Source organism: Talpa occidentalis, unplaced genomic scaffold (genome assembly GCF_014898055.3).
Source record: "Talpa occidentalis isolate TD23 unplaced genomic scaffold, MPIMG_talOcc4v2.1 talOcc4.6, whole genome shotgun sequence".
Lineage (NCBI taxonomy): Eukaryota > Metazoa > Chordata > Mammalia > Eulipotyphla > Talpidae > Talpa > Talpa occidentalis.
The window spans coordinates 116,709,756-116,853,934 of record NW_023604972.1 but is presented as its reverse complement, the minus strand read 5'-3'; the positions used below and the strand labels follow the sequence as shown (position 1 = coordinate 116,853,934).

At 35.9% G+C, this 144,179-nt stretch overlaps 1 protein-coding gene and 2 long non-coding RNA genes across 3 annotated transcripts; all 3 read right to left on the bottom strand.

Annotated features, from left to right (window-relative positions):
* Positions 1–33,800: 33,800 nt before the first annotated feature.
* On the bottom strand, positions 33,801–108,342 carry FGF10 (fibroblast growth factor 10). Its single transcript, XM_037529671.2, has 3 exons — positions 107,360–108,342; positions 41,654–41,757; positions 33,801–36,712 (listed from the first exon to the last, which is right to left on the bottom strand). The coding sequence occupies exons 1-3, from the start codon at positions 107,688–107,690 to the stop codon at positions 36,515–36,517; spliced, it is 633 nt and encodes a 210-aa protein (XP_037385568.1). The 5' UTR covers positions 107,691–108,342; the 3' UTR covers positions 33,801–36,514.
* A 14,245-nt stretch (positions 108,343–122,587) lies between these two features.
* Positions 122,588–125,903, bottom strand: LOC119260920 (uncharacterized). Its single transcript, XR_005128856.2, has 3 exons — positions 125,701–125,903; positions 124,519–124,879; positions 122,588–122,765 (listed from the first exon to the last, which is right to left on the bottom strand). It is a non-coding gene; the product is annotated as an uncharacterized LOC119260920 (long non-coding RNA).
* A 2,229-nt stretch (positions 125,904–128,132) lies between these two features.
* LOC129144786 (uncharacterized) lies at positions 128,133–133,937 on the bottom strand. Its single transcript, XR_008549392.1, has 3 exons — positions 133,909–133,937; positions 129,580–129,729; positions 128,133–128,848 (listed from the first exon to the last, which is right to left on the bottom strand). It is a non-coding gene; the product is annotated as an uncharacterized LOC129144786 (long non-coding RNA).
* Positions 133,938–144,179: the final 10,242 nt, after the last annotated feature.

Here is a 144,179-nt window from a genome sequence, read left to right as displayed (position 1 = left end):
TATTTCTCCAGCTGAAAGAACAGGTATAATGACCCCTATCCAACTGACTACAGGACTGTTGTAAGGATATGAAATGGAATATGGAAAATATGTGGACGTACTTCAAAAGGTGAAAGGAATACTGCTTATATAAACAGATACTTTAATATGGTCAATGGAACCAGATATCTGTAGAGCTACTTGACCCTTCAGCTCAGTTCACCTCTATATTTTGATCCACAGCCTTCATTTCTGCAGTTTCCCTTGCTCCCAATTTGTTTAGCCTCCTACTAAAAATGTCCAAAGGTAACTATATGTTTTTTTCTCATAATTTTAATTGGCAGAGAAGAATTGCAAGCAATCGTAAAGCTCAATTAGCACCCACACTGTGTCTCATGCCACATATCCTGATGTAACTTTATTCTAGAACTTAGCAAATGAAGGATTTCAGCAAGACTACCTGGCATTATTCCTCTCACAGTCTCTCCCATTATGTGTAATTAGTTTGATTCATATGTTCTTGATCAGTGGGTCATCCTATGATGAACTGCTCTGTATCATCAGGTAAATTTGGTATTAGAACTCTGTCTTTTGTGTCTACGGAAATAAAACTGGAAGAGTAAAATTTTCAGAACGTGCCTGGATCCTGTTCTCTAATATCCTTTCCTCCATTTGTGACATATGATGCTATTTGGGGCCTCCTAAATTTTTGTGCCAGACTGTATCCCCAGCTCTTTCCCTAGGTGATCATCTTTTCCTACCCTTGCCTTCCAACACACATCTACAAGATGGCCTTCTGGTGAGGCTTAACCTTATCTCTAACTCCATTCTCTTTTCTGACTTCTGAGTCAGCTGTAATATCACAACTCTCTTCTGCCCCTTCCATGATGCGTGGGTAAGAGGCTCTCTCTGCATGTACGATGTTCTGTGGTGTATGGTGTATTACTCGGTAATCTTTTATGCTGGATGCAAATTCTAACAAAGCTTATTCATGCCTCATCTCCCAAATTCTTGATTTTCTTTCTTTCTTTCTTTTTTTTGGTGTCTGTTTTCTCCACCCAAAGTTGTGCAGTCATTTCTTTATTCAGTGCAACCTCAGCTTACCTATGCTGTTGTTTCTCCCCACCTTCAGCCCTTGAAGTCTTCTTTTCATTTTAGTGGGCATTGTTACCATCTTTTGTACTCAGAGTCACTTGGTTTACCTTTAATCTAAAGTCTGTTTCTCATTTAAGGCTGTGTATTTCCTGGTTGACATTTGGCTAATCGAGTATTTGACTTCACTGGTCACATGGATCTCTCACTTCTGGATGGTAGTGGACACTACTTAATTCCATCAAGGGACACTGTCATTCTGGCAGCATGGTGTCCTAGAGGGCCACTAGAAAGTCATTCCTGAGAACACAAAACCATTCCAAGCTCCATGGTAGTTTCTTTGAAGATTTCCTGTCAAAAAAAGAAGTAGGACCAATAAGTCAGTTATGCAATAGAACTGAGGAAAACTACAAAAATGCTTTGGGCTTATATTTTTCATGGTCTCTGTTCTGTGGGAGGTACACATATTACATTTCCAGCACAGATTTTATTTTTATATGAACAATCAGATTATGATTTATAAGTCAAACTGTTAAATTACATAACTGTAGGCTGATAGCAGCCAGCAGAGTCAGTTTATCATTTGAATGATAACAGCTTATTATTAGATCATTTAAATTTAATTTCTCTTAATCAAATTTTATAAAGCCCTCTTCTACATGTTCCTCTGTCTTGTTAATTAGGGGAAGCAGGAAATCCAGGTACTGATCATGGTAAGTATCAATGATTGAATGAGTCAAGAGAAAATAATTCAAAATAAATGAGTAAAAGAACAGGTATGTGTGTGTATGTTGAATTCCACATGGTTTTGGTCACTTGCACTTGGGCTTCATTTTAAAGTGTGAGTAGCTTTTGTCTAGTATTCCCAGAAATATTTCAATACTAAAAATGTGCCAACTAGTTATGCTTTGAAATTCTGTCTATGATCTTGCAATTAATCTTTTATGGGTATGAGAATTCTTTCTGTCATCATGTTTTTTTCCTTCTCTGTTAGACTAGTTTATTGTAGTTCATCTCAATAATCTCTGTCTCCTGGTATTCACACACTGAACGGGGATAGGAAAAAGTGGAGGAAAAAAGAGGAGATGAGGGAATGTGACTTCTGAAGCTGGGTGATAAAAAGCATTGAGACTTCCCTTCGATTTTTTGGATGAATTGCTTTTGGAAAAGCCACTGCCATATTGTGAGGACTCTCATGAGCCCTGTGGAAAAGTCCATATGGCCCTGAGGCTTCCTGCCAAGAACCATCGAGAAACCGAGGCTTCCTACCAGTGGCAAGGAGGAGTGAGCCTCCCTGGAGAAAGACCCTACAGCCCCAGGTGCACACTCCAAAGACTGTAGCCTGTCATCTTGTCTGGCGGTCTCAGGAGAGACCCTGAGCCACAACCTCTCCCTGAAGCCACCTTTGAATTCCTAATCCGCATAAACTGTGAGGAAATAAATATGTTGATTTAAGCAGCCAAGTTTTAGAATAATTTTTATAGCAACATATAATGAATACGTACATACACTACTATTGGTGGGAAGGTCTTCAATCTGAATGGTACTAAAGAAATAGAAGCCTCAAACTAACCTGCCAAAAATATGAATGATTCATGTCTAGTTTATTTTTATTTTTATGCCTCAAAATAACATTTCATTTATTTTAACCTTGAAGACATTTCAAGTAAAAAATAAATGGTGAGGCAACAAAATTGAATAAGGGAGGAAATTTTAAATCTTAAGTACAGTGATTATTATTTAGAGATTTTTAAGTACTAATATTGTTATTCACCTTAAATAGAAATTCGTAATCTCTGCTCAGGTTGACATTTTTTGAGCTATATTAAAGAAACGAGAGGAACATAATTAAGTGCCACTTGCCAATATTTTCCAGTTCTGTGTAAAGTTAACTGAACATATAAAACATATTTTCTCCTGCTGTCGACTTTTTATTGTCCTGGGCCTGTAGTAAATGTAAGGCTGCTTTGCTTAAGGGTTTAATTTTGTGCAGGAAACCACAATAAAGTCTGGGAATAATTGCTACAAATACTAAGAGTAAAAGATAAAGTTAGCAAAAATTTTCTGAAAGTTCTATCAAACTCTGTTTTCTAGAGGAAAAATTCTAATTATTTCTCCAATGATGAAATCAATATTAGAGAAAATGTTATAGGTTTCATTTTATTGTATAGTCAAACAACTTTCTAGCTCTATATATATTCTCACTGTAGTTAGATAAAATTAAAATAGAGTATTAAATCCTTTGGGAGCCAAGTATTTAGCTGTAAAATTAAGTAGCCATATCAACAAGTGAGATTACTATTTTTTTTAATTTCCAGGGATTTTTTTTTTGTCTGAAAATGTCTCTATCATGTCTTATCCTCCCCCTGACCCTCTAATAAAATTAATCAACATGAGTTTCTTCATTTTTCTTTGTAACTTTATGGGAATTAAAAGAAATTTGGACCAAATAGTGTGTTTTATTATTATGAGAAGATTCTGGAAGTTCCCAGGGGTCACATGGTGACCCTGCAGGCAGTCTTGGGATGATGGTTTTCAGGCTCCTAGACCCCCTAAGTTGATGTTTATAGGGTCCAGAGACAGCATATTAGGCCCAAGAGTTCCTGCACATTTTTGCATTTCATTTTGGAATACTGAAGTCAGTGTAAGAATTTGTGATGTGACTCAAAGCAATCTGTAGTTATGAACTTTATCACTGAGCTGGAGAACTTTGAGGTATTATATCATGTTCTTTGCCTAATCTATTCTTTACCACAGTGTTATTCCCCCAGCCAAAGAGGGAAATATTTTCTTCCCACATTTTTGTGGAATACTTACCCCTCACATTCAATAAACCCTGTTTTGGGACAGTTCACTAGAACACTATTAACCCTTTTTTCTAGAGAGATTAATAGATTCCTAGGAAGCAAGATGGACCCCTGTGACTGAGAACTTGTCAGGAAACCCCTGAAAATAGTAAAACACATTGATGTGAGAGAAACTATGATTTCACAATAATAACAAAGTGTCATTATTTCCCCTAAAACATGTATTGGGCATGCTACAGACATACAGTTCATACCTTATGCAGAGAAGACATTTTAAGAATAGACACTTCAACTCTTTGAATTAATGCATACATAAATGGTAAGTCACAATGCAAATTATTAAGGCATTTTTGATTGGCTTTTCCAGAGGAGCCCTCAGCTTTTACTGTGGAATTACTAGAAGGATTTTATGCTATTACAAATCTCCTAATCATTGGGAGGCTTTGATCCATGTAGTTTAATTTCAGCATATGAATCTATAGTTATTTGAATAGTACTTCAACTAAACAATGACTTGATCAGTATCTTGAAAATTCATTTTTCTTGTTTTGACTTTGTCAGAATAAAACTAGTGTTGAATAGAGAAACAGCAAACAGTCACTTCAGCTGGTTGGAATCCAAAGTTCTATTTTCCACAGACACATAAAATTAGTTGAGAGTAGCCAACGTTTTGGCCTCTGTTGCAGTCAGCTTGTGCTCTGTCGGCTTCTGTTACTGTATTCTGTCTGCAAACCAGGTGCACAAAACATCACAAGGAAGTAAAGTCTGGTGGCTGGTAATTAATGGAGTTATTTGGTGAATGAAAGTCAGAGCAGTAGTAATATATTATGTTGAACAGTGTTAGAAATGTTTTCCTGAAGCTAGAGTGGAAACTTGAAAATGAAAGCTTCTAATCTTAGCTAAGATATTCTTACACTCATTAAAATTCAATGTCTAATCATCAACCTTGGATTAAATAAGATGAGAGGGGAAACATTTTTTTATGGATGTATAGACTGTCCCTATAAAGCAAATAAAGTAAAGCTACTCACATTGAGGTAATTTGTGACAATAATGGCCCACTAAACATCTTTCTGTGTTTAAGGGCTAAAATTAAGGTTATGTCACGTATCTCCTCTCCAAACATCTGCCCTCTGGATAAGGTTGACTCATAATTGGTATTGGAATCTAGACTTTATGTTCCCCCATATTTGAAATTATTTTTCCTGAATATGATCATACATTGAGTAATGCTTAATGATGGAGATATGATAACTTGCTTGATAAAAAATGAAAAGGAATCTTATGAATTATAGGCTACAGATAATCTTGTGAATTATGTTGAATAACAATGAATAGATCACCTCTCACAAAATAGGGAAATGTGCTGTCAACTAATGAGAGTTGTTGGAGGGTTTATATACCATATGTTCCAAAAATAACTCTAAGCCTCATTATAATAAATGTGCTCCCCCAAAATGGAGGTATAATGAACCTATGAATACAAGAAGGTTATATACTATTTTCTTTTTTTTTTTTTTTTTTTTGTGCTCACATTTTTATTAGTATAGAGTGTTGAAGAAACAAAATGAGTTCAAAGGAAAGATCTAAACTCAGAGATTCAGACATACAACAAGGTCATGTCTTTATGTCATGTATATAATGAATCAGGACTAAAATATTTGGTCTCTGATTTTCTATGACATAGCCCATTGTAGAGCTTGTATTTAAAAGACTGGCTATGTTACTTCATAGTAAATATTCACCTGCAAACTGGCCTGGACTTTTTATTTTTTTTTTTGTGGGACCCTCCTCCGGTGGCCGGGGAGCAGCCGGGGATCGAACCGGCACTGCAGAGGCTGCGGGCAGCTTCGCAACCCAGCGCTCAACCGCTGCGCCACCGGGGAGGCCCGAAAATCCTTTTTTTTTTTTTTTAATAAATTTTATTGTTATATTCCCCATACAATTGCAGCCCCCCCATTCTGTCCCCAATCCCTCCCCTCCCACCCCCGCCCCCCTAAAAGTGTCTCTGGTTCATAGTTTTTTGTTGATTTTGATTTTCACTTTCTTATAGTTATTCATTTTCCTGGTCCCTTATTTAAGTTTTCTAGATTCCTGCTATGAGTGAGACCATCCGGTATTTTTCTTTTTCTTTTTGGCTTATTTCGCTGAGCATGATCCCTTCCAGCGCCATCCATGTTGCTGCAAATTGCATGTGTTTATCTTTTTTGAATGCTGAGTAATATTCCATGGTATATATGTACCACATCTTCTTGATCCAGTCATCTACTTTTGGGCATTTGGGTTGTTTCCAAAGCTTAGCTATTGTAAACAGTGCTGCTATAAACATAGGGGTGCAGGTGTTCTTTGGAATTGATGTTTCTGTGTCCTTTGGGTAAATACCTAGGAGTGGAATTGCTGGATCATATGGAAGCTCTATGTTTAGTAGGTCAAGAAATCTCCATACAGCTTTCCACAGTGGTTGGACCAGTTTGCACTCCCACCAACAGTGCAGAAGAGTTCCTTTTTCTCCACACCCTCGCCAACATTTGTTGTTGCTAGTTTTTTTAATATGTGCCATTCTCACTGGTGTAAGATGGTATCTCATGGTAGTTTTGATTTGCATTTCCCTGATGACAAGTGATGTTGAACATTTTTTCATATGCCTGTTGGCCATTTGCATTTCCTCTTCAGAGAAGTTTCTTTTAAGCTCTTCTGCCCATTTTTTGACTGGATTATTTTCTTTGTTGTTGTTGAGTCTCATCAGCTCTTTGCAGATTTTTGTGATCAGTCCTTTATCATTAGTGTTGTGTGCAAAAATGTTCTCCCAGTTGGTGGGGTTTCTCTTTGTTTTTGTTATTGTCTCTTTTGCTGTGCAAAAGCTCTTTAATTTGATGTAGTCCCAGCTGTTTATCTTTGCCTTCACTATCACTGCTTTGGGTGATGTGTCTGTAAAGATGTCTTTGATGTGCAAATCACGTAGTGTTTCGCCTATATTTCCTTCTATAGGTTATATACTATTTTCATTCAATGTCATATTTGCTAAACAGAAAATAAAGGCAAAACAATACAACACTTTCCTATCTTTTAGAAAACTGTCATCTTTTCTGTGTATTATATGTGGAATCAAATTCCCAGCAGTTTTGGATAGGCATTTTCTTATCATTCAGCAGAGACCCATTAGTATCTACCAAGTCTTCAACACTAGACCTCACTGAATTACTGTGATTTATAACAGAATCATCAGAGTAGTTTTTAAATACAGATATTAGGGCACCAGAATCCTGTCATTAATCCGGTTTGAGATTTAGGTTCTGGGGTGGTAACCTAAAGATGTGAAAAGCCTGTCTTTCTTCAGAGGTGGAGGATAACACTAAATAGTTTATATATGTGTATGTAAAGGTATGCAGGAGAAATATTTGAAGTAATAATGGCATGGAATATTCCCAAACTAGTGACAAATACAAAGCCATAGATCCAGAAATCTCATAGAACACCAAATAGTCTAAATAACAAAAATATACACCTGGACATAGCCCATTAATACTGAGAAAATTCAATGACAAAATTTTGAAGAAATTAAACACAGAACAATGGGATAAAACTTACAGAAGACTTCTAATCAGAAACCATACAAGCAAGGAGAAAGGAGAATGCAATATTGAAAGTGTTGAGAGATAAACTGACCAAACTAGAAATCTATACGCAGCAAAAGTATCCTTCAGTGGTAAAAGAAATGAAAGGTCTTTATGTGTTTCAAATTCACAGCCAAATTTGAGAACTATGGGCTTAGATAAAGCTATATTAAATTATAAGAATATTTGGAATCACTTTCACACATAGTTTTAGACACAAATTTTTAGCTTTAAGATAAAGAAGAAATGGAACACCTAAACAGACCAATTACAAGCAGCAAAATTGAAATGGTAATCAAAAACCTTCCCAAAAACAAAAGCCCAGGACATGATGGATTTACAAATGAATTCTACCAAATGTTCAGAAACGAATTAGTGCCTATTCTTCACAAACTCTTCCAAAAAATTGAGAAGGAAGAAATGATACCAAAAACGTTCTACGAAGCCAACATTACACTAATACCAAAACTGAACAAGGACAACACAAAAAAGAAAACTACAGGCCAATCTCCCTAATAAACACTGATACAAAAATCCTCAATAAAGTTTTAGCTATCAGAATCCAACAATGTATCCATAAGATAATTCACCATGACCAAATAGGATTCATTCCAGGGACACAAGAATGGTTCAACATCCAAAAATCAATCATTATCCAACACATCAACAAAAAGAAATATAAAAACTGCATAATAATATCAATAGATGCGGAGAAAGTTTTTGACAAAGTGCAACACCCATTCATGATAAAAGCCCTTGAAATTATTGCGATACAAGGAATATACCTCAACATCATAAAAGCCATATATGACAAACCAACAGCCATATCATTCTCAATGGCAAAAAGCTGAAAGCATTTCCATTAAGATCTGGAACAAGACAAGGATGTCCACTCTCACCACTGCTTTTCAATATAATACTGGAAGTTCTAGCCAGAGCAATAAGACAAGAGAAAGACATACAAGGAATCCAAATAGGAAAAGAAGAAGTCAAACTATCACTATTTGCAGATGATATGATAATATACACAGAGAACCCCCAAAACTCCACAGAAAAACTAATTCAACTCATCAATCAATTCATTAAAGTGGCAGGATACAAACTCAACACAAAAGTCAGTAGCCTTCCTATACACAAACAATAAATCTGAAGAAGAAGAAATAAAAAAAATCCCTTTTATTATCGAAACAAAAAAAATCAAATACTTGGGAATAAATCTCACAAAAGAGGTAAAGGACCTATACAAAGAAAAATATAAAACACTGTTAAAAGAAATAGAAGAAGACACAAAGAAATGGAAAGATATCCCCAGCTCATGGATTGGAAGAATAAACATTATTAAAATGGCCATCCTACCAAAAGCAATATACAGATTCAATGCTATTCCAATAAAAATTTCAATGACATTCTTCAAAGAAACAGAACAATAATTGATGAAATTCATATGGAATCACCAAAAACCCTGAATAGCCAAAGCTCTCCCGAAAAAAATAAAGGAATGGAGGCATCACACTCCCAGACTTCAAACTATACTACAAAGCCATAATCATCAAAACTGCATGGTATTGGAACAAGAACAGACACACAGACCAATGGAATCAAATAAAAAATCCAGAAATAAACCCACAAATTTATGGTCAACTAATCTTTGACAAAGGAGCAAAGAATATGCAGTGGAGCAAAGAAAGTTTGTTCAATAAATGGTGCTGGGAAAACTGGGTCGCTACATGCAAAAGAATGAACCTTGATTACTACCTCACACCATGCACAAAAACCAACTCAAAATGGATTAAAGAACTAGACATAAGATCTGAAACCATAAAATACACAGAAGGAAATATAGGCAAAACACTACATGATATGCACATCAAAGACATCTTTACAGACACATCACCCAAAGCAGTGATAGTGAAGGCAAAGATAAACAGCTGGGACTACATCAAATTAAAGAGCTTCTGCACAACAAAAGAGACAATAACCAAAACAAAGAGAAACCCCACCGACTGGGAGAACATTTTTGCACACAACACTAATGATAAAGGACTGATCACAAAAATCTACAAAGAGCTGATGAGACTCAACAACAAAGAAAATAATCCAGTCAAAAAATGGGCAGGAGAGCTAAAAAGAAACTTCTCTGAAGAGGAAATGCAAATGGCCAACAGGCATATGAAAAAATGTTCAACATCACTTGTCATCAGGGAAATGCAAATCAAAACTACCATGAGATACCATCTTACACCAGGAGAATGGCACATATTAAAAAAACTAGCAACAACAAATGTTGGCAAGGTTGTAGAGAAAAAGGAACTCTCCTGCACTGTTGGTGGGAGTGCAAACTGGTCCAACCACTATGGAGAGCTGTGTGGAGATTTCTTGACCTACTAAACATAGAGCTTCCATATGATCCAGCAATTCCACTCCTAGGTATTTACCCAAAGGACACAGAAACATCAATTCCAAAGAACACCTGCACCCCTATGTTTATAGCAGCACTATTTACAATAGCTAAGCTTTGGAAACAGCCCAAATGCCCAAAAATAGATGACTGGATCAAGAAGATGTGGTACATATACACCATGGAATATTACTCAGCTTTCAAAAAAGATGAACACATGCAGTTTGCAGCAACATGGATGGCGCTGGAAGGGAAATAAGCCAGAAAGAAAAAGAAAAATACCAGATGGTCTCACTCATAGCAGGAATCTAGAAAACTTAAATAAGGGACCAGGAAAAAGAATAACTATAGAAAGAAAATATCAAAATCAACAAACAACTATGAACCAGAGACACTCTATGGGGGGTAGGGGGCGGGGAAAGGAGGGATTGGGGTCAAAATAAAGGGGTTGTAATTGTATGGGGAATATAAAAATAAAATTTAAATAAAAAAATATTTAGCTTTATCTACAATCCTCCCTCTTCTGCTGATCGCTAAGGAAAATTCTACCTCTGTGACCTTTGTTTTTCCTTTCCCATTCTCTTTCAGGAAGATCCTAACAAAAAGAGAGAGAAGATGGACAGTACATAAACAAAATATCTGAAAAAATTTAGTCTCCATTCATGACAAAACCCCTGATGAGCTAGAAATAAAAGGTTGCCTTCTCACCAATAAAGGCATCCACCAAAAAAACCAAAAAAACAAAACACAAAACAAAACAAAACCCAAAATCAAAAAAACAAATAGAGTTCACAAAACAGTTATGAAAAACTGAATTCTTTTTGACTTAACATTAGGTAAGAAGACGATACGGTCACTCTCATCATCATCCCACTAAACATCTTTTAGGAGCGAATTTGTTTAGTACATCAGTAAATAAATACAGACCATCTACCATCTGTATTGGAAATAAAACTGTTCATGAATGGCATGATTGTCTATGAAAATTCCATTTAAAAAATCTATGAAAAAGCTGTTAGAACTAAAAAGTGAATTTGGCAAGCTCAGAAGATACAAGATCAAATCACAAAAGTCAGTGGTATTGGTACATGCTAATAATATAAAACTTGATATTGAACTGAAAACCCAGAAAGAAGTTTACCTAATGACTGGTAACTCATTAATATAATAAAATTATTTTTCTTTGTATAAGATGTCACTAAGAAGTTTAGTCAGAATTTGACTTGGATTTTCAGAATGCTTCAAAGAAAATAACTTCTTCATTGGGTTGGACTACTCATGGTTCAACATACTCTTAGCCTTATTTCAAATCTCTGGTGATGCAATCACAACTCAGCAGTTATATGCAGTACAGTTTGACAAGAACAATTATTTTCAATAGATTTGAAACAGCCTTGATTGATTCCATATAATCTGTAGACAGTATAGCTATGTGACCTGCTTCCTGATATCTTAATCATTTAAAAGCATGGTTTTAATGCATTATAAGGTAGGGCGAGAAAACACAAGGTTTCCAGAACAGGACTATGAAAGGTAACAACTTTGAAAAGACCTTCAATTTCTTGGAACCCAATATGTTACTTTGCATTCCAAAAAAATAGTGTCTGTCTTTTTTAATTACTTACAGGATGAACATATTAACAAGATACTAACTTACAAGCACAAGGGACTATGGTGATAGATTATGGGGCTTTGGTGATGGGAGAACTATAGTGACCACACCTGAGGGATGGAAAAAAATACTAAAATGAAAAACAAAAAAAATCTTACAAGTAAAGCATAGATGTTGTCTGGACATGGTTTGGCTTTTGTTAACTTTTAACTGTTGAATTATCTTCAAAACACACATTTTAAAAATGGTGGATCCCATCTTTTTAATATAATTGAATTTTTAGACTGTTTTATAAGGTGCATTGCACATTATGGCATTGTTCTGTTCACAAACAGCCAAGGTGTTGCTTCCAAACTGACTTCATGATAGATGTACCATTATATGTGTTTCCACTAGAGCTGCAAGGATTTGAAAATTATTTTCTTAGCCACAGGTCCTCAAGACTCCCAAAGAGGAAATAATTATTTTTGGGCCACCACAATGGCTTAAGTAAAAACATATGGTATTTCTACATCCACTATTCAAGTAGAAAGTTAGCCACACTAACATTTGTGGTTAAATAGTTGGTGGTTAAATAGTTATTTTAGAGGGCCATTATGGATTCCATAATGATATGATTCTGATTTTCCTATACACATTATTTTATTCATTTATTTATCCATTCTTCAAATATGTGAGAACCTAGAGCTTAATCTGTATCATACACTGAATTAAGATACACAAATAATTCTGTAGGAAGCAGAGAAAAACAAGGTTACATGAAATTATTTCTAAGCACTAATCAATCCAGGAAGAAATGGAGTCTACAAATCCAGAGGCAATGAAATACTCAGATTAGTTCCCTAAAACCACAAATAAGGGAATCTTTCCATTCTGTTGTCTTTCAGGGAGAACATCTGGGTAAGAGACAGTTGTCACACGCCACAGACTACCACTGTTATGACTTTGAATTTCATGGTCCGTTTTATCTCCTACTTCTTTGTTTCAGAGAAGAATGCCAAATTAAATATATAAAATATTTAACATGTAAAATGTTGCTAGAATGGTAAAAGGATTTGCAGCTACCTGCTACTTGATCTAAATAACTTTAAAATGTACTTGAACTGGAAGAAAGTGCGATTGATCTTGAAAGGCTGTTGAGGTAGTTGTTACTTTTTGGAGAGGCAGTTTTAGCTCAGAAACAGGAAAAAGAAGGACTCAGTGAGACAAGTTTAAGAACATTATGTCAATAATGGTTGGTATTCATGTCCTTCAATTCTGTTTATCCAAAAGAAAAACAAGGTTAAAAAACCCAGAAACATTTTATGGGTAGCATGTATAGTTCAAAACTAGTTTATTTACTTTGGTGACTAATTCTTTGTGAGCAAATTCTCATATGTTTCCAGCTGCAGTTGCCACACCATTGTTCAGAGGACACTGTCTGTATTATAATATTAATAACTACAAGTGGGTTACCACAATTAGTTACCACAATATGGAGAAGAAAAAAAATCCTTAAACACATTTCTTTTATATGAATGATGCCATTGGAAAAGGTTTTTATAAAATCAAAAGGCAAGGATTAACTCTGTGTTTAGTGGCATCTGTCTTTAGTGTTGCCTTTAGTGGCATCTGTTAGTTTTACAAGTGTTTTTGAGCTTACAGTTAAGTTTGGGGTTCCAGTAAGCAGAGTGCATGATTGAAAACCTGCAATCTACTGAACTCAATTCAGATAGAACTCATAGAAATATATGTAAATCCTAAAAGTATTTTATAGACAAATTTAAGAATTTGAATCATCCAAGTTCTGAAGGAAAACATCACTTTCGTATGGTTTCTTTGGACTAAAGTTTTATTCAGGTATTATTTCTTACTTTTATTTAAATTTAACCTGTATGAACTTAAACCGATGATTTATTTTTATGTCAGTACTTTTAAAATTTATTTTAATTTTATTGGTGTAACATTGGTTTAAGACATGTGTTTTAGAAATAGAAGATCTCCACTTTCAGGTGTTGTATCCACACCATACACACACCCAGAGCACCCAGAGTCCATTTTCCATTGTGCTCCCTCCCCACCTTATTCTTGCCCCTCACCCACTCTGGTAGCTTCATTTTTATAGTCAGCTTTCTAGGGTTTATTGTTAATATGTCTTTATCTGACCCTTTGGTTGGTTTCCTTTATATTTCACATATAAATGACACCATCCAGTATTTGCCTTTCTCATTTTGACCTATTTTGCTTAGCATAATCCCCACCAGCTCCATCCATGTTTCCACAAATAGCAAGAATTTATCATTTTTGGTGGCTGAGTTGTATTCCACTGTGTACATATACCTGATCCCCTCACCTGTATTTGGGCACTTAGGTTGTTTCCATAGCTTGACTATTCTTAATAGAGCGAAAATGAACATGGGAGTGCATGTTTCCCTTCAAATTACTGTTTTGGTATTATTCAGGTAGATACCTAACAGTGGAAATGCTGGGTCATATGGCAGATCTATTTTCAATTTTTTGAGAAACCTTCTGTTCTGCTGCAATCTAGCTGTGAGTATGTGGAGGAGCTGAGTGAAGTATCCTTACTCTCTTGCCATCCTCCATTTTTATTCCATCTCATCTCTCTCTCCTACCTAGATCCTCAGTGCTTTACTATTTCCAAGGACACTGATTTGAGTCTCCACTTGATATATTCTACTTCTATAGCTTTCTCTAGAATTCTTGATCTCATTTATTGAGCTCTTTACCTTCTGAATTTCTATTTTCTTATTTAAAGTTTCAGCTTCTATCTTCTGTTCATTGATTTTATTTCTGAGCTATTTCATTTTTCCAGATTTCACTGAGCTTTACTGATTCTCTTGTATTCCTTTGACTTGCCTTTCTGACTTCTCTTGTATGACTTTGATTTGCCTTTCTGAATTTTCTTCTATCTCTTTGAATTTATCATAGCCGTTCTGAACTCTATCTGATAAGGAAATATAATCTTCCATCTCTTAGTATTTGGATTCTGAAAAAAGAGTTGCTCTCACCTTATGATGTCGTACTCTATTATCCTGATGTCCTGTAATTCCTTGTATTCAGTGCAAACCCTGTTGACGTATACACAGGTCTCTACTGTCCAAAGGCTAATCAGTTCTACTCCTGTCTACAGGATTGTCTCTCCAGTGTCCCTCTGGCTCATTGTTCCAAGAATCATAGCCAGTGGGGACCAGACCCTGCCACTGCCTCTGCCAGGTAGGGACTGTCGTATCTGTGCTCTTCAGTAGGGCCTGACCCACTACTTCCTTGGGCCTGCAGTCTGGGATGCTTCTAGTTCCTGCCCCAGGGCTCACTGGAGTGTGCCAGAGCCTGCCACAATTTTTTTTTTTTGTGCCAGTTCTACTCTCCTGCTTGCAGAGCCCATGGGGATTCTGGAGCTCTGCCTCCATGGGCTACCTGCTTAGCCCATTCCACTACTCACTGAGGCCCCACTTCTCTGGACATTGCAGTGAGTATGTGCTATAATTGTGTGTTTTTTTCCTTCCAGAGTTATTAGTTTTGTTCTACTACAGTTCATCTGTGAGTATAAGAAGGAGGTTATCCCAGCAATTTCCCTCTTCCACCATCTTACTGCTATTCCAATTCTGCATTTCTTAAAATGCAGAACTGAGCAGAATTGAGGCCTCTAAATCAAATTGTAAGATTGCATTAGTCATGAGATGGAATTTTACTATATTTTTAAAAAAGATTTATTTATTTATTTATTTATTTATTTATTTATTTGTTTGTTTGTTTGTTTGTTTGTTTGTTTGTTTGTTTATACAAGCACTGGGTACAGTCAGAAGCACGGGAGGGTGAGAGAATTCACCAAGGCCAGAGCAGGGAACAGAACACGCAAACCCGTGAAGTACTGTGAGGGGAGCAGCCAGCAGCAGGAGAGGTCTGTGCGCCATTTGGGACCCTCGCCTGGTAGCCAGGGATCGATCGAACCCAGTGCTCAACCGCTGCGCCACCGGGGAGGCCCAATTTTACTATATTAAAAACTTCTTACCAAAGGGTGTGTAAGCCTGGATAATTATGGATTTCTTTTACCTCAGGCCAGAGGATAAGACAAGGGGATGAGAAGGAGAGTAGCAAAAAGACTGACAAGACAAGCAGAATATTTGGGGGCAAGCAGTGTGATAGAGTTTGAGTTCCAGAAGTACAAGCTGTTGTAGGTTATAGTGAGCACAATTTAATGTGGATCTCAGGAGTACAAATTCTTTCTTTGGTGATACATTCTGCCTCTGTGAATATAGAACCCTAACATTTAAAATGAGTTATTATAGAACCTAACTTATAAGATCATGAAAAGCAGTAGCATATTGCTTGATCTACTGGGATGCAATAGATCCCTGGTAATATCTGGTTTTCTCTTATCCTGCTTTATTATTCAGTATGTCATTGTATTTTAAGCATACCAGATTATGAGTTTCCTAAGAAATGAATCATGTCTCATTTATATTTATATGTATTGCTAGCATATTATGTTGATAATGGAGTACAAAAATATGAGCTCTAAATAATTTGCATTATTTTTATAATAATTATGTACAAGAATAACATGAAGGAAAATATTTGAAAAGTAAGTTTGCTAAAGTTATCTAGGCATTATTGACAACATTATAGCAGTAGTAGTAGAAAAAAATCAGAAATGAATTTCAAATGTGAAGGATGTGAGAGCCAGTGGGGTGTGGTTGATAAAAGCTGCTTATCAATGATAAAAATGTTCATTTGTTCTCAGCAGTTCCTTAGGTTCAAGTAATTTGCTAGGATGAATCACAGAACACAAAAAAACCATTTACTCACTAGATTACAAATTTATTACAAAGGATGCTAAAGGCTAGGATTCAAAAGCTAGATTAGATGCATAGGGTGATGTCCTTAACAAAGGAGCTTCTGTCCTCATGGAACTTGGGACCCAGCACGGGGCCACTTGGAAATGCTCTGGTTTCCCAACTGGAAGCTCGCCAAAGCCCCTCCTGGCTGGATTTTTATGGAGGCTTCATTACATAGACATACTTGATTAAGTCATCAGCCATTTGTAGTTGATCTCAACCTCTGACCTGGTTCCCCTCCCAAGAAATCAGGAGGTGGGACTGCAAGTCCCACCCTCTATTCATGTTGGTTTCCCTGGCAACCAGCTTCTATTACTCACATGGCAAAAGACACCTTCATTACTTTTAACACTAAGGAAGTTCCCAGGTTTTTAAGAGATGTGAGTGAGGAATTATGGATGAGAACTAATTACATGTGAAAAATATGTTTTTCTTATATATCATAGTATCACAGCTATTTAGCCATATTCTCAAAATAGGAATGGTTAGAGAAATTCTTAAGGGAGAAGTGATTAGTAATAAAAAAAAATAATAATATTGGTTAGAGAAACTCTTAAGGTAGAAGTGGTAACTCTAGAGTAGATCATCCATTGACAACTCCTCCCCAATAATTGGTCATAGGTAGATTTTACTGATTCAACTCAGATCACAGTGAGAGAGGTTACAAGAATAATACACTTAAAAATTCTAACCAGTCAACAAAACTTATCTAGTGAAACTCCAAAACCTAAATGTTCTAATTTTTCTACAGGCTGTCAAGATGCAAATGAATACTTTTTTCCCCCTGGGAAAAGTTAAGGTAGAAGTTATGCTAAGGGTTGACTTACAATTAGGGGATTTTCTAATTCATTTATGTTCTACTTCCTGTGGTAAAAGTGCTATCTAATATGGAAACAAAAGCAAAAAATTGTTTGCTAACTACGAAAGTTGGTAACTTGAAACAATAAAAATTTTCAAATCCTTAATATATCAAAATAAAGTAAAATCTTAAAAATCTAAGAAATATTTTAAAATCAATTACTTCATTGAGAATTATAAAACATGTAGATGATTAAGTGTTGCCCATACAACAGGATTTGCTTTTCTTATGTGTGTATATGAGTGTATAGATTACTGTAATTTGTATACACAAATAAATTTGTGATATGATGAAGTATCACTTTGTTCTAGCAAGATATGTTGATATAGTTATAATGAAAAAGTCTGAAGAATATCTTTTCATCTTCGACATTTCTACCCATATTATTAAATATAGAATAAAATAATCCTAAATTACCAATAATTTGTAGTATTTAGCAATTTAGGGTGAAATACAAAATATTCAAAATTTCAATAATTTTAAAATAACTTACAGGTTACTAAAGTCAGACTAAAAAGATCACTAGAATAGACATAGGGACGATATCAAATGGGTTAGTATTTTTAAGAAGAGCATATGAGGACAGTCAATTTGAAGGAGCCATCAATACAAAACATCAGCACCTCCACTCCATTAAGTACACTGGGCCAGGAAGAGCTATAACTCTCACCTCTATTTCCTTTAAACACCCTTTCACTCATGGGATAATACATGATGTTTTCAAAATACCAGTTATTCACCATGGAAGAAACTTAGGGGGTTTGGAGGTGAACCTTGCTGTTCTTGAAACAGAACGAAATCCTAACTCTGTACTTAGAAAAAGTCAGTATCTTAAGAGAGGGCAACCCTCGTAATTACTGAAATGACAGGAAACAGCCTCTTCATGAGTAGGCAGGTAATAAATTACCAGGAGATTTTCCAGCCTTCTTTATAGTCTAGGAGGAGAATTTGAATTTTGGGAGTAGGAGGATGAAAGTGAACCATTTTTCTGTCTCCAGTGTGCAAAATTGATCTTTTATGCTGAGAAAAATGCTTACAGAATAAAGTTGGAAATAATATACAGATACAAATACTTTCAAAATGTCATAGTCCTCATATTAAATTCTGTAGATGAAAAACATGGAAAATAGCACATTGTTTCAATGGGAAGAAAATAAAAGTCAAGATAAAAGAGGAAAGCTTTGAGAAACATGCTTACACTCAGTATTTTATGGGGGGGAATAGCTCACCAAGAACATTTCTCTTCTGACTTCAGAAGTTTTATTTTAAAGTAAACAATGATATGATCATTCCTGGATAAGCAAAAGTATTTCATTTGGTGCTCACATAATCCCATTGACTTGATCCTTGTATTTTTTTTTTTTTTTGAAATTGCTATTTATTTTTACTACTTCATTGTAATGGTAAACATTTTCCTTTACCTAAGTACACACACACACACACACACACACACATAATGTACAGTAGAAAACCACAAATGGTATTCAGTATTCATTCAAAAAGTGAGTACATATCACTAAAATATATCACATATATATATGTGTGTGTTTTTATGTATTTATATAATTTGTCTAGGAAACAATATTAAGCTCACAAATGTGAAAGGCATAAAAACAATTTCTGATGATTACATCACTAATTTTATTTAAAAATAGATGTTGGGAGAGATTGGACTAAGATAGTGACAGAGAAATTTCCTTGCTTCACTTACAAGAGTGTCATCCAATAATTAACAAGAGGAATACTACAACCAGCATTCCTTAGCTTGGGGCAAATATCCCTTTGATATTAGAGATTAATACAGAATGTGAAAGAGAAGCAAGTCACATATGTCTAAAGTCAGATGAGTAGATAAAAAAGATGTGATAGAGATACACAACAGAATAGGTATAAAAAAAGATGAACTCTTGCCATTTGTAACAAGATGACTGAAGTGGAAAGGATTATCCTATGATAATAAATCAGAAGGGCAACAACAAATATCAGATGATTTCACTCATGTAGAATGTAGAGAAAAGAAACAAAGAAATAGACTAAACTAAACCAAAGCAAATCCTAGAACAATAAGTGTAGAACTGTGGCTACCAGTAGGAGTGGGTGAAGGCTGGGTAGCAAAGGAGAGAGAAGCCCCATTAGACTGTGGTAGACAACTATGTGTGTTTTGGTGGTGGGTGTGATAACATACATTTGAAGAGGTGTGAACCTATAGGCAATATATAGTTACAAAACAAACTTTGTTGTCTCAGTACAAAATAAGTCTTTAATAAGAAATTTGTTCATTGGCCTCTTGGACTCTGGATAACTATTGTTAAAACACAAAAGATGATTTGAAAAATATAAATTCAAAATAACACCTTTCAATATGATAATTATCTGCCCAGTTATTAAAGAGGAAGGGAGACAAAATAGAATATTATTGTGTGAAATGAGGAAGAAGGTAATTGCAAAGTTATGCTATATTAGTTTAACATAGATATTAAAGATATTATTTGTTCATATGTCTATTTTAAAAATTTGAAAGCGGGTTGGGGTGGAGGAATTAATAGAAAGAACTGCATATTTACTAACCAGTAGACGACAAAGATCATGCAACATTCAGAAACCTGAATTAAGTTTAATATGGCCAGAACCTATGTTTGATTTAATAGGACATTAAGAGTATTTTTACAGTGAATATAGAGCTGGTAATTAGAACTGATGTATGGTTGTGATTTGTAAATATTAGCATGATTGCTACAGATTTATTAAATGATGACTACTAAATCTAATCTTAAATTGCCTAGCAAACAGTTTGATTTGATTGTGAGCTAATGTTATCTCAGTGTTACTCTAATTAGAAGTAAATATTCCTATAGATCCAGCAAAAATAATTAAAAAATGGAGTTAAATAAGAAACATACCATTCTACTTTGTTTCTATGGAATCAACTATGACCCTAAAGATATTATATAGTATAATTTTCTAAATAGCATTAATTGATTTTCAAAATTCTTGGTAACCTAAGAAAAACAGTAGGATCTTACAGTGATCCTATTGATGAGTTAACAGAATTCTCACACTCTTCAATTATTCATTAATTTAAGAAATAGTTTTGGTCTTAAAGGATGATCTATAAACATATGGAATACTTAATCTTTATAAAAATCATGGAAAGACTTGCAGATTATGAATACATGGTAACAATAAGCTATTATTTCACACCACCAAGTTGTTAAAAAATACTGTTTAAAAATTTCTGAAAATACAAAGTGTTGTGCAGATGTGTTGTGATGGGAACATCATGGGAATATAACTGTTACCAGCTCTGTGAAAGCCATTTCACTTCACCATGCAAAATAGTAAATTATATGATCCCCACAATTCAGCATCTAGTATATGTTTATGTGCTAGAAGATGTTTTCATAGCAACAAAAACAAGAAAACAACTTTCAAAATAAAATCATGTAAGAATGTAAACATTCCTACACCTCTATTTTTAAAATTGCTCTTACCATACAATAAACATTTAAAAAAAAAACTACTTTTAGGCTTATTGATAAGACTCCACTTTGAAGAAATATATCCTTTTTTTTTTTTTCAGAAATTACATGCTCATGTATCTTGTCACATCATTCTGAAGTTACTGTTTTGACCCTTGTAAGCTTGTGCCAAAAACATGTGTCAGTTCTACTATTTTCTAGCTTTTTTTCATTATTTGCAATACTGTTTTTCTGAATATTTATGAAAAACTTTTAAAGCCATTTTTCCTTCTTGTAAGGGTTAATTTAATGATAGCTAGATAAGATAGTCTCATAAATCTACTTAATTGGTCACATGTAAACTCCATGTTTGCTAAAAGCAAACCAGTCTTGAGGGTCTCATCCTTTTCTCTTTCTCTCATGCCACCTCTGCTGCACATGCTCTTGACTGTTGGATGTAAAACCTAAGAGGGGTCAACAGTGTCTGTGTTTTTGCTAGATATTAGGGAAGTTTAGTGTCTTATCTTAATTTTTTACTGAAAATATATAACATTTTTATGCAGCACACAGATTGTTGTCCATATTTTACACTGCATTTTTTGAGAGCCTGTGAATTAATGTGATTGTCAGTGGAGGGTGAGGAGATGAAGAATTACCAAAGAAATTTCTTCAGGATCAACACATATATTACTTCCTCTCCACTGACTCTAGGAGGACCATGACATTAAATAACAGTGATCTTTTATTCAGATGTTAAAAAAGAAATTTCCTCATATAAACACAAAGACAGTTGACTGTCCAGAATTTAAGACTATAAAATAACTAATTCCTGTGTAGAATATCCTTTTCAACTCCAATTTTTCTTGCCCCACTTCCCAAAGCATAAATTGAAAAAAAAAATCTGTGAAAATCTATTGAGTCTATAACTACAATACCTGAGAAGAATGTCCATATGAAAAAGAGCAAGACACACATCAGAAAATGAAAACCATAGGTCAGAGATTGTTCCATTTTGTAATGGGAAATTTTGGTATTATTTTGAAACCAGCCTTCCTGAAGATTCCTTCCCTCTTCACTTAATTTCTCAGTGCCTCATTTTCATCTTTAAAACTAGTTGAAATAATTGACTTGTAGGTTCCCTTCTGGCGCTCACATTATAAAAGGTATATGTGTCTGAAAATTTAGGGTCAAACCATTTTTTCATTTGAAGCAAGTATCAGTAAGAAATCTTTCAGTTTTTCTACTCAGAGTCCAAATAGTTTTCATTTATTAAACATTTTCCATAAGCCAGGAGCTGTGTCATGAAGTTTATATTAGTCTTCTAATAACCACCAAGAAAAGATTACAATCACTATTCTATGAGAGGTAAACTGATATTAACTTTGGCTAATGAGTGACTGAGTCAGGATTTAAATATAGGTATATCAGAGTTCGATGTCTTTATTGTCGACACTAAACCAAGATTCTGAAAGCTAGATAATTACTCTCAGAAACTGATGGTGAAAACCAGGATTGTGTTATTTTACATAGGATTTATGGAGCAACATTGAGAAGAGGCAAGATAGGATAATGACTTTCGTCATTGTGTCCTTGTGTCATATTGCTGGAAGGAATAGAAGATAGCTCTTTCTCAAACTTGGCGGTAAATATGGTTTTAGCTGACCTACATAATAAGTAACATGTAAAATATTTTCTACAGGTGTTTCCCCACCCCCCCGAATCTTTGAAATCTATTGTGTACATGTATATATTTATTCTTGAGTCTGGAATTCTACATAGGTGGCAACAAATCTGTTGTATATTTCATGCTCAATTAAAAGAAGTCTTATAAGATTTCCATGTATTATGGAAAGATCGACATCTGTCCCCTATTTAATTAGGTCCATCCTGATTATGTTAAACGTGTTCTGGCTCCCGTTAAGAGATTTCTCTAAATACATGTGAAGGAAAACCTTGTTAAAAATCAGTTGTCAGCAGGAAACAGGAGAATTTTAAACAAAGAAATTCCAAGAAAAGCTTAACAGGAATATCTCAAACCTGAAAATTTACTCTGAATAAAACAATAACCCTTCCTTTTCACCTGTCATGACTAATTCACACTAAAATGCAAATGCAACTTGACCCAATTGTTTTGGAGTCTTCAGGAGTTTGGTTAATTTTTCCTTCCTGTTACATTTCACTTTGAAACACCTTTTGGCTTTTGTGATCTGCCTGAAGGCAGGAGGGGAAATGCCAAAATACTATAGGGAAGGCTTGTTTTGTGGGTAATTTAGACCTGATTGGAGGGAGCCATATCTTGTTATAAATTTTATGTTAAAAAGTTCTGTCTGTGAAATTTCCAGTGGGTTGAACAGATGTGAAGATTTTCAGATAATAAAAATTTAGAGACTAATATAAAAATAGGGAATTGTCAGAGATTTTATAAGGATGAGGGAATAGATAAAAACTTCTGTATCCTGAAGCCTTCCCTTCTCTGTTTTGCCATTAATTCTGTGATGGTTTTTCAATTTCTTTCTTTGAATTTTTCTATCTTAAAAATATACAGTGGTCGTGGTGGAGGGAGGGGAGGGATTGGGGTCAAAATGGGGAGGGGGTTGAAATTGTATGGGGAATATAAAAATAAAATTTATTATAAAAAAAAGAGCTGGAATTTCAGCAGCCCTTTTCAAGTCATGAGGAAGCAAACTATAGGACAAGGATAGTGTAAAACTATAGCATTTAACCTATCCAAGACTGCCTACCTCCTCTAGTTTTTTATGGGAGAAAAAAATTAATACGAACTTATGCTACTGTTATCTCAGTTCTTGATTACTAATAGCAGAACATGACCCCCTAACTTACATAGTAAGTCCTCACTTCATGATGATTGGTTCTTTGAAACTATGACCTTACATGAAATAATGTGTGACAAAATCAAGTTTACCATAGGTTAATGGTAAATGATTCTACAACAAATGGTTCTACAACATATTTCTGGCCACCAAAACATCACCAGACATCTAAATAAAGATCTAATATTAAACAAACAAACAAACAAAAATATACAGTGGTCGATCTTCCATGCCCGACCACTAAGGATACACAAGCTTTCTAAAGGTGTGCAAATTTTTTTATACTCATTTATTCATACACTCAACATATATTCTCTTGCCAACTACATGCCTAAAGCTCATCTAAATTCTGGGGCTATAACAATGAACAAAAATTATCTGCCTATTTGAACCTTAACCTCTAATGGTGATTTAAAAAAATAAATATATAATACGCTATATTACATTTGGTGCCATGAAGAAAAATTAGCTCAATTTATGGATATACTTCATACAAAATGATTAGGAAGGCCTTTCTGGAAAGTGACATTTAAGCAGGCTCTTGAATGAAATGCGTGAATGAGACATATAGATACCCTGGAGGAAGTGTTCCACAAAGTAGGACCAGCAAGTACAAAAGTACTGAGATGTACTTTGGCTTGTGGTGTTCAAAAGTAACAAGGAAAAATAAACTGGCAACACAAGAATGCAGGAAAATAAGCCTGGAGGAGAATGGTGAAAGGTGTGCTCAGAGCTTTAGCAAGAGAGATACTTAATTCCTGAGTACAGAGTACACACTTTTTTTTTTTTTTAAGATTTATTCACTCGTGCATACAAGAGCTGGGGTACAGGCCAGAGGTGTTGGAGGTGAGAGGATTTACCAGAGGCAGAGTGGGGAACAGAACAGGCAGATTGACTGAAATACACTGCTGAGGGGAGCAGTGGGCGAGTGAGGAGAGGTCCGCTGTGCCATGTGGGTAGCTTGCTGGTCAGGGGATCAAACTTGTGCTGCAGTGGCTATGGATAGCTTCGAAGGTTGCATCTTAACCCCTTGCACCAGCAGGGAGGCCCCAGAGTACACACTTGTATATGAAACAAATCGTAACCAGCACGCTCACTGAAATAATTGTTTTCTACCATGATGTAGCGTACAAATGAATGGATTCTGCCGCCTAAGTTTACAGTTTCAGAGTCTTCCCTTTGCCAAATTTTTCAGGAAAGTTGCAGGGATGTAATTTAAAAAGAAGCCTAAATACATAAGAAAAAATGAAAAGCTTATTTAAACATCACATTTAGGAAAAAAATTAATTTCCCCCAATTATGCTATGCATTTGAACAATTCAATCACAATCAAGCAAAATGATGTTCGTGTTCTCCTTCCTCACCTCCTCTTCTCTCTCCTAAGGTTTATGTGCTAAATGATTTCATTATATAACTTTCTTGACAGGACAAAATCATAGAACTAGAAAGAGTTCTATATGTTAATGGTTTTATAGCTATGAAGGAGGGAAGGATGGAAGGAGTGGATGTTTCTATAAACTGAAGATGTTCAATATGTTGACTATTAATTTCAATATCCTGCCTGTGATATTGAACTCTAGTTTTGTGAGATGTTACCATAGGGGAAAATAAAGGTAAAGACAAATTCTCTTTATTGCTTTTTCTAACTACATGTGAATTTATAAGTATCTCAAAATAAACATTGAATTTTAAAAGGTTAAAATGACATTATGAGGGGCCTTCCCGATGGCGCAGCGATTGAGCGCTGGGTTGCGAGGCTGCCCGCAGCCTCTGCAGCACCGGTTCAATCCCCGGCCACCGGGCGAGGGTCCCACATGGCACGCAGACCTCTCCTGCTGCCCGCTGCTCCCCTCATCAGTGTACTTCGTCAGTCTGCCTGTTCTGCTCTCTATTCTGGCTCTGGTGAATTCTCTCACCCTCTCGTGCTTCTGACTGTACCCAGTGCTTGTATAAATAAATAAATAAATAAATAAATAAATAAATAAATAAATAAATCTTTTAAAAAATTGACATTATGATACTAGTGTTCAGCTAGAGACAACTGAACTTCCTCACAACACCCTTTCTGTAGCATCTTTCTACAGAGGCTCTCTTGCATGAAATATCCTGTGACATCTTGTCCTTTTTTGTGATAAAGCACATTTACTCCTTGGTGCAATAAAGTAACATAGTGATTATTTAAATCCATTGACACTCTTGTAGGAAGGCAAGCTGTAATGTAGCCAGTTGAGAGCAGAAGTCATTCAGATCAACCAAAATAGCTTTTGGAGGAAAAAGATGAGCTCATCTGAAAACTCATAGGACAGAAAACTTGGTCATGGTGTATGATCCTTTTAATGCACCTTTGAGTTTGGTTTATTAAGATTTTGTTGAGAATTTTTGTGTCTGTGTACACCAGGAAAATTGCTCTGTAGTGTGTGTGTGTGTGTGTGTGTGTGTGTGTGTGTGTGTGTGTGTGTGAGATATCTTTGCCTGGTTTTGATGTCAGAGTGATGTTGACCTTATAAAAAGTATTTTGAAGTATCCAAAATATCTCCATATTTTGGAAGAGCTTGAGAGGATACGTATTTGTCTTTGGAGATTTGGTAAAACTTACTAGTGAAACTGTCTGGTACTTGGCTTCTTTTTAAGAGGAAACTTGATTACTGTTTCTTCTTTCCTGATATGGCCCTGTATTGCTATATACTTACCTCTTGGTACTGCTTTTGCTGTATTTGTAACACTGTACGCTTTTATATTTTAGCACTTATCAGAAAATCCAGAATAAAAAGAGAGAACCTGTCTATACTGTATATTTTAGCCAACTGGTGATATCTGATATGTAATTAAGAGTGATCTCTTAGAAAAAAACCCAAGGATGCATTTTAGAATTAAAACACTTCCAAAATTGTTGTTGTGTTTTATGTTAAACTCATACATGTGAATATAAAAATATATTAGTTCACATATTTAAAGTCTCCAGAAAAGAATCATGCAAATATAAATATGTCATTTTAAGTTTTCTTGGTCAAACTGCTAGTTAATCTACCTTTATGATTTGTATAATCTTGTTTTTTTACTTAAAAAGTCTTTATAATATTGATGCCAATTTCTGACTTTTGATTACTGAAATATTTTCTGTAACCCAATAAACCACTCTTCACCTGTGTGTCATGAAGGTTTGGGCCTGTGCACAGGACTTTCAGCTTATGTTTCAGTATTGGCTACCTTTTACAACACCATTAAAACTGCATATAGAGAAGCAAAAAGATCTGTCCTGAGATGAATCCTTTGCTCCCTGATATTGGAAATTCGTTGTTGATAATGTACTAATCCAAGGACCAGACTCAGTGATATGGTCATAATTAGTATCCATGGTAAATTTGAAGGAGCTGTCATTCTTTGGTCAGATCTGATTTTGTTTCTTTATCACTGAGATGAACACTATCTCCCAAGTCCCTTTTCTCTTCCCATGTCTCTTCTCATGCCTTCCAGATGACAAAGAGTTAATGAGAGAATTTGGGGGCAGGAATGAAGGTGATGGAGTTTTTGGTAGAATAGTTGAGGACCTGTTTTCCTCTATTTTTATTTTAATTAGAAGTAGAATTAGATTGTTTTCCGATGAGACTTACTTGAATAATTTCTTTTAAAATGTCTTTCATAGAAATAATCATAGTTTGCATTTTATTCTGGGTGTGCTCATTAGAATATAGAACAGCAAATACGAGCATAGAAAAAGCACTGTTGAGTACCCTTTGACTTATGAGAAGCACTGTACCTCATTTCTCTGACTGACTTTTGCTATGTGGTAATTGTTAGGGAAACATCTGGTTACTGTCACATATTTTAGTATCCGATCTCATTGCATGACATTTTGTTCTGTGACATTTAGTTCCCACTTGGGACTTGGAATTGGAAACCTAAAATTAAGTTCCATTTCCAACATAATAATAGGGAATTGTCCAGGATAATGATGTCTGAGGTTCCCAGTAATGGAATTTCAACATAGCACTTTGGGGAAAAAAATAATAGCAATTTGTTATCAGTGATTTTCTTTATAAAAATGCAAATACTTATATCCTAGAAACTGTTTGGAAAGGCTTCTCTCAAGCTATTTTGGGTTTTGAAGATAGTATCCTTTGCTTTTTAGCATTGATGAATTGAAATTAACTCTTACGATGAAGTTCAAATATCTATACATCTCTCATTTTCTCTTTATACTCACTTATTTTTTTCCCCCATAAGAAAACATTTAGGAATGTTCTTTTGAAATGTCTGAGTGTACTTTTCTGACTTTTAGGTTTTCCATAACCAAACTGTTGTTGGAAGTCTCTCTCTGCTGGTTGCTTCATAAAATAAAGAGAAAAAGGTATCAGACAATTGCCATTTTGCCTGCGCCACATTTTGGCATTTAGCTTGTGGACCATGTGCCTCTGCATCTTACCCTGGAACTCTACTGGTAAATCCATCGCTTTCTTGTGTTATTGCCTATTCTCAAGCTAATCCTAAAATTGCCACTTCTCTCATTATTTTGTTCCTAGGAGGTATTGTGTGTCCTCAGTTTTCTCTATTGAATTTGTATACTCTTTAAATTAAAATGGAGGCAATCATCATTCAAAGGAAAGGGTAACTTGTTTCCTACATTTTTGTCAAATATTTCCCACCAAGTTGCAGTCATAGGACTTCTCAATTCTAATTGCAGAAGAAAGAGGCTCTGTGGTGAAGATTTGCATATAGGAAGTTTACTGGAGAATTCGCTTGGTCTACCTGTGTTTAGGTAAAGGAGCAGGGCTGGGCAGAGAGAAAAGTTGATCTGAGATGAAGGTATAATCAGTGTCTTAGCTGAACCCACCGGCATGAACCCATAAAATTGTTCCCTATTGAACACGAGATTTTTATAGCTCAAATTGTGTTGTCATTGGATGTGGCCACCATAGCTAGGATATGCAATTTTAAGAAAGCTATGTCCAAATTTAGATTCTTTTTACATTATCTGTGCCTCCTTCATTCTCATGCTTCAGAAAACCCATCTTTCCAGAGGGGATAACTCATTCAGAAACAAATTACCATCGCATCAACTGGTCCAAAGTCCAACAATTCATAGGTGATTGAAGCATGATTTTCATGTGTAATGATGTCCTAGTCAATGCTCAGGTATAGACTTTCTGAAGAAGAAATAATATACAAATTAGACCTAAAGTCTGTATAATGAAGAGATTTCTTGCTTGAGAATGGAAATTTTGAAGGTAATCAAGTCATTATTGTAACACATTAAAGGAAATACTTTATAAATCTTCACTATTGAAAAAAGGGCAGAATGTAAACCGGTATTGAACACACATAACTTCTTAGTTATTAGCAAAACAGTTACCAAGTGTGAGAACATTCAGTCCTGCAACTGTCCCAAGTGATAGGAATTATTACTCAAGTTTTCATTCATTTGTGTTTTAAATGAAGTGACTTCCCTACATTTACCCTGCCAGAAAATGATGAAGTCAGGATTAAAAGTGGTATATCAATTGAAGATGATAGAGCAGCAGCAGCCTGGAGTCATCTCTTCTACACACATAGCTGACCAGCCTTAGCCATGGAACAACTGCATTTGGAAGAGACCTGAACACTTGATGATCAGTATCTCCACAAGGAGGTGGGATAAAAATGTCCAGAAAGGCTAAGAAGGTCTGAGGAACAGTCCCTCTAGGAGAGGTATTGGGGGTACAGGGAGAGGCTACCCACTCTTGCCTGGACTCCTTGATTTCTCTCTGTTGCTAGATCATTGCAAGAGGCTAGTGTACCTCCCAGAGTAAGAGAATACTGCTTGATTGGCATGAGACTGAATTTCCTGGGGCTCTAGAGCTAGCTTAGTTGTTCTGAGAAGCACGAGACCCTCTCCCATCTTGACAGGGATCTGGACAATCTAACAAATATGTAATCTGCAACTTTCCTTGTTGCCCATTTGCAGCTTGAGTCCATATCCTCTGGACATTGCTTGTGCCTGAGGCTTAGGGGAAAGACACTGCTAGAAAATCCTGCTGAGATCAGAACCAAGTTGCAACCAAAGGGTTGATTTGCATCCACGAATCAATCCATCAGTGCCATTCACCACATCAGAAAAGGAAAGATTCATATGATCATATCAATAGATACAAAGAAGGCTTCAAAAGATTCAGCATCCACTTATGATTTAAAAAAAAAAAAACTCAAAAATGGAGATAGAAGAAACATACCTGAACATAATAAAGGCCATATATGACAAATCAGAGTTAACATTCTACTCAATGGTGAAAAACAGGTTTTTTCTCTATGATCAGGAATAAGAAATGTCCAATCTCTCACTTACAGTTCTACATAGTCAAATATAGGGATTTGCTCTATTATTTTTGGGAATCTATTTTTTTGGGCAAGCTATACAATAAATTTTGGGAGAAAAGTGTGACATGATTATAAGGATACTACAAAAAATCTATGGGTTGCTTAAGTAAAGATTTATTCAGCAAAACTATACTTGACTTTGCAGTGACATGCTTAGGAGTTTTTTAAATTTGCTTGATACAAAGATTGGTGTCAAGCAGTTCTGTTGTATTGACACAAAAACCTTATGATCCCATCTGTAATCAACACTAGCTGTGAATTCTGTGGATCTTAAGCTACAGACCCTGTATTAGTTTCTTAGACTGCCATCACAAAGTATCAGAATCTGGGTCTTTGTCTTACTGTACTGAACTAGAAGTCTGAAATCAAGGTAGTAGTAGAGTTGGCACATGCTGAGGGCTATGAGAGTAAATTACTCCTGGTGGTTTGTGAGCTAGCGTTGATGTTTCTTGTATTATAGATTCATCACTTCAATCTATGCCAATCTTGTTCAAATGCATGTTTGTGTCCAAATTTCCTCTTTTTATCAGGACATCTGTCAGATTGGTTAGGGGTCTACCCTACTCTAGGCTCACCTCATCTTAACTAATTACTTCTGCAAAACATTATTTCCAAATAAGGTTGCATTCTAAGTTACTGGGGTTGGTTCTTCAACCCATAACAAATTATGTCTAAATATTTTTTCAATAGTAGAAATGAATAATTTAAATGATTATAGATTATTCATTTTACTATTAGGAAATATATGTCTGTAGAGAAACTTAAGTTTTTTAAAAATCATAGAAAGGAGGGCCTCCCCTGGTGGTGCAGCAGCACTTGGCTGTGAAGTTGCCCACAGTCTCTGCAGTGCCGGTTCTATCCCCGGCCACCGGTGAGGGTCCCATATGGCGCGCAGACCTCTCCTGCCGCGCCTGCTGCTCCCCTCAGCGGTGTGTTTCGTCAGTCTGCCAGTTCTGTTCCCCGCTCTGACTCTAGTGAATTCTCTCACCCTCCTGCGCTTCTGACTGTACCCAGTGTTGTATAAATAAATAAATAAATCTTTTTAAAAAAATCATAGAAAGGAGAGTATAATAATAATTTCAGATACTAAATATTATTGCTTCCAACCATCTTTGACATTGCTATGGAGGCTTTTCTCATTTGAAACAGCTGAAGTAGTATCAGTATAATCAAAGTCTATCTTAAAATTGTGCGTCTAATAAGGAAATAGATTTCACATAACTATTTACTATCACCTGGTGTTTAAGATGAGGACAAAGAGAAAAATCAACTGGTATAATTGCAATTTGCTAATTTGGCACATTTTTAGGAGATCTTGGAGAATGAAATGCAGAACTTTCCAAGGGTGTGATGAGCAGGAATGATTCCTGATGCTGATTTAATGAAAAAAGAAAACTCTTTAAAAAAACTCTTTTATTTTGATGTGTTTTCTTATCTTACATCCAATATTCAATTTATCAGAAAAGCAAATAAGATACTGTTTTTATCTTTATGTGTAATTCATTTTTTAGTGTTTATTGTTATTCTCGCTTTGAAATCTCTTGTGTATATTTTTTTCTTAAATCATCTTTTAGATATTCACTTAAATATGATCAATGTCTGAACATATTGATCATGCCACTGAAAAAATGTTTAGAATATTGTGGTGTTTGAATACCAGATGTTAAAATGTTTTTAATGTTGAATTGATAAGTGACCTCCAACCTAAATACTTCCTGTAACCATAAAAGCAGTCTTTTTTAATTTATAATACCTCGTGAAACACTGATTTTAATTTACTTCTCCTTGAAAGACCTCTGAGAATATTTGCATTGTCAGCAGCTTAAATTGACCACAGAAATGATAACTAAATAATTTAGAAAATTGTAAGATTATTTAGGCATTTAAGATGTGTATAAGATAATTAAAACCAAACTTTAGGAGGGTTAAGGCCTTACTGTAGTTGGTTATTCTACAACTGGGGTCACTGCCTAAGTTGTATAAAGGCATATGTTCAATTTACAGTTGTAATGAGGAACATGGGATGTTTTGATTCTTCATTTGCTTTGCTCATCTCTGGAGGATGCAACTGCCTATAATAAAAAATGAACATAGTCTCTTTTGTGACGGATAATAAAAATGTGTCAGATAATACATGCCACATGCATATATGGTTGGCATATGGCTTTTCTCTTTGACTATGGGATTGTTGCCCTTAGCTGCTATCATGGAGCAATCACATGGAAATGTTCATTATTCATTATTAGCCACTTAGGAATGAGACTGATTGCTTTGATCTTATTAGTCTGATCATGATTATTTTATTTTAACTAGTACATAGTGTTAATAAAGGTGTTTTCAGCAGATCATTCACTTTCAAGAAAATTTAGTGTTTTATTTTCTAATCAGTGAAAGAAAAGAGAAATGCATGTTATAAGGGTTTTTTTTTTTTTGGTTCTCATATTAAATGGATACAAGAATTAAGAGAGCTTTTATTCTTTTCCTTGCATAAATTTTAAAATAAATGGCACTTGATTTTCAGATAGTATTTTACATGTAGATGTACTTGAAAATATTGGTACAAACTGTTGGGTTAAACTTAAATACTCGTAATGTCATGTTGTGATATAGGTTGATATTTAGTAGGAAAATCAGTTTTTCATTCAATGAAAGCTTGCATTCATCTCAATTATTTTATAAAGTTTGCAGAATGACAGTGGGCCTGGCTGTATTCATGGTTCTATCCTTGGCTTTAAAACAAAACAATCTTTGTCATTTAAAAATGCATAGGAAAGATTTGAGACCTCTGATTTGAATAAACAGCTGAAGTCTAATAAGAACTAGTGAAAAATTTTAGTGAAAAAAGATGAAAGGATGTATAAGTAAATAGTCTCATTTAGTTCCAATTGTGTGGGCTACCAGAATCCACACTCTGTGGCTCTGTTGTCATGTGACTGAATCTTGGCCAATCACATTGCCCATATGCCTTGTCCTATCAATTGCTATGGAGGTTGGTATGTTATCCAGCCCAACCAATACTTGTCATACCTAAGACGTTTCCAGTTTAGGATCTTGAGAAAAAGATGTTTTGGGTTTTGGGTTTGGAAAGTAGTAAATAGAAGGTGACTAGTAGCCAAGCAAAAAAAGCCAATGAAAAATAAGTGGAAATGAGAGCTCAAGAAGAAGAATTTCCATTTCTGGTCTAACTCTACATTGCCCTTCCCAAATCTCCCTCTTTTTTTCTTACAACTTAAGTTGCCAAAGTCCTGTCTAGGATTTCTTAATCAGTAGGGTCTATATTTTTCGTGTGTAAATGTGGTGTTTTTAATCCAATAGTTATCTTTGAAATATTTTATGACTTCCTATAGATATCTTTATTTAGACAAAGTTTGGAGAAGGTAAAGTCATAACTGATAAGGAAATATAAGTATTACTTTTGCTGAATAATCATAAACCCTAAATTAACATCCTCCAAATTATTAGAGTTGAGCAGCATTAATGTTGATCTATTTAAATAGGGTTTATAACCTTACCTGGGCCCTGAACTCAATTTGCATTATTATGTATTTTTTTTCTCTCTACTTTTCAAATCAAATTCATGGGTCTACTCTCTCCCGTTGAAATCAGATTTCTCAGCCTCTTGGCTTTGCTCCAAAAGCCATTCATTGTTTCACAGCCATCGTTGTTTTCAATTCATCCTTCTTTATCCACTGTGTAAACTTGGTGGACCTGAATACTTAGAAAAAATCAAAAGCATTTGGTTGTTATTAGAGTAAGGATAGCTGACTCACACATGTAAAACATTAAAGAAACCTTACAAATGTTTGAGTGATTTTTTTTTTTTTTGTCCTGTTGTTGTTTGGGGCTGTCGGGCATTTAACCACATCCTGCCATGCACACACCACTGGGACTTCTCTCTCTATTACCAGGTAGTGTTTTAGGCTCATAAAACACACAAGGACAATATTTTTATTTTCTTTTCCCAGCATTTTTATTGATTTATTTAAATGTAACATACTATACACTGTTCAGCCTTTAAGGAGGTAGGAGGAGGAAGGGATTCTTTATTTTATAAGGAGTCTCCTTGGAACCAGCCCTCACATGGACACATGTTTGTGGCTGGCACATCTTGTCATTGCTACCAGGGCCCACACTTCTGACAGAGGCAAGAGTTCCCAAGATCTTGTTCTTTTCATTGACATTAACATTCAAGGCTGGGACTGCTTTTTCTTCAGTAGCACAGTCCCACTGCAAAGGGGGCCAGAATTCTATACTAATATCGAGCAAAGATGCCATTTTTAAGTGCAGGAGAATCTCCTTACTCCTTACCAAACTGCTTCTGTCTTTATCTCTGTTGATGTGTGTGTTTGTGTGTAAGGGAGAGGTGAGGGAGATGTTTTCTATTTTTGGCTTCTGCAATCTTTGATACATTTTGCTAGAAGCTGTTTGAGTGTTTTGAGTACATAATGATGATTGTTTACACAGGGTTTCTTTGGTAATCTAAATGGCTATGAGGAATAGGAATCCAGTTTGTGCCCTATTTGCTGTTACCATGGCCAGCTAATACTATATTTGTCTCACCGAACGTTTAATTTGGTTGTGGGTGGTCTATGTTCATGTGTCAGGTGCAATTATTACTTTAAAATAAAAGAACAAAGATAACCTAAGTATATAGGAATGTATTACATTCTAGTTCTCTGCTTGGTTCCTAATCGAATTTTAACATATAGACTCCAACCACAAAAATTAAACATTTTTAGAATCCCATTTGTCAAAAAGCAAGTTGGAAGCCAAGCCTCATGAAATGAAACTTTAGCCATAAACCAAAAACACTCTGTCTCAAATGCATTTCTTTGAAATCCCAACTTTTTTAAGGAATGAGGAAAATATGGCCTTTTTGGGGGATTACTTTATGGAAAAGTTTCTTAATAAAGCTAATTCTTAGATAGCAGATTAACTGGAAGTGCTGGTTAAGCATTGACATTTAAGTTATAAAAGAGGATCACAACACACCAGCCTTTCTAGAGGTTAAACTTTAGTAAAATGACACATTTGGTGAGTCTTTTCCTTGTACCAAAATACTGTGTCCCAACAATAAACAGACTTTTCAAAACAAGAAATATGAAGATAAAACTGCAGCATCAATATAATCTTACAGTTATCACTTAAAGTATTTAGAACAAATAGTATTTTTTCTACATTTTTTAAATCACTACAGACACTGCAAATAAGGCTTATGTATTTATTTAGTGGAATACAATGTGATGATGACTGGTACACTCTTATGTACTGTTTTCTATACCTGCTCTAACAAAATGATTTTGATATGGTTATATTATGGAACCTTCCAAAGCTCTTTAAATTTACAGAAAATAAGTTTTATTTGGTGTAAAGACTAGATCATACAGTTTGAACAGGTTTCAGTATATGGTTACACATATACTAGGATATATTTGCTCAGTTTAAGCCCCTGGGAGGGTTGCACTTCATACCAAGTTCCTGGATAGTTCCTTTTGGGGGAGATGCGCTATGTGGGACTTACAAAGGGTTCTTCTATGAGCAGACAGCCTCTTCATCACTTACCACTGTGACATATGGCAAAAATTGTGAGTAAATAACGAGACTAGGTGACCAAAATGTATTTACCAATTATTTTTCCTTCTTTTAGTATATCCTTGGAGACCCATTGATATATTCAAGAAAAGAATTTGGATTTCTGGTCTATTTTTTTTTTTTTAGGAAAGGAAGATTAAGAGTGATACATGTTTACTAATGATGGCAGACATTTCTCATGGAAGTCATGCCATGATACTGTCCTATTTATTGTTGATGATGCTTTTTGCAGAACTACAAATTAAGTCAACTAATAGCACACAGTACTCTCTCATACTGCCTCCCCAATCTCATCTCCTATTCTTGAAGTGTATGCCAAATTTTGAAAACGTTTTGTTGAGAATATGCATGTGGTATGCTAAAGAAAAAGAAAAGGTAAATCAGAGGGCAGCTGCTGAGGATACTCTTTAAAATCCCAAAAGATATTTAACATCCTATTAAATAAATAACTTAGAAAGAAATAGAAAGGGATGAAGGCAGAATGCACAAGCATACCATACACTATTTGTTTTGTTAGAACAGTTTTACACTATCATGTTTACATTTTTTAATCCTAACCAATTCTTCCAAGATGCAACGCCCAAAGCGTCTTTGCTTGTGCATATGATATGACCCAAGTGCTTTCCAGTAAATGCTCGCGTGTCTTACTGCTCATTGAATCATTAGGCTTGAATGAGCAATGAGTCTTTGATATGAGTTCGTATTCCATAAATAACTTTCCCGAAGACCATTCAACAGATTGTTCCATGTCCTTTAAATTCTATCTCAGAGGTTAAAAAACAAAAAACAAAAACTTAAACCACACCCCCCCCCAAAAAAAAAACCCAGCCACAATGTTGTTCACTTAGGAATAACTTCAATCCCATTTGATCTGCCTATATCTCAATTATAAGGCATGACGCAGAACTAATTAAAGGAACATCATATGTCAGCAGTGAGTACAAAAACCTTCAAAGGCTTCCTTTTCTTTCAAGCAAGTAGACATCAGCCATGTGTCTTTGCCTTTGGAGCTATTGTCTTCATGAAGAATACAATTCCTGGCAAAAGAGCCTTTGGTTCTACTGCAGCCACAAGGATTGCTTTCGCCTAGGAATGTACCACCATTGGAAGAAAATGAGCTGAGGTGTTTTTCCTTCTGGTTTTCTGTCCTCTTCTGGGATATCCTTTTCCATTCAATGCCACATACATTTGCCTCCCATTGTGCTGCCAGTTAAAAGATGCATAGGTGTTGTATCCATTTTCCTCTATCCTCTCCTTCAGTTTACAGTCATTGTTAAATTCTTTCTGCAAGGAAAAATCAAAATCTTTTACTCCTGTTGTGAGGATACTAAATTTTATTTGCCACAACCACCCAGAGAACCCTGAGAACCTTAAAAGTTTGGTTTGCTGTTACCATTTGTATAGAAGCTGTATACTTGATATACAATGTCAACAACGGAAAGTAAAACTCATAAGCACAAAAATAGATCCTACATTTAAAGGGACATGATGCATCTTAATAGGTTATCATCACTACGTATTGGGGACTTTTTCAAAAGCTGGTGTGCTTTGACTATGACATGATTTAAGTACCTAGAATGGCTGTCAAGAAGCAAATATTCCATTAATAATACTTGTGATGAGCCAATAGAAAAGCAGCTTTTTGATTCTTTTTTCAGAGTAATGACCAGGACTCCTAAGAAAAAAATAGGACTGCCAGAAAAGGTGGGCATGTCAAGCCTGCAGAATTTACCTATAAATATACAACAAATGCACTGATAAGAAAGCAGATCTTGGGCCTCCCTGGTGGCACAGCAGGTTGAGTGCAGTGCTGTGAAGCTTCCGCAGCCTCTGCAGTGTGGGTTTAATTCCTGGCTGGCCAGGGAGCTACCCACATGGCGCAGCAGACCTCTTTTGCCTCGCCCGCTGCTCCCCTCAGCAGTGTCTTCAGTCCGTCTGCCTGTTCTTCTCCCTGCTCTGTCTCTGGTGAATTCTCTCACCCTCCCATGCCTCTGGCCTGTACCTCCATACTTGTATAAATAAATAAATCTTAAAAAAAAAAAGCAGATCTTATGGCAAAACCATAATAGTTCAAAATAACCAAAAGTTCCTGTGATAGGCGGGGGAAGATGTCTTCCTCTCTTCCAAATACCGTATTTCTCAATTTTGCAAATGATTTACAGTTTTTCATAACTTGGAATTTTGACTGATTTTACTTTGACGTCTAGAAATGATTGAGAACTAGGACACAGATCTCTTACTTTGTGAATTACCATATCAAAGAAGTTACAAATACGGTGACTACCATACCTATCTCGTATAACCCTAAAGACTTTGATCCTGGGAAATTCCACTCTATAGTTATAATTCTTTGGCTTTATTTCATGTGACTTAGTGTCTCTTCAGAGGTCTTAGCCAGGGGCGGCGGGGGCAAGAATTTATGTCCATTCATTCCAAAAATCCAGGATTTCAACCTGGAATTACGAAGGAGTAGAAAAGGTATCTCACTGATGTCAAGACTGCTTTAAAAATATGACTTCTCCCTCATACCTAAAACTAAAACAGCCAAGAAGCTAAGGAATTGGAGCTTGCTCTCGTGTTTTTCCTTATCCATCCCACACAAGAGTCTTGTAGACATCTTTCAGTTGAGGTATCTAACAGTTTCTCTTACCTCAGGACATTTTGAGATTTCTATCAAATTCCCAATTACTGAATGTGTGTACATTTAAATATCCAAGTTTCTGTGACCTAGATCAGAATTTTAAACATTATCAGAGCTATCACAAACCGTATTTTTATGTTAATATTACCAGTTTAAGTTTTATTCCCTAGAAAGTATTTACCCTATGTGCTTCTCTTCTATGAGATAACAATTAAATTTAACATTCAAATGATGATTTATTTAGTTCATCATAGGAAGAAAAGGTAAATTATTTAAGGGGAGAATTTTAATATAACGTAAAGTTCTGCATTAACAGGAATTTCAATGCTGGTATGGTTTTACTTATTTTTTTTCTACTCAGAATGTTCAAAATAATGTTTCTGTAAGAGATTATTTTTACGAATAAATATATTAATTACAATCAAGGGGGTTCAGTTTAAAGGCACTAGAAAGACTGAATTTATTTTAGACAACTTTATGTTTGAAATGAAGGTGTATATAGAACAGTAGCAGTGAAAGCTTAATTATTTTCCTCCTCCAAATGAATTTACTGAACAGTGTTATTAAAAGTAAAATACATAGGATTAGACCCCCCATTTCAAGTGTTTTTAATATTTGGGCCATAGCTCAGATGGTATGTCTGAGAAACAGAGTAAGATTAGAGCAAGACCTCAAAAGTAGAGTTTTGATAGTTTAGAAAAATGTTTTGGATTTCCTCAGGATACCTGGAAAACTTATTTGGTCCTTATATGATGCCCTATGTGAGCCTGTCCTATTTAAATCAATTTTTATCATTTATTACTTAATTCCATCAGGAGAAAATTTGGTATACAATAGATCTATTGTTCAGGGGATGATTAATAAGACTATAAGAATGGGAGAGGGGAGAGGGGAGAGGGGAAAATATTCAGGAGGGAATGGAATATAGAGCTGGGTTAAGTAATCGTTCTGGTTATTTGCTGTTTTCAAGAAGGCTTGTGGAATCAGTGGTGAAGATAGGCACTATTCGAGTTGTCACCTCATCAAAAGATTATCTCCAGCATGTATTCATGAATTTTGGTGGTATAGTCTTTATGCAAGGTTGTAAGTCCTACTCGACCTTGAGCAGAATGTTCAATTTGAGTAGATTTTTTATTTAATTTGAACAAGCCATATTTTTCTAGTCTTCCTGGTGATAATGCAAAGTCACAATGAATAGTACATTATAATTAGGGCCTGGGCTTATTTCTGAGACAAGCAGAGGTACAGACCACAGACTGTGATGGGCTGACCTATCAGGAGGGCTGATTCAAGCATTGTATAACTATCTGCTTTCGGTGTTTTTAATTGCTGAAGCTATAGTGGGGGGCAGGTGAGACCGTGGCTTCTTGAATTTCATGGTCTATTTGGGGAAGAGAGTCAAAATAAATAAATGAGAGAGATATGAGGTAAATCTCATGGCAGATAATTAAAAAGGGGTAATAAGATGTGAGCAGCTACTTTAGATATAAACAAGGAATGAAATAATTCACACACCTTAGAGCTTAAGAAAAAGCACAGTGTGTGCTTTTAAGAAAATACACAGTGTGTGAACTCCATTATGATAAAAGAAAAAAAAAGGAAAGGGAAAGAAAAGCATTAAATATTTTTATGACACAGTTCATTCGAGAGTTACCCATTTCTCCTTGATGTCACCTTTTAAAGAAGTATACTTTATCAAATAAAATTTAGTTCCATATTTTATTGTAATTAAAATAATCTACGTTTTCTCTGTCAATCTAAACTCATGTTAGTTAGTTTGACTTTAAAATTTTGGTTTTGACTAAGGGTTTTTATATTAGCTTCTTTTCTTTTTTTTTTTTTTAAGATTTATTTATTTATATAAGCACTGGGTACAGTCAGAAGCGCAGGAGGGTAAGAGAATTCACCAGAGCTAGAGCGGGGAACAGAACAGGCAGAGTGACGAAATACACTGCTGAAGGGAGCAGCAGATACGGCAGGAGAGGTCTGTCGTGCCATATGGGACCCTCGCCAGTGGTGGGGGATTGAATCGGTGCTGCTGAGGTTGTGGGCAACTTCGCAGCCCAGCGCTCAACCGCTGCGCCACCAGGGAAGGCCCCTATATTAATATCTTTTCAAAGAAACTGTACCATGTCTGTTTACCCAGTAAAATTGATGCAGTAGATAAAAGGAAGACCCAGGGCATGTTCACTGAAAGGAAAAGATGGTATATACACAATGGAATATTACTCAGCTATAAAACAAAATATTGTCATTTGCAACAACATGGGTGGAAATAGAGGGGATTAGCTAAAAGAAATAAGTCAGAAGGACAAAGAAAAATACCACATGATTTCACTCACATGTGGAATAAACAGAAACAAAACAGATGATTAGACAAAACCAAAATAAAACAAACCTAGAGCTCTTACTGTAGAATTAAGGCCCTGAGAAGGGGAGGAGAAGGTAGAGGGCAAAGTGTGGAAGAGGCCCAGTGGACTATGATGGAGGATCATGGGTACATTGGTGGTGGGTGTGGTGTGGTGTCATATACCTGAAGACATGTGGACCTACCCTCCTGAATCTTGTATGATGTTGCAAACCAATGTTACAGCAATAAAAAATAATACAATTTGAAAATGAAACTGTGAGCCATTAATTGAGACCATGTTTTAAAATGGTCTATTATTCTTGTAGGCACATTAACAGTAACATCTAGTGAAACAACTTAAGTAAAATTCCTGATTCCCCCCATGCAAGAAGCATTTACCTTAGCTGCCAGGACCAACCCAAAGTAATCTAACTCCACAATTATAAGTGGACCTGATGTGAGTGAAATGAAGGGCAATTCTATTACCAGCCCTGTACTTCTCAAATCATGCTTCTCAAACCAGTAGTAACAGGAACACCTGTAACCTTTCTAGAAATGCAAAATTTTAGACTCCACTACAGATTTACTGTGTTTTAATGAATCCCCCACCCCCCAGTGATTCTGATAATATCTAAGTTGAAACCTTCAGGCTCATTGCAATAATTCTTATTGCAATAAAACAAGTTACTTACACTGTTAAAGTGACATTCCTTAATACTCCCTATACAACACAGGGGTGGTTGTCCCCAAAGCACTGATACTAGCTCCATAATTGAATAAGTGATTATAGTCTAGGAAAATAAATACTTGACTTGATTGAATGGCATACAATGATGATTTTCTGGATAGGTTCACTTATTTCATTTATTTTAACAGAAGCATAAAACACCCGAGTCCCTGTTTTATCTTCTGTTGTAACACACTCAGTATATTTTCTACTCAATGCAAGATCTTTGTTTACAAAGTGTCTGCAGCACCCATGCCAATCTCACAAGATGCTTCCGTGAGAGTCTGACCAGTTAGTAGTTCAGAACATTGATGGATGCCAGCAGCAGCCTCTGTGGTAGACTAATGGGTGAGCAACAGTCCTTGAGACTCTGCTGACCAGTGCACTGTAGCTCTATTTAGTAGCAACAGAAAGATAATAAAGCTATTCAATGTCTGGGGGAAACATTCCAAAACTGTGATAATGATTTATTGCCATGAATTTTTAAAATAAAAGCAGAATACTTACTGAGCCATAGAGTTTCCCTCTCTTGTTCATGGCTAAATAATAGTTGCTGTTAATGGCTTTGACAGCAACAACTCCGATTTCCACCGAAGTTATCTCCAGGATACCTGAAACATACAATTTGAAAAGACTAAGCTTAAAGAGTCACATAAATTTGGTTGAAAGAAAAACAGGAGAAACTGTTTATTTTTGGATGTTTCTAAAATCAAAAGATTTTTTAAAAATTGAAAAAAAAAAACCCAACCTCTTTTATATGCCTAAAAAACCCAGTAAAATAAATGGAAACAAGTAGTAAATCTTTAATAGAATTCCCCTGCATTTACTCTGAGCATATAGGGGGAAATATTGTTTTAATTAAAATGCTTCCTTTGCTAACTCTGCATTTTCAACCCCATAAATATTGAAACAACTCTACTCATCTTAGCCTATTTTTCACAAAAACTTATCAGAGCACATATCTGTACCATGCTATTAAATTAAATCTATAGCATATGTCAATAATATGTCAGATTTGCCTCAATCTGTAAAAACAGTGGTAAACTATTTTTTTTTTTATATAGGACAATTAGATAAATGGAATCTCTTGGCTACATTTAACTGATAAACTCATTTTTGGCAAATATGTGGACATTTTGAGATAGAGAGAGTAACCCCAACACTGTCTTTAAAATAGAAAAATCATTACTTTGGGTTGGGTGAAAACCCATCAGCATTGTCTAGAAAGAATGGAAGTTAGTAACCCATAGATCTCTCCCTCTATAAGTTTTAGTTGGTGCATCTAAAGATATTTTTTTTCTGAAAATTTTGAGGTAATTAAAGAGAAGGCATTGGATATTCTACTCAAAATGCCAATCGATTTTCATTAAGAAGACCTCAGGGCTAAAACTACTTTTTTTTTTTTTTAATTTTTTACAACATTTGGTATGGTTTTCTCAGGGTGGAGAAACAGCATTTTGATTAGGAAATACCTCTGGATCCAGAAAGTCTGGGTTAGATCTCAGATTTGATTGGCAAATGACCACAGAAGTCATTAAATTGCTCTTGTCTCAATTTCATTTATAAAATAGGCAACAATAGAAACTTCCTTAGTTTTGCTGTAAGGATTAAATGAGATAGTACATAGAAAATAGAACTCTGATGTCAGCCTGATTGGTTTTCCTTTGAATGTTATCTGTTTCTTCCCTCTTGTCAGCTTCATTATTTTTTCCTTGCCCTGGATTCTTGGGAGCTTTACTATTATGTGTCTTGCTGTGTTTTTCCTTTCGTCATGGAAGTTTGGTGTTCTTCTTGCTTCTTGTATATCAATTTTCAGCTCCTTCTTCACATTTGGGAAGTTCTCTTCAATTATCTCCTGGAATATTTTCTCTGTTCCTACATCTCTCTCCTCTCCTTCTGGAATTCCTATAATTCCTTTCCTCATGGAGTCAGATAGTTCCCGAAGTCTTTCTTCATTCTTTTTCCTTTGTACTTCTCTTTCCTTTTCTGTTTTGGTTCTTTTTATTTCTGTGTCTTCAAGAGTACTTATTCGTTCTTCCATTTCATCTATTCTGCTTTCATTGCTTGCAGCACTGTTTACAATAGCTAAGCTTTAGAAACAGCCCAAATGCCCAAAAATAGATGACTGGATCAAGAAGATGTGGTACATATACACCATGGAATATTACTCAGCATTCAAAAAAGATAAACACATGCAATTTGCAGCAACATGGATGGCGCTGGAAGGGATCATGCTCAGCAAAATAAGCCAGAAAGAAAAAGAAAAATACCGGATGGTCTCACTCATAGCAGGAATCTAGAAAACTTAAATAAGGGACCAGGAAAATGAATAACTATAAGAAAGTGAAAATCAAAATCAACAAAAAACTATGAACCAGAGACACTTTTTGGGGGGTGGGGGCCGGGAGGGGAGGGATTGGGGTAAGAATGGGGCATTTGCAATTGTATGGGGAATATAAAAATAAAATTTATTATAAAAAAAAAAGAAAATAGAACTCGCCTAGTGCTTAGTGCCTCCTTAATAATTATTATAGGGAGGTTTCCCTCCAACTGTTGTAGATTTTGGAATTTCCTCTCCAACAAACTGTGTAAATTTTGAATAGAATATACAAATTTCTGTTGGTTTAGCCCATAAAATCTGAAACTTGATCATGTGTTATCATTTATCCTGTATCATCTATCATGAGAACCACCACCCTAAATGTGATTGACAAATGGTGTTTTTACTCTCCTCACAGGGAAAGTGTGAGTTTTTCTTAAGATATGGTTCCATCTTTCATCTCAGGTTGATGAATCATGGAGGCCATAGAAATGCTTGAGTTCCCCCACTGTGAAGTTGTCATCACTAGAGAGACTTGTGCTAGAATTACTTGCCATGGATGCTTCTACCCTTGTATGCTACAGAAAGCCTCTGATGTAACACTGCACATTTCCTCATCAATAGAGTGAGACAGATCTCAGCTGGCAAGCTCAAACCAAGGAAGGATTATAAAAGGTGAAAGAGACAGTATCTGTGTTTTTAATACATTTTTTCCTATGCTGTTAGTTGCCCCCAGGTTACAAACACATGTAAATACATGTATTTGCATATTTAAAAGATACTTTCTTGTGTTTATTTCTTTAGCGTGGCAGCTCTTAAAGAAGGCATCTCTAGGGGCCTCCCCTGGTGGTGCAGCAGTTGAGCGCTGGGCTGCAAAGCTGCCCGCAGCCTCTGCAGCACCGGTTTGATCCCCTGCCACCTGCGAGGGTCCCACATGGCACGCAGACCTCTCCTGCCGCGTCCGCTGCTCCCCTCAGCAGTGTATTTCGTCAGTCTGCCTGTTCTGTTCCCCACTCTGGCTCTGGTGAATTCTCTCACCCTCCCATGCTTCTGACTGTACCCAGTGCTTGTATAAATAAATAAATTTTTTTTAAAAAGGTATTTCTATTCCAAATTATATAGAAAAAAAAGTTACTGTGGTTATATCATTTGCATACAAGTGATATAGTGATATATGTGAGTAATGATGGACAGAACATATAAATATTCATCTCTGACTAATTCGCCTTTCCATCACATCTTCATCTTCTTTCCCTTTCCCATAAGGAGTCCTGTTGGAAACTAGGAAATGACTCAGTAGGATGAGTCTTTAACAATGCAATGTGCTATTCCTCCCAAAGATGTTGGCATGCCACAGAGGATAATGTCTGAATCTCTGAGGAGGAAATCTAATATAATTTGTCATAAGCAGAAGATAGAGATAAAGCAGGAGGTAGAAATCTGGAGCAAAATATTTAGCCTGATGTTTACTTTGCCTGCCCAAAAGGCCAGTAACAGTGCATTTCAAGGTGTTCCTTATGTATGCTCTTACAACTGGAAATTCTTAGAATGAAAAGGAAGAAAGGATAATTTTAGCAAAAGTAAGATTTTCGAAGGTGAATGAAAAGTCATAGGATTAAGCTCATAGCAGACTGAGCCTGGCAAAAGGAAAACTGTTGTGATATAGATATCACTAAGTCTTTGACCAATTACTTCTGAGATTGCACTGCACATGGTAGATCATAGTTAGCGCAGAAACTCCTGGGTTTCTTTCTGCTTTGTACAAATAGGAAATTCTCCAATCATCCATCTACCAATCACTTAACCAGTTAAGGCTACCTTGAAAAGATTCAGTATGCTTCAAACTGGAAAGAGGGAAGACCTAGATAATTTAAGGGCCTTTCAAAATTTGAAAATAATTTTTTGGATGCACCATGTCAATAAGTAGTAATTGGAAAATGACAATGACTGCTTTTATTATAAACATTTGTGAATGTGAGAGTTACTTTCTGAGCGGCTCCTGCTTAGAGGACTTCCCTGTTTTTCATAAAGACTCCAGTATTCTCTGTTCTTTGGTGAGAATGGTAAAGTTTGCCTATGAAAGTATTTTTGGAAAGGAGTGGCCAAATTTTGTTTGACAATTGCAAGATTAGTGACATATATATTTTGATATACAGTTAAATGTCAACTGAAGCACAGTCTCCAAGGGGAAAGTGAGTGAAGGGCATATGTATTTTTTACAGCATATATGGGTCTACAGTTACTTCAAACTAAAAATTATTTTATTTTTTTAATGTTTTAGCATCACAGCTTTAATGGACATAGTAAGTTCATTTTTTTCAAATCAAATATTAATAACATACTGGTTTAAGAGTATAATTTCACTTTTAAAAGGTTTTCAATAGTTTTCTTGTCCAAAGTACCAAAGCATTCTAATATTATATGCCTATGTTCTGAAATTATAATTTAAAAAGTAACTGAAATTTTATTATGAGGAATGGTTAAAGTTATTTTAAAGTATTGTTTTGCTACTCAAAGAAATGACACCCGAAAATTATATCATCAATAAAAGGAAGCATGCATTTTATTTTCCATTCATATGTTAGATAGTCTATCAATTTTAGGACATATTCTTGCTGTGAAATTTTATTATTTATATTGTTGTAACTACATCTCAAAGACCAATATCCAAGGTGGTGGTGTAAATCTGTGTAAGGATTTTCAGACATTTTAATTCAAACACATGGGAGGACCTGAGGAGAAGGGCCCACTTTTAGGAAATGGGAATATAATGCCAAGTGAATTAGGACAAGTTTTATCAGGAATAAAAGACAAATATAGAGAATGAAAATAAGACATTTAGTGGTAGGCAGTGCTAAGAGGGAAGTCAAGAAAGGAAAAGATAAAGATAGTTCACATTGGCTGGAGTTCCAAGGCACACTTATCTTCAGTAATGAAAGCAGAACTAAGTTTTGAAGGTTAACTGTATAAAACATCTAAGGGAAAGGTGGGAAGACATGGACAAAGCATGGTGAAATAGCATTGTATTTGAGAAAAATCTTAAGAAGTTTGCTTTACTAAGTAAAACAAAAGAACAGGCAGCCCACTGTGAAAATTGAGGTTGTGGAATTAAGTCAGACTCAAGTTATCAAGCATCTTTATGGATTTTAGATTTTGGCAATAGGAAGTATTTTATAAAAATATCTATCTTTTGGGCCTCCCCGGTGGCGCAGCGGTTGAGTGCTGGGTTGCAAAGCTGCCCGCAGCCTCTGTGGTGCCAGTTCGATCCCTGGCTGCTCCCCGGCCACCAGAGGAGGGTCCCACATGGTGCGCAGACCTCTCTTGCTGCCGCCTGCTGCTCCCCTCAGTAGTGTACTTCGGTCCTTCTGCCTGTTCTGCTCCCCGCTCTGGCTCTGGTGAATTCTCTCACCCTCCCGTGCTTCTGACTGTACCCAATGCCTATATAAATAAATAAAATAAATCTTTAAAAAAAAAATCTATCTTTTTAAAAGAACAAATTAGAAAAAAGGCAATAGATAGCAAGTAACTTTAAGAAAATAAAATGTATTTTGACAATATTCCAAGAATGATTGTGACAAAAATCAGCTCCAGACTAGCAAATTCTACTTAATGATGCATCGTCACTTTAGTCATGGGGAGGATTTTGCAAACTGATGAACTCCAAATGGAAATAACCTAGAATTGCAATTGTCATGTAAATCATCTTTCCTTTTAACTTGCAGGGCATGTGTTATTGTTTTAATGAATCACTGAATAGTTAATCTGAGATGACCATTTAGAATTATCTTTCCCAGTTTATACTTCTCGTCCTTTTCCAGAAGAGAAACATCTGATTTGTTTTCCCTAGCAATCATGTTGGACTAAGACTATTTCTCTTTTTGGGCTGTTAGAACAAGCTTTTGGCTTGCCTTCTAACTCTCTCCTCATTTTTTTTTTCCCCATAGACACCATAGGAGAAAGTTAAAGTCAAGTGAAACTTTGATACTTTAATAAATTGCATACAGACAGGAGGGAGACTAGATATAAAAGATAAATACAAATTCCTATTATCCTCTCCTATATAAGAAGTGTATGAATATATAAAGGAAGTCTTGAGACTGACTAAATTGATTGGACTAACATGTATTAAACACCACTGTGAAAGGTTTGTGTTAGCTCTCATTATGGAGGATGTGAAGACAATCAAGACACAGTATCTCCAGGGAGTTGTAAGACTGAGTAGAACAAGGATATAAATAATTACAATTCAAAGAAAATATGTAAAGCACTATATGAAAGAGATAATATGTTGTCATGACTTTAAATAGTTAATAAACCCTCCTAAAGAATATGGTTGGTGTTTGAGGTGAACCTTTTAGGGGTAAGGTTTTGAGAAGTGGAAATTTGGAAAATTGAGGGGGATTATTGTAGGCAGAGAAAAGTGAATGATTTAAAAACAACAACAAAAAAACCAGTAACATGCAGAGGACTGGAAAGAGCTGAATGGTGGAGTGTGTGTTCTGGCCACGCTTGCCTTGCCCCATGGAGTTTACATTCTGGTAGCCACTCTAGGTGAAAGTATTCGTTCTGCTTCATTGGGTCTCAGTGGTGCTTCCCGTGAGTAATATACTTCTCAAAAGATTTCTTGTGAAACTTAGAAGCAGCTTAATAAATGTCAGAGACTCATGAATTCAAATCAATCGTGTCTTATTATTTTCTTCTAAATATTTTAACGCAAACTAGATGATAATGTCATATTGTTTGATAGTTTCCGTCAATGTGCTGAAACATAACATGATTAGTGTAATGTAATACATAAATACCAACCTCTCCAAGCTAAATCTCTCTTACAGATTGTTGTTAGTATCACAAATAGACATCTTATATCCTAATAAAGTCTCACAGAGCTCCTTAGGGTCGTTAACACATTTATCCTGTATACCTCACAAATTATGTGGCCCTACCAAATAGTGACTAAACTAGTTCAAATGTGGCCTGTAGTTAAGAATCACTGAGGGTCTTCTATCTTTAATGTCTCAAAGAATCATAGCAATCATAATTGTCTTTTTTTTATTGTTAGAACAAATGCATAGTTCATGATATGAATATGGAATATATGCTTATTGAATGAATAAATTAATCAGTGAGTCATCAACATTGGCTAATGTAAAGCTGGGTATTCATTAAAGACAATTTTTTTATCGTTATGGTTGTATTTGCAAAACCTTCAGATGAATTACTAATTCCACATTCAAATAAAATGAAAATGAGCTAAAAGGAAATGTCAAAATGTTATATGCTTAAAGGAAAAATAAGAAAATTAAAAACATTTAATATTATGTAAAGGCAAATTATTATAAGTCAGAATTTTCTAAATAATATTACTCTGCAACAGTAATTTCTATAAGCAGAGATCTTGAATATGAATCAGAAAGGCTATCTAGGTCATGAGGTCCCATGGCAAGTCAACATTCTTGGTCAAGACAAAGTGCCATTTGGAAACTGTAAAGAGTGTAGTAGCACAAAAATCACTGGTATAGCGCCTCCCCAGTGGTGCAGCGGGTTGAGCGCAGCACTGTGAAGCTGTCTGCAGCCTCTGCAGCACCAGTTTGATTCCCAGCCTGCCAGGGAGAATCCCACATGACGAGGCAGACCTTTCCTGTCTCACCCGCTGTTCCCCTCAGCAGTGTATTTTGGTTGTCTGCCTGTTCTGCTCCCAGCTCTGTCTCTGGTAAATCCCCTCACCCTCCTGTGACTCTGGACTGTACCCCAGCTCGTGTATAAATACAAAAATAAATCTTAAAAAATATTTAAAATTACTGGTATAGTGGCTCTCATATTTCATATCTCAGCATTTTTCAGTTAATCTTCACAAAATATATTAGGGAAGCATTATGTTCTATAGATATTGGAGAAATAAAATAAATTGGTGAAAAAATTTTTCAGTGGGGTATGGTGAATTTGATGTTTGGTGTTTCCATCTAAAGCCCATCTGCTTTCTGCTCCCTCAGGTCTGTTGACTAAAGCTTTAAATTTTAAATTAATAGTGCTAAAGATAACATTACCTATTTTAAACACTTTTTCCCCCATATGCTAGCCAACACCGATTATTAAATTTCAAACCTATTTTAGAAAAGCATACCATTTAGTCAACACAAGGCATTCACTTTCATGTAGATTCATTACCAGGTAACCAATGTTTTACAGAACTCAAATTTTATTTATTTAACAAAATAATTTGTCCTCTAAATCTTCAAGTTAACACATTTCCTTGCTTGTATGTATAGAGATATTAATAATCAAAATCATTGTTTTTCTTGATGAGTCAGGACCATCAACATTAGTTCTGGTAACTTTCTCTGCTCTGTAAGTAGAATGTTCTCAGGAGGTCTAATAGGAAGCAACTATATTAAAACAAGCTGATAACTAATATGGGATCTTATTAGAAATGAGTCAAAAAATATGAGCAAGATTTGGAAAAACACTTTTCCAAGGATAGGACATGAATTTTTTTTAAAGAGTTATTTTTATTTATTTATACAAGAACTGGGGTACAGGCCAGATGAGCGGGAGGGTGAGAGGATTCACCAGAGACAGAGTGGGGAACAGAACAGGCAGAGTGACGAAATACACTGCTGAAGGGAGCAGCAGGTGCAACAGTAGAGGTCTGCTTGCCATGTTGGGACCCTTGCCGGCCAGCCGGGATCAAACCAGTGCTGCAGAGGCTGTGGACAGTTTCACAGCGCCATGTCCAACTGCCTGCGCCACCAGGGGAGGCCCAGGACATAAATTTTTAAGTAAGAAATCTAGGTTCTCTTAATTTGCTTAAGGATCCACTTAAAGACCCTTTCGGGGTTTTATATTTGCTTGATTCAGGAATTTCAAGTAATGTATTTAGACTCTAGCTTAACTGTCTTAAAGGAATGTCAAAATGTACCTAATAATTGCTGTGTGATGAGAGTCATTGGAATAGCAGCAACATTTTGGATATTTTAAATTTTGTATTGCTTATTTTCTCATCTCAGTTCTCTCCCTCACCTTCTATCCCCCCAAACACATATCAGCAAAATTACAGTTCATGCAGTGAAATTATAAGCGAGAGGGATAGAAGTGGTAGCTCTAAAAGAGTAGAAGAACTTAAGCTCTGCTTACCTATCTAGCTGTGTGACCTTTGACAAGTCAATTAAGTCATGCCTTGGTTAACAACATTTTGGTCAAAGAGAGATCAAATATACAACATGGTGCCCAATAGGCTGCTTCAGTGTGTGGTCAGCTATGCCATCCAGCTTTGTGTCATTACACTGTATGAAGTGCACCCAATTATGAAATCACCTAACAATACATTTCTTAGAATATACCCCTGCCATTAGGGATGTACAACTATATATTTCCTGAATCTTAGTTTTCTCGTTTGCAAATTGAAACAAGTTGCCTATACCTTACAAGATTTCAGAGGATCTTAGAGAGCAGGTATTAAGTAGGTACTGACTAGCTGCTGAATCATAATGGTGGCAAGTTAACCAATCTGTATACCAGTGGTTCTCAAACTTTTGCATGCATCAGAATCATCTGGGAAGCTTATTTAAACATAGATTGCTGGTATTTTTAACTTGGTAGATCTAGGGTGGATCCAGAGAATTTGAATTTTTAGTAGTTTCCCAAGCAATGCCGATTCTCCTTGTCCAAGGACCACACACTGTTCTGTACACTATAATTCAGAGACAGAAAAGTCTTTGATATAAAGAGCATTGACAGAAACATATGCAGAGAAACAGAACTACAAACAGGAACAGACAAAAATAATGGTAGCATTTTAACATCAAAGAAAAATTTTAGGGGGTTTCTTTGCTTGTTTTGGATAGGTGTGGGACTGTATCTACTTTGCTGTGATAATATGGATTTGGAATTATATATTTTTTTCCATTGTCAGTTTTTTAAAGACTTTAAATAAGATTATTATTAGATTCTTTATTTTCTCCTCCTTAATCAGATTGTAGAAATGTAGATAGAAACTTAAGTGTCTTCAATTACTCTTTAAATATTTTATAATCATTTTCATAGGACTAAGTGTGTTGTCACTCTAGAAATAAAGGACTACCTGCACCTCTTAAAATTATTCTGATATACAAAAAATTGCTACAACTCCATAGGGATTCATTTGATCACTGTTATTTCACCCAGAATTTAAGGTATATATTTGCTCTACAGAGATCTAACCATCTGTAAAAGGAGGCTACAGAGCAGGCTAATCATTAATCTAGGTCTGACCTACCTTATACTGTCATAGACTCTGCTGCTTTTTCAGCATATTACTACAGAGCTATTAAAGTTTCTGTATTAACCAAGAGTTCTTTCAGATACCCTTGATATTCATTTAGAACTGTAGACAGAAATAGGACCTATATTATCAGAAAATTCTTACTAACTCTACATAAGAAGGTACATCTTTTTTCAATCAGCCAAAAAACAAACTGACTTTCTACATTTTCACCTCATACTTCAAGTGATTGGATAGATTTTGAAATTCAGTCATTAGATTGGCCTCATAGCTTAATACAATGGCAAATTTTAAAGCATTTCTCAATTTAAGGTTAAATTTAATTGAACAGATAGTAATACCATTGACATAACATTAGAATGAATTGTTTCTGTGTAATGAACAAGATAAATTAGTCTATAAAACATGAAGTAGATATAAAATCTTTGCCTGACTGCCAACAGTTTGTAAATGTTTATAGGCACCCAATAGTGTGGTAGAAGGAACATCTGCTGACTTTATTTCAGGCTCTACGTAATTGTGTAGAGGTGCTTCAACAAGTCCCCTGATATCCAAGGCTGTTCTAGTATCATCTGTTACAGAAGGGCATCAGAGATGAACAGGCAATCTTTAGATTTTTGTCAAGCTTTTCTGTAACACTACAAATAAGCCCTAACTTTCTCGTAAGCCTTTAATGGCCTGGACTTTTATCATTAAAATAAAGGATACTAGGATTTCTTACTTAGTTTTCATTTTGGTAATAGACTTTAGAAACTCTGCTTTAAATTAGACTGACTAGAAGTATTTATTAAACAAGGGGTGTTTCTCAAAATAACTTATAATGCCGAGAGAGTTGGTTGCTTGTATTAGTGCATAACCATTTCTAGTATTATTTTGCACTTTGTAAATATTTTTCCAGCAGCAATAGGCATGCAGGGATTGCCCCTTATTTTTATCTATAGTCCTTCACTGTAGTTACATTGTGTTTTCCTCTCCCTGTTTGTGACTTTCCTCTTCTTCCTTCCCCTCCTCACCCCCTCCTGAATACCTCAGATGTAAGGTCCGCTTTCAAGAGTCAGTCTTACAGTTTTTCTTTTCCTGATCCTTCATTTAGTTTCTCTAGATTCCACATATAAGTGAAATCATCCAGTATTTCTCCTTTTGGCCCACCTCTCTTCCCTTCCATTTCTATCCATGTTGCCGCAAATGGCATGAGCCTATCTTTTTTGATCACTGAGTAGTATTCCAATGTGTATATATACCTCATCTTCTCCATCCACTCATCTGTTCTGGGGCATTTACATTGTTTCTATATCTTAGCTATAAACATAGCAGTGCTGGTTTCCTTTCAAATTAGTGTTTATGTGCTCTTTGGATAGATACCTAGGAGTGGAATTACTGGGTCATTTGGTATATTCATTTTAAGTCTTTTGAGGAATCTCCACAATTCTTTCCATAGGGGCTGAACCAGTCTACATTCTAAAGGGAGTATTTTTACAGAAATAAATGTTAAGGGCTTCACTAGAACTAAAAATAATATTTTTGAGAATAAAAACAAAGATTAAAACTCAGTGTAAGAGTCAAACTTTCTAGTATAGACAACATGGGGTAAACAATATTAGACAAGAGAGAGAGATATTCTAAGAACAGATTATTACCTTAACCACATATGGAGGGAAGTGTATTGTTCCTTTTTCTTTAGTGAGATGCTAATGACCATTGATATTAGAGCTGATATGTATCCTTTATCGCACCTCGTAATTATACATAGAAATGGAATGCCATGCATAGTTCTTTAACGCTTGCTGAGTATTTTTCTTACATTACTAAGTCTTGAGTTAGCTAGCACTTTATAAAGAAATTACCAGAAAGGCTAATTTCTACCAGACACATTATACTTGTTTACCCTCATGGTGGACAAAGACCAGGAATTATCTCATCACATCTTATTTAAAAACCAGTGCTTCTCCCATGTTCATTGCAGCACTGTTTATAGTAGCCAGGATCTGGAAACAGCCTAAATGCCCCAAAATGAGATGAATGGATCATGAAGCTTTGGTATATTTACTTATAATGGAATATTTTACTCAGCCATCATAAAAGATAAATTCATGACATTTGAAGCAAAAATGGATGGAATTGGAAAAGCTAATGCTAAGTGAAATTAGTCAGAAGAGGAAAGATAAATACTGGATGGTGTCACTAATAAGTGGAATATAAAGAAACCAAAGTGAGAATCAGAGAAAATCAAGCATAAAAGCGACCCCTTGAAAATTGACTACAGAACTAAAGCAGCCAAAGCAAGGAAGGGTGAAGGAGGAGTAAAAACAAAGAGGGAAGGAAGCACAATGGAGTATGGTGGTGGACTAATGGGTGATTTGATGGTGAAAACCCTACAGTTTGATACCTGATGGAGAGAATATTAATGTTACCACAAATAAAAGAATAAATTATTATTTAAATACATATATATACATATATATATATTTGTGTCCTGTTTAAAAAACAGATTATTGAGCACAGTTGTAATAAAACTTTTGCCAGTGTGAAAAATAAATTTAAAAACCCAGTGTCTAAATTCCTTTAAAAGAGTATGCTCTTGAGAAAATGCACTTATGTTTTATGAAAAACTAGAATCTTTCTGATTCAAGTTTGAAAGTGAACACTGATGAATAAGAGAACATTATATATGTAAGTTGTGCTCTGAAATAATCAACCAAACACTTAAAGCTTTAAAAAGTGCTGAGAGACAAATGGAAGAATATATTTCATACAAAGGTCATTTCATACTTGTGTTAGAGCAAGTCTGAGTAAACTGTTCTGAATAAAACATGCTGAATGTTCAGTGTTTAAGATTTCACTACTCTGTACTTGAGTTCTCATTTATATAATATATTATTTTCAGCCAAAAAAGAGATAAAAAGGAAACCAAAAATTAAAGGATAACAGAGAAGAAACACAGAGAATAACATTAGACTGACTTGGTTTTGCATTAAATACAAATCTAAACTATGCAAGTTGCAAGGTCTCATCTTACCTAATTATACCAATTGCATTTTATCCAAAATTGCTGAATCTTTAAAATTAGAAAAAAGGAACAATATTCAAAGAAATGTTACCCTAACCTTCTTTATAATATACTTCAGTTCACCTGGCTGAAATTCACACAGTATATTTTAAAGAAATATTTCATTTATTTGACAATACTGAAAACATTCCCCCAAAAAGTCTCTCTAAATATTATGTAACTCATATAATCAGCTGCAAGGAGGAATTTGAGTTGACTTACTCAGTTCTGACCAGCTTATAAAGTACGGTCAAATAAATATTCAATTATCTGAAATAAAATAACTAATTGAATTTATGTTGATTAAAATTTTGGTGCATAGATATGGAATAAAGAAAATCAGAAGCTAAAGGGGAGCATAAAATTTGAAAATAATTTGCCATCAAAAAATAATTGCCATCAAAATAGCAAAGCTATTCCAAATAAATTGGTGGGATTTTCAGGCAGTCAGGTTAATAAAATAATAGAAACATTTATAAAGTGGAATGAGAAACATTCAACAGTTACATATTATTCAATTTCTACTACAAATGCTTCCTCCTGTTCTACTAATTTTAGAAGACTGGTTTAAAAAAAAAACACCTGATCATAATATAATTGAATTTACTATTCAATATAGATTACTCTTGGGTAAGATTCAAAGTAAACCCTTTTTGTTTCCATATAAGAATCTTTATGAATGATGTCCAAATAGATGTCCAGTTTAGTGCTGTAATTTAATTTTAGAAGGAGATATTGGAAGTCTTATTTTACTAAAACAGATTCAGAAATTCAGGACCCATACTAAAGTATCTATTTCATAATCACTACAATTAAATAGATAAATAGAAACATGAACACTTTTACACACAAACAGGTGAGAAAAACAATTTTAAAAATTATAAAAGAATGCAACTAAAGAACAAAAATGATAAGACCTTTAAAAGCTTTTAATTAAGCTAGTTTGGAATCAAACTCTATTGTCAATTTTCACTTATGAGGCTAAGTTTTTTTGTTAATATGCTGATACAAGAACTAGGCACATTTTCACTGAGAAAAATGTTCAGTATGTAGATTTCAAATCCTTTCAAAACTCTTATCTGATCAGTTGGCAGAAATGAGAACTATGGTGAAGAAATAGGACAGTGAATTTTGCTGGATACTGAAACACTCAACTTGCCCTTAGTTTATTGAAAGTATGAAGGAAAAGATAAACAACTGGGATTACATCAAACTAAAAAGCTTCTGTACAGCAAAGAGACACTAACCAAAACAAAGAGACATCCTACTGATTGGGAGAAAATTTTTGCACACAATACAACTGATAAGGGACTGACACAAAGATCTACAATGAGCTCACACCTCAACAAAAACAAAGTAAACAATCCAAACAAAAAATGGGCAGAAGAACTAAGAAGACAGGTCTCCAGAGAAGAAATGCAAATGGCCAACAGGCATATGAAAAAATATTCAACATCACTTATAATCAGGGAAATGCAAATCAAAACCACAATGAGATACCACCTTACACTAGTGAGCATGGCACACATTAAAAAAACACGCAACAACAAATGTTGGCAAGGATGTGGAGAAAAAGGAACTCTCCTACATGGCTCGTGGGAGTGTAAACTGGTCCAACCACTATGGAGGGCTGTGTGGAGTTTCCTCAAACTAATAAAAATGGAGCTACCATATGACCCAACAATTCCACTCCTAGGAATCTATCCAAAGGACACAAAAACATTAATTCAAAAGGATATCTGCACCCCTATGTTTATTGCAGCACTATTTACAAAAGGTAAGATATGTAAACAACACAAATGCCCAAAAATAGATGACTGGCTCAAAGAGATGTGGTATATATACACAGTGGAATACTATTCAGCAATCAAAAAAATACAAACTCATGCCATTTGCAGCAACGTGGATGGAGCTAGAAGGGATTATGTCCAGTGAAATAAGCCAGAAGGAAAAAGAAAAATATTGGATGGTTTCTCTTATAGGAGAATATAAGGGAACCAAATAAGGAATCAGGACAAAAAATAATACATACATACATACAAAATTAGCAGGCAATCATAAATCAGAGACATTATGCAGGGGAGGGGGAGGGAGAGGAATCACAACAGGTGAAAGAAGAGCTCAAGGGACTATGGTGATGGTTCATGGGTGAATTGGTGGTGGGAATTTTACATGGAATACACCTAAAAGGAAGAAGCATACAAGCGTACCATCTACAAAAATGAACAATGATGCAAAATAAATAAAATATCAAGTATTGGTAAAAAAACAATAGAAAGTATAATTCTTCTACTTCTCCATATGGGCCACATGTGCACTGTGCTCCTGTGGGCCCACAGCAGGTGCCCAAGTTATAGTCGTGGAAGAACTAATTTATCTGAAGAAATTTATGTGCAAATTACCCATTTCAACTCTGGCAAATGTATTAATATTTATCTCTAGAAAGAAGAAAGGAAAGCTATTCTCCATTGAGCGGTTACCCCTCTTAATTTGAGTGCGCCAACTTTATGCAGGATACTTAGTGGAGTAAAATCAGCATCTGGTTAATTTTCTCCTTCCAGGGTAAAAAGAATACAGAATACCCTGGTGTCCCACATTTGTCTTTCATCTTTAAAGTGGCTTCCAACGTGGAGACTGACTTCACATCATTTTGGGTATTTATATTCAAGTTAAGGTAATAAAAGTCACCCCGAGAAATTGATTATCAAATGAAACTGAAAAATCAGACTGACAAATATTTTATGATGTGTATGAAAACTACTGAGCATGAGAGGTAAGGTGTTATGCTAACATACATCTGAAAGGGTGTGAACCTCTTCCCCTAAATCATCTACAGTGTTGTAAACCAACATTACTTCCATAAAAAGTTACCAAAAACCCAAAAGAAAAAATGAACCAAGCATACCTATCTAACTGTACACTGATTTAGCAGCATAGCTTAACAAAGAGGCACTATTTCCTGTGATTTAAAATAGTAATTATAGGGCCTCCCTGGTGGCGCAGCAGTTGAGCACTGGGTTGCGAGGCTGTCCTCAGCCTCTGCAACACCGGTTCAATCCCCGGCCACCAGGTGAGGGCCCCACATTGTGCGCAGACCTCTCTTGCTGTGCCCACTGCTCCCCTCAGCAGTGTACTTTGTCAGTCTGCATGCTCTGCTCTGCTCTCTGCTCTGGCTCTGGTGAATTCTCTCACCCTCCCATGCTTCTGACTGTACCCAGTGCTTGTATAAATAAATTTTTAAAAAATCGTAATTATATCATATATACTAAGAATAAAAATAACTGGATTGAATAAATTAAAAATAATATAACAAATACTTTAAAATTGATTTCAGTAGTTACGCTTTTACTAATAGTGTTCTTAGTGTTATTTGACTGTATATCATGAGAATAAGCTGTCATGGGCTGGATTCGCAAATGAACCAACAAACAAAAAAGAGTTGCTATGTGACTCAAATGTTATAGGCAGAGAAAGAACAAATGGACTCGCAGCCCAAGTCCAGAATTTTTCTGCTCAATCTTTTCCTACTAATTTCAATTTGCTTCAACCACAACAAAACCATCAACTACTTTGTTCCCTTTCCTTACACACCATGTGCAGTCATCAGAGCTTGTGTAAAAACAGTTAAGAAAAAGTGCCCTGACCACAAAGTCCAACATCCTGGATGTTTTTTGCCTCAGAAACTTGGTCATGGGGATTAAGGTAACGAGGTCTGTTGCAGATTCCAAATATAAACAATCACTTGTTGACTTTAAAACCCTGATGGATGTTTTCATCTTGAGTGCTTAACGGCTTTCTGACATGGTGGGAGAGCCTGTCTTTATTCCTCTAGCCAACAAACTGTCCTCTCTCTCATCCCTCTTTGCCTTCTCAATCAACACTCTTAAGTCCCGAGAAGAGGACAGTCTTCTCTTTATGTCAAGACTTTAAAAAGTCCTGGGAATAGTACGACCATTTCACGCCCTTCCTCTTTCATCATCATCAGCTCCTCTTTTTATTGTTTCTCTAACCTGCCAGTTGACAAGAACAGCCGCTAATGATTATGTTTGTGGTACGAGGCTATGTGATCTAATTGCACAGACTTGTGCCACATGTCTTGTCCAGTTACACAAACTTGATTTCCAAAAAGAGCACTTCACAGACATTTTCTTAGTCTTCTTCCCACTCAACAAACTTCAAGAGATGAGCATACTACACTGCTAAAGGGCCGTACTTGAAAATAGTTTTTATGTTTTTTTTTGTTCACCTTCATTCAACCCTTCCAAAAATATCAGCATCCCTGTAGAGTGAAGAGTGTATCACTCATTGGAATCTGATAGTTTTCTTTTTTCATTGCCCTTCCTAGGTAACTGCTATGTAAGGTAATCACTTTGGAAAGTCAAAGATATCTTTGACTTTTAAATTGAAGCAAAATATTGACACACTAATTCCTTTAATAGACAGAATTTTCTAGCAAATTTTTATAGGCAGAGAAAAAAATCTATAACCAGCAATTTTCTTTGCAAGGTACTTTCTCACATAGAATCTTTGTTTCCTTTAATCCTTATTATTCCTATACAATTTAGCCTGTAATAACAAATACTCTTTAAAAATCTAAGAAGGTGAAAACCATATATGAAAACACATTTCAATGAGATTCCTATCCAAAATGACTTCTTGAAATATTTGAAGAATTGCTACATTGATGAAGATTTTGCTGTTACTGTCGGCAAGAGGTACAGCTCATCGATTTCTTTTGACTTTACCTTGTCTTGTTTTCTTTATTTGTTGAAGAAAATCCCTAATGGGCTGGCGTATTTTGATCATAGACTTTTGACATGACATCATTGCTTTCTACTTCATTAACACTTCCAACCTAAACCAGCACGATAGCCACAGGATAACTTAAATGAAAAATATCTCAAAAGGAACCTGCACCCAATAGCGGAAACATTTGCTATGACATTTATGGCTCAGACCTTCCAAGTAGTTCTGGCAAAATTACCATCTAGTCTCCGACACAAAACAGCTGTTTTAGGTGGCAAAATCTTGTCAAACTAAAGCACCCCAACTCTTAAGAATGGATAATTGGCAAGATCTTGTTCCAATTCATCGTTAGTCTCTACTGAATCTGGACAAACAATTGTGAATTTGTGCCAAATTCCTCTTCCTAAAATTGGCAGCAGGGCTTCCCATGGAGACAAAGAATTTCATTGCCCTCACGTTATCTGCCAGTACAGAATTGGTGTAGGAAACGCCACACTAATAGCAGTTTCCTCTTGTCATTCTTAAGCTGGTCTTTCATATTGATGAGCTCATCCATGTGAGTTAAATGTTTTGCATATATTTTTGTTACTTCCATATCTACCTGATACTCATACAAAAAATTTAAGTTCTTTAATCCTTATGCCCTTAAGCTTTTCAACATTTCCAAAAGTATTGGGTTTTCAAAAAGAAAATTGGCTAAAATGCGCATTATAAACAAGGTGCAGAGAGACAAAGGTAGCTGATACTTCTCTTTCTCAACGTATTGCTTATGTTACAAAGGAGCAGGCCCCAGCTTTTATCTCTGGGAACTGTGAAGTTGACTGCTTATAAGGTCTCATTGTCTAATTAATCCTTACTTAAAATTCACCTAAGTAAGTCTAACATAAATACGATGTTGGTTTCTGTTAGATGATCCACCTTTCACCCTGCCACACATCTGGGAAATATTCAGGTTAAGATCAGGTCCAAGCCTTTTGGCATTAACTACCTTAAAACATTAAGATATCACCAGCAATTTGCCTCTGCTTCAGAAAATTAAAAACATATTTGAGATATAAACATGAATATGCCACTAATAATACTGGCAATAATTGAGAGCTGTTCTTTTATGATAATGGGGAAGAAAGAAGGGATACTTTCAGATGCAATAGATAGAATAGGTTCAAATGATAACATTTTCCCTAAAATAACTGAATACACATTTTTATGTGAATGCTAAAAATAAAGTTTATTAAATACGGTTGATTTTCTTTATGGTTGTTGTATTGTTATGGTAGAGAAGACTCGTACGCTATGCAAATATTATATGATCTGGTCTATCCCTTAGGAAAAATATTAAAATTGTAGCTTATATTCTTTAGAGATTTTGGATTACTTGCTCAACTGTTCAGACATCATTTTATGCTAAGATGATTGCCTCTGTGGTTTAAAATAGAAAAAAGCTACCTGGATTTTTTTACTTTTGCCACTGATTAAATCTTAGAGACTGTATTTTGCATTAATATTGTGCATATTAAAATTGGGTTTCTGAGTACAACTCATTATAAACTTTATGACTGGTAAAATTATGATGGCAGATAAAGGCATTATTTATATACCCTAGCTAAAGGTAAAAGGAGAGATGTATAGATGGGAAGTGACTGATAACTTGAAGACTAGATTTTGATTCCTTTGTTAAAGTAGAAATTAATCAAGATTAGCTATTCCTAACCTAAATGTGTACACATTTTAGGAGTTTCTTTCTTGCTATCACGAATTTGCTTCATCACATTTTTTCATCTTGGAAATTTGCTTAACATCTGGGACTCTCTCTAAAAAACTGCATTGTGTCCATCAACAGCCAGGTGCTTCTGTTTACTAACTTTTTTTTTTTTAAATTTACAGAGTTTTGCTGTTTTTTTTTTTTTTTAAGATTTATTTATTTATTTATTTATATAAGCACTGGATACAGTCAGAAGCGTGGGAGGGTGAGAGAATTCACCAGAGTCCGAGCGGAGGACAGAGGAGGCAGACTGATGAAGTACACTGCTGAGGGGAGCAGCAGGCGGCAGGAGAGGTCTGCGCGCCATGTGGCACCCTCACCTGGCAGCTGGTGAGGGTTCGAGCTGGCGCTGCAGAGGCTGCGAGCAGCCTTGCTACCCTGTGCTCAACCGCTGCGCCACAGGGGAGGCCCACTTCTATTTACTAACTTTATGTGATTTTATCTTTTATGAAGTAATTGCATTGATAAAAGAAAGAAAATAGGAAAAGGAAATTGAAAATGTGACTCTGTCTTTAATTGGAGAGTAAGAAATTTTTCTCATGTGATATTAATGTTTGGTTCAATGTTTTCTAAAAAATCACTGACATTTAAAGCATTCTTTAAAAGGTCATTTTGGAGACATGTGAGCAAGTCATGCTGGGTGTTGTATGTGCAGCTAGGCTTCCTTTCTCTGTAAAGCCTTGCCAGCCTCTTAGATGAATGAAGATCCACTAGCTCAGTTTTCACCACCTTCTTTGTCTTCGGGTCTGACACAATATTCGTGATCCCATTTTGTAGGCAAAAATCCATGTGGGATTGAAATTGAAAAGCATTTACTAGCCAAGCTATTCTAAAATACAACCAAAGACCACCAAGAGCAGAAATCATGCTAGATCAAGCTAAAAGGAATGTGAAATTGTGCCATGAATATTACAGTTACTCAATACTTAGTGATTGGTTGATATTCACATGTGGTCAATTTGGGTCTGGATTGCTGGAGACATCTAGATCTGTTCTGAATATAAATAACTGAAGAGAAAAGTCGACCAATTTTCCTCTCCTATCTTTCCCCTTTTAAGAAAAAACTATCAGCATCACCCACTCTATGTGTAAAGTACAAATGTAATCTCTGTTTTGCCATGGGATGCTGTGGAGATATGTTTACTGTCTTGTGAAATTCTCTTTTTACTCTTGGTAGGGAATCTGTTGTTAGTCGCGCCAGCTTTGGCTTAGCAAACAGTGAACTGCATGAATTTGGAAGAGTCAGTTAACTTTTCAGAGTCCCCTTTCTCATCTGTAAAATAAGGAGGTTGCCCCAGAGATGATTGTCATAGCCTTTTCTAGCTTTACAAGTCTATGATCTATGAACAAGTGCCAAAATTACAATTTAGGATTTGGCACCTGATTTTATACTATGCTAGTGCCATGGAAATGCTTATTTCATTAATCTCACATGTTGAGTTTCTCTATGTAACCTGGTTTGACTTTGCTTTTCCTTTAAAGGAGCTAAGCATACTATCGCTTTGGCAACTGCAGGTGGTTCTTAAAAGAACTTTTAATCATGCTTGGAAAATAAATGCAAAGTCTAATGGTGCACATGTCCTACTGCCCTCTAGTGGGTGAAACCATATCTTCTGTAGATCACCCACAAGATTGGTGAAGACATCACTTCTCAAACTTGATACCAGTCACCTGAGGTGGGTCTCAGTCTCAGCATTACAAACTCGCAGGTAATTTCAATGTTGCTGGTCCTGGGACCACACTTTTAAATAGTAAGTTGCTGGTGTTCTTTGGTACATAACTGGTTCATGTAAGGTAGGAAATATCAGCATTTGCTAAGTAAGTTTCTAGTTAGTAGAATATGAAATGAATTAGGTAAGAGAATAAAGAGAAGGAGGATGGGGCAGGGGGATAAGGTACTTGGTGGGATGGAGAAGGAAAAGGAGAAAATTGAGTCACCAGATTGAACAGGCTCATGGGACAAAGTCACATTGCTCTTAATCACTGGCCATCTCACTGTCTAAGTGTAGGGTTTTTTTTTTTTTTAAAGATTTATTTATTTATGCATACAAGAGCTGGGGTATAGGCCAGAGATGCAGGGGGTGAGAGGATTCACCAGAAACAGTGCGGGGAACAGAACAGGCAGACTGACTGAAATACATTGCTGAGGGGAGCAGCGGGTGAGTCAGGAGAGGTCTGCTGCGCCATGTGGGTAGCTCCCTGGCTGGCCTGGGGATCGAACTCATGCTGCAGAGGCTGTGGATTGCTTAATATTGTGGTGTTTAACCCCTTGCGCCACGAGGGAGACCCCTAAGTCTAGGTTTAATATGACAGTATGTACATCTGGACTTAAATGGTGTCCCTCTAATATTTTATTATATTTTAGTAACTTTCAATGAACAAATCAGGTCTACACAAATTTAGATCTAGTTGAAACTAAATCAAGATTTTACATTTATGTAATTAAGTTAAACATATTAAAGTCAGTCTAGACAGAAAATATTCACCATCTTTGTGTAATTTATTACAGAAGTTAGCTGTGTTGATGGAACACTGAACACATATGGTTAGATTCACTGAACTCTTGCATTGAGGGATTTCTGTCCAGGCAATGAAATGGTTTGGCTTTAATTAAAAAAAAAAAAAAACATATATACATTTAAAGCATTGTGCTAAGTATTAAAAGCATAGACCTGAATAAGGCAGAAGTGATGTTTTACCATATGTTGATTTCATAGAGGTGAAGAGAAAAATGAACAAATAATTATGACAGGATGCAACAGCAATTATAGGAGATTAATAATAGTTCCAATTTATGGGGTTCCTCTATGTACTTGACCCTGTGCTAACCATACTGAGATCATTATCCTGATGACCCCTTTATATACCCCATTACATACATAAGGAATCTGCAACTGAGAGATCTCTGAGTCTAGGTCGAAACTTTTACATGACATCAAATGTGTAGGCTCTTAACCACTGGACTATGTTACACATTTCATTCATTTTCATTATGTTAACTGCAGTTGACTAGTAGCTGAAAGGGGTCCTTGTCCTCTGGTGATTGGATTGCATATTCTCAACTGCTGCCTCTTTGGTGCAATGGAAGGAGGTGATGCTGAGGCTGTCAGTTTTAATAATAAATGATGTGTGTCTAGCTGCCACTATCTCTGCATTTGTAGTCTATGTGTGGGGAGGAACAAGGATTTGGAAAGAGGAGGGAAAGCAGAGCCTGACACTCTCTTTTGTCTTTTAGATCTGGTTCCCTATCCTCCGCCTTCATCTGAATTTCCTTTCTCTAACTCTTATGTGCCATATTCTCTTTCTGGTCACAGTCACATGGTGCTAAAGGTGATTCTCATCTCTTTTGCTCTGACAGCTAAGAGAGCACCACTCCCTTACAATAATGGTAAATGCTACTCTGAATTTATCTTCCTAGTGTTCTGTTCTGAGTAAGCTTCAGTTGTCTTGAAACTTTGTGATGCCCCAAATGTCTTTTGAATGAGGATAGAAATGCCCTATTACTTTGTCCATAACTTTAAGCTTTCTATCTTCTACTTTATCATATTATCCCTGTACTTTAGAGTGAGAGATCCATTTGAAAAACAGGACTACTTCTAGCCTTTTCTTCAAGTGCTAGGAATATTTGTAGGCTTCTTCTACAAAGATTCCTTGAAACTCCACTATCAATAGAAATGCCTTTAAAATGTCAGCAATTTGGGGCCTCCCCGGTGGTGCAGCGGTTGAGCGTTGGGTTGCGAATCTGCCCGCGGCCTCTGCGGCGCCGGTTCGATCCCCGGCTGCTCCCCGGCCACTGAAGGAGGGTCCCACATGGCTCGCAGACCTCTCCTGCCGCCCGCTGCTCCCCTCAGCAGTGTACTTCGGTCCTTCTGCCTGCTCTGCTCCCCGCTCTGGCTCTGGTGAATTCTCTCACCCTCCCGCGCTTCTGACTGTACCCAGTGCATGTATAAACAAAACAAACAAACAAACAAAAAAATAAATAAATTACAAAAAATGCTCTATTTAAAACAAACAAATAAATAAATAAATAAATAAATAAATAAATAAATAAATAAATAAAATGTCAGTGATTTGGACTGGGTGGAAGAGAGAGTCCCAATGTTTAAATGAATTACGTAGCTCTGTGCAACTGGTGGTTGGCCCAGTGTTTTCCACTCCTAGTCTAATGTCCCTTCTACTAGCTCTAGAAGAATGATGCTATGCAAAGTATACCTCAGCTGTCCCCTAAGATGGTAATGACACATCATATTATTTCATCAGGTGGGAAATAATTATACTGGCTATAAAGAAACCCTAGAAGGCTCCTCAGAAATTGATCATAACTGCTGTTATGGGGGAGAGGGAAGAGGAGAATCCTAACTGAGCATGAGAAAAAACTATAACACAAAAATTTAGCTCTATCTGTCCGAGTCATCGTCATTAGAACATCCCTCGCCCCATTAGCATTAAAGGGTTTTTAAAGATGTGATATTGCATTTGGTTTAATTTCATGTCCTTCATAAAATGCTAGGCTCAGAAAAATAACTCCAGCAGAGTGGTGAATAGCAGCAGAAGAGTAAGTTAAAAATCTAAATAACTCATCTTCCTAATCACTGACACACTGACGCAAGGACTCAAGCCTTCTGGTGTGAGTGTGTAGATCACAACATAACAATGAGCAAAACAATGGATGCTGATCAGGAGACACTCATGCATTTTAAGGATGAGAAGAAGTGACCTATGTTACCATCCCTCAAACAAATGTTATTAAATAGACGTCTCTAGACTTTTTTTATATCAAGAAATTTTGATAATCAAAAAGCTTCTATTTTTGCTCTATCTCCAACCCTGATTATAACTAGTGTTCTATTAGTATATAACTTAGCATATTATATTAAAAAGCACTCTTCATATTAAGAATACTTTATTAAAAGAAAATTTAAATGAAAGATATTAGATAAAATGAAAATATAATAATAGTTTTGGTATGAATTTGGTAAATTACTGATAGGTCTGTAAATTGGAACATTCTAAAGTGACTAGGGAACTTGCTAGATTAGACTTCAAAACTGTCATACCCTTAATTTAAATAATTTCACTTTTAGAAATTTGTGTTAAAGAAATGATCAGAAATGCCCCAAATAAATGTATTTATTGAAAAGTACATCAAAATCATTATTTGCAATATTGACAAACTATAAACAAATTTGAATGTCTAAATGTCTGTGTTAAATGAATTGTTATTCTAACACCTAATTATTATATTTCCACTAACAGTCATAGAAATTATGTTATCTAAATGTTATAAGTAACATTACTTAATGATTTGAGGAAATGCTCATAATGTAAGCTTTAAGACGGATGCTATATGATTACAATTTTTTAAAAGCTACAATTCAACATATATTTTATATGTAATATATAGTTGCATCTCAGATAGTAAGGCAACAATCTAAAAAGGAACAATTATTTCTGAGTGATAGCTTTATTGATGATTATTTTTTTCCTTTATAGTCTTCTGTTTGTTTTACAATCAGTACTTAGAACATTTTTCTTCTGAGTAATGGAATTAATTTTCAGAAAAGAATACTTAGTAATCAGTCAAGGGATGCCAACAGAAAAAAAAAATATGAATCTCTGTCTGTGTACCTGTCTGAGAGATCATGCAGTGATAAGAGATACTTTCTGTCATTTAGAAAGGATGAATTTCATATCTTTATAGGAAGATGGGACATGTACCCCATTCAGATTGACTAAAGCATCTGTCCACCGTGCTTAACTTCCTAAACTTTAATGTGTCCTGAAGATCAGCCCAGCTTTGCCTTTGCTTTTCCTAATTGCAGCACAAGTTCAAAGAAATGTTTACTATGAAAAGAGACTAAATTTCAAAAAAAGCCCCTCCCCAGCTTTGAATTACAATGTAAAGTTTATCTATAACTATTTGTCATAAATGCCCCAACAGCTGAGTTAAAGTACTCTATTAATTTTCATTAGCTGTTTGTGATTTATGTTCTGGTTCAAGTATCAAAGACAAATAATTGAGACATTTTACTGTGGTTCTCCAAGGAATGTAAGAAGATAACTTAGGGAATTAATGTAGAAAAGCAAACTATATTTAGATTGTCATTTTCTAACCAGCTACTTAATAATGAATTTATAGCATGTTAAGAATGTCAATTAGAATGTGGATAAATGTTCACGTAAAACCAAATCAGTGAATCTAATTTCCTGTACATCTAGGATCCAGTATAATTAGTCTTAAAATTCCCCTTTCATTATTTTCCTTTCTAAAAGTATCAAAGCAAATAATGAATATGATTTTTAATAGTATTTCTTTTAAATTTATAACATTTCTATCCCAAAACCGATATTAAAATTCAAGCCCAAGAATATTTTAAAATTTATTTCATTATTTAGACTTGAGGTCTGTTCTTGGTAGGTTCTAAATGTTGTAAAGATATGTCCAGAATAGTTAAACATATTAGAATTCAGTAATACAAGTGCGGAATTTACACACCCCTCTTAAATGTTATATATGTTACAATTTAATTGGTTTTAATTTTTAAATGTATGTATGATAGCACTGTTCTTTAATAAAAAAATTATGGGGTTCAGGAAATAGAAAAACAAAACACAAAATAAAAACAAAAATTTAGCATAAGGCATCCTGGTAGGGAAATTATCCTTCGTTATATGAATGTACTATGTTCTATTCTAGCAAGAGAATTCTCTTTGTTGTATATTTGCAAGTTATCTAAAATGTGCTGATAACCTCCTATCAACACTCTAAATGTGAAACAGTAACTTATTAGGCCCATGCTGAGAAATCTCTACTTATTCTTTTTCCACTTTGTGATTCTTTAAATGGTGTCGTCTTATCTTCAAGGATTCCTTTGGCCATTTGACACCAATGTTCAATATCTTGCTTTCTGCTTTTTGTTCTTTAGTTCTCACCTTCTCACCTTTGCCTAAATTCTCTTATAGGCTCCTTATTATCTAGAACAAAGGACTACAACTACAGGATTTCTGTGCCCACAATTTTTACTATGCACACCCATCTTCTGAGACTTCAGGTTTCTGTTCTTACACAGCTCTTTAGAGTAAGTTATAACTGTTCATTTCCCTTAACTTTACATTTCTTATTCTACTGTTTTGTTAACAGGCAGAAAATGGTAAGAAATCAGAATGTAGGGAACCAACCAACCAACACCAACCAACACCACTGCCAAAATGATTGAATTTTTCTAGTTTACATACATCTACAGCTTTCGGCAGTTGAGGAGGATTGTCAATAGAAAGGACAGGGATATACTAAAAATGACAGCAGCAGATAAGATGAAATAATGGGTGGGGGTAAGCAGTAGTATGAATCAGCACAGAGCCTGGAAAATAAAATTAAATTGGCCCCCCCAAAAAGAAATTACATTTCTTGGACTTGTTTTATTCCCAATACTGCCAGGATTCCTAGGTTACAAACTTGAGAGTCATAAACCTTTGAAATCTACCTTTGTGTCCATAAATGCCCATCTTTTTACTTGTAGATGTTCTTTTTTAAGTCTTTAAAAACACACAGCACTGACCCAATGTCAAAATATTGAGACAATGAAAGTTTGAAAGTTAAAGAACGTGGCATGTGCTGGCATTAGGTTAAGAAATGTTAATCCTAGGACACAGTTAAATGTTTCTTTATGATGATGGTTACATGTATTGTCTTTTGTCAGTATGACAGTTTTACTTTTCATTATTCTGTCAGTGTTAACATAAACGATTGTTAGCCTGTAACACTCACTTTATAATTGGAGAGTATTACCAAATAGGAAACCATTTAGACTCCAATGGAATAGCTGGTTTGTTTGTTTGTTTGTTTGTTTTGATAAATAGCTAATCCTCTTTCTGGAATCTATCACCTTGGAAAAATTCTGAAAGAAGAAAAGAGAATAAGACTTTATGCATTTTTTAATAATACCACCCCCCAATAAAAAGTTGTGGAAGTCAAAGTTAGACTTGTCCCAAAAATAACTCCTATATGAATCCTAGAAATTAATATGAGAAGCACTTGAATTAAAATAGAGTGATGTGGGCCTCCCTGGTGGCACAAGTGGTTGAGAACAGCTCTGTAAAGCTGTCGTGGCCTTTGTGGTGCAGTTTTGATTCCGGGCCTGCTGGGAGCTACCCACATGGCGCGGTGGACCTCTCCTGTCTCGCCTGCTGCTCCCCTCAGCAGTGTATTTGGGTACATCTGCCTGTTCTTCTCCCTGCTTTCTCTGGTGTATCCTCTTACCCCTTGTGACTCTGGCCTGTACCCCACTTCTAAAAAAAAGATAGGGTGATGTGATGATCCCTAAAATAGACTGACTAGTAAAAGAGAATTTATTTGTAAAATTTCTTCCCTTTTTTTTTATTTTTTGGCTTCTCTGGGATCTGTCTGATCTCTAAACTCCAGAGTAAAAATTTGTGTGAGTTCTAGGTGAAATACATAGCAACAAATGTCTGTTGGCCTAGTAACTATTATACTGTAATGTTTTAAAATAACATTCGCTTCTTTCATGCTAATATTAAATAGATTCATGAAACACATATTCTTGGAAATCTCATATATGTAATAAATGCTGGGCTAAATAAACATTGGTTAGATTTAACTTTTAAGGAATTCTAATAAATGAGCAAAGTTTTAAAAAATCTAAAACTACATCACTCAGTTCTACTTCATTAGGCTGTGGATCTGATTCACAGAACACACACAAAAATAACATAATATGGTCCTTTATATATTCAGATGATTAGGTAGGTAGGCAGATAGATAGATCAATAAAAAGGGAGGTATGGAGGTAGCTAGTCTGAACTAGTCCCAAAGAGACCCACAATTCACCTCCCCACATTAGAAGGCCCAAAGAGTAGGACATAAAACTTAACCAGAGTTTACAAGTAGGTAAGTTACTTTAAAACCCAGGACATTGGGCAAAACAATGAAAACTCTATGAAGTCCATATTATAGGCCACCCCTAATATAAGAGAATCATGTTGACAAAGATTTAGCACCATTATTTGAAGACCTGATTTGACTTAGGCAACTATTTGGATTGCTTAGTACTACTAGTATATATCTTAAATTAAACATTCCTGAACATGACCTGAAATAATTAGGGAGAAATCATGGACAGTGGATTGATCATAGAATTTAAAATCAAATCAAGACCCGCATACAGGTCTTCCTTTTAATGTTTTGGGTGATAATGAACATTGTACTTCATAGAGTTTATGTAAGGAATACATTATCATTTAATTCATGGAAGTATTCAACAAAGAATGGCTATTATTTCTATATTTTAACTAATCTAGTGGATTCTGTCAAAATACTAATTGGTGATGATGGAGTGAGAGTTAAGAGGTAACATTGTCTTTTCTAACATAAGCTTTAAAAAACAAGTAGGTATTTATCCCTTAGTAGTCCCACTATACCATAATCTTTGTGAGTAAAACCTATTTAGAAGTTATTGAATTTATATTTTCATTTTATGCCACTTGCTATTTATTCCTTAATGCATTGTCTCCTCAATAAAATTATTTTAGTCATCAGTTTAATCTTAATAAGCATCACAGACAAATGACCACTTGTCAAGTACCACTATGCATTTACTACAGGTTACAAGGAAGTTGAAGTCACACTCTAGCATCTGGATCTTGCTCTTAATTCAGTCACTGAAATTCACCTCACACTGTGTAGGCACATCCTGTCAAGGGGCAATACGATTTGTGAAAAGGTAACAGATGTTAGGTATAGATGTCACAGTTGTAAACTCTGGTAAGTTTTATGTCCTTGTCTTTGGGCCTTCTAATGTGGGAAGGTGAATTGTGAGTCTCTTTGGGACTAGTTCAGACTAGCTATCTCCTTACCTCCCTTTCTATCTATCTATCTATCTATCTATCTATCTATCTATCTATCTATCTATCTATCTATCTATCTATCTATTTACCTACCTACCTACCTACCTAATCATCTGAATATATAAAGGACCATATTATGTTACTTTTTTGTGTGTTCTGTGAATCAGATCCACAGCCATCTATAAAATATACATTGTCAAATAGTATAAATAATAACTTCATTTAGAGTTCAAGGGAAGAAGGATTTTTGACTAGGAAGATTACGGTAGGTTTTGAGGAAAAGACAGACTCCATTATTCAAAATATTTAACGATGCCAACTAGCAAGCATTCTAGTAAAAGACAGGAGAAGGAAGGAACTAAGGAACCCTTACAGAAAAAAAAGAGAAAATATTAAGAATTTTTTTTAAAACTTTGCCTGGGTTAAAATTCAACTACACTAAAAAAATTGGTTACATACTTTGAACTATTTTGGTGATTTAGGTTGAGGGATCTTTCTCTGTAGAAGATTGCAGTGATGTCTAGAAATTTCAATGTGTCACCTTTTACACTCTTATAGTGAAACATTCTGCTGTTAGCAGACAGATCAGGGCAAGGCTATGATTAAGGAGCCAGAGAAGTGAGCCAGACAGATGTGAAACCAAAAGGACAAGCCAAACTGAATGATCAGAAATCTGGTCAGAGAGCAAACAAAGGGACATCCTTAGAGAACACTGAGCCAGGTGGGCATGACAATGCAGAGTGCATCAACTCCATGATAGAGGCAGAGCCTTTCCCGGATCAAAGACTTTACTGCATTCCATTATCATGCTCCAGTTCTGAGTCTTAACTGAAGTTCATTCCTGTATGGGGATAAACTCAGGAAGATGATGATACCATATTCAATGAAAAACAATTAGGAAAATAGTAATTGTAGTGTTTGTTTTTCCTAGGCTTCTATAAAACCACAGGATATATAATTTGATTATTAAAATAAATGCTTTTGTTTCTAAATTTAAAATGAATATAGTAAAGATGTCAGATTTAAGCCAAGTTATAATTTGGCCAAAGGTTAAATATTTTTCTCTTTTTACCAAAATTAGGATTTTGCTGACTTTCTTTTTACCAACTCCATGACCCACTTCTGCTTCTAGGGACAAATATTTTGTATTTCCAGTGCTCAGAATTGAGAGTAGATATTTTCCTTGAAGATGACTTTCTTTGAAACATTTGCTAATAATAACAGTCCGCTTCAGCATTGTTCTAATGTAATGGTATGTACTGGGTCAGTGATTTCTAGGGGTCAGTAAAGGAAAGGAAGTTTTTGGACTTTCAAAGGATTTCACTTGAAAAATAACTTTTTGAATTTGAATAAAAGCACTCATGTTCCTACTAACTTCCTTGATTCCGGCACAGTAGTATAACAACAATTTGTTGGCTACCTTCTTTCCATACTGTATGGCACAGTAGTATAACAACGATTTGTTGGCTACCTTCTTTCCATACTGTATATGTGCCTCTAATATGTAGCCATTTATGCCTGAAGGATTTCAGGTGCTGTGAATTTTAACAATCACACACATTGTTGATAGCCTGAATTAGCATCATAGCTTGTGCATTTACACTATTTTTCAAAAACTTGGATAATCTTTAGTGATAAAAAAGTTAAAATCTACTTTGAAGCATTCATACTACCTTTTTATCATTATTTATGTATAATGATTCCATGTGGGAATCTGCAAAATACCTTAACTTTCAATATGATCTTCAAAAGCCAAAAGGTGGGGAATTATTGACAATGTATTGTTTGTTTGATTGAAAAATAGTAAGTGGGAGCTTACATATTTATAGCAGTGAACATGCACTATTATTGGCAATTAAAAAATGTGTGTGTTATATATAAACCTATGTATGTATAAAACACATGTGTAACCCATTAGTATGTATACATAATATACATATATGCTCTTAAATTATATATATATCTTATAGATAATTATATATATCTTATATATAATTTAAGAAATATATTTAGGTTAAAATGGTCACTCACAATTTTTTTAAAAATGAAAGAATATCTTTATTCATGGTCCATTACATGGAAAAAATATCAGCATCTGGGTTTAACAAAGAACTTGTGAAATCATCATAGTAATTCTTGATTTGACTCATGCTTTAAATGAGATTATAATTATCTTTTTAAAGACTGTTTATTCTCTGGGCCTCCCCTGGTGGCACAGCGGTTGAACACTGGGCTGCGAAGCTGCCCGCGGCCTCTGCAGCACTGGTTTGATCCCCGGCCACCGGTGAGGGTCCCACATGTCACGCAGACCTCTCCTGCTGCACTCGCTGCTCCCCTCAGCAGTGCATTTCTTCGTTACTCTGCCTGTTCTGTTCCCCTCTCTGGCTCTGGTGAATTCTCTTACCCTCCCGCGCTTCTGACTGTACCAAGTGCTTGTATAAATAAATAAATAAATCTTTTTTTTTAAAAGAATGCTGATTCTAGTACACTTTGAATTTAAAATAGGGATGTTAATAGTACCTAACACAAGAGGTTTTTTTTGAGATTTAAATTAGTGTATAGTATGTGCTTAGAAATATTAGCAGAAGTAGTTTGTTACCATAAAAATAAATATTTAGGTTTATACTTAGTTTTACAGCCTTGATTTATCATAACAATGGGTAACAAACTTTCTTAGAAAAAATATTTTGGATTATTTAAATGAGATATAGTGCTATGAATAATAGACTCTGTGTCCTCATATTTCTAATGGAAATATCACTCATTTCATAGGGATCTTCTGATGATTATAAATTAGATTATATAGCTAAAGCATCTGGAAACATGTCTAATTGATACTCTCCTCATAGTTAATATTAGCTTTCATAACTGTATTTCAGACTCCCTCTTTAGTGTCTGTAAAGGATTATAGTGCCTAGACATGTTTATTGTCCAGATGATTTCTCTATTATTAGAGGGTTTTTTTGTTTAGCTTTTTGTTGAGAGCTATATGCTTTCTTCTGTTTTTCTCTTTTCTTTACATTTTAATGAGCTTAGAGCTAAATATTATGCTCACAAACAACCCTTAGCATAGTGTCTGATATAACTATTGTAACCAAATCTTTATTATATAATTCTTATTTTTATTTCCTTATGTTAGTGGTTTTGTTTTGGATTTGTATTGTATTTAAAATTGCCTCAAATCCTTTGGTAATGATGTAGAAATAATAAAGGAAAGGAAAGAAATCCTGAGGGTACTTACCAAATATAATGAGGGCATCTCAGATACCTATTAAATTGGAAGATTCTATTAGAAAATGGGATCTATCTTAAAGTTTTTTCTTAAGCAAAAGAACTGGGAAGTAAGAAAGTTTGTGGAGGCACCGTAATCTCAACAAATTAAAATGAAGTGTCTACTAAGTCATCACTGGGAAAAGAGGACAGTAAACTGTCATGAAAAAAAGACAGTTTTTTCTAGAATGCAGCTAAACTTGAAAAGAGTACTTCTAGTTTATCCAGCTGAAATGAAATTGTAACAAATATATCTATAAATAATTTGAAGATATTTTGTTCTGCTTTTTGTCTCACAGGTAGCAATACAACAAATTAAGCCAACAAATAAGCAATAGAATTGAGTAAGATGATGAATAATGAGCTATAACTCTGGGATTTGTTTCTATGGTTTCTAACATATAGCCTAATCTTTTGAATATTAGAAAGATCTTATTTTTTAAGAGAATACAAAGAAACTGACTAACAAAGAACCTGCAAGATTCTTAAATTACATCTCTAGTAATATTTAAATCTCCTTTTCAAGTAAAATTCTTAAACAGAAGTTAGAGAATGGTTAACATGTTAAATGTTCTCGGTTTTTGCTAAAATGTTTGTCTTAATATTGTAATTAGTGGAATTTCTCAGACTGGCTTAGATTTTAATTTAATATTTTAATAAGTGCTTATTAAATGTAAATATAATATTTTTGTACTATATTACATTTAATATACTATGGCTTACCTGATTCTCTATCTCATACTCAAGGCCAATTACACTGGCCTTTTTAAACTCAGATTATTAATTTACTCTTAAATCTAATGACATCTGAAGTCTTGAGAGTCCCCAAATTTTGTTCATTGTCATGGCACAGCTGTAAACATCACCCAATAGTTATATCTAAATTTTCCATTCTGTTCCAAAGGACCCAAGATAGACCCTAGTCCTCAAATAAATGTTGAAATCTTTGAAAGTGGTAGTGTGTTTGGTTGAAGCACTGGGTCATGTGTGGGAATTTGTTCCATTAAAAAGTTATAATGCAGGCCTCCCTGGTGGTGCAGCGGGTTGAGTGCAGTGCTGTGAGGCTGCCTGCAGCCTCTGTAGTGCAGGTTTGATCCTGGCCGGCCAGGGAGAATCCCACGTGGTGCAGCAGACCTCTCCTGTCTAGCCCACTGCTCCCCTCAGCAGTGTACTTCAGTTGGTCTGCCTGTTCTGTTCCCCACTCTGTTTCTGGTGACTCCTCTCATCTTCTGGCGCCTCTGGCCTGTACCCCGCCAGTTCTTGTACAAAAAATGAATAAATCTTTAAAAAAACAGTTATAATGCAGCTGGTGTTTCTATATTAAATCTGTGATGGATAAAACCCAGGGCTACTGGTTCAGCTACTGCCTGACTTGAGTCACACTATCTCCTCTCCAAAACACATGTAACATATTAACAGTCTGATAATTAGTGCATATTCCTGCCTGCTCCTTAAAACCTCACTCCCAGACGCAGCTTTGGCATATCTTGGTTTCATTAGCTTTCATGATTCACTACCATTGTAATACCAATTCCCGTTTCCATTCATGATGCTTCCTATCTGTCTAAGTAGTGTCGATGTAAACAGATTTCACTAAGTGACTTCACCTTTTTGCATGTACCCAATCTTTAAATCATGTATCCATACTATAATGCCCATACTATAATCCATACTATAATGGTCTCAATGGCAAGAAAAGGAAAACAGGACTTACAAGAACATTAATTTCACTTGTATTTATAGTTGGGAAAATAGAGTAGGGGAGAAGACAGTTGATTCAGGAAGCATAGCCATTGTCTTCTGGACTCTTCATGTGGAAAACCTTGTACCAAACACTGATTACGTGGTCCCAATCTAATATCCAAAGGATCTCCTAAAAGATTAAAGTGTATTCTCTGCCTATCTAGGGTAATGTCTTTGTTATGAACATGATAATAGAGTGAACAGAAAGAAAAAAAAAAAAAACAACTTGTAAGGATCTGACATGAATGGACTTGGATATGTAGATATATCCAGCTATATACTCACAATGACATGAAAATGATATCAGTTTATCATGAAAGTAGAAGACTAACAAGCACGTTAGATTCCTGAGCTCCAAAGCATAATTAATTAGATGTGGTGGTACATATAAAAGACAAGGAGAAGACAATGGCTTATATTTTTCTGCAGCACTTTAGCAACACTAAAATGTAGCAGTAAGTAGAAGTAAGTACAGCATAGCACAGATGAGGAGACCTCTTTACATATGCTGCATGGCTGTTTTGAGAGTAGGGTGCAATTACATTTAAAGTATCACGATTTATTTTTCCTACTCTACATTTTATAAGTGGCACAAATTGAGATAAATGATCCTAAGTTGTACTTTGGGCCAAATTCTGAAAGCACATCACTGCTTTTCCCAGAAGGCCTGATCCACTAATGCTTTAACAAGGGAATGCTGATCATACAACTCTCAGTGTCAAGAAGGGGTGGGAGGTGAAGTTGTTACAATCTCCCCGAGGAAATCAGTGATGGGAATCTCAGGATTCAATTTCAGCTTCATTCCAAAACTTTCACCAACTTCATTCCCGCTCAGAGTCCATAGGTCAGCCAACAGGGACAATATAGAATATTTGTTGCCAACTTCATTTTAACAAATTTGAGAATCAAAATTAAATAGATAGATGACCAATAGTAATTCAGCTGAGACTGGCCAACTTCTCTCACTTGAAAAGGAGTGCTTCCCATGAGCATTCTCTAGATAAGAGATCTCATCCCCTATTATCAACAAAAAGTTGGGCATGTTTCAGTTTATTGGAAAATCGGCTCTCTTTTTCCCTATGGGGAAGAGAATTAGACCCAAATTCAACTTAGATTTAAGTCTAAAATAAGTAATTTTATTAACTGATCTACCTAACACTTTATTACACAATGCGCTCAATGTTGTAAACATGATTTTTGGCAGTCTCTTACTTTAGCTCAGGAACTGAGTTGGAAAACACTGGACAACATTTGGATAATGACAATCTCATCTTGTCTTCTTTGGAGAGTAATAATGTAAACAAAACAAGCTCTTTACTGGCAGCCAAATGCAATGGAGTTTGTGTCTGTTCCATTTCTAATATCAATGTCCTAGGGATGTTTTCTGAGCATGATTCTGGAGGCAGAAATGCTCCATATCTTTATTCAGTATAAGTATCTATGTCACTATCAACTTGTGTCTCGGTCAGACTATCCTAGTGAAAAGTGTTTCTCAAGAAAATCATTAATTTATATGTTATTTTTAAAAGCAGCTCTAAAGTTCTCTGATACTTTAATGGAGGGAGTGTCCATGAAAAGGTGTCCAGGATGGTTTTAGTTGTTAGGAAGGGCAAGAGAGCCTTATCAAACTGATGCGATATTACTCAACTGCTACTCTGTAGAAGCAAGAATGAGGTGAGAGAGAAAAGAATTACACACTTCAGACTAACTGGGCGACCTTATAACCCTTTCCCCTCAATATACTTGGCTTTCAAAACTCTAATGTTTCACTTCTCTCTGCTCCAACTGCCAAAACTTTTAGAAAAAGGATTGTTAAAAAGGAAGCATATATATATGTGTGTGCAGGTAAGGGATGCCATTTATATTACTAACATTACCTTTAATTTCTTAATATTTTTTAAAAAAGCAATCGTTTGAAGGCAATTTGGATGCATGAGTTATTTTGGCCTGGCAACAACAAAACTCTAAAGTTGGAGAAACTGAATGTTAGACCCAAAAGGGCCTGTAGAAATATCTACTCTGACACCCTCATTTTACAACTGAGATGAACCCCAAAAGATGAATTAATTGCACACACAGCTTCCCAGTGCTGTGATATCTTGAAATTAGTGTGTACTTCTTTTCTCATTAATTTACAGATATAAAAATTGTATCTTTATGTAAATGACCAGCAATGAACTTGACATCAAAAAAACCGATGGGACTGAGAATTTTTGGTTTCATTTTAACTTACGAGGTGACACATATCAAGACATTTGATCATCTAACAATCCTGTGAGTAAGATACTATCGGCACCCTCTTTTACTGAATAGTGAGACATCAGGGGTGCAGTGTCTTGTCTGAGGTCACATATCTGGTAAAAGGTTGAAGCCATTGTCCTCTGCTTTTAAACGTTATTTTATCTCTCTTTGTAAGGTGCTTAAGTAGTTTAATGTCAAAAATGCCAATTTGGGACAAATTTCTCCAGCTTTCTAAACATCTTGGTGAATATAGGTTTCTCTTTATTGCTAAATATAGTGCCCTTTCACTTACAAAGTTATTGGGACCCTAAAACTTCCAAGTCTTTTCTGATGGAGGTATGTAAGAAGCCCTATAGGGATTATACATTTCCCTCTAATGGAACGTCCCATAACCATCAAATAATGAGATGATGAAGCAGGGCCCTGTGAGGGAAAGTGAAACAGGGTGCAATCCAGAAGCTGAGCGATTTCAGAGTCAAGAGGCTCAATGGAAAGCAATAGCATTTCCTGGTCAGCTAAGATTATTGGGACCCCAGACTTTGTAGAAGAACTGAAAGAGTGTTACAGATAAGAGAATTGTGCCTTCTTGAGAATTAGGAGGCTTGTCTGTGGCAGAAGTTCCAGAAGATAAGATACAGCATACTCAAGGGAAATTTTTAACTTATGTCGATTCACTAACTTCAGAAGACTACTGCAGGTTAGGCAGGCTCCAGCATTACCCCATGTATTTTCAAGTTCTAGGTAAATGCTGGGATGCTTCCCCTGTAGTGCAATAGGCCTTTATCCTGGAGCACACAATCTTAAATTAAGAACTTTTTTTTTGAGATAAAGAATTTATGTTCAAGATTTGATCCTCTTGTGTCTTATTTGACTTATAAACACACAAGAGTACATACATTAAGCAAATGGAAGAGCTATTTGAGTCAGAAGCTCTAAAAAACGGACATTATAGAACACAGACAGCTAGCTGCTTTCTTGCTCTGCTAATAAAGGACTCCCTCCAGATTGTTTATGTAGTGCACAAGAGTGTCAACTGATGTGGATTGTACTGGGAACTTTCAGATGCAATTAACCTCAGTAGCCTCGTAATACAGTTTCACCTATACTCCACAGTCCAGCTTGTACCCCAGAAGAATCTCACAGCTAGCTTACCCTGGATTGCAACATTTCATGAAGAATCTGTGATTAAAGCCAGACATATAGACAGTAAGAAACCATGTGGTGCATATTATCTCCACGCATCAGTTTTAATGGTACACTCTCTACCCGTGACAACACTGAGAGTTAGTACACTGTATCTTAAATTGATAAATAGGATTTAAAAGCCAAGAAAAATTTGAAATTATGTAATTAACAGGTTTAGTTTCCCCAAAAAGAGAATTTCAGAATGATACTCTCTGAGAAAGTTGCTGTTTTTGTGGTACATTTATTTCTGTGATGCAATACACACAGGTTCAATCCTTCAAACCTCACTATGCACAAAGGCTCGAGCCTTTCAACAACTGATTATATATGCCATCTTATACCCCAATGGAGCTTCCTATCAAGATTCAACATCTAATAAATACATCTTTTGTTCTTTTTTTTTGAACCATCCACAGTACTTTGTAAAGGAATTATATTTAGTGTATATGCTAGTGACGTCTTAAGGTTTTTCTCCCCTGCTGTTTTAGGTATGCGCTAAACCTGTACATATCTACATAGGGATTTTACAATTGATGCATATTAGATACATCAAACAGATCTTACTCAACTTATGATAGGATTTCATCCCAATAAACCCCTGGCAAGTGGAAAATATCATGAGCTGAAGATACATTTACTACTCCTAACCTGCCAAACATCATAGCTTAGCTTAGTCTACCCTAACATGCTCAGAACACTTACATTAACCTATAGTTGTGCAAAACTGTCTACCACAAAGCCTTTTTTTTTTTTTAACAAACTGTTGAATAGCTCATGTAATTTATGGACTACTGTATTGAAAGTGAAAAATAGACTATATAGCACATGTGTTGTTTCCCCTGTGGCCATGCAGCGGAGTGCGAGCTGTGGCGAGCTGCTGCTATCCAGCACCACCAGAGAGGACCACACTGCTTATTGCTGGCCTGGGAAAAGGTTAAACTTTGAAATTCAAAGTAAGGTTTCCATTGAGAAGACATAACTTCTGCACTATTATAAAATAAAAATAAGTCAAACCATTCTACCTGTATTGTAAAAGTCAAATGTGTATTCAATGATACTGCCATACAATATTCTAGATCTCTTGGGGGAAATAATCCTTAATTATTTTACCTGCATTTGCAATTTTTCAGCTTTCCAGGGAATCCACAAAATATTCTACAGTATCTGGGAGAGGGGAAGTCTAGATTAGATAAATCTTCTTTGAGCTAATCCTACAAACTGAATGGAAGGAGGGTGTTATTCATTGTGTTTCTCAGTGGGGGCCTAGCCAACATCCCATGTAAATCATTTGTATATGACAAATACTCTTTAATGGTTGATTACTGTGTCTTTTTTTCCCAAGGTAGCTTATGTGGCCTAGCTAATGATAGTCTAGTTTGACTAGACTAGAAAACTTAATTCTGTCTTGAATACACATGATCTATGTTTAGCCCTGTGTTTGTTTAGAAAATGCCATACTCTTCACTGAATCACCTTCTTGGATAACTGTATCCTTTTATGAACTCTATGAGTTGCCCTTCGAATCATCTCAATACTTAACAGCCTCAAAACCACAAGAAGGCTTGACATTAACCAATGTTCATTCAATGTTTTGGTTCATAATGACACAGCATGACTTCTTGGGATGGCATCTGCCAAGACACGTTTAGAGAATTTTGAAGCCCAATTGTTGCAATTCAATAATTCACTGTAAAATGACATTATCTTAATGACATAAGAGTCATCTTTCATTAAAACATATTTCATTTATTTTTTAAAAATATATTCCTCAGAGAAAAATAGGTTTGAAGGGGAAGACATTTAATGTGTTAACTGAATTTTCCTACTTAGCCTGACAGTTGAGATTTCTGAAGGTTTTAAATAGACCCAGTCAGCTTCTCCTTCTAATATCCTAAATTTCCTTCCCTGCAGCAAATATTCATGCTACCACAAGCATCTGGTCCTTTATCCCTGAATATACTGCCATATTTCTAGTTTAGGCTATAGTCACTACTTTGAATTCCTTCCCTTCTCAGCCACTTTCTAGATTGCATATTTTCTTCAAAAAGCATCTTTCCATTATCTACCTCTTTGGTTTCTTCATGTCTGCCTTTGTATTGATTCCATTTGTACTCAACAATTAGTAATTTTTATAGATACTTATTGCTGGATTGATAGCCTTGTTTCCTAAATTAGATGGCAAGACTCATGCTTGAGGGCTGTAGTCATGTATGTCTTTATGTTACATCTGCAGGCACTTTAATGAGTGTTTGTAGCACATGATGCCCATCATTATCACCACTGCTAAAAGAAGCAAGATACCTATAGCAACCCTATCACCAACTGACTGCCAAAGTCTAAGTGCATGACTTTATCTCAAACATATTCTGTCTTAATGATATTTTAATATTTGGATCTTTTAAAGACTCCTGATTAAGATGAAAGATGAGAGATTCCTTAATTTCCCCAACTTAAATTAGATTTTTTTTTGAAAGCATGTCCTCCTACTTATCTCATTGACATAGTAGAGAACACCAACCAAAGCACCATGAGATGTGTATTAAAGGGTACTCTATACACTTACAAGCAACAATAATCAATTTAAATGGAAAGAGTTGCTTTGCAGAGGCAACTCTGTGTCAAGATTATTCCTCAGTGTTGAAATCTTGACTGGAATGATGACAATCTGAGAGTTTGCTAGTTCAGCTAAAAACAGCTTCTGCTTTCCCACAGAAGCTCTCTGGACCTTCTTAGCTTGTAGTTTATTGCTTTCTGAGTTCAAAAAATTTTTAAGTTGGAGAAATAACAGCTGAGATTTTTCAGACACTCACAAGAGACTTCTATTTTAATGCTGAGGCATTTGAAGGCCACTCAAGGGGTCCACCCATCCTTCTCCTTCCCAGGGGCAATGTCATAGATTTGAGAATCTGACAGTCTCCAAGAACTACTGGGTGCATGGAGATGACCCATAATGTTAATTAGGAGAGCAAAGCGTGGTGTATCACTGAAAATCCAATGGAGAGTAAGAGTTCTACTCCAGATGACTGATCATCAAGTAAGAATTTGGAAGGGTCAGAGCATCTGGAATTATCTCTCCAGATAATAGCTCTGTTTAGGAGCTGAGCCAGGGAGGAGAGAGAAGTCTGTCTTGCATAGTCTGGCAAGACTTAGAAACATTGGGCTTCTACAGATTCTTTGTGCCTTACAAACTCATTACTATATTGCACTTAATAAATCTGCATTTGATATTTTCTGTAAGTTTATTTGAAAATTTTCACTGATTTTGGTTTGTCCGCTCAGCAGTTTTGTGGTCTCCATTTCCTAAGCACCTACCATTTCTCATTTCCTATTATCTTCATTTACAAAAACTTTGTTCTCGAATACACATATATACAAAGCCACCTCCTACCAGCCCTAAGTTGCTCCCATAACCAGAAAGATGATCCATATTTATTTTGTTCAGACAAATCTCATGACTTTATACCTCTGCTTCCATTTCTGAAGGTCCTTTGAGAAGCCTACTCTCTCTTAAAGATCTTACCAAACCAGCTAACACACATAGAAGAAAGAGACAATATCCCATAATGAATTGATTCAAGCAGAACTAGCTTGGTATTATGGCTCCCTGTTACTCACTGTCCTTATCAACTTAAACAAATATCCTTTAATTCTTCTGAAAATGGGAAAATAACATGCATTATTTTTGTGCATTACTGATTTGGTAACATTCTTTATAAAAAAGGTGCTATATTTAAAAACATCCTATATTTAGAGAATTTCATGATATCAAATAGTAATTCAACACATTTTTCTCTAGATATGATCAGATTGTCAGTCAATCCATAGCCTATGATAATGACAAGTTGTTTGTTTTTTTTTTTAAAGGTTGGGAGATATTTATTTTTCTTTAAACAAGGTCATAAATAACAAAGAAACAAGAAGATCCCAGATTCCAGACCATGCAGCAGGACAGGGATAGGAAGTTGTTTAGTGGAAGGTGGAGGGGCATACGCATCACCAAAGAGTGAAAAGATGGGCTTCAAGGGACTGTCCCCTCTGCCCTTGGAAATGACATGCCTGGGCAGCAGGGGGAGGCTGCAGTACTGTGATGAAGACAAGTTTTGGTCGTGATACCTGGAAAAAGGGTATTACTGGCATCTAGTGGATAAAGACCAGAGATACTGCTAAAATTTCTACAATGCACAGGGTAGCTCCACATACAACTGGAATGATCCAACCCAAAATATCAATAGTGCTGTCGCTAAGAAACCCTGATCAAACAGAAATACAGTGGAGTAGAAAAAATGTTTATTAAAATTCAGAGAAAGAGAATTCTACTTTAAATGCCAAATGACTAATTTTTTTCACATACTTAAAGAAGATACTGCCACCTACTTTGCTTAATTGATAGAGCTATTGTTAAACTCAAAGAAGATCCTATATGTAAAAGTATCCCAAATAATTTAAATGAAATATTTGGCAAACTAAATAAGGTAAATGAATGTATTCAATCAGAATATGATTTTTTTTTGATTCATAGAAATATAATGTGTGCAGATGGTTTTTGCATAAAAATGTAAAGTTGGAGGATATAAAGTCAACTTTTTTAGTTTGTTGTTAGTGTACTATAACACAAAAGTCATTAACAACAAACTAAAAAAGAAATGAAAAAGATCTCATTACCAGTAACATCGAAAGTCATAAAATACTTAGGAGTTGATTTAATCAAGAAGATGATATTGAAAACAATTAAGACATTCATGATAGAATTGAGGAAGACACATGTAAGTGGAAAATGTAAAGATGTTTAGTAGGTTATTTAGAATAAAATGTTTCTTATGCTCACTGAAGAGAAACCAAGACAAAATGAGCTGTATTCAAAGAATCAGAGATCAATGTTTAATATTTTAATAAATACCCAGATATTATGTCCAAAGACTAAACTGGCTATTAATGAGTACTGTGGATTCTCTGATTTTGATCATTATTGTCAAATATCACTGTGGGTATGAGATATCTAAAATGACCAAGAGTGTGAGAGAGGATAGAGGTGAACTAAATGACCTCTGAAGTCTGCTTCATACTTTCAGTCTCCACCCAGACTTTATACCACAAAATTAGCTGTCAACAGACTCCTGCAGGTTGTCTTGTAGGAATCCAGACATTGCCACATTTGGGAGCTCTTCAGTCAGTAATGTCCTTTGGTTTCTTCATGCCCCTTCCTGGTGGTCAAATTAGTTCTCAAATAATTTGCCAAAAAAGCTCTCTTTCTGTTAATGTCTTCCTTTTTTTTCTTAAATCGTTACTCTATAATGCTATTTTAAAAATACACTTGGAGGGAAACTCAAAACCGTCTTCTTGCACCTCCCCCTTCTTGCTCCATAAAATCCCAGCTCCACTGAGCCATGACTAACTTGTACAGTATGCTTGCAGTGAAAATCGTTTCCCCCCCTAAATATCCTAACTCCAGATTTTCACTCTTATGCTGCTAAGCCTTGATTAAGACATAAGTTAAAAGTAAAATCTGTTTCATCCTAGGAAATTTTCATCTGAGTCCCAGGTTCCTTCCTTTGTGTAAGGGTCTTAGATAGGAAGAACTAATCTCGGTGTTACAGTTAGTTTCAGGACAGAGAGCCACAGCTAATGCTCTTTTGAAGGGGGAAATACCCAAAATTAGAAGAGGGAAGCTAACTACAAACATAATTAACCAAAAGTGTGTGGGTTTTGCGGGTGTGTATCTGGGCAATACGAGTTGGAGAATATTTGACTCTTTTTTTCAAAGCACAAAAATAAATATAAAATGAGAAATGTTAAAAATAATGTCGCTTGGGCACAATTAAGCTCAGTTGGATAATTACTGAATGCAAAGAATTAATAAATTATTCCCCTCCCTTCTATTGATATTACACCAATCTGTTCTGATTTGATCTTTTTTGAAAACTGCTCATCTAGCATTCTGATCATAATATTTCCAATTTTTGTCAATCCACTGTAAAAGCTCCCTTTCACACGTGTATATCAATTATTTCCCATTTTGTACTGTTTTATTTTTCCCTCCCTCCCCTTAATGGAAGCCAATTAGAATAATGAGGGCAAAAGGTTATAGATACATCTGGACCTTCCATTTAACCTCCTGGTTTATCTTTTACGCTTTGTTGAGAACAATGCTGAAAGGTGGATGCCTCCTGTATACATTTTCAACACAAAAATGCAAAAAAAAAAAATGGCATTCTACACTTTGTACATATGTGACATCTGTAATAACTCAGACATGGCAACATTAAGGAAATCATTGTTTCTTAGTTTCATGTTTAATTGTCAGAGCCAGAAAAGGAGGTGAAGAAAGAAGGCAGGACTTGCATCAGCTGACACTCTTTGAGGGACTGGGCTGGAGCAGGCATGGCTTTCATTATATTTAAGTGAATTAGTCTGTTTCCTTTAAACAGGAGAGATTAACAAGCCACCAAGGGCCTGCTGTGGGATTCTGACACTTTTAGTAGCTTGTGACATTTGATTTGTGAATATCAATTCGCCTTCAAAAGCCGAAAGCAAATCTACCATTAGCATGAAGTATACCAAAAGCTGGTTCTAGGTTAGTTTGGTTGAAATTCATTAGAAAAGACATTTACTAAGATGAGGAAATAAATCTTTTATTTGATTCAATAGTTGGTCTTAAAAATGGCTCATAGAGATGTAGGAGTTTAATATGAATGATTTTCTTTTAAAAAGAGAATACTTCAAGTCTTGACCTTGAGAACTCTGTGAACATTAAATAAAAGGGAAAGCTCAGCAATCCTAAGTAAATGGCTCTTATGTTTTTGCTCTCTTTGTGAAATAGTATGTGTTCAGGCAGTTTGGCATCAAAACAAATATTTCTCAAACTGCAAGAAAACAGAAACATTTCCAGTTTATCATCCTTTGAAAAAGTTATTGCTGGAATAGTACAGATATTTTTTGATCTTTTTCTCTGTTATCCATCATGAGCATCAAGACAAAAGTGATCAAGAGCCAGATATTTTTGCAGCTGCAGGTATATATTGAGGAGGCAAGAAGAGATAGTTTTTGGTCTTTATATAAAGTCAAATCAAGAAAAAGTAAGTGACTTCCACCTATAAAGTTTAATTTGCAGATATACTACAGTATCCATTTTGCCTGTGCCTGGCTAAAGGATTTCAAATTAGACTGGTTATATGTTTTATCTTATTGAAAGGCACAATGATATAGTGATTCATCTCATGTGTACTGCAGCTACCTTAGCAGGCCTCAAGTCCTAGGTCCATCACTTACTGACTGTATACTTCAGTGAAGTCACATGATCTTACTGGCTTCATTTTTTTCCCATCTGTAAAATGAAATGACTAGTATTCATCTCCTAGGGGTTTTTTTTGAAAATTAAGTGAATACACATTTGAAGTATTTAGTACTAATTAAAAATTTAATCCCATTCGCTAGTACTATTTTATGTGTTCTGAGTACCTTCTGAAAACATAGCTGGAACAACATCTAAAATCATGGAGCTGGATATCAGTAGTGTAGACCTTTCACTCAACTTGCAGTAATCATACAGTGGTGCTTACTAAAATTCTTGTTATTTATTTTTTTAATAAATATTTACCTGTTTATTCAATGGATTCTGCTGGTGTCCAAAGTAATTAAAAACAACAACAAAATTACAATGAAATATGATGAACCCATATGTTAACTAAAACTGAAACTGCCTTGAATATTTTCATGTTTTCACAGGAAAACAAGGGTATTTATGCATTTAATTTAAGAGTGTAAAAATACTACACAATTCTTCATTTATTTTTTAAAGATTTATTTATTTGTAGAAGAGCTGAGGTGTAGGCCAGAGATTGTGGGGAAGTGAAAGGATTTACTATAGGCAGAGTGGGGAGCACAACAGGTGGATCTACAGAAATACACTGCTGAGGGGAGCAGTGGGTGAGACAGGAGAGGTCTGCATCCTATGTGGGTCAGCTCCCTGGCTGGGGATTGAATTCAGGCCGCAGTGGTGATAATGCTGAGACTTAACCCCTATGCCACTAGAGAGGCCCACTTCATTTATTTTAAATATAAAATGAGAGTGAATTTAACAATACAATTTTAAATTTTGAATGTTTCCCTTTCTTGATCCCTGCTCTGTTGCATAACAAAAGGTCACTCTTACTAGTTGAAAACTTTGCTAATTCAATTAAATTTCAGTCACTGCATAAGGACATGGGATAGTTGGGAGGCTTAGCCCAACATGCTTTACTTCCATAATCATTGTGACCAAAAGGGAAAATATTGATAAATGGTGGATGGCATTTTCCTGGTAAATAAAATACAGTGATAAATTTCAGATTCTTTAATAGCTGAAATAATTCAATGCCTTCTTCAGAGCATACATTATAGCAAAAATGCCTTTGACCAAGGGCCTCATATAGTGCAACAGGATAAAACAAATGATTTCAAACCCCATAAAATCTTGTTGGGTTACAAAAACCCCAACTTTGCTCATCAGTACGATAATCTTTCACACTAATAAATCATTGACTAGGTCATTGGCTACATACTGCTAAGCTCAGCTGAGAATATTCTTATTAATCTTATTAAAGCCCTTTGAAGCCTTCAGTACAAATAGCCTATACACACACATGTGTATATATTATATATAAATATGCATGTGTGTTATATGTCTTATGTGTACATATAACATAAAATGTATATATGTTATACAGTTTAACATATATAATACACTATAATATGTACCAAAAGACACAAAAATGATACATCAGAGCATTTGTTGTCAATTCTTTATTAACATTTTCAAGTTCATATTCCATGTGACTTTGCAAGAGACATTCCATGATGTATATAGATTATAAATTTAGTCTAAGGTGTCTTTTGTAAATATAAAGAAATCATTGACACCAGGAGGAGCCTGTTTGCATTCATGGAACACCCAAGGTGGACTTAGTCCCAGACTTTCCTGTAGCACCAGCCCCAATTATCTGATCAAAAGGTCCATGCATGAACTGAAATTCAATTTCCACAACGGAAATAATCCCTCAAACCAGGAGGAACTCTTCTCAATAATGCATGACATTAAAGAGTGACTTGAGTTTGAGGAAACTGTAGAATCTCAAGATTCCTTTCTGATGTTTCCAGTTTTGGAAGGAGTGCTACAGACTCAAGTGATGACTTTGAGAACTAGGTCCAGCCAACACTCCTGGGAGTGCAAGTATTGATGCATGAATTCCTATGGTTTTTAAAAAAAAGTAGGGCAGAGTCCTGCAGCTCTCAAAGTTGGTTTACACAATTGCCACTGGATGTAGCATTTCTAGCTCTTTATCATAAACTGCAGTGCAGCGCTCTCTGCCATGAGGAAGTCCATGGGACCCATTACTTCCCCTCCCCCCAGATAGCACTCTTACAGCTCAGGCACTTACAACAGTGAGCTGAAAATTGACCTGATCTAAGATCTATGAGAAAATCTTCCATCAACAGATGACTATTTAAACTTTAGCATTTGTTTTAACTTACTTTAAAAATTTGTTCCTTTTTATAGAATACATGGCACTTTCTCCCTTCCCAGAATATGTGCAAAAATGAGAGGAAATGAACTAACATGGAATATGTATGTGAAACTCATTCTGCCAATCTTTTCAGATTATCTCAAGCTCAGAACACCTTTTCCTTCCATCATCCCCATATATAACATAGCATCACTCTTTATTTTCTTGTTTCTTAGAGATTTGCTGACATTACAAATTGGTTGGGGTGTTTAGTAAAGTTCAGATTCCTGTGCATGCACCTCTATCTGTCCCCTTGTCTCCCATGTAGTACTTCTTGAACAGAAACCCTTATGACTTGCATTCTGGGCAAAACCCTATGGTTCATTCTGATCATAACCCCAACTTAGAGAAACACTGTCTCTTCTTATTAGCTATTTCAAATCTGGCCTGCCTCTCCTCTTGTTCTCCTTCTTTTCAAAGTACTTAGAAGGAATCTTATTTTTATTAAGAGAAAAGAGTAGTGACAAGATCTCAAGCTATAACTCACAACTGTCTCTGTGGCCATTTTAATACTAAAACAAAAAACTGTCAGAAACTCCTGTAGATTTAGATGCTATTTGTCTGGTCTCTGTAAGTGAAAATCTTTGAATGCCGTGGATCCTCACTGTGCTCAAGGTAACCCTGGGTCAGAGCTATTATTTAGTTCCCTGACACCAGAACACTATTCCTAATTGCACCTGCCTTTCTCAATATCACACCATTACCTTGCTCCTCAAGTTACGATAGCTCCAGCCCTCAGTTAACAATGAATGTTCGGAGACAAAGGCTTGAGCTCCATAACACTAAATTGGAAGTTGTCACTATCAGTTGCAGCTTGGAAAAAATCTAATGCTAAGCTATGCCAACAATATATTTCTCTATTGTCTACAACTTAAGACTTTATTACTGTGTGAGAAACTAATTTCTGCAAGAGGAAATGCCAGTTTTAGCATCATGGTTTTCTGTAAACCTTAAAAATTTAGGTGATTAATTTTGGGAGAGTTGCACTATTATAGAAATTTTCTAAGGTATAATGGGTCCAAATATGGGTTATATGAATTCTATTCAGGAAAAGAAGATATGATGCAGTTTCAAATAGCACATATACAGTAATTGCAAATTTTAAGCATTGAAGTACTTATATTTTAAAGATACTAATTATTCATTCATTAAACAGAACTTCTTTTATCCTTAACTATAAAACTTAAAGTTGGAAATGTTCCCACGGGCTTAGCATGCATCTTCAGGAGTGCAGCTCTGGGCTCAGAAGAGGAAGAGAACAAACACTCTTTAATCCAGCTTGAATTTATTACCCACTGGAAAAACAGACCACCTTTATAGCCATGTTCTGCATCTAATAATCAAAGCCCTTCCTTTGCTCTTGTAGTGCCCAGCAATCAAAGCACTTAGGTGCAAATAAACTATATCTTTTCAAACTTGTCATCCATTTAGAGTCAAATAAAATTTGAGGTTCTGTTATGAATCTGAAGCTCTGCTAGATATCATTACAGAAATTATTTTAGTTATCATATCAGCTGAAGAAACAGATGCTCAGTGACTTAGTCATATATAAATTAATTAAAGATAGATAAACTGAATTTACACATATCTAGTTGAGTCCATGCTCACTGCTTTCTACCATAAGATGCTGCTTTATTTTTGACAAATTACATTTAATTTGGGCCATGTGAGTTCTTGTTGCCTATTCTATCTATTAGTTTCTTGGGGTTACTGTAACAAAATACCACAAAGTTGGTGATATAAAACAGCAGGACTAAATTCCCTTACAGTTTTGGGGGCCAGAAATTCAATATTAGTTTCACTGGGGGTGAGATCAAGAAGTTGGCAGGGTCACATTCCCTGGGAGGGCTCTTTTGGGGAGAAACTATTTATTGCCTTTTCCAACTTCCATTCCTGAGCTCACGGCCCTCCCTCTATCTTCAAAGCTAACAGAAGAGCATCTTCAAATCTCTTCCTCTCTGTTTCCATCGTCAAACCACCTTCTGCCTTCTGTGTATATGTCTGATTTCCCTCTGTATCTTATAAAGGCATTTGTGATGGTATTAGGGTCCACATAGATAACCCAGGATAATCTCATCTCACAATAATTAATTCAATCACATCTGCAGTACTTAACTGTCTAAAATAGCATTCACAAGTTCTAGGGATTTAGTCGTCCCTGGATGGTCATTATTTGGCAAAACACAGTCTACTTTTAGAAACTCCAAATTGACATATTTAATCTACATTCATCCAAATTCTCATTTAAATATCATCATGTCAATAATCCCAAGTCTCTTCACCTAAATAAGTCAGATATGGGTGACACTCTGGACTTGATCCCTCTTGAGGCAAATCCCCTCCCCATGCCAGATCTGTTAAATTAGAATGTAAGTTTTCTGTACAGTGTAGGACAGGCATATTACAACAGTTATAGACATCCCCATTCCAAAAGGGGGAAAATGGAAAAAAGAAATGAGTCAGCTGATCTCAACCAACTTAAAAATTCAGGAGGGCAAATTCCACTGGGAATTTGCAGTGATCCTACGTGGCTTTCCTGTATCTAAATGCACAAATAGGATCTCCGCCTTGACCCCTGTGGCTCTGTCCTTTGTGTACAATGCTCTATCTTCATAGTGATCCTTTTTCTTAAAAGTTAGCATGTGTTGACAGTTAACAATTTAATCAGGCTATAGAATTTTGAGTTTGACAGCTTTCCTTCATTTTCTCCTCTCTCTATCTATTTCAGTCTGAGTTTGCTGATATAACATTCTCAAAAATATTTTGTATCTCCTGTGTATACCACAGGAATTCATGTCTTTAAGCAAGAGGGTCCTCCTGAGATCTTTCTTGAGTAATCTTATTTCTATTCCAGCTTCTTTGGAGATGGCTGAAGGAAGCCATTACTGACATATCTAATTTCTTCAGTAATAGCATTAGGCTGTTCAGCTACTGATCAGCTCTGATCTTTTCTTCAGAGAAGGCTTTCCTAACAGGGAATGCCTAATTGAGCATCTTTTGCAATCAGGATAGGCGGAGAATTTTCCAAATCGAGTGTTGGTTCTATATTGCTTAATACTTCTTTCTTCACTCCGTTTTTTCTCACATTTTACTAAAAACAGTGAGAAGAAATCAGGCTGTACCTTCAACACTTTTCTTGGAAATCTCAGCCAAATTTCCAAGTTCAGCACATACAAGTTCTGTTTTTTATACAACCGTAAGACACAGTTGCTACTATACAATAGGGATTGCCTTTCCTCCATTTTCCAATGACATGTTCCCCATTTTCTCTGACTCTCACACTGGAAAAGTTTTCAATGTTAATATTTCTACCATTTAAAAAAGGAAGATACATGTTTTCTAAGATGACTTAGGTTTTCTCTACTGTGCTCTTCCCTTCTTTCTGAGTTCTCACCAGATTGCCTTTATTTTTTTTTTAAGATTTATTTTTTTATGCATACAAGAGCTGGGGTACAGGCCAGAGATGCGGGGTGTGAGAGGCTCCACCAGAGACAAAGTGGGGAACAGAATAGGCAGAGTGACTGAAATACACTGCTGAGGGAAGCAGCTGGTGAGACAGGAGAGGTCTGCCTCACCATGTGGGTTGCTCCCAGGCTGGCCGGGGATCGAACTCGTGCTGCAGAGGCTGTGGATTGCTTCATAGTGTGGTGCTTAACCCCTTGCACCACTGGGAGGCCCCAGATTGCCTTTAATGTTCATATTTCTACCAGAAATCCATTTAAGCCAATCTAGGCCTTTTCTATAATATGTCTCAAAATTCTTCCAGCTTATACTATTATCCTGTTTCAAAGCTACATCCACGTTTTTAGGTATTTGTCACAATAGCACCCCACCTTGAGGTATCAAAATCTGTGTTAGTTTCCTATGGTTGCTGTAACAAATTACCACAAAGTTGGTGGTTTAATAGAAATTTATTTTCTCACAGTTATTGAGGTCCGAAGTCCAAGATTAGTTTCATACCTAAATTTAGGTGTTGATGGGATTAAGATCCCTCCATTAGTTCTAGGAAGAGAATCAACTTGTACAGCCTTATTCCCTGGCCCATGGCTCCTTCATTTGTCTTTAAAACCAAAGCACTACATCTTCAAATGCTTCCATCATCAGGTCACCTTCTACTTTCCATGTTTAATCTCTCTCTGTCTCACTCTTATAAGAACAAGTGATATTATTTAGGGCCCAAATGCATAATGCAGGATAATCCCATCTCATAATCCTTAATTATACATCCAAACATTTTATCACAAAAGTAACATTCACAGGTTCCTGGGATTAAGACCTGATATCTTTGAGTAGCTGTAATTCACTATACTACAGTTATAAACTCATAATACAGGTATGCTTCTGGAAACTTGTTCTTAACCTAGGAAATGAGTAGATTGAAATAAAAATATTTTAATAATAACTTCGTTTAATACACTCATTTCATAAGTTAAGTCTCTGAAGCCAAGATAAAATGACCTGACCTACCCAAGATCACACAGCTAATGTTTTGACACAGCCAAGACTATGAACCACATCCCTTTACTCCCACTCATTACAGTAATTATTCTTCTCTAAATGTATTACCAAGAATTGCTCATTTCTTGTCACCAAATTACCCCAGAACCCAAATACAAATCTGAACCCATAAATAACTATCTCACAGTCAGCCTCAAGTTTAAAAGAGAGTAAAGTCATCATTTATCTCTACTGAACATAGTAGTAGCCTTGGGCAAATTGGAGAAACATGGAATCAACCCATGTGAAAAATTACACAATATTTCCATTCAGAAGTCTGTATGAATTTAAAAACTTAACATTCCGTTAAGTAATGTTAGCCCTAACTTATTTTCTAAGTTCTCAGAATTGTAGAACTTAGAAAGTAAGTTTGGAATATTAAAGATAATGCATGGAATTTTATTTTATTTATTTATTTTTTTTTGGGAGAATTTTCTTTAGTGTTTTCATTTAAAGAAAGCTTAATGAAAAATACTTTATTTTAAAATGTATACTTTGCAATGATCTACTTATGCTATATATTAGAAAAATTAAATTTGTTTCTTTGTGTTACAGTTAGAAGAATTGAATTCTTCCATGTATCCTTTGCCTAATATCAACAGTGAAAAATTTACAAATTATAATTTCTACTGAATAGCCCTAATTAAGTAGACAATAACATCTACTCTTACTTACTTGGTTATCTCCACTTTGGTTTTCAAATGGAATTTTCTAGTTATTTTGTATGCTGAAATTTGACTTGTTTCTGGTTTGTACTGCTTTGCTTTGTATTTTCAGATTTTTGAATCATTAAAAACTTTTAATCAAAAGAATTGAGAATTAGGCTAGTTACCATATAGATTATTTTGAATCTTAGATTCTGATGCTAAATTGTAGTTGAATATGTAGATACATTATTACTACATTAGTAGCATTAATGCATGGAATTTTAAAAGAGAATTTACTTCAGATCTTTTTTTTCTAGGTAGATAGCATATTAATCACATTTTACAGATGAGATGACTGAACCATTGAGAGTCTTAAGTGATCAAGGACATGCAGTTTAAAAGAAGAGTAACCTAATTAATATATAGAAAGGATCCGTTATATGCCAGACACCACATTAAGAACTCACATGCAAAAGTGAATTTGATAGATATTGCCTTCGAGAAACTTTCTGTGTACGATGAAAATATATGAGTAAATAAATATGAATTTTATTAATATACGATATACAGGATGTTGTGAGGACAACAGAGTGATCGGGAAGATTTCCTAGAGTTGACATGTAATGGAAATTTGATGGCATGCTGGGGATAAGGCAGCAATATCACTCTAACCAGGCATGGTACACACCAGGGGACAAGGCATATTCTGGAACCAAACTCAACTTTGTAGTTTATATGCTTTCTCTGTTCATAATGGAGAGTATGGTATAAAAGGAATAAAGTATGAAGACCTTACATGGCATGGAAAGGAATGTAGATACCTCCTAATACCTAAGGGTATTAGGAGGAAAGTGAAGTTTCTTTAGGCAACTGACTTGTTTAGATTTGTGCCTCACACAGAATAGACTGAATAAGACCAGAGTGATTTTGTGACAGGGTGCTTGGACTGTGAATAGGATGCTTTTTATAAATATGCCAGAATGAGATGTGTATAATGAGACTATCCCAAGCAAACCAAGACAGAAGGGCAGCCTAGCTCAACTGGCCTAGGTTTTATTCCTGACTCAAGGTATAATGACTAACTTCTAAAAGCGCAATAACTTTTAGATTCAGGTTTCTCAACTAAATATGGTATGGGGGTAATGAGGACTATTGTGCCCATTTCACAGAATTTTTCTGAGACACAATTGAGCCAATGCTTTATAAAATATAAAATAAAGTAAGGTGGTATTATATCAGTTTTTGTGGTCTGATTGTCTTTTTTTCCCCAAAGATTTATTTATTTATGCATGCAAGAGCTGGGGTACAGGCCAGAGGCGTGGTGGGGGGTGAGAGGATTCACCAGAGACATAGTGGGGAACAGAACACGCAGATTGACCAAAGTACACTGCTGAGGGGCGCAACGGGCAAGTCAGGAGAGGTCTGCTGTGCCCTGTGGGTTTCTCCCTGGCTGGCTGGGAATCAAATTCGTGCTGCAGTGGCTGCAGATAGCTTCATAAGTTACGTCTTAACACTCATGCCACCAGGGAGGCCCTGGTCTGATTGTCTTTGTAGTTAAAAATAATACATAGTATAGGGCCTCCTCTGGTGGCACAACTGTTGAACGCTGGGCTGCGAAGCTCCCCGCAGCCTCTGCAGCGCCGGTTCGACCCCGGCCGCCAATGCAAGGTTCCCACATGGCGCACAGACCTCTCCTGCCACCCGCTGCTCCCCTCAGCAGTGTATTTTGTTGGTCTGCCTGTTCTGTTCCCCGCTCTGGCTCTGGTGAATCCTCTTACCCTCCCATGCTTCTGACTGTACCCAGTGCTTGTATAAATAAATAAATAAATCTTAAAAAAAAATACATAGTATAAAACAGTAAATTGAGTTAACATTTTTGAGCTCTTAAAAGAGGCTATATTGTCAGCTTTACATTTAGAGTCCCATTTGTAAATTTACAAGCTCATACTTCCAATAGCAATGAGGTGGTTGATACTGCAGAAATCAAGATCCAGGGAGTAATTTGTCAAGGCCACCCCAGCTATGGTTTTAGAATCCCAGATTCTACACCTGGAGACCTGTCTCCATTGTTCATGATCTTAATAGCGGGTGTAGTTGTCTTTATCCTGTCTGTATCCCCTTCCTAGTTTTGTTTTTAAAATATTTAAGTATACCTTTTTGCAAGAAAAATAGTCGTAATCTACTATGTTTCTTTTCCTAATCATCTAAACCCAGTAAATCTAAGACAATTTAAAACAGAAATGACAAGAAAAAATACACAACTGGAGCAAGGAATACTAACACTTGAGTGCTTCCCTTTGGAAATATGCTAGGAAAATTCAGAACCTCTTCCCAATAATATGAATATAGTAAGATTTCTGCAGTATGGACTACTTTATATATATATTTTTAAAGATTTATTTATTTATTTATACAAGCACTGGGTACAGTTAGAAGCGCGGGAGGGTAAGAGAATTCACCAGAGCCAGAGCAGGGAACAGAACAGTTAGACTGACGAAATACACTGCTGAGGGGAGCAGCGGGCAGCAGGAAAGGTCTGCACGCAATGTGGGACCCTCGCCTGGCAGCAGGGTATCTAACTGGCACTGCAGAGGCTGCGGGCAGCTTCGAAACCCAGCGCTCAACCGCTGCACCACCGGGGAGGCCCTAGTTTACATTTTTTAAGCAGTGATAGTTTAGCAAATCATTTGGTGTGAATCAGAACTAGTTTTTCATGCACCTCATATAAAATTCTGTTTTTAGTTTTTCTGGTCAAGCTGCAATTCTACTATATTTAGGTTAGGTCACTTATACTCTAGCTTCTACTTTTTCCAAATATTGCCCTGCTTTCTGTTTTTTCTTTATTGCAAAAAGTTTTTTTAAAAAATCAATCAATGAGGGCTTCCCCGGTGGCGCAGCGGTTGAGCGCTGGGTTGCGAAGCTGCCCGCAGCCTCTGCAGCGCTGGTTCGATCCCCGGCTGCTCCCCGGCCACCCGGCTGCTCCCCGGCCACCCGGCTGCTCCCCGGCCACCGGAGGCGGCTCCCACATGGTGCACAGACCTCTCCTGCCGCCCGCTGCTCCCCTCAGCAGTATACTTCGGTCCTTCTGCCTGCTCTGCTCCCCGCTCTGGCTCTGGTGAATTCTCTCACCCTCCCGCACTTCTGACTGTACCCAGTGCTTGTATAAATAAATAAATAAATAAATAAATAAATAAATAAATAAATAAATAAATCTTTAAAAAAAAAATCAATCAATGAAAGAAGACTGACTTTATATGGCAACTGTGTAAATGTAATACCCTATGCAATATTAAATTCTTAGGTATAAGAATATTACAGATCTTTCCCATGAGTGCTCATTCTAATATATTTTGTCTGTATTTCATGAGATACCTACCCATTTGTGAATTCTGTTCCACCCACATACTTCTGTGCCTTCTTTTAGAATCCTCTGGCTCCTCTTTTTTTTTTTAATCTAATTTGATGTGTTATTGGAGTCCCCGATACTCAGTGTGACGCTCTCCCTATGTTGTTCGCGTTTCTGCTGTTAAGAGGTTGCCTTTTACTTCCATTTTCTCTTGCTTCTTTGTTCTGGTGTAAACTGCTTATATTATCTTTCAACTCCCTGTGACCATGCACTGCCTCTATCCCTAGATTGAAAGCCCTTAGTAGTTATGAGCTGGAAAGGTCACAGTCATGGGATGAGAAACAATAAACTTTACAGAATTTACTGAGAGCTGAACATCTGTGATAATCCCAGTTCAAAACCTGTATCATAGCTTGAAATATAAGATTTTGGAGGAACTACTTAAAAATTGATTTCCCTTTTGCCTTTTATGCAATAATCTTTCTTTTCAGTATCCATGGTTATCTATTTAGTCCCTATTTTTTTCCTTTTATTCTTTTTTAAGGTTCTGTCTTTATACACATTTATCTTGTCATCTCTCTTCAATTCTTCACTCTCTTTAGTTATCTTTAATTTTTAAGTACCATCTGCTACCAGTCTCTTAAAGAACTCTTTCTCCTAAACTTCAGAATATTATAAACACTATAATTCCAAATCTTTAATAACTTCAGATTTTCTAGTATTTTCCTTCTTAGAGAATGCCAGGTGTGTTCCTCTTTTCTGCCTTTTTCTTTCATTCCAATATTTTAAATTTCCACCTCATCAAAAAAACGATTGATTTCCTGGTGCTTTTCCTTGAAACAAGGGGCAACATCACATGTACTTTTTCCTTATGAAGACCCATTCGATGGGTCTTAAGTGCTTGGCTCTATTCGATTGTTACAAGCATCAGCTCTGACTTCACCAAATCCTATGTTTAGTGTGTTTCTGGGAGGAGACACCCAACTTTCTCCATACTGTTCCCTTCATCCCACCTCTTGAAAAGCCTCCTCTAGTCATGATGGTTCCAATTGTTTTTTGTTGTTGTTAGATTACTCCATAGCATGTGCCCCAATTTTTCATCACGGATATCTTTATTTGTTTATTTTATGGGACCGTCAGTGGAGTGAAGCTTTGTGACAACAAAGCTAGAATCTTTTTTTCAGTATTGTACTGAAGAGTCATGTGGTAGCTGACAGTATATTTCTGTTGAATGAATGAATGCATGATCACATATAATCTTTACCTTGTAGGAAAGAGGTAGGTATTGATATTGTAATATCCTTATTCTATTGATGGCAACTTGTCCAAGTCATACACTTTCATCTGGCACTTTGCTTTCATATCTGTTGGTTTCAAAACCCACTTTCAATCCAGGTCTACATTTGTAATCACTTTTAATCAATATCCACATTTTTAATCCCTGTGTTCTACTCCCTCTTTAGCAGGGACTCCGACTGCCCCTTTCTTACTTTGAGACCATGGCTGCTGTTACTTCTGTGTGATTCCTTTTAGGTCATAGGTTCTTATTTCAGTTAATTTAACATCCAGTAGAATGCCAGGGCTCGGGTTATATTTCTCTTACACCTTTCTCGTCGTGTCAGCCCTTTTCAGTGCTACTCATTTGCTTGCTATCTTTCCGGGGAGTTCAAAACCCTTGTCCTCATCACTCCAGTAAAGCATCTCCTCCACCTTTCACAGTGTGTGTCTAAATGCTGTAGCGCCTCTTCTATTTTCCCTCTGGCTTCTAAATGATATGTTCTTTAACATCTCCTTTGCTTCAGCCTTGTAGAACTTCTTTAGTTTCGTTGATCATGTTTTTATACCATAATTTAATTAACATCCACAGTACCCTTTTTTCAAATTATGGAAACTTACCCTTTTACTGAGAGATGTTCCAAAAAATGCCCCAGAAATCTGTTTTACTACATTGGTAACTACTGTTACTAATAATGTTGTAAATGTATCTCACTTTAGATCATAAATACTATGTAAATTGGTATCATATGTTACTCTTTACCCCATGTTATAGACATTAATTTTTCTTTTAATCTATCAATAAATTAAAGTTATTTAGACTTTGGATATATATGAGACATATAATAATATGTGTGTATAATTTGAAATCAATTATAAAATTTATTTGCCTCTAATGATTATGATAGTACAGATCAATGTAACATATGTGAAAAGTCAGATTCTGCATATAATAAAAATAAATCTAACTCAGCAATCAGTGCCAAAAGGTTTTTCCTTGAAAGAAGCATGTAAACACACGTATGCTATTAATTCAGAGTCTAACTTCTGTCTCAATGTCTTTCTAATAAAGATATGTGTATTCCTATATGTGGTCAACCCAGAGTATATTTGCATATGTTACATTTTTCCTCAATGATAACCAGTACAATGTGAACACGAGTTTCATTTTAAAGAACTACATTTGGCAGGGGTATTCAGAGAAGTTTCATAATCTTAGTGAAATTTTAGAAATTGGAAATATTAAAGACCAAACAAGTATTTATCTTGTTTGAAATAAATGATGACTAAAGTAGGAAGAAAATAAATATTTGGAATCCTAAATCATCTTCACTTTCTCTTACAAGAGTCCAAATGCAAAAAAAATAAGGGAAATGACAAAGTGCTAGTAAATGTTGCATATACTAAAACAATTTAAAAGAAAGGCAAAATGAACCTCCAGGGAGAGTTATTGAGAATAGGATATTTAATCAGACAACATCCATTCTCAGAAAGATGCTTATCTGTGGGTTGTCCACTGAAGGTAAAGCTGTAAGAATCTAGGCCTAAGCGCTGACCAAGGGACAACTCTCTGGAAAGTCAAAATAAGAGGTGTTTGCTAACGGACTATGTTGAATTTACATCGCTAACAACTTTTATGTATATAAAACTATATGTTTCAGAGGCTGTACATCTAAAAAAGTCTAGGCCACTGGCTTTAAATGTAATAGGGAATACAAAACAATAGGAGTGGATGACTTTCTCTGGTCTCAGTGGCATAAAAAGAGTTCAGTAGTCAGGGAAAAGGGAAAAAAGAAAATAAAAAAACATAATGGAGTTGTAAAGGGATGATAAAGTAGCAGGGATTTATACAACTCAGAAGTGGGCTTGTCACAGATGGCTGACATTTCAGGTGCATAAGTGCTTCAAGATAGACTATTAGCAGTCGGTGGGTCTTGAATTGTAAAGACTATGAATATGTCAAGCCGTCCTCATACAAAGGAAATGTCTCAAGAAAAGGTTAAGGATGAGGATAAGGATGTGTTTTTCAGTAAATCCTGTTAACACAAGATTCTCAAAAGTAAACAATTATAGAAAAATGCCTTTTTTAAAAAGTTCTTTTCATTTTGCCATTTAGAGTTTAATTACAATTAATTCACACTATTCATAATTAAATTGTAGTTATAGCGAAATTATTAGGTTATGTTTAGTTGATTACTCAAAGTTGGGGATTAGTCACTTAATACCTCTCCCATTAAGGTTAAATAAATAATTCATTAATATCTCAGTGTCATCATTCATTGTAGGAAGCATGCCAAACATTTGAAAATTCCTCATTAATGATAACACACACACTGACAGATTAGATATAGGTAAAGTTGGACAGATTTAGGTTGAAGAATTATTAGGTGAACTATAAAATGAGGCAATGCTTTACTGCCAGCACTATGAATCTATCAAATGGTAATTGGATGCACGTGTTAGCAGCAGTAAAAAGTCATTGTCCAGTTGTCCACCTTACATGGGAATCTACTCTGAGTGTCTTCTTTGATTTATTGTTCCAATTAGAACACAGTGTTCAAAGAAAGAACACAACTGACTTGATTTAAAAGCAAGGGAGTCTTTAAGGCCATTATTTTGTGGGTGACCCGGCTCCCTTTTAGATATCTTGAAACTTTCTATTTGTGTAAAATCTTTACTAATTAAATAATTTGTTTTAAATGGATTATGTGAAGTAGCAATGTTTTGCATGCATTCAGTTAGTATCAGAGCACCACAGGTTGCTTCCCAAGATGCAGATATATTTTCCTTCATTAATTTTAAAGGCATATATCCAGGTTTTCACATGTTATGTTGACTGACAGACACAGGTAAAGGTGCCAAGCATCGAAAAAAATGCCAATTTTGCAAAAGAAAACATGCAAAACTGAGTCATAATCACCGCTGGTAAGTGTAAAAGTTCTTAAATCATTGTAATATATTATGAGAGAGTGAGATATGCTGCATAAATGACAAGACAAAAGATTCATTGCTTTTCCAGACTTTGTTAAAATTATATAAGCTTGAATCTTATGAACCAGATTATTGGAAAATTGAAAGAGATCTTTAATTTCTGAATGGAAATGCTAATATTTTACTTACATTAGGAAAACATCAACTGCTAATGCTGACAAATGTTGGAACAGTAATACTAAAAATGTCTGTCATCTGAATTAGTCTTGATTGCAATGTTCACAGAATTAATGTTAAGATAGATTAAAATCACTTTGAATTAAATACATGTACTATTCTCCTGAAGCATAATAGAGAATTATTATTTATATTACAATTCTGGATATGCATATGGATATTTAAGGCTTAGGAAAGATGTATTCATAAGCAGCTCATAAATGTGAGGAACATTAGCTCCATTTCAAATGAATTGTCAACTTTTCCCCAACATTATGACTTGTGGAAAGTCAGATATTTGGATAATAAATGGGGTTTGCCTCTGAACATAAGGTGATTGCACAGGAGTTTTAAGTGAACATTTATGTTCTTCTATAAGTTCATTAAACATGAAAGGAAGGAACTGGAGTGAGACTTATCACTCTAAACTTGCAGGAAAAAAGGTAGAAGAAAAAAAATGCATCCTCTGGGGTCACCATCACGCTACGAAACATAATTCTTTTAAATTCTGATCTTAAACATCATTCTGAAAACACCTGTTTTAAAAGCTTGGTGCACACTCTTGGTGCCAAGAGGCCAAAGGCATGCTCCAAAATCTGCATGTGATCACTGCCAACTGTTTTCTTGGGTTTCTACTAGTAGATGGTGATAAATCAGATTTATGAAGAGGAAACTCTCTGTAATTGTGCATTTTAATGGATTTATGATAAGGCCATCCAAGTGGAGGGTCCATATGGTAGGGATGCTGTGAAGGTAACAGGACAGTGTCACGTAAACATTAAATACAGTGCTTTCCACCTTCATAAATCCTCCATGCTCATGATTAAATGCTGCTGGTTATAAATTATTCAACCAAAGACTAGAAATAACCACAACTTAAATAAGACACAAGTGGAAGTCAAAAGTTGTATATAAGTGTTCTTCCCAGAAAACTCTGGTATATTTATTAGGAGAAAATATTTGAGTCCCTATTTTTCTTTACAATTACTTTCTCACTTTATTTAACTCTCTGCAATGAACTCTAGTCTTGATTAAAATGAAATAATGCAAATCATTAATCCTAGACAATAATCTGTCACTTTTATGTGGTGAAGCACCTTTTTGATGTGCAGACTTAATTTAAGGTTCCCTTTCTCTATCCCTCTTCTCCTCCCTGTCTCACACTCTCTCTCTCCCTCTGTGTGTATGTTTTAGGTTTCTAAGAATGTTGCCCTTTTTAGAATCATATATCAGAAGTTTCTGCAATAGTACAATTTCACACTAGTGTTTACAATCAAATTATTTTACTACATGTGGGATCAATTAAATATTTGTTCCTTAGCTATAAACAATTACTATATATAATGACATACTTGGATTTTTCTTAAATAGTTATGTATTTCTAATGCCCTCTCTTAAAATAAAAATGAAACTGATATTTGTGATTTTTGTGTGTGTCCAGAAGCATTTATATTCCCAAGCATAAGATCTCAAAAGATATTTCACCTAGAGAATGCACAGATATTGCCTAATACCATGTCATCACCTGTAATGATACCTTTTCATTTCTGTTCCATTATCATTTTACTACTGTTCCAATTTAATTTTGAGGAACTGTTGGTGTTCACAGTAAGAAGTAATTAAGGTGTGGGATAATTTGTAAGGTTTGGGGGTATCTATTCCTAATATATTGACCTCACTGTTGCCAGTAGCAGAGAGGTAAAAGAAAGAAAGCATGACATAACCAAATAGACCTAGACTTGAATAAGGGCTCTGCCAAATTCTAGATGGGTGACCTTAGGCAATGTACTTTTTCAGATTTAATTTTTATTCTGAAAACTGTGACTAGTTGTGTTTAAATCATAGGACTGTTGTGTCAGAGGAGATATTTAGTCCAGGAGACAGAGCACATACTAGACACTGATTTCTCTTTAGAGGCCCACCCTCCTTTCCTGGAAAGACACTTATGCTCTATGGCTTTTCACTTTGGGAGTTTAGAAATACATTTTCTTTTCACTCAACTCCCCTTTTCTGCAAGTTGACAGCCATGGGAGACACCCACAGCTGTTTTACTTATGTCCAGAAATAAGTCCACCAGTCCCAGTTGCAAGGGTCCCTAACAGCTGTATCCAGCCTTTCTCTGAGGTTAGAACTGGAGTGGTAATGTTTCAAGGGCAAAGCTCTAGATGTAAAGAATGATAAAGCAAAACCTAAATGAGCCTGCACATATCTAGTGACAGATACACCACAGCTATTCTAAATTATTCAAGCTTTCTCAGACTTCTAACAGGAGAAACATAATTCATCTCTGCTCCCTTTATTCCACTCTTTAGCACATGTAATATTTTTAGAACTATCCAATTTCCGGGAACCAGCTTTGGAGGTAGAAGTTAAAAATGATTTTGCAATGCTTATGAGTGATTTCATTATTTCCCTTATGTTAGCATTTTGCTGGCAACAAGCCAGTAAAACGGTTGTTTAATTACCCAGGACATCACAAACATGTAACCTCTTAGATAAGCTATTACTGTATTTTAGCAGCAATAATATTAATGTCAAAAGTAACAAAGAAAATTAAGCTTCAAATAAGCAAACCTCAAAAGAACAGCTCTGTGTTTTGAGAATAATTAATAACTTGTTTAGGAAAATGTTACTGAAATGTGGTTTTTGGACAAGGAACTGACACTCTTCAGAGGTTAGATACCCTAATATTTAACAGGCTACCATTTGGTGGGCTGGCTGGCTGGTACCCTGCAGGCATGGCAAAAGTTTGTTCACATGTAATTATGCAACATTTAGACAATATCTTAATGATACCATGTAGTTCAGCTGAATCAGTCCAGCTGGAAATTGTAGCAGCGTTCTGATTACCCTGCCACATGTGAAATTAAGGCTTTTTCAACCTCTACTTTTCACTTGCTATGTTTTGATACAGATGTTCTTAGAAAACCTAAATTATTTATGGTTTGATTTTATTTAGCACAGTAAGCCCCTCCACTTTCATTTTCAAGCATTGATTAAGATTGTACTACCATATAAGATACTGTCATTTAACGAAAACTATTAGTATACTTTATTATATGGAAGAGATATTAATATATTTTGAACAGGTAGGATAGAAAACTCTCCATACTTGCTTTTGATTCAATAAAAATTGTACACTTTTCTCCTTGCAGATAATTCTTAAAGTGAAAATGTGTATCCTAGAAATCATTTGACTAAATAATCATGCAGTGATCATTATTTTAGGAAATAGTAATTGATGTTGCATAAATAAACTAGTGCAGATTGGTCCTTACAATCGCATAATGGAGACACAATATAGCAATAATTAGTGGGAAAAGGAAGAAAGTTTTCTTAATGTGAACACACTGAAATTTTATTATATTTCTTTGTCTTATTTCCTTGAACTAAAAATAAAAGAAAAAAAATTCAGTCCAAGGTAATAGTTATTCTTTTAAAACTCCTGGCTCACCCTTCAGTGACTGTTTGAACCACTTCTTCCTCATCATCCTACCTGAATGATACTATGTCTGTTTCATTCTAGAAGTAAACACTGGTATTAAATTTTCAAGCAACAACTATAACATCTATACACAGTAGCCCATGAATTCAAGTAACCTATGGCTTTTGAAAAAGAAACCTCTTCATCATAAATAACATTATCGCCACTACTTTGTATAAATCAGAATGGGAGAAAAGGCAATTCAGTATATAATATCTCTAATATTAAACATGAATGGAACACTTTAAATAGTTCTGTAAATATGCTTATTACTTATAAATATATTGATAATTTTAGTAAATGTAGGTAGCAGTTGAAGAGGAATGCAAGTTAATGTTGAATGGAGGTGAGTCCTGAAGGAAGGACACTAGTCTTAATTCTTGCAAATTTTTATTTAAGAAGAAAATGCTAAATTCAGGCTAATTGTCATCCCCATGAATGACCAAGGAGTCTTGAGATATATGAAATATGTATTTAAGTGAGCCACAAATATATGAGGGAAATTCCCAAACCAGAAACAGAAAAGTTCCTTTGAAAGGTGACTTGGAAGTACCATTTTGATAAGGCTAAATGGTCATTAAAAAATGTTTAAACATCATTGTCTACTGTCTTCAGGGCGCCATTACATAGCCTCAGGAACCTTTCAAACAGCAGTCAATAGAGGATGAATAAGTCTCTCCACTTGAAAGAAACTAGGAAAGAAAACCAACAGTAATCTGGCTCTGCTGGACTGATTCAAGAAGAGACACAGTATCCATCCCTCCTCTTCTGGTTCTCCCGCCCCCTGCCCAGTCCACGCCCCTTCAAGAAAGAAAGAGGAGAAAGAACTAGAGAAGGAGCTAGAGAAAAGAAAAAGGAAAGAAACCCAGGGATCCGAGGCGTAATTTGTACTGAGGAGAAAACTTCATCTTATGGGATAAACTATAGCCATGGAAACCGACTTATGACTTTTACTTTGAAAATAAAAGAATGACAATGAAATTTGTGTGAGGTCTGTGTGGATCCAGCCCCAGATGTTTACAATGCTGTCGTAGTATAGCACTGCAATATGAGAGGTTTTAGAAGAAATGAGTACAACAGGACACCACAAAGCAGCGCATATGCTATTGACAATGCAGACATGAGCATCATGTTACCAACAGAGAAGGCAGGCAGAAGACAAATAGCAGCGGTGGTGCCTGAAAAGCTAACTTCATGGACTGCAATCACTCAAACCAACGAGAGGGACCAAAAAAAAAAAAAAAAATCAAAACCAGAAAAATGCTTTAGCTCCTATCTAGAGAGAGGTGGTGGGGTAAAGAGGGTGGGGGTGGGGAGTGAGTGGAATTGACTTTTCTTTCTTAAAGTTCCCATAAAGCCCCTATAATTGACAGCAGATAATTATTTTCAGCTTGAGGAGCCTGTCCCAAAACTCTTAATAAGATTGCCAGGGAAAAGAAACAAAATGTGTTTACTTGAGTCATTTCCAGAAGGGAGGGAGAGTAGACCTTCAGATGAGGTGGGGAAGGGCCAGGAAGGGCATCCAAGCTCTGCAGCAACTCCAGGGCGCCCTGCGTGGTCCGGAGACTGACAAGCCAGAGAGAAGGGGCAGCTAGGGTGGCACTGGGTGTGTGATGGGGGCAGTGGAGGGAGCACGTCTAAGGGTCTAAGGGTCTAAGGGAGGGGCTGCAGCAGCACAATGTATACACTGGTGGGGGGTGATTTAGTGTGAAAGTATTCCACTTAATCATTTTACAGGGGTTGGGGACGTAAATATTTAGCTGGCCACATCTGGAACAGATTTTACCCCCGTGTGGGGTGGGGGTGGATAATTGGAAGGAGGGGAACGCGCATTTGTTACTTACTGTACGGGCAGTTCTCCTTCTTGGTCCCGCTGACCCTCCCGTTCTTCTCAATCTTGAGAAAGTACTTGGTGAAAGAGAATAGCTTCCTCCAGCGGACATCTCCTTGGAGGTGATTGTAGCTCCGCACATGCCGTCCCGCGCTGGAAGGAGAGGACGAGGAGGACGAGGAGGAAGAAGAGTTGGTGGCCTCTGGAGACACCATGTCCTGACCAAGGGCTTGGCAGGTGGCAGGGACGGAAGACACCAACAACAGCAACAAGAAACAGCAGCAGCAGCAGCCGGGCAGGTGGGGAAAGGCTGAGGCACAATGTGTCAGTATCCATTTCCACATTGTACTGAAACTCTCGGCACTGGAAATTGTCTCATCAGAAGGAACATGCTGGAGGGGTAAGACCTGGTGCAAGGCGAGGAGACAGCCGGAGGTGGTGGTCGCTGGTTAGCTCCCTCTGGGCACGGATCTGGCCAGAAGTGAATGCACCAACATCCATAACTCCTCAGAAGGGCCGGCTGCCTCTGCGGGCTCCTGTCTGGGGTCCTCTGCGCCTCTCCAGCCTCGGGTGAATGGTGGACGTGGGTGGCCGCAGGAGCTGGTGGTGGCGGTGATGGTGTTGGTGACCAGCGATGTCCACTCCCCTAGGAGTTACTTTGTTCTCTTCTTGACTCCTTTCTTCACCATGTTAGATGTTTAAAAAAAAAAAAAAGTGAAAAACAGATGACAGCACGGTGAACAAAACCCAGAGGGGTCGGGACAGGGGGGGGGAGGCCGGGGGAGCTCTCCGTGCCCCTCTGCTGCTGGCACCTTCTGGCCGCTCTCTGCAGAGCCCCAGCCTGCCCGGCAGCTCTGGACGCGCGTCCCCTTGGAGTTGTCAGAGCTGCGAGCAGCTGCCCGGTCTCCGTTGTTTTCTTCCCCGTCTTGCTTTCTCTTTTTGGTGGTGCCTGTTGATGTGAAGTCTCCAGAAAGTCACTTCTTGTTTGGGGGTGGGGGGGTGGGGTGGCGGTGGGTGTTTTGTTTGGCCTTTTTTCCTTCCCCCCCCCTGCTTTGCAAAGCCCGCTTGTAAACAGGTTGCAGCCTGGAGTCTAAATGTCAGTGATTCTGAGCCAGAGGTGGGCTCTGCCTCTGCTGGTCAAGCCTCCCTTGCAGGGGTGGGGAGGCGGGGGAGGGGGTCAAGCGGCGGTGGGACATCTGAAACCCTCGGCTGCCGGGAGCGCCGGGGCGGGGGGAGGGGGCCGCGGGCGGGGAGGGCCGGGAAGCCGGGAGAGCGGAGCGCGGTGCCTCGGCGCGGAGCTGGGGGGCCGCGGGGTCCGGTCTTCGCCGCCGCGGTCTCGGCCGGCGCCTGCAGCCCCGGCTAATTGCTGCTGAGGCTCCTGGTGCTCCCCGCGCCGGCCGCCCGCGCGCGCTGCGAGCTCCTGCTTTCCGAATTTTGCCGTCCTCCAGCCTGAACCAATCCCCTCTTGGGGAGCCCTTCCTCACTTGTTTTCCAGCGTAGATTTCCCCCCCTCTTTTGGCAGGGCTGTGCTGGAGAACCACCTGGAGCCTGGTGCACGGCAGATTTTCCACCCCCTTCTCGCTCCCAGGAGGAGGGGAGGCCTGGGGAGAAAGCAGAGGATGCTGAGGCTAAAACCCTGCAAAGCGGCAGATTTTAAACTGTTGGGAGCGAGCACAGAAAAGGGAGACATAATTAGCTTCCTTTCCTCCGCTGCTGCCAGCTTCCAAGGAGGTCTCTGCTTTAATGAATCACTGATTTCTCGCTTCCGTTGCCGAAGTAAAAAGTTCACACTTTGGCCTTCTCTGCCTTTTAAGCTCCGGGAGATTTATTGTCACCCTTAAAAGTCGTCTCCCTCTTGGCCCAAATGAAATCGGGGACCGAAATGACCGATTTCTAATTGCTAACATGAGTCGTTACTGAATCACGCGTCCACTTCAAAGCGAACGCACTTTATTGAGATGATGATTTAACCGCACCATTGGGCGGAATATTCTGCAGACTGTTATCTTTTCTGTGCAATTGCCTTTGAGCTTTACCATAAAGGGGCGTTTTCTTTCTTTCTTTTTTTTCTATTTGCAAGTTAAGGTTTAAGGGGTTCTGCTTCACTCTGTAGCTGCACCGCCAGCCACACACTCACCACCTCATCGCACTCCCTCATGGCTAAGAGAGACTTGTTCACACCCACCCTGGTATAGACAGAACCAAGTGCTGACTAGGAAGACTTTGTCAGTAATTAAGAGGCACAGGAGGGAAATATTGTGATCATGTTTACCAACTTGCCTAAGAGAGTTCCTGGAGGATCAGTTTTTTAATTACTCTCAACTAGGGGAAGACAGTTTATACCTAAAGATGTATTGATAGGAAGTATTTATGTTATATACAGTAGCTGAACATTGTGTTATGTTGATACCTATGAAATTGCCAATAGTTCATAATTTTCTACTTTTAAAAGTGGCAATTTTATATGGTTCAACTTAATATTGAGAATGCTAGTCTAACAGGGAGAATAACTTCAAGGCGAAGGTGGAAATTTCTCTTGTGCAACTGTAATCCCAAGGTAACCAATCAGAAGAGTTAATGTATATACAAAGATCCAGAATCCCCCTAGTGTGCATTTGCTCTCTCGGTCTTCATTGTGAAAAGGAGAAAATAGAAAGACATGTAAAAGCTCGCTTTGGAGATGGACATTAGGAATAGTTGCCCAATTATGTTGTGTAGTGACCTGAAAAATTACTTTAGATTGCCCTTATATCTTCTTGTGCATTCAGTCTTTGAAATAGAACCATTGAATAGTAGAATCAGCATTTTAATTGCATTATTTATTACCCATTGCAGTGCTTATTCAGAGGATTTCAACAATGTGGTGAATACCACAGTCGATTTTTAAATTTAATACAATTAGCTCTGATTTCTGTAGCTGTTAATTGGAGAGTTAAGCAAATAAAGAGCATACGTCAAACAAGTCTTGTTCTTTCATTAAAACATAGATGTTTAAAGATGAACACTTAGTGTTAATTTCAATTTTCTAGTTCACAGTTTTGTACCTGAGCTGACAAATGCTTGAAAGAGTATAGTGTTTCTAAGGGACTTGAGTTTCAGCCCAATTGTTCAGCAGAAGTCAATGTCGAATTGGCAACTAATTAAAACTACATGTTTTTTTTTTTTTAAAGTTATATTTGATGAAACCATACAATAAAGATTCTACTGTGAAAAGTTACAAAACACAGGAAGTTATTATTTTGAGGTTTCTCTACACTGGGCATCAACACTATTGGTGCCAACTTGAGATGCTTTTTTTTTAACTTACAATGGAACCCCCCACTACATCCTTAGTCTCTCTCTCTCTCTCTCTCTCTCTCTCTCTCTCTCTCTCTCTCTCTCTCACACACACACACACACACACACACACACACACACAAGCCTATCGACTTTCTTCTCCAGTAGAAGAAGTTATTCAGATATTAAAGTTAGAGGTTTTATATTTTTATTCTGTCTGAAATGGGGAACCCGCATCCTCATAACTTCCATATTAAAATCAGTTTGCAGCAGGTGCAGTGTTTAAAAGTTCTAGAGCCTTTTGCCTCTCTTCTGTACAGCGTGATGACAGGAAGGGCATTTACAAAATAGCCCAAAGGAAAAGCTGACATAGCTTTTTAGATTATATCTCATTCTTCTTTTTCTTTTCTGTACAGCCTTTCTTTTATAGCACAGTTGAATCCCTAAATACTCAGCCGCTTTGCATTGTTAGGTCACCTCTTAGGTTAGCCCTAGAAAGCCTGAGAAAAGTTCCACAGGAAAGATGCACTATTTAACGGAATTCAATCTCTCCCAATAGATTTGAATCACTAACATAAATGTATGAATGTAGATTATATCTCTGTAATGAGGCCTGAATCATTCTCAGTTACTTCAAAGGATTGAAATTCTACCTTCCTTTTTTAGCGGCAATAATCAGGTCTTAATGGGTTCCTTTATTAATTGTTTCTCGGCAACGATTGAAAAGGACAGTACAAGCTTCAGATTAGAGTGGTACCTTCTAATTCTAAAAGGCTGTTTTTCTCCCTTTTTTTCCAATCTCTGGAAGGCATGCTTTATTTCTATGCCCTAAACAGATCCAGTAATATTAGGCTAAATCTTTATTAGAGGAAATAGGTGTGGTCTTTTGGTAAACATGTCTTGAAAAATTATTGAGGCTTTTAAAAGCAAGACTACTGTAGTTACCATTGAAGAATCCTAAACTGTGCCTATTTAACCCCAGAGAAGTAGTTTGGATATGTGCTTCCAGATCCTTCGGTAGCTATTCTGTTTAGGCAGTTTACATTTTAAGTATGTATTTCCTGGATTCTTTAAGGTGCTCAGCACTAGCTGTGGGTCACTTACAAGATGTGTGTTCTATTATGTGTGATGTTATTGGCTGTGTCAGTAAGCTGCTTCAGGTCAAAAGTCATCCAGGCTGTTGTACAATGTAGACATATGCAGGCCCTTGGTATAGATCTTTCTAGTATGTCTCAGCTCAATTTCCCTTTTGAATAGGGACGGTGCCACTGTGAAGTCTTTTTTGGGAATGTGGTCTTCCAGAATATAGCTAGACACGATTCTTACAGCTAGTGACATCTGAAGCAAGTAAAAGAGTGATATCTTCTTTTTAAACGAGGACCTTCAAACAAAAGTAGAACACACTACTTCAGAGTCAGTGGGAAATGCAATAATTGAATCCAATTTACTCATTTTATAGATGGATGAGCTGATGGCCAGATCATGCAGAGAACAGTGCTAGGCCATAGTTTGTTGTCCTCACATTTTTGGTAACACCTGTCCCATTTTCTCCTCCCTGCTTCTCATCTCTTTACATTGACCACTCATCACTCTGTCTGAGATGTGAGGGTGGAAGTGATAAGAAGAGTTAGAAGGCTTTACTCATGGAAAACCAATATATCTTTGCCGCAATAGATTAGCTAGAGAAAAGTAATAAAATAGTTCCGCGTTGAGTCATTAAGTACCAGTTGATTAGCCAAATTAATATTGATATATGTTTGGCAAGGAGGCCTATTTTACCAAAGCTTATGAATTGAACACAATTAGAACACAATACATACCTTATGTTTCTAGAATATACAAGGAGTTTTTTTTTTCTTATAAAAGTTGAATATATAAACTTCCTTGAGGAAATTTATGGCATTTATAAAAAAGTATATTTCTAATTTGATTCCACTTTCTGTGTTCTAATGTTAAGTTTCCATAAAGCAACTTAATATTTTAAAGCATAAGTATTTAATAAACAAAAATATTTTTTGAGCTTGAAACTGAAGGTAAATTTTCTGTCCCTAGCTTTCAAACAGACTTAATGATCTATCATTGACCGGGATGGGTGAAAAGGATTTTTCAAAGGGAAAAATATTTCTATATAAGAATGTTTAAGTCATATAATAAATCACTAAAAATTCCTGGAAATTGAACTCTCTATCAAGGCACCCAACACAACAAATATATTTCAATAAACCTGCTGTTTGTCTCCTCCTAGCTGATGGTAAACAGAACCTTCCTTGACAAAGCTGTGAAGTCTTTGAAGGGTTCTGTTTGTTTTCTGTGGTCCCAGCTGTCCCTTTTTAGATCTGTGCCAACTTCCACTTTAAGCCCTCTAGGTTTCTTAGCCCTGTATCCTAAAGGAAAAATTTAAAAGTTCTGATATTAATTATTTACATTTTTGAGTTAAGTGGCAGGTCATAATCTTTAAAGTTTCAATGTCTTACAACAACAAACATTTGTAATATGTTCGTTTCTTCATCCATTCACTTAGTTGGTATTTATTTAACAAATGTTCAGTAATATTTAGACATTGTACATGGTGTGGCCTTTTACCAAAAATTAAGACAGAGCAACTTACCTTGTAAGGAAGAAAAATGAATGATGAATGAATGAATTACCTTAGGCATTTTTATTATTTTTGGTATAAGAAAATAGGTTTATCTTAGAGCATAGAATACAAATGGAGAGATTTGGAGGAAGAATAAGAGTCCCTAATGTGTCTTTCTGGTTTTTCTATTCCCTAGAAAATGAGCTGAAGGAAACCGTGACTTCTATTCCTGGCTTCATGAAGGGGCAAAAGGATTTTTTTTCTTTGCTTTTTTTTTTTGTGTGTGTGTCCCTGGCACAATCTCTCATACATTTCTCCTGAAGTCGTGGGATTTGGTTGTATCCTTTCTGCCAGCTCAACTTCACTCACTCTCCTTCCCATCTACTTTCATATTCCTACAAGTATATTTCAGTTCCTTTACAACAACAATTCCCTAAGTCACATCTGCTTTCCTATGTGCTTCCTATTAAAACATACATATTTTCAAACATAATTTAACCTGATATCTGTTCCTCCTATTTGACAAATTTTGCCTCTGTTAGATAGGCTTTGACAAGATTTTTTCCTCCCTATGAATTGGTATTAATAGGAATATCATTGTGTTGGGGGAATACAATAGTCACAGTGCTGATTTTGCATGGCGAGGTCTGCAGATCTGTTTTCTGATCTTCTCTGCTAAGTGCTGTGCTGACTTCTGTGCATCACCAGTGTCCCTTGGACAGATAACTTGCAGCTGATTTTGTCAGTTGGAGAATGGGATATTCAGAGCAGGAGAGCACAAAAGGAGAGAGCTCTGTGAGGGTGTTTCTTCCTCTCCTTCTCTTTGTTTCAGTGTCACTTTTCTGGCAGTGGCTGTTTTTCCAGAGTCACACTTCCCGCTGGGCAACCCCTCCTCTGAGGCTCCAGCTATCACTGGAGTCCCTGCAATATTTCCTCCCCTTGTCTCCTATCCTCAAGGGGTGGAAACAGCAACTCTGTATTACTAGTCTGCCATCATCCTTTGCATGTGTTACCAACCTGAAACTGGTAGCTCCTTTGAAATCTCTTCTGAATTTATTTGGGGTTATTGGGGTGAATCCTGTGTTCTTGTCAGGGCACTGAGTACAATGTACATCTTCCACAGTAAGCAAGCAGTGCATAATAATAAGGGTGTGTATTGAGATCTGTGAATGGGGGAGTATAATTGAATACAAAGGACAATGTGGAACATCACTTGCTTTCATGATGACATGACACCTCCTTTGAGTGGTAGAGTAGATAATGACACATGACATTTGTCCTCAAGGAATACATCATTTAGATTTGAGTTTTGATTAAATATTGCAGAGGTTTTCTTATTTAATAAATGATGTTGATTTCTAAAATCACGAATAAAATATTTTAATTGCTCAATGTTTGATAAAATGTTTTTGTATAACTTTTAATAATAAATTCAATAAAGTAGAAATTATGTTTATAAATGGCTTTTCTAGAAAGCTGTAGTAAAAAGCTCCATACTAAAATAAGCTCTCTTCTTTTAATTTACTATGAAAATTTTAAATGTCTTCTAATATAATGTTTTTACTAATATTTAAAATCATTAATTTCTTTGTAAGTATATTATACTGATCTTTGATTATAGTTTAGTATAGAATGGGAGGGGGAAATTAATAATATTGTCTTTTAACCTACAGTGTTTTATTGAAGACATTTCTTTAAAAATGGAGAGGTAGGCAGCCTTAAATTATACAGTCAAGCATAAAAACTGTCTACAGGACCAAATACCAAGATAAAATACATAGACTGATTATTTTGTGGGTTGATAGCTATGCAGGCAATTCCACAAATTTCATAAATGATTTTTTACAGAAAGCAATATAGTTTAGAATTATGAAACCCAGATCCTTATCACACACTGAATGATGCTGAAAGTTTGAAACTTTACAGCTAGAAAAAGACTTTACCTTCCATAGCTCTACTGCCCTTACTTTGTAGTTAGAAAACAAAAGAAGGATATTAGGATATTTTGACTTGGTATATTTAAATTTCATAGAGGGAGAACTCAGAAATATTTCTTCTACTAATTTATGAAAAAAAAAAATTATTTTGCCTTCAACCAAAGTTGAAGGAAAAAAAGCCTGGGACAGGGCCTCCCTGGAGGTGTAAAGGATTTAGTCACAGCACTATGAAGCCATCCGCAGCCACTGTAGCAAGAGTTTGATCCCCAGCCAGCAAACTGACCCACATGGCGCAGCAGACTGCTTCTGTCTCACCTGCTGCTCCCCTCAGCAGTGTATTTCAGTAGATCTGCCTGTTCTGCTCCCCACTCTGTCTCTGGTGAATCCTCTCACCCTCTACACCTCTGGCCTGTACCGCAGTTCTTGTATGCATAAATAAATAAATCTTTAAAAAAAAAAAAAAGGCTGGGACAAAACAAGATGCCTAACATGACAGAGCCAGTAATGGCGAGCTTCTACGTACACTAAACCAATAAACTGCAAGGATTTCAGCCTCTAGGTACTTAGAGGATATAACACACTTGCAAGAACAACAGTGCCCCTGATTGAGGTTGTGTGGCACAGAAGGAAAAAGGGACCCCATTTAAGAATTCCCAGATATTTAGCATGTTTTCAGGGTTTACTCCTATGTGAGCCTTCAGTAGAGCATCTCCTACATTTTGGCCTACCCCTAAATTAAGAGTGCTCTTCAGTAAATCACTTGAGTCCTACTTAAGAAATGAAGAGACTGATGTCAGAAAAATAGCATAAAATAATTAATAGATCAAAAATTAAAATTCATTTCTGCTCAATAATGTATCAGGCCTCCTTTATGTCTATCCCACTTGGCTTTCCTATTCCTATTTCAGTTCCATTGAGATTAGAATATTTTGGTTTGTTGTATTGAAATTTTACAGACATCTAGGGAGAAAGGACATGGAAATATTTCTTCTACTAATTTGTGAGAAAAAAATATTTTTTTGCCTTCAACCAAAGTAGTAGTCTTTGTGGATGGATTAGAGTATACTTCCTAGTTTACAGTTCTGGGAGTAATAGTTTCTGCGTTTTTTTATGTAGCTGATATTGTTTTACCTAGAGTTACTATTTTAACTATATTTGCCATGGGTAAAAATCCAAAAATATATACAAACAATATTTTAATCTTGTATTTTCTGAAATTAGAAATTAATCGTAGGAAATGACTTTACTCATTCCTGCCATTTCATCTACATGAACAACATACTCTCTTACACATACACATGCACACAGCGCACACAAAACAGACACTTCCACACCCTTACACACCATACACTCACTCACCACACACCCCCACAGACATGTACACATTTACACAGACACACAACACAAACACACCACACACATATCCCCCTCCACATTTAACCTTGAAAAATAAAGCCTGTCAGATCATTTGTAATTACTGAAAAATATTTTTTAAAAAGCCCAAAGATTTAAATAAACAACTTTCGTTTGTATAAGTTAAATTTTACAAATAATAAATTAATGGCAATTATATGCATCAGTGCTAGATTCTCTTTGTCTTAGAAGTCAATTTCTGGATTGACAGAAATAACCCCAGGAAAAGAATTGCTTTGTAGAGCAGGAGAATTCGTCTGCTGTAATTGGAAGGCAGCTATAGGTACTTGATTTATCAAAGAAACTGGAGTGTAACAAGGATAGACATACGGATTCTTTGTCCCTGGCAAACAAGACAGAGGAAGATGTAGAAGGGGGTAATCTCCTTTGCTAGATAAAATCCAGGAGGGAAAGGAACATGGCCAAATGGGAAAACCAGGACTTAGTCTCAGCTTCTGACACAATCTTCTGAATAAAAAAGGCCTGAATGCCCAGACTGGTAGTTTCAACCTGAGAAATATCAGGGAGTGAAGTTTAGGAATCTGTTTTGGGAGATCCTAAGGGATGAGGATCTTTGCATTGATGTCTTCTTGTGTTTTTCTCTTTAAAATGCCTGATTGTATTTCTTCCAGAAAGTTCTGAGTAGTGAATGTATACTCAAAAGCATGTCCTCTGCTTCTTTATTCCTTTCCAAAAAGCAGAGATTCATTCTGTGCATCTGCTTCTTCACTTGATTATCGATATTCTAACAGGAATAGCAAGGAATCTTTTTCTTTAACTTGGGGGCCGCCGTGCTCTGTGTCAAGTTACCTTTCTCCTTTTTTCCCTTGGGGTGGAGACCTGATTCTTGTGCTTGTTTTGTGCCAAGTTGAAAAATAATTTGGTTATTTTGCTTAGAAGCCTCTGGTGGATAACTGCTTGTAGTTTCTACATCATTTGTGGAGAAAAAACTTTTCAAGCTACTTGAGGACATTCCCAGTGAGCATTTGGAGCGTCCTTCAGTGAGAATTCCTAAAACAAGATCCCAATCTGACCACTAAAGTTCTGAGGCGTGATGCCAAACATTTTTTTTTTTTTTTAAGGAACAAAGGGGGCTGTGAGGGGAAAAAAAATCCCTACTTACTGATTGCTTAAGAGTTACAATTTTGGTAACAAACTGCCGTCATTTTCAACTCTGTTTTTATATTTTGAGTTTGTCAATTGAATTTTTGTTAATGCACTGGTAAATTAAGTAAAATTTTAAGTTAGAACAAACACAGTATACCTAAAGACAGGATCTCCCTTTATCAAAGTCCAAAATAAAATTGTCCATAAGGGTAAAAAAAATTTATAGCTAAGCAAAGCCAGGGGGAAAAGTGACTAGTTTATCTTTTGGTAAATAAGCAAGGGAAATGAAATACAGACAGCAAGGAAGCCACATATTTGGTAAAGATAGAAACCTCAGATTTTTTTTTAAAATAAAGCAACTTCCACATTTAGCAATATAAAGTATAATTAGTTTTAGTACTTAGGAACGTTTTATTGATAAACACTACCCTTTTAGGCTTACTGAAAATACACAAGGATATAGCCACATGACAGCAGATAAATGTTTTAGGAAGAAATTAATTGTTGTATAAAGTTTGGAGAGCCAGTTTCATTTGCAATATTTTCTGTCTTAAAAATATTTGCTTCTGTTGGACCTTCCTGATGGCGCAAGGGGTTAAGTCTCAGCACTAAGAAACTATTGACAGCCACTGCAGCAGGAGTTTGATCCCAGGCCAGGGAGTTAAACCACATGGTACAGCAGACCTCTCCTGCCTTGCCTGCTGCTCTCCTTAGCAATGTATTTCAGTAGATCTTCCTGTTCTGCTCCCTACTTTGTCTCTGGTGAATACTCCCTCCCTCTCTCTCTTTCTCTCTCTCTCTCTCTCTCTCTCTCTCTCTCTCTCTCTCTCTCTCTCTCACACACACACACACACGCACGCACACACACACACAACCTCTGGCCTACACCACAGTTCTTGTATGCATAAATAAATAAAAATAAATCTCAAAAAATATATTTGCTTCAGTCATTTGGAGGGAATCTTTTTTTTTTTTTTTGTTCTGTTGAATTGTCTTTATTATCAAATGAATTATCCAAAGCCACATCACTGAGTAACTATTAGGGAAAATTGGAAATTTTTGGATAATGTGATAGTGGAGGGGAAAGAGAAAGCTTAGTCTCCCCCAGCTTCCATCAGGAAAGGGCAGAGGAGGTAAGTTATAGTTGAAGGGGATGGTGGAGGTAAAGTGGGGCATTTTGTTACCTAACTACTCCATTTATTTGAAAATGACCAATGACCATGATCAGATCCCTGTCTTTCCTCAAAGCAGCAGCAAGACTGAAGGTCTGAGCCCAGTCAAGTTCCTCTTTGGTGGAGAGAAATGGGCGAATCTCTGCTCCCTTCCCTGAGTGTGTGAGGTTCCTGTGAGAGAGGCTGGTATCTTAGGCAGGAGGACCCAAAAGCCATGTCATTAAGGTGCCTTACATAACCATCACTTTATCTTTTCATAATGTGTTATTTTCAACAGCATTGTATGGGTATTTTGTGAAAGTTAGTGAAAGTATTATGCTTTTGTTAGAGAGGGAAAGAATCTTTAGTAAAATCTTAATACATTTTCGTTAAGTGAATTCTTAAAATTTATAGAATGCAAAAGTAATGTGTTCTGTATTGGGCACTATTTTTTTAAAGATTATTATTTATTTTTGCATAGAACTGAGGTGCAGGGGTGAGAGGATTCACCAGAGACAGAGTGGGGAGCAGAATAGGCAGACTGACTGAAATACACTGCTGAGAGGAGCAGTGGGTGAGATAGGAGAGGTCTGCTGCCTCATATATGGGTCAGCTCCCTGACTGCAATGGAACGCAGGCTGCTTTGAACAATGTGGTGGTAGCGCTGAGACTTCAACCCCTAGACCACCAGGGAGGCCTGGCAATATTTTAAAACTCAAATCAGTCTTTGCCTCAGCATATGTGTGTACTATTATTCCGGGTTTATTTTCTGACAAAGCTGTGTTTCCTGGAGTTGTTCCTTATAGGAAAGTTACATTTCCTCGGCTTTTACCTTTGAAGCTTTCATATGCTGGAGAATGCTGAATCTATCCAGATGTAGGTTGAGATGTGGAATGACAAATACTTGAAAACCTGTGCCTTAGTTATCTCCACTAATAGTATCTTCTATTGTCTTCAATATTATCAAGAAAAATTTCACTTAATAATAGACTGGAGATTTCAAGGGAAACTGAATTAGGTCAATGACAGTTGTCTGAATAATAGAAAACTATTTTCAAAGAACAAAGGAAACTCTGGGATCTATAGCATAATATTATAAATTCTAATATATATATATATAATTGTTGTCTCAAAGGAGAGAAAAGAGAAAATTTGGCTAGAAGAAGAAGAAACAATAACAAAAATTGTGAAATTTATAGATTCACAAAAACTTTATAACTCCCAAACGCCTATGAAAAGTAGCCCTATAAGTCTTAATTAAGTCGAATTATTAAAAAAAAATTACCATAAAGTAAATTACAGGCGCAGATAGTTTCACTAATGAATTCTGAGAAACATTAATGAAGAAATAACCCCAAAACTATGCTAAACATTTTATGAAAAAGAGAACAAATTTCTCCCAAATTAAAATGCTAATAAAATGTCTGATTAGAGTTGCAAAATAAAGAAATTACAGACAATATCCTTTGTGAATATAGACACAAAAATAACTATCAGGGTATTAGCATAATAAAATATTCACTACACAGTCTTTATTTTAGAAATGCCGATTTGGTCTAACATCTAAAATAAATCTAAATCACCATATTAGACGGTTAAGGGAAAAAAATTTTATGATCATTTCAGTAAGTGCAGAGAAAGCATTCGAAAAGCATTTCATTTATGATTAAAGTTCTCAGCAAGCTAGGAATCAAGGGAGAATTCCTTTATCTGATAAAAGGCATATGTAAAAAATTATAGCTAACATACACCATGATAAAGTATTGATTATTTTCCTCCAGTTATTGGAGACAAGGTAAAAAATATGCGCTTATCATCTCTATTCAAAATTGATGGTAAATCGTAGTCATTGGAATAAGATCAGCAATAAAAATCTAAAGATGTAAAGATCATTTAGGAAAAAAATAAAATTTCCCTTAATTCACAGGTGTTATGGTTAATTCTGAAAATCCTAAAATATCCAAAGTGATTTAATTGCACATTGTATTTGAATGTAATGAGGGTTACAAAATAGAAGCAGTCATTACAATTTTAAAAAATGTGTAGGGTCTTTACTTTTAAGATCGCATCTGAGTTGAGAATTAAAGGTGAGAGGAGGTATTAGGCAAACAGAAATTGGGAAGATTGTTCTAGTCAGGGATAATAGCAAGTGCAAAGATCCAGCGGTAGATGCATGACCAAATATTCAACAGAGAACGCAGGGAACAGCATGGCTGGAACAGAATCAGCCATGAGTACAGAGTAAGCAAAAATCCAATCAGAGAGGTAAAGAATTGGAGGTTGGCAGTTATATAAGGCCTGTGGGTGTGTGTATATGAATATTTTAGTTTTTGCTCAGAGAAGCAGGAAACCATTGGGATTTTTTGAGCAGAAGAATGACCTAATTTATTTTTAATGAAAACAGATTACTCTGGCTACTCTGTAGAGACTAGATTGTAAGGGAACAAAGGAGGAAACAGAGACTATTTCAGCAGGCAGGGCCATAATCTGGGGTGGGAAAGATTGTATGGACCAAAGATTGTAACATTGAAGGCTGTGCGACGTGTTTATGTCCCGGACATATATTAAACTATAATCAACTTGATTTGCCGATGCATCGTATGGTTAGCATGAAAAAAAGAATGGTCATGGATGGCACTATTTGTCAAGATTTTTTGTCTTGAGCAAGTGGAAAGATTGAAGTAATATAAGAGAGAGAGAAAAATGGGAAGAATTGCTGCAGTAAAAATGACCTTGTGTAGTAAAGGGGGATTTCTGTAGCATATAGAAGGAGAGACGAGACTTAAGGAGGAGAACAGACAGTCCACTGCTGATAGGAAAGAGCACATAGTGTAATGATAAAGATCCTGGCAAATGGTACATTGCTTGAGGCTGCTTGCAAGGGTTATCTTCTGATTGCTTCTGTTTTCTCAGTGAAATAGAAAGCAAGGTAATAGCAGCTAATCTTCTCTTTACCTTTTAAAATTAGAAATCTACTTACCCTTTGGCCCAGAAATCCCACTTTTTGGTATCTATCCTATAGAAATAAAACACTTCTGTCCGAGCCTGCGGACTGGTCAACGAGGTTCTCGAGGGGAGAGCAGCGACCTGAAGAACAGGGGTACACCACGGAGGGAGACTCGTGCACTCTTTGTTCAGCTATCGCAGGTCTCGTTTACTTTATAGCTGGGGACCGGAAGCGGAAGAAGCAGGCCAAAGCCGTCATGCGCACTGGGCCAAAAGAAGCACAGCCAATCACGGAAAGGGGGAGTATCCTGATGCCACGAGGTTAGGCGCCAACACACTTCCATAGAAAGACATAGGTAGCATTATTTATAGTGACCTAAAAATCATCTTTAATGTCTACTATTCTTAAGTAAATATTTTTTCCATATTAGGAAACATTTATTTCCCATAAGGAAACATTTTAGTATATTTTGGGTCATCCATTCATTGAATGTTTTTCTTATTTTGGTAATAAGTTAAATACATATATTTTTTATTTATTTGGAAGGATAGCCAAGTGATAATTTTAAGTAGACAAAATAATGATGTACTGAGCATACTCTTGATATTTTTACTAAACAAAAACAAACCTTACATGCATGACCATATATTTATTCACGTATATATGTAAAGATATATATGTATAACAATTTTAATGAGGGAGTAGAATGGAGAAGAATTCGTGGGAGATTTAGACTTTTTTGTTTTTTATATTCTTGTGAATATAAACACAAGATAACAAACATATTGCTTTTTCTTATAAAAAATGAACATATTGTGATGTAAACATTTTTAATGGAATAGAGTTTACATATATAAATTAAAATCATGTGTAGTACTCTCCAAATCAGTCTTCTGTCCAGATTCCCTCGGTTATCATTTTAGTATTTGGTGAGTCCGGGCTGAATTCGTCACACTCTTGCTGTCAACAGCTGTCCCTAGGACTGTTCAAAAGAGGACGACCTTCACCTGCTGTGAAAAGGGCAAGACAAAACTTCTGGTGTTTCTTTCAGCTCAGAGTAATTTTTGGTTTGTGCTGGTCTGTGCAATGCAAGGGTTTGAAAGGCAGCTCTCTTGCCCCCAGACAGGACAACTCAGCAATAGCTACACTCCAGAGACCCCTGGGGAATCAAGTTGCACCTATTCTTGAGGGGCAGGGAACTTTGCTGAAATTGCATTCTTGTTTGGCTTTCCCCCTTCCTGTCCTGTGGCTCCCACTCCCTTACTGGTTTTTCCTGGGAGTACTTTCTTCATAAATCACTCACCCATAGATTTGTGTATCTGAGCCTGTTTTAGGGAAACTCAATCTAAGAAAGTCACACTAAAAAAAAAAATAAAAAAATAAAGGAAGGAAAAGCTGTAAATTCCTATCTTGTCATAACTGATAAGATTGTTAGGTGACAGACAACCAATTAAACTGTTTCAAAGGGGATTCAGGACTATTAATGTTCTTATGTTTTGCTTACTTTATACCAATGATTCTCATGGTTAAAATTCAAAACTCTATTTGAAAATTGAGTCAATAACGAGTATGTTTAATACAAAGCACAACAAAACAAAAACAAACAGACAATTATAAATCAGAGACATCCTGGGCCTCCCTGGTGGCGCAAGGGGTTGAGTACCGCACTATGAAGCAATCCGAAAAAGCCTCTACCACAGGAGTTCCATTCCCAGCCCGCCAGGAAGCAACCCACATGGCGAAGCAGACCACTTCTGTCTCGTCCGCTGCTCCCCTCAGCAGTGTGTTTTAATCAGTCTGCCTGTTCTGTTCCCCACACTGTCTCTGGTGAATCTTCTCACCGGCCCCCTACCCCACATCTCTGGCCTGTGCCCCAGCTCTTGTATGCATAAATAAAAAAAATCATTTAAAAAAAATCAGAGACATCCTGCAGGGGAGGAGGAGGGAGAGGGATCAGAGAGAGTGAGGAAGGAACACAGGAGGCTGTGGTGATGGTGCACAGATGCATTGGTGAAGCAATTTCTGTGGGGACTACATCTGAGGGGCAGAAGCAAACATTGTTTAAAAATGAACAATGGGGCCTCCCCGGTGGCTCAGCGGTTGAATGCTGGGTTGCAAAGCTGCCCGCGGCCTCTGCGGCGCCGGTTCGATCCCCGGCTGCTCCCCGGCCACCGGAGGAGGGTCCCACATGGTGCGCAGACCTCTCCTGCCGCCCGCTGCTCCCCTCAGCAGTGTACTTCGGGCCTTCTGCCTGCTCTGTTCCCCGCTCTGGCTCTGGTGAATTCTCTCACCCTCCCTCGCTTCTGACTGTACCCAGTGCATGTATAAACAAACAAACAAACAAATAAATAAATAAATAAAAAAAACATGCCTCTATAAAAAAAAAAAATAAAAATGAACAATGACTTAAAAACTAAATAAATAAATAAATAAATAAATAAATAAATAAATAAATAAATAAATAAATAAATAAAAAAGAATGAATATGTTTAGGACATAGCCATGATCTATCAGCTTTTTTTCAAATCAAGTGATACTTGTTACCACTTACTTCATGTTAGAAATTACCACAGATTTCATCCTAGAAATCTTCTCTGGTGGCACTTATTTCTATCCTAGCTAATTTCTTAAACTCAGTTTGCTTTTTCCACTCTGGCCTAGGTCCTTTGTCATAGTGGCTTTGTCTCACCTTACACCCACATAGAACAAGGATAGCCAAAGGCATTAGATGCCAGTTACTAACCACCGGTTCCCAATTCTTACCCATTGTTTCTTGGTGTAGCTTTGCCTGGATTCTTGGCAGTCTTGGCTTTGAGTCTCAGGTTTCTTTGGTTTTACAGCACATTTGGACACATTTCTCCAAGCTGACCTTTGGCATCACTTCTTGGAACACTAGTGGTGTTTGTGCTAAGGCATCCTGCATCACAGATGCAAGCAAGAGGCACATCTACCTTCTGAGGCAGCCTCTCAAATCCAGTCAGCTGGGCTGGGCCTAGCCAAGACTTTTTCAGAGAGGAGGATTATAGGAGAGTTGATGTTCTTGATGTTTCCAAATGTCATTGCTTAACCAGTATTCTGAAGATGGAGTTTCATGAATCTTGGGCTCTTGCCTATGGATACAAATCTAAAATACATTACTCTCATTTTTAGTTGCTTGCTTCCTGAATCTTGAAAATACCTATAATCTATTTGAATTTGTTCTAATCTTCCTCCTGATCTTGATTTCAAGGTATATTCATTGATAGAGTTAGTAGGTAAAGCCACCAATAAATTATTTTTAAGCTCTAAATTGTACTTTCAAAATTTTTGTGACAAAGACTTTGCAATCAATTCTATGAACATTACCAAGAGAATAACAAATAGCACCAGCCATAAGGTAGTTTATAGTCTATGTAAAGAATATAATATCTGGCTTTTAAATAAAAAAGTCAGTGTTTTCTCTGAGATTCAGAAATATATCTATTTGATGAATGAATAAATGAATGAATTCATGTCAGTTTTTGCTCAAATTTTGCCTATCATCTAGAGCTCTTTCTTTAGTTCCTATGCCTGCATAAATTCCAACTAATATTCAAAATCACCTCACATTCCTATCAAGGAAACCAGATGGGTTAGAGTTGAGATATGAGTTAGGTCTAATTTATAATTTAAAAGAACATACTTAATCAGAAAATTTATTTTTTTCCTATATTCTTTTGAGGTTGAAGAGTTTCTTTGGGGATGGCTATCAGTACCTGGTCCAAGGTGTTAAACAGATATATAATTTAGCATATTTAAGTTAGAATGCATACCATAGAAGGCTACCAAGAGAGAGATCAGAGTGGAAAAGTAGGTCTCGTGCCTAGTTTGGAAATCAGTTGTTGTCTGACTGCCCTAAAAGCATGTGCAGATTTGGGGACATGAAGAGTCCTTTATGTGGACTGGAAGAGCTGCAGTCTAAAGTACCTTGGGCTGTGGCAGGTGTAGTCAATTATCCTTCAAAATTCATACTTAAAAGTGATTTCCCAAGAAAGCACACATTCTCCAACTTTCCTCATCATTAGGTATTACCACTTGACTCAGCTGTATTGTTTGAAATATGACAGCAGATGCTCCTTCCAGGCTTGGTTCATACATGCCCATGGTGTCCCTCCATGCTCCCCCTTCCTGCTGCCTGTGGACCAAGAAAAGAAAATCCCATATTTTTGATCTCTGTCTCACCTAGACCATCTCTAGAGATTGAATCATTGAGATAGAGATTGAGGCAGTGATTAGTTCACAATGAAGGATCCTGTGTGGGAAACAAAGGAAATGTAGGGAAAATCTGTTAGTTCCTGTCATGTTTTTTTGCAGGAAGAAGGAGCATGAGATAAAAGACTTACTGTGCTCTCAGGTCTATAGGGGTAGTTTTAGGATAAGATACTCAAATAATCTCAGGTCTTTGCACCTTTACAAACACAGATAGCTTTGACTGAATTAGCTTTGTAAGATGAAGGGATTGCTTTGAAGTTATGAGAAGTGCTTTTCCTTTACCAATTAACTAAGTTAATTGACTTGTTGGTGATGACAATTTTAGTTAACTGAAAATGTTAGAAATTAACTAGAAGTCTTCTTTCCTTTGTTAGGAAAAAAATAATTATGTGTTATTTCTGTGTTTGTAATTTAACTATATAACTGAAGCCAACAACTATAGGGTTGGCATCATTCACTCAGAGAAATATAATATTAATATCTTGGGTCTGGGCCTTCAGTTTGACTCTGAATAATAACTTTAATAAAAATTCCTTTTACTGAAGTTTGAAATCACTTCATAGCAGTGACTATTTCAGTGGACCTGCCTAAAATAGGGAGTGGGGGGTCTCTCCCAGAAAACTTTGGAAGCACATGCTGGAGAAGGCAGAACTTTCATCGCTCTGGGTCTCTGAATGACAATATGGGAGATGACTGCCCTCCTCACCCCCCTCCACACCTCTTATACCATCTAGAAATGTCTCATCTTATACCATCTAGCACTTCTATTGTTTTTGAATCTTATACAGTTTTGAGTCAACTTGTTATAATTATTGTGAGTTTACTGTTACTAGTACAGATGCCCAACCCATCCTGCTATGGAAACTTACCTGCTTCCAATTGACTTTGATATAGTGAAACATCACAAAGGTTACTAATACATTGTGTTACTGTAAGGGATAAGAGAATTTATATTGCAAATAAAAAGGAACAGAGGTTCCTGTGAGATAATCAAATTAGCAGTTATGGTGAAAGTAGTATTTGGAGTAGCAGAGCACAGAGAGGGATTATTGTCCATACTGACAATGGCCCTTGTTGCTGAGGCAGTGGGGAAAGTCAAGGCATTTGAATTCCTGAATGAGCAAATAGGAAGTTGAAATAGATGTCTTCGAAAATATATTATTAGATTCTTTATTAACACTTAAACATCTTAATTAGTTTATGCACTTATTAATTTTTATTGGATTCTTTTAAGTTATCATAAGGGTCTATAATTTTCCACTCAAAATGTGTCAATGTTCACTGGTTTTGAAATCTGAGAGAAAAGATTACTTTTAGTATTATAGTCACAATATTTTATTTAATTAAATGCTCTGGTAAAAATGTACAGAGAACTTTAATGACAGCTTAATTTTGGCAATGATATCATTGACAATTTATTGCTGAAGCTATTTTTTTTGAAATAATAGCTGACTCTTTAAGTATCTACTTTTGCTGGGATAATAGAACTATAAAAGAGGTAAAACCTATCTCTGGTTTCACTCCATAAACTTTAAAAGAAGTATTTCCAGGATAAGGATTTAAAGAAAACCAAGCTCTTTATGTGTAGTTCAGACTCCATTGGGCACTTTTCACAGATGTTTTCTAGGTTTATATTAGTCCAGCAATAAAATTTGTTATTGATGCCTGATAAGTGACCTATTTTTGAGTTCTTCCTTCAGTCGCATGAATAATCTATTGTCATTATGCTTTTCATGTAAGAATGCTTTATGTGAGGCAGAATAATGTATGATTCACTAGAAGTGTCTCAATTGAAATTTACTAATATTTAGGAGGTTGCAAGGAAATTTAAAATAACTGTTTCACATACTTAAATTAATACTATGAAGATCTTGATTTTCTGATGATGATGGAGGAGGTGTTGAATGTTCCAAAACAGGATTGCATCAGCTATTAGTTTACTCTTCATTTGTTATGTAAGTTTCATGAAATTGTATTATAATAAAGAATGTGTCAATTCTATTTTCTAATAGAAAATACACTTTCCCTATGAATGTGTGGCTATTAGTCCTTCTTCTTAATATTTAATGGTACTCAGATGTCATTGATAAAATGACAACATAATGGATGTAAAATTGAGTTAGTTACAAATCTCATAGCTTCTTTAATTGACCATGGGATGATAGCTTTTAGCTGAACATCATTCACAGAAATTTCAGTCATATAGAATTTCCTTATATCAGCTTGGTTCTTGCCATGAAAAAACACTTGCCAATAGTACAATCTTATGTCTACAAAGCAACAAATTGTATTTTAATGATAGTAGTGGCTAGTACATGGTTTGGTTGTTATTTTTGATATGAGTTTCTCATTTTAAACCTATTTTGACCCCAAGTTCAAAATTCTCTCTTATATAAAGGGTTAAATCCTATTGCATCTATTAGGGTTTATGTCCTATGGCCATACAGAATGTTCTTTGGAAAATTTTAAATCATCCTGGAATCTAATGAACTCAGCGCATTCAAGCCAATTAATGGTCAGAACTTTGGTTTGGTTTGCAAAAGATAACAAGTGAAAGTCAAGGCTATAATTCTTGATATCACCCCATTCCCTAGATCTAATGTTGGCAAAAATCTTGTCTGCTGTATTTCACATCAAACTAAAAGCACATGGGGGTTCTTAGAGAGTTCATTTCATGTTGTTGTTCAATAATCCATGTAGAATGTCTTTGAAATTCTGAAGAACATTGTGATGGCTCTTCATTCAAATTAAAAGTTACTTGCTTTTGTAATCAGTGCCTCTCTTCCATGCTTAAATATCTCCTGAGCATTATCGTCAAGGTCTGGACCTTTAATATTGTCTTGGTCCCAATAGTTGTAATAACCTTTTCAAGACAAAGGAAATAAATAATTCATAAACTGAAAAATAGTTCTCTGAACAATGGAGTTAATAACATATTTGAATAGATATTAGGAATCGACAGACCACATTCCATTTTAAGGTCTTATTATAGCACATAGATATTAATATACATTAAATGATTCAGAACAGTCATAGTTATTTAAACTTAGGGCTATAACCTTTCCAAGAAGGCTATTTCCCCCCTACTAAGATCCTTCTGGAAGTTTTGGCTCTAAAACTACTAGGAATATATCTGTTTAATCATTGTGCATATTGATTAGCAAATTCTCTGAATTTTTATTAAGATTAAAATGGATAATTGAAGCATCACATTATGGTATCTTCTGTCTAGCATTATTTAAAATGTATGCAATATGTTTGGGATTAAGAAAAAGATTCTAAAATGCAGTCATATATTCTATTTTCCTTTAAGCTGTGAATTATTTTTAAATTACATAAGGAAAAACTGATCAATAGAATTCAAATTAATACATCTTTTCATCAGATTTCAAATTATTACTAGCAATTAACTTAGAGAACTTTATTATCATAATGTGACTGCTACATTGGTTGCCCCTTTTCATCAAGCAGAATACTTATGCCAGAAAAAACAAACCAGGCATTCAAAGCACAAAACTCTAATGTCATTCATGTACAGAGTATTTTAGAGTACTACAGGCAATTTTCCAACATTACAATCCCACCATTTCTTACCAGAGATCAAGATTTTCTAAGAGCAAAGTGTTCCCAGTTATAAGATGATGTGTTTGGATACACAGGAATAAGGGTGATCTATGCCTTTTTCTCATTTCTAGATTTTGACTTTTTCTGATTATTTTTGTTGTCTTTATTATCATTTTCAACCTGTAATAAAACAATGTAATATTGTTGATTTGTTGAATATTTTCAATTAGCATGATATGGAAAGAGTCTCATGACTGATCATCAGAATGTATTATAGGGCTTAGGGCTAAAAAATGTAATGCCTCGTTTTCATCCTCAAAATTTTTGTTGACTTTTCTGGGATCAGATAGAACATCTGCAATTTTAAGAAGCTGTACCATCAAGGTTGAGGGCTATTGGATTAAATAATCTGGACTATGGATAATTAAGAACAGTAAGAGATACAGTTCCACATTTTTATAAAAATGAAAATTTTACATATTCAAATAACTTTTAAAAAATGCATTCATATTTTTTAATTAAATGGCCGTTACCATGTATTTTTTTATATATATATATATTATTTTATATATTTTTTACAATCAAGAACTAAACAGCATTACTAAGCAAAGTAACTCAGAAGGTAAAAGATATATGTGGGATGATTTCACTTACATGTAGAATATAGAGAAACCAAACAAAGAGAAAACTTGCAATCTGACCACAGATCTGAGGCATTCAACAAGGGAGGGGATGAAGGAGGGTAAAACAGGGGAGGGAAAATGTAGGGTAAGTGAAAAATGTCAGGCTTTTCTGCCCTCCCGCCATCAGGATAGATGATGGATCCTTGCGGTCCTGAATGCATGCCTGATGGCGGGCACTTGGAATAGGGTGTGGGCATAGGTAGATGGGATTCACCTGGGCTAAGACTGGGCTTTTAAGGGCGGCGTCATGAGGACACCAGCAGAAGCCGAAAGAGAAGCCGAGAAAGAAGCAGCAGAAGCCGAGAGAGAAGCAGAGCCATGAGAAGAGCAGAGAGAATGTGAGAGAATGCAGGAGAGCCCAGAGTGAAGACTTGCTGGGGGCTGGGAGGCCTGCCAGCCTACCAGCCTCCCAGCGCTGCTGCCTGCCGTGTACCTGGTAATACCAATAAAACCCTGCAAAACCACTGAGGACTCTGACTCTTCCTTTACCCGGTCTGCATGGAAAGAGAAAATCTGCTCTGTGTCCATCCTGACCCTACAGAAGACTACAGGACTTTGGGGATGTTCTATGGTGATGGGAAAACTATGGGGACTACACTTGAGAGGAGCAGTCATATACTGTATGAAAGTGAGCAATGATGTAAGAAAATAAATTTAATTAGAGGTTAAAAAAATGAAAGTTTTATTAGCATTAAAAATATTTAAAAAACTTAATTACATATGTTTATATATTCATTGCAGGAGAAAACCCTATATGAAACTAAGGAGTAAATTAAGTTTGCCAGATGAGGGGATCACCATCCTTCAATTCCAAGAGGTAACAAGGAGGGAATCTAACACACGTTTTTGACAGGTTGGAACATGATCTCATCAGGAAGACATGTTCCTATAGCACCAAAGCCCAACAGAAATAGTCTTGCGTGGTTAACCATTCTATAAGGTGATTCAGGGGGGAGCTTTTGGTAATATGTAGGAAAGAGCTTAGGGATTTCATTTAATGACCACAATTAATGTTGTTAAGCAGGTTTTACATTAATTACATTTATTAGTATAACTTTGGTCTGAAGGAAATGAGATACATACAACAAGAATATTAAGTAGCTTAGTATTCCATATGTTTCAGGCCCTAATATATACTAAATGTTTTATCTGAATCTGTTTATCTGTTAAGCAATAGATGGCAGAGAATTCTAATATAATAGTTAAATGGTCAGTACAGTATAAAACATGCTGTCTCGTGTTAAACAAGTTGAACTCTAAAAGAAAACTTGTGGTTCATTCTCCATTTTCAATTGATCCAGTTTGAGTAACAGGAGCAGAGACCATGACACCACTATAGGCTTTTAGAATAAAAGGGGAAAATTGTGGGGATGAGGAGGTTGCATGTGGCACAATTAAACTATGATAACCAATGGTTAGGAGAAGATTCTAAAGCAGGTTGGTGGTAGTAAGCAATCAAATAAAGAGAGAAACATTACTTTTCATGGAAACACTTTAGGATAGCATCTTCCAGAGGGATAATTTTTTTCTTACAAGACTTTTAAAGAAGAGTCAATCCAGCCTGAGACCAATCTTCTAACAGAGAAGTGACTAACAAGGACCAAAGAGTCAGGGGCTGAATTCTCACTGGAAAAAAGGCCCAGCTATGTTAATGCTGCAGCTAATGGTGACAATGATGATGATGATGATGATGATGAAGATGGAGGATGATATTTACTATGTGTCAGGCAGAATTCCAAGCATTCTCCTATGCAACTCATTTAATCTTCATAACCAGCCTGGAATAGGTACACTATTGTCCCCATTTCAGAGATGAAGAACTGAGACATAAGAGTTCATTACTTTATCATTTAATAAATATTAAAAAGGTGTGAGGGAACATCAAAAAATACTTATGAAAAGCCAACTAAAAAGATAGAAAAGATAGGTGATGCTCTTGTGTACATTTCATTTTGTCCTAAAATTTTATTCATTCAAAAATAATTGAGTCCCCATTATATGTTGGAATCTATGCTTAACTTCAGGTACACAAAATGTGAACAATTCAGACTTAATTCCTAGTATTTCTGAAATTTGTGATAATATTAGGGAGACATGTAATTTCACATATAGTATTTTTTACTGTTATTAATTGCTAAATTGAAGAATGAGCTAGTGTCACTAGACTTGACATCAGGGTTTTGTTTAATATTTAGAGAATTGTCAGGTAGAGAGATCTCAGTATTGGTAATGAGAATTCTATTTGATGGTTTGGCACTGTGGATCAAAATTTATTTTACTTTTAGTGTTGTAATTCTGTTAAGTTTCCACCATGAAACCCAATGGGTAGGGCCATACTCACAAACAATAACAACTTACCACTAGTGACCTCCAAGTAGGAAGGACAAAGTATAGAAAACACTTAAAAGCTGTTTTAGAGTTTACCCCAAAATACACCCACATACACACATGACAGGATAGGTCTAAATAGGTTGAGAAGTCTGGCAAGTTTTAACAACTAACTATTTTTAAAGAGACTTTGCCCTTATCCCTCTTGATGTTTTTCTAGTTTTAATTTTTAAATATATGTCTTGTGGTTTCTTGATATCAACGTTTTCACAGAAGAAAATTTATTTTTTTTCCTTTATTTTAAGCAAATATTGATGATTTCCCATAATTTTGCCCTCAGATTTTTTTTTCTAAGTGTAGAGTTGCCAGATAAAATTCAAGATGGTCAGTAAAGTTTGAATTTCATGTAAACAGTGAGTTCATTTTTGAGAACTTCATCTCTTAATCATTGGTTTGGGATTTCAGTCATCTTTTTAGGTCTTTATCTAAGAAATCTTATCAGTATGTCTATTGCCTCTGAAATTTGCCTTCCTAAAATCCAAGTTACACGTGTGACTTCCTGCATGTTTGCTTTACTAACTTCTGGAATTTCTGTGGCCCAGACGCTCAATATGTGCTACAGGGACAGGCAGCGTTAGTATCACCTTGGCGCTCACAACAAATACTCACATTTATGCTAGGTAAACTGAGTCAGAATGGGTATATTCAAAAGAACTTCAGATACTTCACAGCTACATTGAATTAGAGAAGCAATGTTTTAAGGCGACAGGGTAACATCACTTTCTCCAGAGTTCTCATTTCTACCTCTTTAACCAAGTCTTCCTTAATAATCAGATTGACTTCTGGTGGAAAAATTACTTAAAGGCAAAATAAAGACTTTTTAGATCATTTGTTTTAGTTGAAAATATTAAGAGAAGGCTAACATTGGGCCTCCCCGGTGGTACAGCTGTTGAGTGCTGGGTTGCGAAGCTGCCCGCAGCCTCTGCAGCGCCGGTTCAATCCCAGGCCGCTGGACTAGGGTCCCACATGGCGCGCAGAACTCTCCTGCCGCCCGCTGCTCCCCTCAGCAATGTACTTCATCAGTCTGCCTGTTCTGTTCCCCACTCTGGCTCTGGTGAATTCTGTCACCCTCCCGCTCTTGTGACTGTACCCAGTGCTTGTATGAATAAATAAATAAATCTTTTTTTAAAAAAAAAGAGCAAGCTAACATTTACGTGAATATCACTATGTGCATGATTCAACTCTGAATTTATTTACTCTTCCTGATATCACAGGCATGTAAATACGTTATGATAGTTTTTATTTTACAGATGAGAATTTGAGGCCAATGTGGAGATTAATCACTTACCTAACTTCACAGGGGCCTGAGGAACCAAGTTCCAAATTAAACCTATTTGATTCTAAAATCTATGCTTTATGTGATGATATCATAAAGATATTTGTTTGTTCTTAAATGACACTTTGAACAGATTTCAGGAAGCTGAAAATTCCCCCCACCATTATATTTGTGTTCTTTTCCAAGTCTGCTCTCTGATTCTTTTGAGCTGCTGCCTCTGACACCTGTTAATATTCCTGCCCACACCCACCCCTTTCACACTAAACATCCTCTGTAAGGGAAATCCAAACACTCTTGCTCTCTGTCTATTGCTTTATTTGTGAGTTGCTTGTCATAAACTTTTCCATAACATACTACCTCACCCTTAATCCTTCCGGCTTCTGACCACCCCTTTTTTCTGCCTTGTCTTGATCTTTAAATCTGCTATTCAGTATTGTTTTCCTTTCAAATAAGATCCAGATTCTTCTAGAATTTATAAGGCATTTAACTCTCTTGGTAGATACTATTCTTGATAGGACTAGCCCTGGAAACCACCTCTAGGCACAATCCAAGAGTCCACATTCTACAAGACTCCCTTTCAGTAGCTAAGCCATTAACCTTCTCTGTAACATTTTCCCTTGTTCTCTATTATTTTACCTTCTGAGATGTTTTCTTTAATGCCACAAAAAGCAGAATATAGATTTAGAGAAGAAATTTCTATCTTTGTGATATGTAGAGTTCATCTAGTTCTTCCAAATTTTTATTAAAACAAACTTTTCATTGTTATGGTCATGTTTTCAAATGATAACTCTTAAGGGTTTACTGCATTGAATTATACTCCAAATGTTGGTGTGGACTTTGAGCACACAGGAGTCTCTCTGAAGTTCTTGACGATGCATCCTTTTTTTCTGCAGCCCTTGTTTACCCTGTTTCATTGTAATGACTGATGTCCTTCATTATATCCAATTTTTTAGGTTTATCTGATAATGATTTTCCTCCCCCATGACTTTGATTTTAAAATTAGTAAAAACCTGGAAGATTTCTAGATAATTCTGGATAATGTATTTTAGAGCCATTAATCTAGTAGAATGTTTCCTGATGCTGCAACCAGATCCTTTTCTGTACCCCTACTTATTTAGCTGACTTATTTTTCCCATCTTCTACCAAAAAAAATGCTCCAACTCTAAAATAGGGTAAGATGCTATCAATAAATGATTTTGTTTTCTGCTTATGTATTTATAATTTATAGCGTTTATCCCAAGTTTCTTCTATTTCTATCATTTATTCCCATTCAACATTTTAAGTAAGTGATTGTGATCCAGAAGATTCATTCATTTATTTATTCATCTTCAAGCTACATTTATTGACTGAACTTTGTTTCAGGTACAGTGCTAGGCCAGTAAATTGTGTGAGTCCCAGTTGACTCTCTATGGAGAGGATGGTATTTATTTCAGAATGAGAGAACAATCACTGATTGTCCAGGTAAGTTATACAAATGGCAATCTCCATTCTCCTATTTCTTCTTTGTAGATTCATTAACTAAGTTCTTTATGTTTCCAAATTCTAGAAGACCTTTCTGTCTTTTCAAAGAAATAGGGCATATTGCTTTCTTTACAGAAATTATACATCTCTTCCCAAAGGATCCCTCCAATGGATTAAATTTCTCTCTTCTTCCCTTCTTCCTTTGTGTAATATTCTTCTATTCATTGTACTTGATCTGGTTTGATTCCCTTCTGCTCTCTCATAACCTCTTGCCGTTCCATTTCTTATTTAGGCTGTTTATTTATGTTACCCAGGAACTAATTTTCTCTTTTACTATAACAATGGACAATGGGTTACTTTTGATCTCTTAATTTCATTAATAGAAAAATTAATTTTATCAGTTGCAACTACCAATATATTTTGTGATTCTTTGTAGAAAGAAAACTAACATTGTCTTTATACTAACTGTCCCTTTGCCCAAGCCTTCGGATAACTATATGAATAAACAAGTAGGATGTGGAACTGTTTCAGGCTACTCTATGCATTCTCACCTTCTGAGCTTCCTGTATGAATTTGATGATAACTTACCACTAGTATGGTAGTTTTAAAACCATCAAATATTAAATACAACCAACAAAAGAGGGAATTAATTAGCCTTTAAAAATACCAATTCTTCCCTCTTCTTTTACTCATTCTACTTTTCTGGAACCTGTTGCACCAGCTCCTTGTTGACCTAAATTCCTTCCAACTCTTAAATGTTACTTCCTAGTATATGGTGCATATTTATGAACCACTTAAGCTACTATGTAGCTGAAAATTACATATTCTCAATTGAGGATTGATAATATTAAAAGGGAATTTTCACATAATACAGAGGTGGCAGGGAACATGTTAAACAGAGACAAGTTTACTGTGATATTGTTTCAGAAGTGGAAAATAATCCTCTATAAAGCCTGAAATAAGATTATCAATGCATAAAGTAAACTAGAAATGTTCCTATATTTTTTTAGTGGGAAGTTGAGTCTTCACTTTATGCGCCCTTTGTAATTTGTAACGTATGAATTTTTAAAGTTATGTGTTTTGAATACAAGACGATGGTAGATGGTAGCCCCAGAGTGTCTGTATCAGATAAAATTTATTTTGAGCATTCATAAAGGCCAAGCATGTGCACTAACTGGATTCTGCAAGATGCATTTCATTCACAAAATTTTTTTGTTCATAATCCCCCGCGGACAGCTCTTTTTTTTTTAATATGAAAAAAAACGGAAATTACAAAATACCTACATTTAAATAAGATTAAGAATATAACACAAACCGAAGTTGGCAAAATAACTTTTTTCATCAATTGTGGTCTCAAAGAACTGGACTGAATTTACAATTCTCTGAATCTTTTGTGACTTAATTTAAAATCTTTTCTTTATTTTAAATGAAGTATATTTCTTATGACGTGAAAGGAGTTGTTGAGGATGGAAAATTCTGAGGCATAAGCATTATGGTTTTCACAAAATTGGAAGGGTTTTAAAATTGGCCTAATGGGGACCTACATGTTTGATTGGTACTGTTGGATGCATGAAATGCCATTCTAAACTGAAGGCAAAAGTTCAATGGTTCAAAAACGTGTTTTGAGCTTTTCAAAGGAAGTTCTACCCTTTTTACTAATATGCAAATAAATGCAGTATCAAAATGCCTCATTTTCTGCTCAAAATGTCTCCCCATTTGTCTTTGTGGCTTTGATACTTGGTTAAAAAGTAAAACTAAGTCCTGAATAGGTAAATTTTCTTCTCCATGTTTATATAAAAAGGCTATTGAAGTGTGTGTGTGTTTATGTGTATGGTGGGGGGTTGTGTAGTGTACCTGGATTTCAACTAAATTCCTAAAGTTGTGGATAAAGACATCAGGAATCTCCATATTCTAAAGAGAGTTTGAAGGAGAAGCCAGACAAAACCACCAGGTCTAAAAAAGAGGTTACCAATATTTTGAGAAACCTCTGTATTGTTTTCAATAGAGGTTAGACCAGTCCACATTCCCACCAACAGGACAAGGGCTATTTTTTTCTCCATACCCTCCCTGTAGTTGTTTCTGATCTTTTGACCATTTCACATGGTATCCTCCCTAGGTACATACCTAGGTCCCTGTCCAAATTTCCTCCTTTTACAAGAACACCAGTCATAATGGATTAATGATCCACTTATTCTAGTATGTCCTCATCTTAACGAATTAATATCCACAATGATCTATTTCCAAATAACTTTTCAATCTGAGTGCTAGGAATTAGAACTTCAACATATGATTTTTGGGAGATAATTCAACCCATAAAAATTGTGTTATATTGAAAATTTTCAAAAGATTATCCTGGTGACATTAGTGCAGTTGGCTAGTCCAGGAACATATTGGTTATCAGTGAGGACAGAGATGGATGTCTTGTCATAATCCAAAAAAGAAAACAATGTTAGCTTGAACTAATGCAATATCCACAGAGCATAGCCACAGAGAAATTTTCAAGAGGTCACTTTTACACGATGTAGAGGCTAATTTTATTGAGGGTTTGATGCCAAAGAATGAAAGAAATTGGAATGATTGTGTTTTCTGGGCTTAGAGTAATCAAAAACTAGAATTGTTAATGGAAAAAGAAATGTTTGGAGAAGGTTTTGAGCAAATACCATCAGCTTAGTTTTGAGATGTCTGTATGATATCCAGATGGATATGTTAAATGGACAAAAAGACTTATGAGTAAAAAACCTCAGGTTACAGATTATGCATTTAGCAGTTGTGGTATGATGGAACTGACACAAGTAAGAAAAGTAGAAGAAAAGAATCAAGGAAACTGTAATATTTATGAATTGGTTTCAGAAAAGAAGTCCATAATGATTCAGTAGAAGTAATTCAAAAAAGATACTGGGGAAAATAGTATTAATAAAACAGAAATGGCTAGTAGTGTCATCTCTTATAGAGTTCCAGTAAGTAAGAATTATAATACATTGGTAATCAGTGGTGGCTTATGTGTGGGCAATCCCAGTAAATTATGATGCAGATACGCTGTGCATTTTACCTAGTTGAATTCAGTCAGATGCCCTCAGTCAAATAATAATAGTAGTAAGAATGATTATTTTAGTGTAAATAGTATGGCAATTCTGCCTGGCATTTCTCTCAGTGTATGTAGGCACACACCCAATAGTAAGAATCGGGTAAGAGATGGGTTTGCTGATATCCCAATCAGTTTTATTTTAAATGGTTCTGTAAACTAAGAGTCTTGAATGCTATTTAATTCCAATTTGATATTTATTTTTATAATTTTTGTACATCTTGGCTACTGGCTTTCAAACACAAGTAGCCTACTTATTATTAGATAATCACTTAAAGCAAAGCATAGCTAGTCATCCTTTCAACAGAAAAATAGAATGAGGTGGATTTAGTAAGAATTAGTATTAAGTGTGGTATTATCATATTCTGTTTGCAGCAAATTTGCCTCTCTAAGAATTTTGACTTTATATGTAAGCCGTATGTATAACTCCATTTTATGTACAAACGGTAGTCATATTTAACCATTGGTGGTGTCAAAGGGGACACGACCAACCAACCTGGGACATTGAGAGAGCAAAATAAAATTGATGACAAATGTAATGAAACAGGCAAATTAGTTTGTATAAATAAATTGGGTTAGTTGATTGACTCAATGAAATAATCCAGCTTTCAAGTATTATTGATGACGTTATTTACAGAAAGGAAGTGATGTTATCTCTATTAGCATTCATTTCTAGTACACATACAAGACTTCTGTGGTATTTCAGAATCATGTTTATGTCTGGTGTCCTGACAATAGCACCTAGCACCAGAAGCACACAGGAAGGCATATAGTATACTTCACACCCACACTCTTCCAGAGTCTTGGAATCCAAAGACAAAAATAGGAACTTAAAATGAGTTTATTTATTTGCCTCATATTAAAAGCATAGGGAAATTAATGGCTTTGGGATAGTATAATCTAAGAGGAAAGAACATGGACTATATGACCTCAGAAGAATAATTTTTGTTTTCATGATTCTATGAGGTGTTAGAATTTTCTGAGAAGAATAAATAATGGTGACTACTGAATATTCATGAATAGAATTTATGGTAATGTTGAAAGGTTGCTTTAAATTAATGTCTTTAGAAGAGCTATTTGAATGGTGGTTGGTAACCACAGGGGCAAAAATAGAGGTCAAATTATGGATTTTGTATTTATTATGAAATAAGAAATGAATAGTATGAATGCTTGACTAATTCTGAGTATGCAAAGATGTTATGATGGTATCCCTGTGGGGATAATTGGATCAGATAAGCCAAATACATGAACAACATGAGAACAGTAAGGGGGAAGAATTTGTTGATGACAAACTGTTTAGCCTAACAAAGAGTAAAGGGAAAAATATCCCAGAGGAAAATTAGAAAGAGTAATTGAACAACACAATAGCAGTTAAATTCAACACAGACCAGCACCATGGAAAAAGAAGAAAATCGGACATTTTGTATATGCTGATAGTTTCTTAATGTTGTGAAACCTTCCAGCATAAACCATGATGGCTTTTTGTGGCCAGTCAATGAAAGCAACTACTCTTTATAGTAAGCTTGTTGGAGGAACAGATGAAATATTTGTAAAACCAACAGGATAAAGAAGCTATAGTGGGATTTGGTAATATGCTATTAAACTAGTTGTGGATTCCTACTTTAAGAAAAAAAATGTTAGAGAAGACATTTCACACAGCATTTCTGAGCTCAGTGGTTTGTTAATACTATAAGTCTTTTTTACTTATTGGGGAAGAAACATCAACAGCAAGGGGCCAGGGAAAAATCAGGGTCTTACCTAATTATAAATGAAAGTTTCTTAGAGGAAGATTTATGAAAATGGAAGAGAAGAGATTATGGAAAGAAGGTGTATTACATTTTCATTTTTTCCTGGTCAGAATAACTTATCCAAAGAAAGGAATAGAACACAAACACAGGATTGTTCATAGATCCACATTCTCATTTTTCATGCTTAAACACAGTCATTGCCATAGATAATCTCACAGAATCACAAGTGTTCACATATGTACTTAAATTCATATATATTAAAATGAAAGAATTCTGCATGTATCTGGGTGCATGGAAAGGTAGAACAAATGATCAAATGTCTAACAACTTAGAGATCTGATTCTTTGTTCAATGAAGCAAATAGAGACAGTAGTATGGTCATATTATGATATAGGGACTGTAAGGAAACTGAAATGCTTTCCTCCATCTAGACTCATTGACAATGACAGTTATTTCCTAACTCAGTGCCTCCACTTTCTATCATCGTGAGCATAGACAGTGGTGATGTTGGATGAATTAATTCAGGTTGACTGAATTAACATCCATTCTAACCCACTTATTCTTTGTTGCTTCTGTTTAGAACAAGCAAACAAACAAACAAACAGGTAAATAACTAGATTTCTGAAATTTCTTGCAGATACAAGTAAGCCTGTTATATAACTCAGACCAGAAAGTGTTAAGTGGAAGTCTGGTAGGGCTTCTTCTTCCCTGGAAACAGAGATCCTATTATAAGACTGCATTATGGGGCCACTGTACTGGTCTGGCACTTGGATACTAAATATTTTTTAGCATATCATAACTATAAACTTATATCCAAGGCTCTGCAATCAAGTTTTCTGTTATTCATCTTTAATGCAATTCCTAAATGATTAAAGAAAATATGAGGAAAGTAAAAGATAAAAATACAGGGATGAGAGAAACAATGGAGTGACCTATTCAGAAATATCATAATCACAAACTTTGAACTCATGTATCAGATACAGTATACAAAGGACAAGTTCATAACTTGAGCTGATATTTTGTTAGGGCAAAACTATAGAGGAAATGATAATATGTATAATTTTTTATCCAAATCTCTTGGGACAAGATGTGTATCTGATGTAGGGTTTTTGAATTTGCAAAGGTTAACATGTTTTATATACTGAATTTAATATTATATCACCTGGGACAGTCTGAAGCCAATGCATTAATATTTCTGTATAGTAATTTAAGTATGGTTGCACTTAGAAGGCGAGAAAGAAAGGTATCACCTTAGTTAAGTTCAGTGCTTGTAAATTAGTTGTAAAAGGTAATTTTGTTTTAGAGTTCTTTGGAGTTTAGATACATGGACAAGGGAGTCTGAAGCTTGCTAGCTAAAACTTGTGTGGCATTTATATTGAATACTTTTCATATATTGATTTAATTCTCACAGCAGTCTTATGAGGTGGATGTTACAATTATTCTCATTTTACAAATGGAAAAATTGAGTGCAAGAAATGTCATGTAATTTAACAAGAGTCATCCAGCAAGTGACTATGTAGGGATCTGAAAGCTCATGAATAGCATTAGAGTCTGTGGTTAACCAGAAAGCTATTCTGCTTGCCTAGATTCAAACACAAACACATACCTAATAAAAACTAAACTGTGGAATGAACCAGTTAGAGTTTCTTTCTTTGCTCCTATATTGCCTCTGAATAATTCGAGTAACTTTTATGTGTAATCTAATCAATTTTATAATATTGCCCATAAAATGAAATTTTTAGTTGACCAAATGTTCCCAAAGAATGCAGTTATAGAAATAAAAGACAGTACAGAAAGGAGGAGGAAAGAAAAGGACACAAAGAATGACAGAGAGGAAGAGAAAAAATAAAGAAGGGAGGTTGGAGGGATGGGGGCAGGGAGAGAAAAGGAGGGAAAAAGAAAAATGAGAGACGGTTAAAAAGAGAGAGAGAATAAAAGAGGATTAAAGAGTAAAGCTGCACAATTCGTGAAACAAACTCGAGGTATGATCAAACACACACAACTGAAATATATTTGCTTAACCAATAGTATATAACATTTCAAAATCAGAATCTATAAATTAGATTTTAATTAGGCATACAGAGTATACCTGCTTAAGTAGAGCTAATAAATGATTACCTTTATTGAATGTGGTTTAAGTGACTATTTAAAGGAGGTGATAAGAATAGAGTAGTAAAGACTTGGAGAAAAGGATGGTCATGGCGAGTGGCACATTTTGTGACGGTAAATAAATATGTGTGTGTGATTAGAAAGATTTGGCCCTGATATGCCTCCCTCACTTCCCCTCAGTAGCCCCCACCTGATAAAAGGTGATAATACTATCACGCAAGACCAATAAACATAGAGTAACTGAAAGGAAAAATTTCATGCAGCTGGAAAAATCTGGTATTACTAGATGAGAGGAAAATGATTGAGACTCTTAGATTAATCCGTACCGTGAAGTTTGATAAATGTTTCTATGGGACAGGAAAATGTAAAAGAATCCTAAGAATGGATAGACACTTCTATAGAAAATGCCTGTCTCTAGTCCTCAAGAGTTCAAACCTTAAGACTTTTGCAAACATGTTGCAACATATCTAGAGAATGACAGTGGAAAAGGAAGAAGACACATCGGAAGAAATTATCTTTATGGTATAAAGGATTTAAAGAGACTTCTCTAGGATTAGACGGTTCACTTTATTAGGTTGGCATCTAAAGAACAATAGGTTTTGCTGGTTGAAATTTTTTAGCATGGAAAGATGCTCATACAATTTTTCTCATTATGTTGGTTTTTAGGTCTCAAAACCAAACCATTATAACTCAAAGTCAGCTGAAGTTTTCAAATTAACATTTGCTACCAATTAGTTCATAATGAGTATTTGTCTGAAATGTTTAATGACCATAAGAAAGCTTTTTAAATGGAAAAACTTTTATGTTTAGGACTTATGCTACTCTGCCTGACTTATTAGTGCAAAGAGTTTGATCGCCCAAAGAGTTCATGAGGTTTTAAACATGAGGGCTTGGCTCTCAAAGAGGATGACAGAGCTCCTGCCTTTAACATCTTGCTAGGAAGTCTTTTAAACAAAGAGTAGATCTCAATTGCTTGTTTTGTACTTAAACATCACACTAATCCCATTGCCATCAATAGAAAGTCTGTATATGAATTGAGTGTGGGCTGCCCATTCATAGTGCTATTGAGAAAAGGAAATGCCCCTTTATTTCATCATTAAATCCAGTTTTCTTAACATTTTTTGGTCTAATTAGTACCTCAAAGAATCCTTCCTGACTTTATTGGGAATGCTTTTAAAGTTTCACCATTAAATGCAATGTTTATTCTAAGTATGTCTGTTCTTAGTTGATTGTGATTTTTTCTTGTTTTTTTTTTTAATTACAAATGAGACATTTTATTAAATATCAAATAACACACATTTACATTCACAATATCACGGCATACTTTTCCATTTTAATCTATTCATGTAATATCGTAATTTAGAATAACCCTGGAATTATTTGTAAATCTCATGTAGTCATGATATTTTATTAACATTTATGAATTTAACTTGATAATATTTTATTTGGGATTTTTGCATGGAATTTAATTTGACATTTAGTTCTGCTTTGAATATCAAGTCTGTTTTAGTCTCAAGAATTCATTATTATTGATGTGAAGTTGGATGTAGAATTTTCTTACATGTTTAAACATAGTTTATATAGATGCATATTCTCTTTTTTGTGATATTTATTCACTCTTATTCTTTTTTCCTTTAATCAGTTTTTCTGAAGATTTAGTAATCTTTTCAAAGATCAAACAATCTCAAATTTAATTTATATTTTACTTAATTACTGTGTTTCTAGCCAATACTTTCATACAATTTATTCAGTTTCTAGCCTCTTGAATTCGCTGCTTGTACATATTTTCCCTTTTCTCCTGAGGCACTTATTTAAGATTATAAACTTTCCTTTAATAACAGTTTAGATGCATCTAATGAGTTTTAATTTGTACTATTTCCAAT

What these genes read in the sequence shown, in the direction of transcription:
- FGF10 (XM_037529671.2), bottom strand. Translation starts at nt 107,690, where the DNA reads ATGTGGAAATGGATACTGACACATTGTGCCTCAGCCTTTCCCCACCTG. An exon ending in GAAGGAGAACTGCCCGTACA is followed by an intron (nt 41,758 to 107,359) that starts GTAAGTAACAAA and finishes TGTATGTTTCAG; the next exon opens with GTATCCTGGAGATAACTTCG. An exon ending in GAGGGAAACTCTATGGCTCA is followed by an intron (nt 36,713 to 41,653) that starts GTAAGTATTCTG and finishes TTTTCCTTGCAG; the next exon opens with AAAGAATTTAACAATGACTG.